Source organism: Erythrolamprus reginae, chromosome 3 (genome assembly GCF_031021105.1).
Source record: "Erythrolamprus reginae isolate rEryReg1 chromosome 3, rEryReg1.hap1, whole genome shotgun sequence".
Classification (NCBI taxonomy): Eukaryota; Metazoa; Chordata; class Lepidosauria; order Squamata; family Dipsadidae; genus Erythrolamprus; species Erythrolamprus reginae.
Genome location: NC_091952.1, coordinates 243,080,024 through 243,224,202, shown reverse-complemented (window position 1 = coordinate 243,224,202; position 144,179 = coordinate 243,080,024). Strand labels below are relative to the sequence as shown.

The 144,179-nt window shown below is 42.9% G+C and overlaps 1 protein-coding gene and 1 long non-coding RNA gene across 4 annotated transcripts; both read right to left on the bottom strand.

Annotated features, from left to right (window-relative positions):
• Positions 1–64,559: 64,559 nt before the first annotated feature.
• LOC139165995 (uncharacterized) lies at positions 64,560–96,625 on the bottom strand. Of its 3 annotated transcripts, XR_011558861.1 has the most exons (6): positions 96,383–96,625; positions 89,565–89,655; positions 79,155–79,341; positions 77,916–78,014; positions 77,664–77,831; positions 64,560–65,012 (listed from the first exon to the last, which is right to left on the bottom strand). It is a non-coding gene; the product is annotated as an uncharacterized lncRNA (long non-coding RNA). The 3 variants fall into 3 exon arrangements; XR_011558859.1 differs by having other exon boundaries at positions 77,664–78,014; XR_011558860.1 differs by having other exon boundaries at positions 77,678–78,014.
• An 11,923-nt stretch (positions 96,626–108,548) lies between these two features.
• TRIB1 (tribbles pseudokinase 1) lies at positions 108,549–129,119 on the bottom strand. Its single transcript, XM_070748295.1, has 3 exons — positions 128,421–129,119; positions 122,379–122,671; positions 108,549–110,115 (listed from the first exon to the last, which is right to left on the bottom strand). The coding sequence occupies exons 1-3, from the start codon at positions 128,808–128,810 to the stop codon at positions 109,647–109,649; spliced, it is 1,152 nt and encodes a 383-aa protein (XP_070604396.1). The 5' UTR covers positions 128,811–129,119; the 3' UTR covers positions 108,549–109,646.
• Between the last annotated feature and the right edge of the window lie 15,060 nt (positions 129,120–144,179).

Sequence of the window (144,179 nt, the reverse complement as noted above, 5' to 3'; positions counted from 1 at the left end):
TTATAGAGGTGCAGATGACAGACTCAATGATTCCTCTGTAGAACTGTATCAGCAGCTCCTTGGGCAGATTGAGTTTCCTGAGTTGGCATAGAAAGAACATTCTTTATTGTGCTATTTTGATGACAGTTTTGATCTTAGGTGAACATTTTAAGTCTTGAGATATGATAGAACCTAGAAATTTAAAGGGCTCTACTGTTGATACTGTAGTATTATATTGTAAGGGGTGGTAAGATGAGAAGGTTTCTCCTAAAGTCTGCCACCATTTCTATGGTTTTGAGTGTGTTCAGTTCCAGATTGTCCCAGTCATATTATGAGGCTAAGTTGTTCAACCTCCCGTCTGTTGCAGTTTCATTGTTGCCTCTAATGAGACCAATCTGCAAACTTCAGTAGTTTAGGAGATTGATTGTTGGAGATGCAGTCATTGGTATATAGAGAGAAGAGAAGTGGTGAGAGTACACAGCCTTGGAGGTGTGTGTGCGCTAATTATACAAGTATCTGATGTGATTTCACTTATAATAGCATAAAATAAAAGAGCGGGAAGGGACCTTGGAGGTCTTCTGGTCCAACCCTCTGTTGGAGCAGGATGCCCTGTAACAAGCGTGTCAAACTTGCATCATCACAGCATTGTCACATGATGTATCGCAGCTTTTTTCCCCTTCGCTAAACTGGGTGTGAAATGCCATACATCATTTCAAACAAATGGCTCTCCAATCTCTTCTTAAAAGCCTCCAATGATGGACCACCCACAACGTCTGGAGGCAAGCCGTTCCACTGGTTAATTGCTCTCACTTTTAGGAAATTTCTCCTTAGTTACATAGAAACATAGAAGACTGACGGCAGAAAAAGACCTCATGATCCATCTAGTCTGCCCTTATACTATTTCCTGTATTTTATCTTAGGATGGATGGATGTTTATCCCAGGCATGTTTAAATTCAGTTACTGTGGATTTATCTACCATGTCTGCTGGAAGTTTGTTCCAAGGATCTACTACTCTTTCAGTAAAATAATATTTTATCATGTTGCTTTTGATCTTTTCCCCAACTAGCTTCAGATTGTGTCCCCTTGTTCTTGTGTTCACTTTCCTATTAAAAACAGGTCCCTCCTGAACCTTATTTAACCCTTTAACATATTTAAATGTTTCGATCATGTCCCCCCTTTTCCTTCCATCCTCCAGACTATACAGATTGAGTTCATTAAGTCTTTCCTGATACGTTTTATGCTTAAGACCTTCCACCATTCTTATAGCCCGTCTTTGGACCCGTTCAATTTAGTTCTACATTGCTTCTCTCCTTGATTAGTTTCTATCCATTGTTTTCGGTGAGAAAGGTGGGAAGCTTTGGGTACGCTTATCTAAGATAGTTCTAGAAATTTAATTAAGCTGTGTAAGCATCAACCCACCATGAAAGCACGTGCAGTAAAGATGAATGCAGATTTTCAAACATAAGGATTCATTTTTAACATAGAGAGGTTCATCTAGAGCTAAATGGTGACATAACAGTCTTAGATGTAATAATAATAATACCAACAGAATTGGAAGGGACCTTGCAGGTCTTTCAGTCCAACCCCCTGCTTAGGCAGGAAAACCTACACTACTTCAGGCAAATGGTTATCCAACATCTTCTTTAAAACTTCCAGTGTTGGAGCGTTCACAACTTCTGGAGGCAAGCTGTTCCACTGATTAACCGTTCTGACTGTCAGGAAATTTCTCCCTAGTTCTAAGTTACTTCTCTCCTTATTTAGTTCCCATCCATTGATTCTTGTTCCAGCCTCAGGTGCTTTGGAGAAGAGTTTGACTCCCTCTTCTTTGTGGCAGCCCCTGAGATATTGGAACACTGCTATCATGTCTCCCCTGGTCCTTCTTTTCATTAAACTAGCCATGTCCAGTTCCTGCCACCGTATTTATTTATTTATTTATTTATTTAGTTAGTTAGTTAGTTAGTTAGTTAGTTAGTTAGTTAGTTAGTTAGTCAGTCAGTCAGCCCAATGCATAATACACATTGAAGAGAATAGATATGTAGTAATATAACTAAAGAAACAAATAGAAGAAAAGATATAAAAGTATAGGTGAACAAATTTGAAAGGAAGAAAAGATAAATGAGATAAGGAGAGACAATTGGACAGGGGACGGAAGGCACACTGGTGCACTTATGCACGCCCCTTACTGACCTCTAAGGAACCTGGAGAGGTCAATCGTGGATAGTCTAAGGGAAAAATGTAGGGGTTTAGGGGTTGACACTACTGAGTCAGGTAATGAGTTCCAAGCTTCGACAACTCGGTTGTTAAAGTCATATTTTTTACAGTCAAGTTTGGAGCGGTTAATATTAAGTTTGAATCTGTTGCGTACTCTTGTGTTGTTGCGGTTGAAGCTGAAGTAGTCATTGACAGGTAGAACGTTGCAGCATATGATCTTGTGGGCAATACTAAGATTGTGTTTTAGGCATCGTAGTTCTAAGCTTTCAAGACCAAGGATTGATAGTCTCTTTCGTAGGATATTCTGTTTTGAGTGGAGGAGTGAAGGGCTCTTCTGGTGAAGTATCTTCATATGTTTTAGCCCCCAGTCCCCTAATCATCTCCGTCGCTCTTCTCTGCACTTTTTCTAGAGTCTCAATATCCTTTTTGCATCGTGGCGACCAAAACTGAATGCAGTATTCCAAGTGTGGCCTTACCAAGGCCTTATAAAGTGGTATTAACACTTCATGTGATCTTGATTCTATCCTCTGATAACGCAGCCTAGAACTGTGTTGGGTTTTTTGGCAGCTGCTGCACATGGCTGGCTCATATTTAAATGGTTGTCCACTAGGACACCAAGATCCCTCTCACAGTTACTACTGTTGAGCAAGATACCCACATATATTGTACTTGTGTATTTTGTTTTTCTGGCCTAAATTTAGAGCCTTACTTTTTTCACCATTGAATTTCATTTTATTAGATAGTGCCCATGTTTCAAGTTTGTCATGATCCTTCTGTATTGTACCTATCTTCTGGAGTGTTGGCTATTCCTGCCAGTTTGGTGTCATCTGCAAATTTGATAAGTTCCCCATCTATCCTCTCATCCAAGTCATTGATGAAGATGTTGAAAAGTACTGGGCCTAAAATAGAGCCATGGTACTCCACTGCTTACACCCCCCATGTAGAGTTTAATGTTTAAGAATTATTTCATGTTCATGCCAAAGATGATATTAAGACATAACATAAATACCATTTGTCTGTTGCAAAAAGTCCTCCAAAACAAATTTAGTATTCATAAAACAAATGAATGCTGCTCAAACTCAGCTGTGTTGCAACTCTACACAACTTGATTTGAGTGGACTCTGACATAAGCATAACTAGCCTTATGTTTGGATGGGCGTATAGGTTTGTGTACACTTAATCACACCCGCTTGGCCACACTCCAGTATCGTTCCAGTATTTGTCACACTGAAGTTTTGAATGCCATTGTTAAGATAACCCAATCAGCCCCACTCACACCCAAAGGGCACTTATTAGAAAATGTGAAGGATATCAACATTTGCAAACATCTGCACATTCCATTGGTGTCAAATATTTCTTTCTCATTTTCATTCAGTCTATGATTAACAGGAAAAATAGAGTTGGAAAGGATGTTGGAGGTCTTCTAGTCCAACCCCCTGTCCAAACTTAAATTCTTTCAGTATCGGAGCACTCACAACTTCTGGAGACAAGCTGATTAATTGTTCTAACTGTCAGGAAATTTCTCCTTAGTTCTGGCATGGTTGCATAGAAACATTGAAACAGAAGTTTGACAGCAGAAAAAGACCTCATGGTCCATCTAGTCTGCCTTTATACTATTTCCTGTATTTTATCTTCGGATGGATATACAGTATATATATATGGATATATTGGGGAAAAGATCAACAGCAACATGAGAAAATATTATTTGACTGAATTGTAGTAGATGCTTGGAACAAACTTCCAGCAGACGTGGTTGGTAAATCCACAGTAACTGAATTTAAACATGCCTGGGATAAACATATATCCATCCTAAGATAAAATACAAAAAATAGTATAAGGACAGACTAGATGGATCATCAGGTCTTTTTCTGCCATCAGTCTTCTATGTTTCTATGTTTCTATGTTTATCCCAGGCATGTTTAATTACTGTGGATTTACCAACCACGCCTGCTAGAAGTTTGTTCCAAGCAACTACTACTCTTTCAGTAAAATAATATTTTCTCACGTTGCTTCTGATCTTTCCCCCAACTAACTTCAGATTGTGCCCCCTTGTTCTTGGGTTCACTTTCCTATTTAAAACACTTCCCTCCTGAACCTTATTTAACCCTTTAACATGTTTAAAGGTTTCGATCATGTCCCCCCTTTCCCTTCTGTCCTCCAGACTATACAGATTGAGTTCATGAAGTCTTTCCTGGTAAGTTTTATGCTTAAGACCTTCCACCATTCTTGTAGCCTGTCTTTGGACCTGTTCAATTTTATCAATATCTTTTTGTAGGTGAGGTCTCCAGAACTGAACACAGTATTCCAAATGTGGTCTTCACCAGCGCTCTATACAGTGGGATCACAATTTCCCTCTTCCTGCTTGTTATACCTCTAGCTATGCAGCCAAGCATTCTAATCGCTTTCCCTACTGCCTGCCTGCACTGTCCACCCATTTTGAGACTGTCAGAAATCACTACCCCTAAATCCTTATCTTCTGAAGTTTTTGCTAACACAGAACTGCCAATACAATACTCAGATTGAGGATTCCTTTTCCCCAAGTGCATTATTTTACATTTGGAAACATTAAACTGCAGTTTCCACTGCTTTGACCACTTATCTGCTAAGGCTAAATCGTTTGCCATATTACAGACGCCTCCAGGAATATCAACCTTATTGCACACTTTAGAGTCATCGGCAAATAGGCAAACCTTCCCTACCAAACCTTCCCCTATGTCACTCACAAACATATTAAAAGGAATAGGATCCAGAACAGACCCTTGTGGCACACCGCTTGTAACCAAGCTCTGCTCAGAATACTCGCCATTAACAACAACCCTCTGAAGTCTACACTTCAGACAGCTGCAAATCCACATAACTATCCAGATGTGAACTATCCACATGATTCAAGTAACCACACTTGTAAAGGGTAGAATTATAAATCACTACCCCTAAATCCTTTCTCTTCTGAAGTTTTGGCTAACACAGAACTGCCAATACAATATTCTGTCTTTTTAATATTCCTCAAAATATTTCATTCTTCTAGGAGTCGGGTGGGTGGGTGCTGACTTTCTCCCAGGAAAATTCCATAGGTTTGACATGACCACACACTTCACCAAAATCACTAGAGTTCTTTCCATACGTCAAACCGTGCATCATTTGTCGTTCGAATGTGATCGGGGAGTGGCAAAGCAGCTGAGTGTGTATGAAACAGCAAAGAGCAGGTGTTTCTGGTGTTAACTTAGCAGCCCAGCAATCACTGCCCCTGTAGAGGCCAGATATGACATCATGGAGAAATTAGAAACTGATCCGAACGGGTTGATGAAGGCAGTTCTGAAGGCATGCGGGCAGGGCCGTGGGAGCCCGAGGGATTCTTAACCTTCTGCAGAAGATCAGGGGGTTTATTTATTTGTTTGTTTGTTTGTTTGTTTGTTTGTTTGTTTGTTTATTTATTTATCAGATTTGTATGCCACCCCTCTCTGTAGACTCGGGGCAGCTAACAGCAATAATAATACAATGTAAACAAATTTTATTTATTTTATTTATTCATTTGTCCAATACACAAATACATAGGAAGAAAGATAGACATGTGATAATATAAAAGAGGGTGAAAGTGAACTTAGAGGAGAGGATATGTGAAAGGAAGAGAATATATAGGATAGTTGGAAGAAAGGAAAGACAATTGGACAGGGGACGAAAGGCACACCAGTGCACTTATGGACGCCCCTTACTGGCCTCTTAGGAACCTGGAGAGGTCAATCGTGGAGAGTCTAAGGGAGAAGTGATGGGGGTTAGGGGTTGACACTATTGAGTCCGGTAATGAGTTCCACGCTTTGATAACTCGATTGTTGAAATCATATTTTTTACAGTCAAGTTTGGAGCGGTTCGTATTGTTTGAATCTGTTGCGGGCTCTTGTGTTATTGCAGTTGAAGCTGAAGTAGTCATTGACTGGTAGGACATTGCAGCATATGATCTTGTGGGCAATACTCAAATCGTGTTTTAGGCACCGTAGTTCTAGGCTTTCTAGGCCCAGGATTGTTAGTCTATTTTCGTAGGATATTCTGTTTCGAGTGGAAACTTAATATTTAAGTTAATTTAAAAAAGAAACCCAATTTAAGAAACCAATCATACATACTGACATACCATGCATATATTTTATAAGCCTAGGGGGGAGGGAAAGTCTCAATTTATTTATTTATTTATTTATTTATTTATTTATTTATTTATTTATTTATTGGATTTGTATGCCGCCCCTCTCCAGAGACTCGGGGCGGCTAACAGCGACAATAAAACAGTGTACAATAGTAATTTGGTATTGATGATTAAAAATCAATTAATATAAAAACCAAACATACATACATACATACCATGCATAGAATTGTAAAGGCCTAGGGGGAAAGAGGATCTCAATTCCCCCATGCCTGACGACAGAGGTGGGTTTTAAGGAGCTTACGAAAAGCAAGGAGGGTGGTGGCAACTCTGATATCTGGGGGGAGTTGGTTCCAAAAGGTTGGGGCCGCCACAGAGAAGGTTCTTCCCCTGGGTCCCCCCAAACGACATTGTTTAGTAGACAGGACCCGGAGAAGGCCAACTCTGTGGGACCTAACTGATCGCTGGGATTCGTGCAGCAGAAGGCGGTCCCGGAGATATTCTGGTCCGGTGCCATGAAGGGCTTTATAGGTCATAACCAACACTTTGAATTGTGACCGGAAACTGATCGGCAACCAATGCAGACTGCGGAGTGTTGGTGTAACATGGGCATATTTAGGGAAGCCCATGATTGCTCTTGCAGCTGCATTCTGCACGATCTGAAGTTTCCGAACACTTTTCAAAGGTAGCCCCATGTAGAGAGCATTACAGTAGTCAAGCCTCGAGGTGTTGAGGGCATGAGTGACTGTGAGCAGTGGGTTGAGATATTTCTGACTTCCTACTTACCGGTTGTAACTCTAGGCTGAGCTCACAGATTGTGTTACCCACCAACGGGGCCGCTTCTGATTTAGCATGATATGCAAATCTGCATCAGTAAAATAAACCCGTGATTTGTTTGGGGGAGAGTAAGCTATAATTGGAGAACATGATCCATGATTGCTTTGCTGACTGCAGCTGGGGCTGAGTGATATATGCAAAGAGAGAGATGCCTCGTTTCAAACAGCTACCAGGAGGTTTTGCAATGTAGCTCCATAAATAAGTATTTCCGTGCCTTATTGGAATGCTAGACGATCCACAGTCGTTCCAAGCCAGGGTGGCTTTATTTTTTTTAAAGGAAGAAACCAGAAAGGGCAAACAGACTGTGATTTTCCATATGTATGTTTTTGTATAGTTTTATTTGTGTTGTATGCAGACGTGGTAGATAAATCCACAGTAACTGAATTTAAACATGCCTGGGATAAACATATATCCATCCTAAGATAAAATACAGAAAATAGTATAAGGGCAGACTAGATGGACCATGATGTCTTTTTCTGCCGTCAGACTTCTATGTTTCTATGTTTCTATGCTGCCCAGAGTTGTTAAAAAATAAATAAAACACATGCCACTAATTAAACTGAGATATTTTTTTTAAAGTCAACAATACAATTGAAGCTCTTGCTGATAAGTGAAAAGGAAAGGAGGCTAGTATAGATCTACAGTGGTACCTCTACCTAAGAACGCCTCTACTTAAGAACTTTTCTAAATAAGAACTAGGGTGTTCAAGATTTTTTGCCTTTTCTTAAGAATCATTTTCTACTTAAGAACTTGAGCCCAAAAGAAATTCCCAGGAAATTTGAGAGCGTCATGAAGGCCCGGCCAGTTTCCTGTCATTCCCCCTGGGTTTCTCTCTCTGGTGCAGTGTATGGGAGGCAGCCTCGCGCTGGGTGTATGGGAGGCGCATGCTCTTCCTCGCTGCCTCAGAGTCCCTCTTTTTTTTTTTAAACCTTAAAGTTTGGAATTTTTTTGATTCCCGTCACCTTCTTTCTTTAGCAGTGACTGTCCTCCTCCTCTTCTTCCTCCTCCTCCTCCTCCTCCCACCCAAATTCCGAGCTTGTATTTCTTTCCTAATGGGTTTGCACGCATTATTTGCTTTTACATTGATTCCCATGGGAAAAATTTCCTCTACTTGCAAACTTTTCTACTTAAGAACCTGGTCACGGATCAAGTTAAGTTCTTAAGTAGAGGTAACACTGTATTTCGGCCTTGTTATGTCCTCATCAGCTAGACATGCCCTTACTGGGATTTGAACCTATAGCATGCTGCATGCAAGGCAGGATATCAACCTCTGTGCTATAAGCTTGCCTCCGAATCAGCTTTTACCAGGGAAGAGCCATATGGTTGATTTTCTGTCGAAATCACCCTGGTATTCCTAAATGTGGGAGGAAGGCCAAAAAAAAGCAAAGTTGCTTTCTCCCACATTTGGGAATATATATATAAAAAAGGCAGAGTTTTGATCAGGCTATTATGGCTGCCATCTAGACATTTCTTTTATCACTCTTGCATAATGCCTTGTGTCTATCCTTTGGTGACATATACCCCAAAGCTATTTTGACAGGAAAGGGACAGGAAAGTATGTATGTATGTATGTATGTACCCTGTTTCCCCGATAGTAAGACACCCCCGATTGTAAGACGTATCGGGGGTTTCAGGGGGGTCGGCTAATATAAGCCATACCCCGAAAGTAAGACATATGTCTTACTTTCGGGGAAACACGGGGATATTGCCGCCTCCCTCTCATCTAGCTGCGCGCCGCCTCCTGCCCACGTCCACACCATCCCCCTCTCCATACGTCGCCGCGGCTGCCACCTCCCTCTGATCTTAATGAGCGCCGCCTCCTGCCCACTTCTGCGGTGGCCCCTTCTCCATACGTCACCGCGCCGTCCCCCTCTCCATACGTCACCGCGCCGTCCCCTGCACTTGTCACTGCCGCCTCCTGCTTAAAATACGGTAATGCACACAGTATTAATCATACATCAGTAAAACATACACACTGGCATACTGGGGTATCATCTGCTGTTTTGTGGTGAATACAATACTGTTCATGTTGTAAATAAATGTTAATTTTATGGTTAAAACAAAAAAATTGACGATTTTTTTTCCAATATAAGACATACCCCGAAAGTAAGACATAGTGGGGCTTTTGGAGATAAAAAGAAAGTAAGACACTGTCTTACTTTCGGGGAAACACGGTATGTATGTATGTATGTATGTATGTATGTATGTATGTATGTATGTATATATTTTATTTATTTATTTATTTATTTATTTATTCGCTTTTTATGCCGCCCTTCTCCTTAGACTCAGGTTATCAATAGCACTTTTTTTAACAGAGCCAGGGATATTGCCCCCACAATCCGGGTCCTCATTTGACCCACCTCGGAAGGATGGAAGGCTGAGTCAACCTTGAGCCTGTGATGAGATTTGAACCGCTGACCTACAGATCTACAGTCAGCTTCAGTGAGCTGCAGTACAGCACTCTACCTGTTGCACCACCCCGGCTAGCTTCCTAGATCATCATTATTAACAGGTGCACTTTAGGAAGCGTGAGAGCATTTTGCACAACAGAGCTAGTAAATTGGCAGTGGGATTTGGGGGTTTGCTGAACCACGCAGAATCTTCACTAGAGGATCACCCGAACCTGGGCAAACCCAGAGCACCCCTCCCTACAGGATTGTGATCCCACTGAAAGCAACTTGTCTAATTAGTCTCCTATTTTTCTCCTCTTCAGTTATTTATATTTGTGGGAGATATTTGGAGATAACCTCAGCCTTGCAACAATCGAGGCAAATATTATATCTGCGTGACTCAGTTTCTTTCAAAGGTCACCCTCCGTTCATATTCCATGTGAGAGGGGAAAAAGGAAGCTAAATGCTAGAATCTCTTGCTCGGAGCTCTGCTGTTTCTTTCAGAGATGAGTCACCTTGCTACCCATAATGACAAACATGAGTAAATAACATAATATTAATTACATTGGTGACTCAATGGAAATCAGCCGAGTTCGCTGACTATGAACTGGAAAGAAAACCGCCTAATCGAAAACAAGGAACAGGGAGCACATTTTGCATTAAGAGCAGCCAAAACAAGGCAACCGTGTGATTAATCAATATGAATATTGACAAACGCAATACCGAAATAGCACAGCCACCTGTTTTTCTGGATGCTGTATCGGAGCCTTGCGCAACAGCCCACCAGGACTCTCTCTGCAGCAGGGTTTTCATTCATGATTTATTTATGCATCTGGGATGCTTTTTGAAGCCAAAATTGAAGAGGCTGAACTCGCAAAGACCAAAAAAAAAAAAGTTTCTGTGTTGACGCTCTAAGTTTATCCGCTCTGCTGCTTGGGATCAAACTCCCTAAGGAGCAGAGCACAGCAATGTCACCTCCTGCTAACCGCTGCATAGCTAATGTATGGTTGTGGTTGAATTGGTTGCTTGATTTTAATAATAATAATAAATGGATTGTCATTGTCAAAAACAATGAATTGTCATTGGCAACGAAAGTCGTGTGACACCCAGAGACGAGTCCCACCATACATAAAATTAGAATAGGTACATTTAAAAATAGAATAAAAAAATAGAGTAAAATGTCCCACCCACTACAAATTCCCCATCCTGAACCACTCAACCATCCACATGACAAACCGAGTAATATTGTCCAACAGTTCACTGATGGTGACCCTTTAGTTCGTTGTTAAGTGCGAGTATAGCTCTGGGATAAAAACTATTCAGGAAACGTGTGGTCCGAGTTCTAGTTGTTCTGTATCTTCTGCCAGAAGGCAACAGTTCAAAAAGATTGTAAGCAGGATGAGAAGAGTCTTTGAGAATGGTATGCACCTTCCTAGAACAGCGAGATGTGAATATACAATGATGCCTCTACTTAAGAACGCCTCTACTTAGCAACTTTGCTAGATAAGAACCGGGTGTTCAAGACTTTTTTGCTTCTTCTCAAGAACCATTTTCCACTTACAAACCCGAGCCTCCGAAACTGTAACCGGAAAAGGCATGGAGAAGCTTCCGTGGGGCCTCTCTAGGAATCTCCTGGAAGGAAACAGGGCCAGAAAAGGTGGGGAGAAGCCTCTGGGGGGCCTCTTGAGGAATCTCCTGGGAGGAAACATGGCCTCCACCCTTCCTGTGGTTTCCCCAATCGCACGCATTATTTGCTTTTACAATGATTCCTATGGGGAAAATTGCTTCTTCTTACAAACCTTTCTACTTAAGAACCTGGTCACAGAACAAATTAAGTTCGTAAGTAGAGGTATCACTGTACAGTGAAATGCAAGGTGTATCGCAAACTTTAATCTGGGAGTCCTTAGTGGTCTCTTTGAACTTGGTTGTTTTCTTGCAGATGTGAAGAATGCAACAGACCAGCTCAGTAAAGGGCTGCACTTACCTTTGTATGCTGGGACACCTCCGGGCAGGCAGTGGGAGTGGACAGGTGGGGGGCTGTTGCGGGCATGCGATGGGAGTCAGGCGCACATGATTAGATTAGATTAGATTTATTGGATTTATATGCCGCCCCTCTCCGCAGACTCGGGGCGGCTCACAACAATGGCAAAAACAGTACATAGTAACAAATCTAATATTTAGCAATCTAAATTACAGTTTTAAGTTAAAAAGTCCATAAAAGCAACCCCAATATATATTAAAAAACAAGCACACAATCAATCATAGACCAAAACTACATGGGCAAGGGGGAGATGTTTCAATTCCCCCATGCAGAGGTGGGTTTTAAGGAGTTTACGAAAGGCAAGGAGGGTGGGGGCAATCCTAATCTCTGGGTGGAGCTGGTTCCAGAGGGTCGGAGCCACCACAGAGAAGGCTCTTCCCCTGGGTCCCACCAGATGACATTGTTTAGTCAACGGGACCCGGAGAAGGCCAACTCTGTGGGACCTAACTGGTCACTGGGATTCGTGCTGCAGAAGGCGGTCCCGGAGCTATTCTGGTCCGGTGCCATGAATATCATGCCCTGAATGATATTTGCTTCCTGAGCTTGCACAGGAAGCAAAATCTCACACGGGAACACACACAACCACGAGATTTCAGAGTTTTGGTTTTCTGCATGCGCAGAAGCAAAAAACTGCGTAAAACGCCCAAATCTCATGATCACACGCATCCTCATGCAAGATTTTGTTTCCTGCGCATGCACAGGAAGCAAATCTTGTACCAGGCAGGTGCATTCGGCCACCGGTCAGCTGGAGCTGCGCGCGAAGCTGCATTTCCACTACCCAGACAGCATCCCCCGTCTGGGTAGCTGCCCTTTACTGGACCATCTGCCTGCAAGAAGTGTAAATCCTTCCATTCCCCACCATCCAGTCAGAGCTGAAGAAGCATCTCGGATGAGAAGCGAAAGGTCTTCAAAGAAAAACAAGAAAGTCCAGTTGCCTCTTTGGGACATTTCTTGCAGATGTTTCATTACCCAAGCTAGGTAACAACACAATAATAATTATTATTATTATTATTATTATTATTATTATTATTATTATTATTATTATTATTATTTATATATATTATATATATTATAATAATAATAATAATATTTTATATAATAATAATCACTAATTTCTCTAGCTGCTTCTCCGCAATCCCAGGAGACAGCAGAATTGAGGAGAAGCAGCTAGAGAAATTAGTGAAATACGAAGATCTAAAAATCGAGCTGCAACAACTCTGGCATAAGCCAGTGAAAGTGGTCCCAGCGGTACTTGGCACGCTGGGAGCAGTACCAAAGGATCTCAGCAGACATTTGAAAACCATCGGAATTGACAAAATCTCCGCCTGTCAATTGCAAAAGGCCGCTTTACTGGGATCGGCAAACATAATTCGCCACTACATCACGCAGTCCTAGGTGCTTGGGAAGCGCCCGACTGGTGATGAAATACGAAATCCAGCATAGTGATCTCGTTTGCTGTGTTGTACTGACATAATAATAATAATAATAATAATAATAATAATAATAATAATAATAATAATAATAATAAAAATAATAAAAATAATAAAAATGTTTTATTAGATTTGTATGCCACCCCTCTCCCAAGACTCCGGGCAGCTCACAACAACAATAATAACTGTATACAATGTAACAAATCTAATATTAAAATTATCTAAAACCCATCATTTAAAAATCATACAACACAAGCATACTATACATAAACTATATAAGCCCGGGGGAGAGGTCTCAATTCCCCCATGCCTGGCGATAAAGGTGGGTCTTGAGCAATTTACCAAAGGCAAGGAGGGCAGTTCTGATCTCTGGGGGGAGCTGGTTCCAGAGGGCCGGGGCCGCCACAGAGAATGCTCTTCCCCTGGGTCCCGCCAGATGACATTGTTTAGTCGATGGGACCCGGAGAAGGCCAACTCTGTGGGACCTTATTGGGCACTGGGATTTTGTGTGGCAGAAGACGATCTCAGAGATATTCTGGTCCGGTGCCATGTAGGGTCATTACCAACACTTTGAATTGTGACCGGAAACTGATCGGCAGCCAGTGCAAGCCACGGAGTGTTGAAGAAACGTGGGCGAACCTAGGTAACCCCACAATGGCTCTCATGGCCGCATTCTGCATGATCTGAAGGACTACTTATAGTTAAAAAATATTGAGAGGGGTGAAAGTATCTGGCTAGGTAAATTGTAATGGTGTAGACCAGAAGATTACAACACAGTTGAGAAATAACAAAGGGCCATTAATTCTGGCACGAATGGACAGGAGTTTGACAGAAAAAGGAAGGGAATTAAACTGGGTGCTAACAATCTGGTTATACGAGTCTGTAGGACAGGGGACAGTAGACACACGGGTGCACTTATGCATGCCCCTTATTGACCTCTTAGGAATTGGGTGAGGTCAAGAGTGGACAGTCTAAGGGTAAGGTTTTGGGGTTTGGGTGATGAAACTACAGAGTCAGGTAATAAGTTCCAGGCAATAACTACTCGGTTGCTGAAGTCGTATTTTCTACAGTCAAGTTTGGAGCGGTTTACTTTGAGTTTGTATTTGTTGTGAGCTCGTGTATTGTTGTGGTTGAAGCTGAAGTAGTCATTGACAGGAAGGACATTGTAGCAGACGATTTTATGAGCTATGCTAAATAAAGTGCACATTTCAACTTTCTGCAGTAAGCATGTGTCTCTAGCGGCTTGAACGTCATTCATCATCACCTTTGATCTGAAAAGCTTCCCTGTTGTGTTAGGTTGCAGCTTCTACCAACACCAGTCGGCAAACTCAAGAAACTGTTTTACCCCCGGAAGCCGAGTAACGACGCTGAGACTTGTTGTGGATTAAATATGGGTCATTTATTGAATTAACATAAATTTAAATAAATTTGAATACGTCAATTTAAATATTTAAATTCCAAACAAACTAAGGACCTGCAGAGGCCAAAACTAACGGGGCGGAAATTCCTACCAGAAAAATTCCTTGGCAACTTTGGGCAAAAACTCCTTGCTGAACCAGGTGAAGGTACCACCTTCACCTGGATCGAAGCCACGCCCCTTCATCGTGTGGGAGGAGTTCACCCTCCAATCCCCGTGGGAAATTGGATCCGGTGATTCCCATGGACATCCTCTCTCCAATCCCCGATGTTGTTTGAACCTCTAGTTCCTGGAGAGAGGCGGTCCATCACCCTTTAAAGGATGCCCGAAAGGAGCATGCGCAGTCACTTCTAATTACCCATTTCCGCCCCTAACCTGCCAAACCCCAATGACCAAAGGGAAGCCTATACCACTAAATGCGCTGCACCCCCTAACCAATCCAGTCTGCACCATCAGTGTGGAATAGGCGAAAAACGCCCCCCCCCTAAAGGGGAAGCCGCAAAAAATTCCTATTCGGCCCCAAGGCGACCTCCTTGGACACACTGTTGATAGCGGAGGGTGGGTGGGTGTTCGCCTGCAGAGGGAGCCAGAGCAAGGGGGAGGTCCTGACCAGATTGCCCTTAAATAGGGAGACCCAGAACCTCCCCCTGGACCCAAAAGGCAGCGCGCCACCTTGGCGCGCTGCCAGAAGCCGAACTTCCGGGTTCCAAGGAACCTGGAAATCCTGAGCTCAGAAGAGCTGCCGCAGCGTCTCCCCCGGCTCCAAGGTAATTTCGGCCGGTGATTTTAAGTCACCGGCCGGGCATTTAAATTGTAATTGGATTGGTGGGTATTGGATTTGTTATTATGTACTGTTTTTACCCTGTTGGGAGCCGCCCCGAGTTTGCGGAGAGGGGCGGCATATAAATCCAATAAATCTAATCTAATCTAATCTAAAGCAAAGTCTCTTCTGTAGCAGGCAAAATAATCCCACAAGCGTGTATTGTTTCCTATTGCCAAGGAGGAAAAGTTGAATTAAAACCAGCCTTTCCTCAAGCTAAAACCTTTCAGATGCAATAGACTATCTTGGACAACTCAGTGGAATTAGATGTGACAAGGAGTCCAGAATATATGAAAGGCAAGGAATTGGGAAAGGCAATGAATCAGCAACTTCAAGGGAGAAAAAAGACCAGTCTGTGCGGGTGTGGGTATGTGTCAACATTTGACTGTTGCAAACCTGTAGATGGCACTGCTAAATTTTTAAAGAGACAAATGTTGCCTCAAGACAAATTCTGCTGTAATTCAGAATCTGAGCCACTATACAGTGGTACCTGTACTTAAGAACTTTTCTAGATAAGAACCGGGTGTTCAAGATTTTTTGGCCTCTTCTTAATAACCATTTTCTACTTAAGAACCCGAGCCGGGAAAAATTTCCCAGGAAATTTGAGAGCGGCATGAAGGCCCAGCCACTTTAATCCCGGCCATCTCGGGCTTTTCTGGGCTGCCAAAGGAGCCTTTCGATGGCGCTTAAGGAGGCTTTGGCAATCCAGAGCGAACGAAGCATTTTCCTTTCTCTGGGCACTTGGAGAGGAATAAACCTCTGCCAGCGCCCAGAGAAAAGAAACGCTCCCTTCGCTCTGTGCAGCAACTGTCCTCCTCCTCTTCTTCCTCCTCCTCCTCCTCCTACCCAAATTCCAACCTTTTATTTCTTTCCTAAGGGTTTTGCATGCATTATTTGCTTTTACATTGATTCCTATGGGAAAAAATGCTTCTACTTACAAATTTTTCTACTTAAGAACCTTGTCACGGAATGAATTAAGTTCTTAAGTAGAGGCACCACTGTACAAACTGAACCACTACACTAGAGAAAGTGCAGAAGAGATCAACCAGAATGATAAGGAGACTGGAAACTAGAATATATGAAGAAAGGTTGCAGGAACTGGGCATGGATAGTCTAGCAAAGAGGAGGTCCAAGGGAAACATTCATTCATTCATTCATTCATTCATTCATTCATTCATTCATTCATTTAGACAAGTACGTATTGGTGGTATACAAAGATATAATAATATTTATGTGCATGATACTAGTAAAAGAGAAACATTTGGACAAGGAATGGAAGGCACTCTGGTGCACTCATGCACATCCCTTACTGACCTCTTAGGAATCGGGAAAGGTCAACAGCAGATAGTCTAAGGGTAATGCTTTGGGGGTTAGGTGATGATACTACAGAGTCTGGTAGTGAGTTCCAGGCATCAACTACTTGGTTTCTAAAGTCACATTTCCTGCAGTCGAGTTTAGAGCGGTTTGTATCTGATGGGTGCTCAAGTGTTGTTGTGGTTGAAGCTGAAGTAGTCGTTGACAGGAAGGACGTTGTAGCAGATGATTTTATGGGCTATGCTTAGGTCGTGTTTAAAGCGACGTAGTTCTAAGCTTTCTAAACCTAGGATTGTAAGTCTAGCTGCATAGGGTATTCTGTTATGAGTGGAGGAGTTGAGGGCTCTTCTAGTAAAGTATCTCTGGACATTTTCTAGAGTGTTTATGTCCAAAATGTGGTGTGGGTTCCAGACAGATGAGCTGTATTCAAGGATTGGTCTGGTGGAAGTTTTGTATGCTCTGATTAGTAGTGTGAGATTACCGGAGCAGAAGCTACGTAGGATTAGGTTAACAACTCTCGAAGCCTTTTTGCCGATGTTGTTGCAGTGGGCTTTGGCACTTAGGTCATTTGATATGAGTATTCCAAGGTCTTTAACGGAGTGAGTTTTGTTTGCATGATAGCAGTCTTCAAATATTTGGGGGACTGCCACAGAGAGGAGGGGGCTACCCTGCTTTTCAAAGCACCAGAAGGCCAGACAAGGAACAACGGATGGAAGCTGACCAAGGAGAGATTTAACCTGGAAATAAGGAAGAACTTCCTGATGGTGACAGCGATCAACCAGTGGAACGGATTGCCTGTGGACATCGTGAATGCTCCAACACTAGAGGCCTTCAAGAGGAGATTGGACTGCCATTTGACCGGGGTGGTATAGGGTCCTGCACAAGTGGGGGATGGTGGTGGACTAGATGACCTACAAGGTCCCTTCCAAATCTAATAATAAATAAAATAATATCTTCTGCTTCTTCCTAGCATCAACTAGACAATGTCAACTAGAGGGTAGAATAAGAAGCAATGGGTGGAAACTAATAAAGAAGAGAAGCAACTTAGAATTAAGGAGAAATTTCCTGACATTTAGAACAATTAATCAGTGGAACTGCTTGCCTCCAGAAGTTGTGAATGCTCCAACACTGGAAGTTTTTAAAAAGATGTTGGATAACTCTTTGTCTGGTGTTGGGTTTCCTACCTAAGCCGGAGGCTGGACTAGAAGCTCTCCAAGGTCCCTTCCAACTCTGTTATTCTATTCTATTCGGGCGGTAGGAAAAGCAAGTAGGATGCTTGGCTGCATAGCTAGAGGTATAACAAGCAGGAAGAGGGAGATTGTGATCCCCTTTTATAGAGCGCTGGTGAGACCACAATTGGAATACTGTGTTCAGTTCTGGAGATTTCACCTACAAAAAGATATTTACAAAATTGAACGGGTCCAAAGACGGGCTACAAGAATGGTGGAAGGTCTTAAGCATAAAACTTACCAGGAAAGACTTAATGAACTCAATCTGTATAGTCTGGAGGACAGAAGGAAAAGGGGGGACATGATCGAAACATTTAAATATGTTAAAGAGTTAAATAAGGTTCAGGAGGGAAGTGTTTTTAATAGGAAAGTGAACACAAGAACAAGGGGACACAATCTGAAGTTAGTTGGGGGAAAGATCAAAAGCAACGTGAGACAATATTATTTCACTGAAAGAGTAGTAGATCCTTGGAACAAACTTCCAGCAGACGTGGTTGGTAAATCCACAGTAACTGAATTTAAACATGCCTGGGATAAACATATATCCATTGTAAGATAAAATACAGGAAATAGTATAAGGGCAGACTAGATGGACCACGAGGTCTTTTTCTGCCATCAATCTTCTATGTTTCTATGTTTCTATTCTATAACCTGGTCTGACCTGGGGCCATTCTAACCCCTGAAAATTGGCATTTCTAGATACAGCAGCTGTTTCAAGAGTAATCAAAAGGTGGCAGTTGGCATTCAATCAAAGCCCCGTAACATTTCTTTGTGTGACAGCACCGTACACATACATAAAAGGGAGCCCGGCTTCAATTCTAATGTTGTATCCACCATCTGGCAAATGTTGAAAAACCTGCAGATGCCCAGGGCTGAAGGTTTTCTTATCATACCCTCCAAGAAGATAACTTGAAAATTAATTCCCTCAAAACTGTCAGACTTTCTACTAAATCTGCACTTCTTTTCTACTAGTTTTTCTCATCATTCCTATCACCCATTTCCTCCCATGTTGACTGTATGACTGTAACTTGTTGCGTATATCCTAAGATTTTTATTAATATTGCTTCTTCATTGCTTATTTGACCCCTATGACAATCATTAAGTGTTGTATCACATGATTCTTGACAAATGTATATTTTATTTTATGTACGTTGAGAGCATTATGCACCAAGACAAATTCCTTGTGTGTCCAATCACACTTGGCCAATAAAAATTCTATTCTATTCAATTCTATTCTATTATGATTAAATAATTAACCCAAATAAACTGTTATTCTGTATTCTGTCTTCGCTGGTGGATTGTTGAAGAGTTCTTTCAGTTAGCCTAAGAAAGATATTGACTTTAAAAGGAGTTTTATTTTTTTGGATAACTTATCCGTTATTACCACACCTTGTTCTTTCCTATGTGCATCCACAAAAGAGCCAGTACATGATGATGTAATCACCCAGATGTCATAACTTACATTCTTGTTACATCATCGGTCATGTCATCATTTTAGGCTTCATTTCAGTTTTTTGAAAATGCCACTAAGCGCTATAATTAATTACAAAACCTCCCAGAGTTAAAAGATGAAAACAAACAAGGGTTTTGTCCTTGACATCAGCTTTTTTAGTTAGTTAGTTAGTTAGTTAGTTAGTTAGTTAGTTAGTTAGTTAGTTAGTTAAATTTATTTTGTTAGTTAATTAAAGTTATTTAGTTAGTTATTAAAGTTATTTAGTTAAAGTTAATGAGCTGGGGTGGCGCAGCAGGTAGGGTGCTGTATTGCAGGCCACTGAAGCTAACTGTAGGGTCAGCGGTTCAAATCTCATCACCGGCTCAAGGTTGACTCAGCCTTTCATCCTTCCGAGATGGGTAAAATGAGGACCCGGATTGTGGGGGCAATATGCTGGCTCTGTTAAAAAGTGCTATTGCTAACATGTTTTAGCCACCCTGAGTCTAAAGAGAAGGGCGGCATAAAAATCAAACAAACAAATAAACAAACAAACACACAAACAAACAAGAGGGATCATCAGCCACTTCAAAATAAATTCAGAATTAAAATATACAATTCCCAAAGCAAGTAGTAAAAATAAACAATCTTTTAAAAATATTTTATTCTTTTATTTCATTTAATTTGTCCAATATGTGCTAGATAACATGCAGCTGCGAGAGTTGGCCTTCTCCAGGTCCCGTTGACTAAACAATGTCGTCTGGCGGGACCCAGGGGAAGAGCCTTCTCTGTGGCAGCCCCAACCCTTTGGAACCAGCTCCCCCGGAGATTAGAATTGCCCCCACCCTCCTTGTCTTTTGTAAACTTCTTAAAACCCACCTCTGCCGCCAGGCCTAGGGGAACTGAGACATCTCCCCCGGGCCTATACAGTTTATGCATGGTATGCTTGTGCGTATGTTTTCTTTTTAATAAGGGGTTTTTCAATGACTTTTAATTATTAGATTTGTTTTATATTGTGTTATTATTGTTGTGAGCCACCCCGAGTCTACGGAGAGGGGCGGCATACAAATCTAATAAATTGAATTGAGTTGAATAAGTGCAAACATGGACGTGAACAAGGAATGATTAAAAGTAAATGGAGACAGTAGGACAGGAACGGAAGGCGTCATGGCGCACTTAAGCGCCCCCCCTTTTTTTTTACAGTCCATAGTAGACAGTTTGATGTTGAAGCTGTGAGGGTTAGAGGATGTAACAACAGAGTCAGGTAAAGATTTCCATATGTTGTCCACCCTGCTGCTGAAATTATATTTTCTGCAATCAAGTTTGGAGTGGTTTACCTTGAGTTTGCATCTATTGTTTGCCCATGTATTATTGAGGGTGAAGCCTAAGTAGGTATTGACAGGTAAGACATTGTAGCAAACAATTTTGTGTAATATGCTTAAATCGGACCATTGGCAGCGTAGTTCTAAGTTTGTCCAGGCCCAAAATTTCAAACCCAAGGGAATCTATTGTGAGCAGGTATTGTGAAATACCTCTGAAGTTGTTCAATTGTGTTAATGTCCGATACACAGTGTGAATTCCAGGCAGATGAACTGTATTTGAGAATTGGTCTGATTGATTGATTGATTGATTGATTGATTGATTGATTGATTGACTGACTGACTGACCATGGCTGACAAATCAAAAACAAAACAGAAAAAAAAAATTTTTTTTAAGGATTCAGCTTGTTTGGCCAAAAAAGACTTCTTCAATACTGTCCTTAAAATTCTTGCTGTTTCATATACTATAGATCAGTGTTTTTCAACCAGTGTGCCGTGGCACACTAGTGTGCCGCGAGACATGGTCAGGTGTGCCGCGAAGCTCAGAGAGAGAAAGAAAACAAGAGAGAGAGAGAGAGAAAGAAAGAGAGAGAAAGAGAAAGAGAGAGAGAAAGAAAGACAGAGAAAGAAAGAAAGAGAGAGAGAAAGCAAGAGAGAGAGAAAGAGAATAAGAGAGAAAGAAAGAGAGAACAAGAAAGAAAGCACGAGAGAGATAGAGAAAGAGAGGGAGGGAAGGTGGTAGAGAGAAAGACATAGAGGGAGGTAGGGAGGGAGAGAGAAATAGAGCAAAAAAGAGGAAAGAAGGAAGAGAGAAAGAAAGAAAGAGGGATGGAGAGAGAGAGAAAAAAAGAGGAAGGGAGAGAAAGAGGGAGGGAGAAAGAGCAAAAGGAAGAGAGAATTTTTTGTCCAAACTTTTTTTAGCCCCCCGCCTCAATGTGCCCCATGGTTTTGTAAATGTAAAAAATGTGCCGCGGCTCAAAAAAGGTTGAAAATCACTGCTATAGATAATGAAGTAGCATAGATTGATTGACCATGGATGACAAATTAAAAACAAAACAGAATAAAACTATATTTTTTTTAAAAGTAATCAGCTTGTTTGGCCAACAAAGACTTCTGCAAGTGGCTGTCCTTAAAATCCTTGCCTTTTCATTTACTATAGATAATGAAGTAACATAGAATGAGGAAATAGTGTGATTTTTTTTGAGGTGGGAGGACTGTAATATTTTTCCCTTACAACATCCCATAGTTGCGTTAAAAGACAGATTTCTGTCTCCACTCATAGCACTGTTTTTTTTCGTTCCATTTGTCCATGACACAATATATAGTCCTCATCTTACAATCACAATGGAGCCCAGCATTTCTGTCGGCAAGTGAGACATTTGTCATGTTGAGTTTTGTCTCGTCTTACGACCTTTCTTGCCGCGGCTGTTAAGTGAACCACGGCAGCTGTTAAGTTAGTAACACGGTTGTTAAGTGAATCTGGCTTCCCAACTGAGTTTGGCAGAAGGTCACAAAACAGGACCACATTATTCCAGGACACTGCAAGTATAGTAAATACCAGTCAGTTGCCAAGCATCCGAATTTTGATCACATAACCATGGAGATGCTGCAACGGTCATAAGTGTGAAAAATGGTCCTTGTTCATGTCATGTGGGCTCTGCCCACCCACCTAGGATGCTTCTGCACATGTGCACAAGAGTCATGGGTGCATGTGAACATGCACACAAACCGGTAGCCATGGGATTTAGAACCCACTACTGACTTCTTTTGTTTATATTTATACCTAGACCTGCTATCTTGTTCATGTTTGACAAATAAAACATAAATAAATGGATGGATGGATGGATGGATGGATGAATAAAACATAAGAAAGGAAGGAAGAAAGAAAGAAAGAAAGAAAGAAAGAAAGAAAGAAAGAAAGAAAGAAAGCCCACACATGCTAGAAACATTGATCGAGGCAAAAGTCTTATTATTTACACAAAGTCCGGCAAGAAATAAGTATATTCTCAGGTGTTCTATCTAAAGAGCATAGATAACATTCCAGGATGCATGCCAGCTAGAGTCATAAATCTTCCCTAATGAGGTGCCTATGGAGTCTACGGAGAGGGGCGGCATACAAGTCTAATAAATTATTATTATTATTATTATTATTATTATTATTATTATTATTATCATTATTATTATTATTATTATTATTATTATTATTATTATTTTCACTTCACTCACTGTTCAGGGATTAACCAGCTTCTGTAAAAACAGGAATCCAGAATCCATGGAGCCCAGAGCAGTCTCTCGAGACACCGTCTTCATGATTAACGTTGCTTGCCACACCTCTTCTCCCATCAGATAGACAGGGTGCGGCTGAATGTCCCATAGATCTAATCAATGTCTAAAACCCCTTCTAGAGAGATATTCATACCTGGCTCTCATTCTTCTGACCCTTGCATCTAAGAGAGGGTCCTCAAAGTCCCCATCATCCTCTGACTCAGACAACACCCTAATTGGGAGTTCTACAGTGTCTGGTGGTTCCCCAGTCTCCAATTCCCACTCACTCTCACTCTCAGACTCAGGTGGCAAGATGGCCTACGATGCCAATATTCCTGCATCTCCTGGTCATCGAAATCCGTCACCAGCTGAGACGGATGTGGACCACTCACAACAGAAAGGAAGGAAGGGAGGAAGGAAGGAAGGAAAAAGAAAGAAAGAAAGAAGGAAGGAAGGAAGGAAAAAGAAAGAAAGGAAGGACGGAAAAAGAAAGAAAGAAAGAAAGAAAGAAAGAAAGAGGGTTAACTTATTTTCCAAAGCACCAGAAAGCAAGACAGTAAACAATGGGTGGAAACTAATCAAGGAGACATGCAACCTAAAAGGGTGAGGACAATTAACCAGTGGAACAGCTTGCCTCCAGAAATTGTGGGTGCTCCATCACTGGACTTTTTAAAGATGAGATTGGACAGTCACTGAAATGGTACAGGATCTCCTGGTTGAGCAGAAGGTTGGACTAGAAGACCTTCGAAGTCCATTCCAGCTCTATTCTGACTTATTGACTTTACTCACATCTAATATTTGCATCCTAGTTTCACTTGGGTCTCTTTTTCATTCCCTCCTTTCGCATCCTTAGTTCTTTCTGAAAAGTCTGGTTTTTTTCCTTCTGTCCTTTTTAATCATGCATCGATTGCACAATATCTCATGAGTCCAAATGTCACCACTGGATTATGCCACAAGCTTTTTATTGGAGGGCTTGCTCAACTGTCGCCCAAATTCTTGATCTCTTTAAGATAGGGGATGGATGCTCGATTGTCAAAAGAGATTAAAAGGAAGAGGGACGGGGTGCAAAACTCAACAGGAAGGAATAGAGGCACGAGGTAACCTGCAAGCATTTCACAAGCAAGAGAACCTCTGGGTTACACAACGCTGGTCACCAAGCACAAGCTACATTCTCTCTATATAAAGTCTGAAAAAAACAACTGTTGGAATCTAAGCCCTGACATAGTTTGACCTCTTGACAAACAGCTCTGAGATTTCACAACATATAGACGGATTTAAGCACAGTTTTAACTGGGGAAGACAAGACAAATCCAAAGCCACCCCAAAATTTCAAGAAGCCTCGGATTCGGACAAATCAGCCATCAATAGACACATAGACATTAACAACGTCAAAAGAAAGAAAGAAAGAAAGAAAGAAAGAAAGAAAGAAAGAAAGAAAGAGGGAGGGAGGGACGGAGGGACGGAGGGACGGAGGGACGGAGGGACGGAGGGACGGAGGGACGGAGGGACGGAGGGACGGAGGGACGGAGGGACGGAGGGACGGAGGGACGGAGGGACGGAGGGACGGAGGGACGGAGGAAGGAAGGAAGGAGGAAGGAAGAAGGAAGGAAGGAGGGAGGAGGAAGGAAGGAGGAAGGAAGGAAGGAAGGAAGGAGGAAGGAAGGGAGGAGGAGGAAGGAAGGAAGGAGGAAGAAAGGAAGGAAGGAGGAAGGAAGGAAAGGAGGAAGGAAGGAGGAAAGAAAGAAAGAAAGAAAGAAAGAAAGAAAGAAAGAAAGAAAGAGGGGGGGGTTGGCTTATTTTCCAAAGCACCAGAAAGCAAGACAAGAAACAATGGATGGAAATTAATCAAAGAGAGATGCAACCTAAAAGAGTGAGGACAATTAACCAATGGAATCAATGTCCCAAAAAGGAACAAGACTCAGGCACCCTCCACCAGCAATCAACACCCAGATCCGCATAGATCAGTGATGGAGAACCTATGCCATGCGTTCCTCAGGTGGTACGAAAAGCCATATTGGAAGGCACACCAGGTATCACCCTATGTGAGCTCCAGCATGCATTCGTGTGCTGGCCAGCTGATTTTTGGCCTTGGGAAGGGCTGTTTCACCCTCCGGGGGTTTCAGGGAAGCTTTCCTGTACAAAATCCGCCCAATGGGCAAACCGGAAGTTTGGAAAAATGGACTTCCGGTTTACCCGTTGCGCTGTTTTTTGCATTCCCAACAATCAAGGAAGAGTCTATGAACTGGTTCCTATCACCTAATTTATTCAGTTTTCTTTTTAAATATTTTTATTAATTTTCCACTTTTAAAAAAGAAAACACAATAGTAAGTGCAGAAGAAAATCAAAGAAAACTAAATTAATAGGAGTACAGTGTTCCCTCGATTTTCACGGGTTCGAACTTCGCGAATAGCCTATACCACAGTTTTTCAAAAAATATTAATTAAAAAATACTTCACGGTTTTTTTTCTATACCATGGTTTTTCCCGCCCGATGACGTCGTACGTCATCGCCAAACTTTTGTCTGTCATTGCTGATTGGCCGAAATCTCAGGCAATCAGCATTGTTATCGCAAAAAAAAATAATTATTGTTAATAAATAATTATGTTTATAAATATCAGGATCACTAAGTGTCTTATTCAATGGTGAGCACCAGTAATGATGGTGAATAGCTGGTTGTTAAGGGAATGGGAAATGGTAATTTAGGAGTTTAAAGTGTTACGGGATGGCTTGTGATACTGTTCATAGCCAAAAATGGTGTATTTACTTCCGCATCTCTACTCCGCGGAAATTTAACTTTCGCGGGTGGTCTCAAAATGCATCCCCCGTGAAAATCGAGGGAACACTGTATATTAGCATTATATTAGCCTTAAAGTCACTATATTTATATTATATTATATTAATTATACACCAGACTATAATTTGTCTCAAGTATATAAATTAGTATATGCTTTTTTCCATTAACAAATTCAATGATTTATCGTGCAGGCTAGATCCCCCCCCCCCAAATTTTAAAGTCTAGATTTTATTTATTACATACTTCAAAATATTTTAAAAAGTAAAAATAATAAACAAATTAACATTATTAAAACAACTATAAAGCAAAACTAAACTACCTATGCCTTTCTTTATCTTAACTAACTTAATTTATTCTATTGTGTAACAATAGAACAATATCACTTCCCTTTTATGTTTGTTTATTTATTTATTATTTGAATTTATAAGCCGCCCTTCTCCAATAGATTCAGGGCAGTGTACTAAAATATAAAACATCAAAATATTTAAAAAAAAACCATTCGTCCAACACTTATCCATTCGACTACTGGCCGAAGCAAGATTATCGTTCAATGGCCCCAGGCCTGCCAACAAAGCCGTGTTTATAAAGCCTTTCGAAAGACCAGGAGGGTGGGGGCAGTGCAAATCTCCGAGGGGAGTTAATTCCAGAGGGGTGGGGCTACCACAGAGAAGGCCCCTTCTCCTAGGGCCCGCCAGTGGGCACTGCTTGGTTGATGGGACCTGGAAAAGGCCAACTCTGTGGGATTTGACTGGCTGCTGGGACGTGTGAGGCAGAAGACAGTCCCATAAATAATCTGGACCTAAGGCATGTAGGGCTTTATAGGTAATGACCAACACATTAAATTGCATTCAGAGACCAATCGGAAGCCAGTGCAGCTTGCAGAGTGATGGAGATGTATCTGGGTAAACCCATAACAGGTTGCGCGGCTGCATTCTGGGTTAACTCCAAATACATTACTCTTGGTAAAAAAAAATTGAGTTGTGTTTCTTATCCACGTGGACTTTCAATATAGGTAGTCCCCTATTTACCCTGTCTGAGCCCCAGATTTTTGTTGCTAGGGGAAACAATTACTAAGTGAGTTAGGTCCCACTTTATGAGCTTTCTTGCCACATTTGTTGAGTGAATCACTGCAGTTGTCAAGTTAGTAACACACCTGTTAAGTAAATTTGGCTTCCCCATTGATTTTGTTGTAAGAAGGACACAAAAGATGATTACATAACCCCAGGACATGGCAACCCAACCAGCTTACAATCTCCTGGTAGTTGGCCCAAAGTCCCACCCAACCAGGTTTTATGTCTAAGGGGGGACTACAACTTACAGTCTCCTGGTGATTGGCCCAAAGTCATCGAACCAAAAGGCAGGACTACAATTTAGTCTCCTGGTGATTGGCCCAAATTCCCACCCAACCAGCTTTCACGTCTAAGGGAGGACTAGAACTTACAGTCTCCTGGTGATTGGCCCAAAGTCATCCAACCAGAAGGCAGGACTACAATTTAGTCTCCTGGTGATTGGCCCAAAGTCACACCCAACCAGCTTTCACATCTAAGGGAGGACTACAACTTACAGTCTCCTGGTGATTGGCTCAAAGTCACCCAACCAGAAGGCAGGGCTACAATTTAATCTCCTAGTGATTGGCCCAAAGTCCCACCCAACCAGCTTTCACATCTAAGGGAAGACTAGAACTTACAGTCTCCTGGTGATTGGCCCAAAGTCATCGTACCAGAAGGCAGGACTACAATTTAGTCTCCTGGTGACTGGCCCAAAGTCCCACCCAACCAGCTTTCACATCTAAGGGAGGACTAGAACTTACAGTCTCCGGGTGACTGGCCCAAAGTCCCACCCAACCAGCTTTCACATCTAAGGGAGGACTAGAACTTACAGTCTCCTGGTGATTGGCCCAAAGTCCCACCCAACCAGCTTTCACGTCTAAGGGAGGACTAGAACTTACAGTCTCCTGGTGATTGGCCCAAAGTCCCACCCAACCAGCTTTCACGTCTAAGGGAGGACTAGAACTTACAGTCTCCTGGTTTCAAGACTATTACTTTTGTTTGTTCATTCTTCTTCTTCTTCTTTCCTGTCCACCCCAAAATGTGGGCTTCCAGCCTTCCTGCCAATCATTACATGAAAAAAAAACATATTAACCACTTGTTCTAGTTAGCCAATTCCAGATACTATCCTTTGATATTTCCCTTGGTGCTTTCTTTTTGCTTGCAGTTGTTTTCTTCCTTTATTCTGCTGACTGCTGCATTGTTGCAATATTGCACAAGTGAATAAATAGGAACAGGCTACTGTGTTGTTTTTTCCCCTTACCATTCATTATTTTGTAAAGTTCTGTTGTTTTCCTTCTCCAAAGTATATACCCTGGTCACATGGACAGGCGTGTGTCTCTGTGATTTACTTACCATTTCCTCACTGCTTCCCAATCTCTCTTTCTTTTCCCCCCCCGTGAGCCTACAATAACCCCCAACCATTTCTCTTTTTTGCATCCTTCCGAAAGCACAGAATCTTTCCTTTGTTCCAATTTTCAAGTCGCCGCTTCCATCTTCTAATGCGCTTCACGATGTTAAAAGTTTCTCTCTCTCTTTTTTGGAATTTTTTTTCTCCTCCACATTTATACCATTAAAAAAAAGAATACATCACATAATAGAATAGAATAGAAAATAGAATAGAATAGAATAGAAAATAGAATAGAATAGAATTTTTATTGGCCAAGTGTGATTGGACACACAGGGAATTTGTCTTGGTGCATATGCTCTCAGCGTACATAAAAGAAAAAGATACATTTGTCAAGAATCATGTGGTACAACACTTAATGATTGTCATAGGGGTCAAATAAGCCATGAAGAAACAATATTAATAAAAATCTTAGGATACAAGCAACAAGTTACAGTCATACAGTCCTAAGTGGGAGGAAAAGGATGAGAAAAACTAGTAGAAATAGAAGTGCAGATTTAGTAAAAAATCTGACAGTGTTGAGGGAATTTAGATAATAATTACACATGGGGGATTTGAGGCATCTTTCCCCCAGGCTTATTATAATTTATGTTTGGTATGTATGTGCTATTTGGTTTTTAATTATGATAGGGTTTTTAGTTTTTTAATATTAGATTTGTGCCATTATAATATTGTTTTTAGCGTTGTTGTGAGCCACCCCGAGTCTTCGGAGAGGGACGGCATACAAATGTAATAAATTATTATTATTATTATTTTATACCCAAGGATGGGCTGCTAGCCGGAAGGATGAATTGGGCTCGCCTCTCCGGCTCATGAGTGCTAGCGGGGTCAGCGCGATTTGGCTTCTGCATCTGTGGAGGTAGCAAAATCACACATGGAGCCGCAGGTGCGCCTTTGTTTTGATGGATTTCTTTTGCTTCCGTGCATGCCGAAACAGGTGCACCTACAGTTCCGTGCGCAATTTTGCTAACTCCACAGTTGCAGAAGCAATATCGTGCTGGCCCCGCTAGCACTCATAAGCCCAATTTAACATTCCGGCTAGCAGCCCACCCCGGCATATAACTTCAATAAGAATCAATATACAAATATTTATCCCTTAAAAAAAACAATAGTACAATTACCTAAGTTGCACTCCAATTTTAATTTTAATTTTATTATTTAATCCATCTCGGTCTTCCCTCTCTCCACTCCCCTCTTTCTATCTCAGGTGGATATTCCACCTCCAATACCTACCTTCTTAAACCCTCTCTCCCCATTCCTTCTACCATCTCCCCCTCCTTCATTTTTTTCCTTCTCTGCCTCTCCTACAGAGGAATCATTGAGTCTGTCATCTGCACCTCTATAACTGTCTGGTTTGGTGCTGCAACCCAACAGGACCGACACAGACTTCAGAGGAGAATCAGAACTGCAGAAAAAGCAATTGCTGCCAACCTGCCTTCCATTGAGGACCTGTATACTGCACGAGTCAAAAAGAGGGTGGGGAAAATATTTACTGACCCCTCACATCCTGGACACAAATTGTTTCAACTCCTACCCTCAAAACATCGCTACAGAGCACTGCACACCAAGACAACTAGACACAAGAACAGTTTTTTCCCGAACGCCATCACTCTACTAAACAAATAATTCCCTCAACACTGTCAGACTTTCTACTAAATCTACACTTCTATTCTACTAGTTTTTCTCATCATTCCTTTCACCCATTTCCTCCCATGTTGACTGTATGGCTGTAACTTGTTGCTTATATCCTAAGATTTTTATTAATATTGATGGTTTCTTCATTGCTTATTTGACCCCTATGACAATCATTAAGTGTCATACCACATGATTCTTGACAAATGTATATTTTATTTTATGTACGCTGAGAGCCTATGCACCAAAGACAAATTCCTTGTGTGTCCAATCACACTTGGCCAATAAAATTCTATTCTATTCTATCACCTTCTCTTTCCTCCTTCTTTGCTTAACCTCGGCTAAGTTTCTTGCTTCATAATTAAGATTTTTTTTTTTTTTTAAAGAAAGAATAAAAAACAGCCATGTTTTGAAAACAGGTCTTTCATGCAACATGTGCTGGACTCTGAACAAGCTGTCACACACTGCTTACTAAACGGCATCCAGAGGTGTCGCAATCTGGCCCCAAATGGCACTTCAAGGTTGTGTTTGTGTCTGACAACAGGGTAGATAGACCAAGATGCATATAACTTGGGGGAAAGGGACCTTCTGTGACGGTGGGCTTTTTCTCTCTCTTCACCCGTCAGAGATGGGTTCCTACCGGTTCTAACCAGTTTATTTATTTATTTATTTATTTGTTTGTTTGTTTGTTTGTTTGTTTGTTTATTTATTTATTTATCAGATTTGTATGCTGCCCCTCTCCGCAGACTCAGGGCAGTTCACAGCAATAATAATACAATGTAAACAAATCTAATATTTAAGTTAATTTAAAACCCCAATTTAGAAACCAATCATACATACTAGCATACCATGCATAAATTTTATAAGCCTAGGGGGAAGGGAAAGTCTCAAATCCCCCATGCCTGATGACAGAGGTGGGTTTTAAGGAGCTTACGAAAGGCTAGGAGGGTGGGGGCAACTCTGATATCTGGGGGGAGTTGGTTCCTAAGGGGCCGCCACAGAGAAGGCTCTTCCCCTGGGTCCCACCAAACGACATTGTTTAGTTGACGGGACCCGGAGGAGGCCAACTCTGTGGGACCTAACTGGTCGCTGGGATTCGTGTGGCAGAAGGCGGTCCAGGAGATATTCTGGTCCGGTGCCATGAAGGGCTTTATTGGTCATAACCAACACTTTGAATTGTGACCGGAAACTTATCAGCAACCAATGCAGACTGCGGAGTGTTGGTGTGACATGGGCGTATTTGGGAAAGTCCATGATAGCTCTCGCAACTGCATTCTGCACGATCTGAAGTTTCCGAACACTTTTCAAAGGTAGCCCCATGTAGAAGCGTTACAGAAGTCAAACCTTGAGGTGATAAGGGCATGAGTGACTGTGAGCAGTGACTCCCGGTCCAAATAGAACTGTTAGTAAACCAGTGATGACATCACAAAGTCAGTTCTGTTGGTGCTGGTCCATGGGTGCCACCATATTGGATTTTGCTTCTGTGCCTGTGCGGAAGCTAATTTTTCCTTCTGCGCACACACAGAAGATATTTCCAGTAATGGGCAGCCAAAATGTTTACTGCCACACTATGGGTGTGACTTATTTTGTGGGTGTGGCTTAATGGTCATTTGACTGGGTAGGAATGGTTTGCCAGCCATGTGATCAGGTGGGACTGGCTTGAACAATCATCATCGATCAAGTGAACTGTTAAGTCCTCCACTTGCAAACCTACTAGTGCCGTTCACTGGGGTGACAATTTGCTTCACGCTTCCCGCGCTCTCCTTCCTTGGTCACTTCCCCACCTCAGGCTGAGTAGCTAGGCAAACGGGTGATGACAGAAGCATAAGAGTCACTGCTCACAGTCACTGCTCACAGTCACTCATGCCCTCATCACCTCAAGGCTCGACTACTGTAACGCTCTCTACATGGGGCTACCTTTGAAAAGTGTTCGGAAACTTCAGATCATGCAGAATGCAGCTGCGAGAGCAGTCATGGGCTTTCCCAAATATGCCCATGTTACACCAACACTCCGCAGTCTGCATTGGTTGCCGATCAGTTTCCGGTCACAATTCAAAGTGTTGGTTACGACCTATAAAGCCCTTCATGGCACCGGACCAGATTATCTCAGGGACCGCCTTCTGCTGCACGAATCCCAGCGACCGGTTAGGTCCCACAGAGTGGGCCTGCTCTGGGTCCCGTCAACTAAACAATGCCACTTGGTGGGCCCCAGGGGAAGAGCCTTCTCTGTGGCGGCCCCGGCCCTCTGGAACCAACTCCCCCCAGAGATTAGAATTGCCCCCACCCTCCTTGCCTTACGTAAGCTCCTTAAAACCCACCTCTGCCACCAGGCATGGGGGAATTGAGATGCTCTCCCCCTGGGCCTTTACAATTTCATGTGTGGTATGTCTGTATGTATGTTTGGGGGTTTTTTTGTTTTTGTTTTTTTATATTAATGGGTTTTTTAATCATTTTTAGTATTTATTGGATTATTATTGTACATTGTTTTATTACTGTTGTTAGCCGCCCCGAGTCTCCGGAGAGGGGCGGCATACAAATCCAATAAATAGATAGATAGATAGATAGATAGATAGATAGATAGATAGATAGATAGATAGATAGATAGATAGATAGATAGATAGATAAATAAGCAAGCAATCAATCAAGCAAGCAAGCAAGCAAACAAACAAACAAACAAACGCTGCCAGTGCTGCTTCCACCCACGCCTTCTGCTTGCACCTCAGGTGAGAGGTGGCCGCATGAGGCTGGAGGGGAGCCGGGCAGGAGACAAGAAAGCTCATCCGAGGTCAGGGAGGAGGAAAGAGGAAAAAAGCAAGGAGCGCAGATGCAGCAGCAATAGCAGTAGGGAAAAAAAGGAGAGCCAAGCCGAGACCGGTAATCCAGGAAGTGACAGCCGCCAATCAGCTGAAGGTGTACAGGCATCTTCATTTCCACCGGTTGAACTGCATTCCACCCCATCCTGCCTTCTGCCCATCCTTCCTGTGGGTGCACGTGTGCCCGGCACGACCCTGAGTGGGTCAGCAGCAAAAGGATCCACCACCCACCTGCCGTCACCCATCCTTTCAAATGCCCTTCTCTTGTTTTAGAGGAGAAATCCATACAGATGCTCCTTAACGTATAAAAATTAACATATAAAAATTAAGCCTAAAGTTTACGTTGCTAAGCGAGATTTCTCTCAAGTGAGTTTGGTCCCATTTTTAGACCTTTCTTGCCATGGCTGTTCCCCTAGGTTCCGCCAGGTGACATTGTGTAGCTGAAGGCACCTGTGGAAGGTTGACTCTGGCGGACCTAACTGGCTGCTTGGGACACATGAGGCAGAAGATATTCCTGGAGGGGTCTGTAATATGGTAAATGATTTAGCTTTACTAGATAAATGGTCAAAGCAATGGAAACTGCAGTTTAATGTTTCCAAATGTAAAATAATGCACTTGGGGAAAAGGAATCCCCAATCTGAGTATTGCATTGGCAGTTCTGTGTTAGCAAAAACTTCAGAAGAGAAGGATTTAGGGGTAGTGATTTCTGACAGTCTCAAAATGGGTGAGCAGTGTGGTCGGGCAGTAGGAAAAGCAAGTAGGATGCTTGGCTGCATAGCTAGAGGTATAACAAGCAGGAAGAGGGAGATTGTGATCCCCTTATATAGAGCGCTGGTGAGACCACATTTGGAATACTGTGTTCAGTTCTCACCTACAAAAAGATATTGACAAAATTGAACGGGTCCAAAGATAGGCTACAAGAATGGTGGAAGGTCTTAAGCATAAAACGTATCAGGAAAGACTTAATGAACTCAATCTGTATAGTCTGGAGGACAGAAGGAAAAGGGGGGACATGATCGAAACATTTGAATATGTTAAAGGGTTAAATAAGGTTCAGGAGGGAAGTGTTTTTAATAGGAAAGTGAACACAAGAACAAGGGGACACAATCTGAGGTTAGTTGGGGGAAAGATCAAAAGCAACGTGAGAAAATATTATTTTACTGAAAGAGTAGTAGATCCTTGAAACAAACTTCCAGCAGACGTAGTAGATAAATCCAAAGTAACTGAATTTAAACATGCCTGGGATAAACATATATCCATCCTAAGATAAAATACAGAAAATAGTATAAGGGCAGACTAGATGGACCATGAGGTCTTTTTCTGCCGTCAGTCTTCTATGTTTCTATGTTTCTATAGTGGCAAAGGTAATCTGGTACGATGCCAAATTTCCAAAATTTTTAAAAATGCCAAAATCTCACTCATGCGCGGGCCTCTCCTTGTGAGATTTTGCTTCCTGCACATGCACAGAAGCAAAAGCACACTGGGCGAGCAGGAGAATTTTGCACAGAAGCAAAAACGCATGTGCAAGCAGTAAAATAGATGCTGCGCACACGAAGCGCAACTTTCACTACCGATGCGCCATCTTCAACCATACCGGTAGCAATCCGCTATTGCTGGGGATGCTGCAACAGTTTGCAAAGTGTGAAAAACAAGCCATGAGCCCCTTGTGCTGTGCCCTTGTGACTTCGAAAGTTCACTAAACGATTGGGTGTAACTCAAGGACTATCTTTATTGTTTGTATTTTGAGCAGCTTTTTCCATGTTGTTGCAGCAATAGGTAGCTAAGCCCACATGTGGTTTCCAGGTATCAAGCTTGACTCACCAGAATCTTTATCTTTATCCTGTGAAACATTTTGAAATATTGCCTTTCCTGCTCAGATAAGGCTCAGAGCAATCATAACTACCAGTAAAGTAACAGTAAATGATTATACATTAACAGAGTTGCGTGGGACCTTATAGGTCATCTAGTCCAACCCTCCGCCCAAGCAGGAGAACCTACACATTTCTGGCAGATGGCAGTCCAATGTCTTCTTGAAAGCTTCCAATGATAAAGCTCCCACAACTTCCGAAGGCAACTCCCGTCCCATTGGTTGATTGTTCTCACTGCCAGAAAATTTCTCCTTATTTCCGGGTTGAATCTCTGCTTGTTCAGTTTCAATCCATTATTCCTTGTCTGGGGTTTGGGTGCTTTTGAAAATAGCTTGATCCCTTCCTCTCTGTGGCAACCCCCCAAATATTGGAATACAGTGTTCCCTCGATTTTCGCGGGGAATGTGTTCCAAGACCGCCCGCGAAAGTCGAATTTCCGCAAAGTAGAGATGCGGAAGTAAATACACTATTTTTGGCTATGAACAGTATCCCAAGCCTTCCCTTAACACTTTAAACCCCTACATTACAATTTCCCATTCCCTTAGCAACCATTTAGATTATTACTCACCATGTTTATTTATTAAATTTTATTAACAAAATGTTTTTTAAAGGCAGACAAAAGTTTGGCAATGACATATGTCACTGAAAGAGTAGTAGATCCTTGGAACAAACTTCCAGCAGACGTGGTTGGTAAATCCACAGTAACTGAATTTAAACATGCCTGGGATAAACATATATCCATTGTAAGATAAAATACAGGAAATAGTATGAGGGCAGACTAGATGGACCATGAGGTCTTTTTCTGACGTCAGTCTTCTAATAATAATAATAATAATAATAATAATAATAATAATAATAATAATAAATAATTTATTAGATTTGTATGCCGCCCCTCTCCGAAGCCTCAGGGCGGCTCACAGCAATAATAAAAACAATGTTATAGCGAGACAAATCTAATATTAAAATAGAAAGCATATAGAACAAGATGATTAGGGGATTGAAGACTAAAACATACAATGAACAGTTGCAGGAACTGGGCATGGCTGGTTTAGTGAAGAGAAGGACCAGGGGAGGCATCATAGTACAGTGTTCCCTCGATTTTCGTGGGTTCGAACTTTGCAGAACGTCTATACCACGGTTTTTCAAAAATAGTAATTAAAAAATACTTCGCGGTTTTCCCCCCTATACCACAGTTTTTCCCGCCCAATAACTGATTTTAATTATTTAAATTACAATTCTATAACGAAAATGCTGAAGTATTCAGATGTTGCATCATAATAGTATGTTAAGAAATGTGTTACTAACAATTTTTACTTTTCTGTATTGATCTAAATCATAACTAGTCTTTTTTTCTTGTATTAGTAAGACTTCTATGCTTAGCGGAGCAATGGTAGCTCTTTTACATGTTAAATGTTGTTTGTCTCGTCTTGTCTCATATTTTAAAAAACTAATAAAAATATTGAAAATAAAATAAAAAATAAAATAAACAATCGTTAAAAAATACTAATTTGAAAAACTTCAATTAGCAATGGTAATGGCAATCCATCTTTGAGTAAATCACACTTAGAATAATGCATCCTGTTTGTTTGTTTGTTTGTTTGTTTGTTTGTTTGTATGTTTTATTTATTTGTTTGTTTGTTTGTTTATTGTTAGAGTTGAAAGGGACCATGACGGCCATCAAGTTCAACCTCCTGCCCAAGCAGGAACCCTATAGCACACCAGTCAAGTGGCAGTTCAATCTTCTCTTAAAAATGTCCAGAGTGTTGGAGTTCACAATGTCCGCTGTTAGCTTGTTCCAATGGTTGATCGCTCTGACCGTCAGGAAGTTCCTCCTTATCTCCATATTGAATCTCTCCTTGGTCAGCTTCCAGCCATTGTTCCTCGTCCGGCCCTCTGGTGCCCTGAAGAATAAAGTGATCCCCTCCTCTCTGTGACATCCCCTCGTATACTTGTAGACTGCTATCATGTCCGCTCTGGCCCTCCTTTTCTCTAGGCTATCCATGCCCAGTTCCCTCAGTCTCTCTTCGTAAGTCTTGGTTTCCAATCCCTTAATCATCTTGGTTGCTCTTTTTTGCACCTTCTCCAGAGATTCAATGTCTCTTTTGAAGTGTGGTGACCAGAACTGAATACAGTACTCCAGGTGTGGTCGGACCAGGGCGTAGTAGAGTGGTATTAAGACTTCCCTGGTCTTGGAGTGTATCCCCCTGTTGATGCAGCTTAGGATTGGTTGTTTGTTTGTTTGTTTGCTTGCTTGCTTGTTTGTTTGTTTGTTTATTAGATTTGTATGCCGCCCTTCTCCAAAGACTTCAAAGTTCCAGTCACCGTGTTATAAAAAAGATGTTTGAGACTCTGGAAAGAGTGCAACAGACAACAAAGATGATTAGGGGATGAAGGCTAAAACATACAAAGAATGGTTGTAAAAATTGGATATACAGTGATCCCTCTATTATCGCGAGGGTTCCGTTCCAAGACCCCTCGCGATAATCGATTTTTCGCGATGTAGGGTTGCGGAAGTAAAAACACCATCTGCGCATGCGCGCCCTTTTTTTCTATGGCCGCGCATGCGTAGATGGTGGAGTTTGCGTTCCCCGCCACCCACACAAAGGGGAAACCCCGATTCGGCTCCTCGCTGCTGCTGCGCTACCGAGCAGATCAGCTGCTGGGCGGCCGAAGGAACCTTCCCTGGGTCTTCCTCCTCTTGCTGGCGGGTGGGCGAGCGGCGGGCATCAGCGAGGAGCCGGGGTTTCCCCTTTGCGTGGGCGGCTGGGAAGACCCAGGTTGGGGGTTCGGGGGGTGCTGGGAAGCCCCCCAGGCCGGCTGCAACCTTTCAAAACAGCCGCGCCGCTTCCCAGCTGAGTCCTGAAGCCAAACGCGGAAGTTCGCCTTTGGCGTTTGGCTTCAGGACTCAGCTGGGAAGCGGCACGGCTGTTTTAAAAGATCACAGCCGGCCTGGGGGGCTTCCCAGCACCCCCCCGAACCCCCAACCCGGGTTCGGGGGGTGCTGGGAAGCCCCCCAGGCCGGCTGCGACCTTTTAAAACAGTCGTGCCGCTTCCCAGCTGACTCCCGAAGCCAAACCCAGAAGTGGTTTTTTTTTTTAATTAATTTTTTTTTTAATCGCAATATAGCGTTTCGCGAAGATCGAGATCGCGAAACTCGAGGGATCACTGTATGCCTAGTGAAAGGAAGGACTGGGGGAAACATGATAGCTGAGTTCCAATATCTCAGGAGCTGCCACAAAGAAGAGGGAGTCATGCTATTATCCAAAGCCCCTGAAGGCAGAACAAGAAGTGATGGGTGGAAACTAAACAAGGAGAGAAGTAACCTAGAGCTAAGGAGAAATTTCATCAAAGTGAGAGCAATCCATCAGCAGAAGGGGTTGCCTGCAGAAGTTGTGGATGCTCCATCACTGGAGGCTTTTGAGAAGGGACTGGACAGCCACTTGTCTGGAAAGTATAGGGTTTCCAGCTTGAGCGGGGGTTGGACTAGAAGATCTCTAAGGTTCCCTTCCAACTTTGTTATTCCATTAAAAGTTTTTTCTCTTCAATATATTGGGATTTTCGTTGTCATTTTTAATTCATTAGATTTGTTGTTGCATTGTTTATATTTTATCTTGTGAGCCGCCCCAAATCTCCGGAGAAGGGCGGCATACAAATCTAAATAATAATAATAATAATAATAATAATAATAATAATAATAATAATAATGGACACACCAGACATTGTGATCGTGGAAAAAAAGAAAGTATGGATCATCGACATCGCAATCCCAGGAGACAGCAGAATTGAGGAGAAACAGCTAGAGAAATTAGTGAAATACGAAGATCTAAATATCAAGCTGCAACGACTCTGGCATAAGCCAGTAAAAGTGGTCCCAGTGGTACTTGGCACGCTGGGCGCAGTACCAAAGGATCTCAGCGGACATTTGAAAACCATCGGAATTGACAAAATCTCCATCTCTCAATTGCAAAAGGCCGCTTTACTGGGATTGGCAAACATAATTCGCCGCTACATCACGCAGTCCTAGGTGCTTGGGAAGCGCCCGACTGGTGATGAAATATGAAATCCAGCATAGTGATCTCGTTTGCTGTGTTGTACTGACATAATAATAATAATAATAATAGTAGTAATAATAATAATAGTAGTAGTAGTAATAATAATAGCAGTAGTAGTAGTAGTAATAATAATGGAGAGAAATGGATACAGCCAAATTTTTAACCTCTTTCCTTTTTTTCTGCTTTTGCAGGTGATCTCATGTACAAAAACTCCTGCAAAGAGCTGAGTATTGAGGGAAATAGCTACTTTATTTTAGTTAGTTAGTTAGTTTGTTTGTTTGTTTGTTTGTCCAAATGTGTACAAGATAATAGGCACGGTATAAACATAAACATAAGCAAAGTAGGTATAGGTAAATTTGGACAATAGGACAGTAGGACAGGGACGGTAGGCACAATGGTGCGCTTATATGTGCCCTTTATAGACCTCTTAGTAACGGGGTGAAGTCAGCTGTAGACAGTCTAAGGTTAAAAAGTTTTTGGGGTTTGGAGAAGAAACCACAGAGTCAGGTAGTGCATTCCAGGCATTGGCCACTCTGTTGCTGAAGTCATATTTTCTGCAGTCGAGTTTCGAGCGGTTTACGTTGAATTTGAATCTATTACGTGCTCATGTATTGTTGCGGTTGAACATGAAGTCTTCATTGACCGATAAGACATTGTGGCAGATGATTATATGAACGACAGCAGATGATTATATGAACTACATTTAGATTAGATTGAAGGCGACGTAGCTCTAAGTTCTCTAAGCCCAAAATTTCAAGTCTGGTGGAATAAGGTACTCTATTCTGTTGCAAGCAGAAACGTAATCTCCCCCCCCCCCAAAAAAATGGTTTTGAGTTCTCAACCATCAGCCTGAACTGCAATAAAAATAGCTCTTATGCAATCCAGGAGCTGATTCTGAAATTCTGACATTATTGGGTCTTCCCCTCTTAGTCACCCTTATGTCAACTCATTTCCAAGTTGCTGGGAGAAGAACTGAGTGTAGAAATAGCCTAAACCTGAAAGAGGAACCAAAGCAAGCAATTGGGAAACCCTCTTTGAGTGGGTCATCGTTTCTGTGCAATTGGCAGATGAGGAAAATTCACAACAGCTGCCACCTTCTCTGTAAGAAGTGAAATATGCCAACTCAACAAAATGAGGAAAAGGAAAAGAAACAGAAGGACAATCTTTGCATTGTTCCAGATTTCCAGAAATGAAGGAAGTAATGGGTGGTCTTTGGGTTTGGGTAGCTGAATGGCGGTGATCTTGGGGTTTTTTCCCTTTGTAAATTAATTAATTAATCGATTAATTAATTGATTGATTGATTGATTAATTAATTAATCGGTCAATTAATTGATTGATTGATTAATTAATTAATTAATTAACCGGTCAATTAATTGATTGATTGATTAATTAATTTTAAAAAGGGAAAAAACCAAGATCACCACCATTCAGCTACCCAAACCCAAAGACCACCCATTTCTTCCTTCATTAAGACCACCCATTTCTTCCTTCATTCCTTCCTTAATTAATTAATTGATTGGTTGATTAATTAATTAATTAAAAAAAGGAAAAAACCAAGATCATCGCCATTCAGCTACCCAAACCAATTAATTAATTGATTTAGTTATTTAGTTATTTAGTTATTTAGTTATTTAGTTATTTAGTTATTTAGTTATTTAGTTATTTAGTTATTTAGTTATTTAGTTATTTAGTTATTTAGTTATTTAGTTATTTAGTTATTTAGTTATTTAGTTATTTAGTTATTTAGTTATTTAGTTATTGTTAGAGTTGAAAGGGACCATGCAGGTCATCAAGTCCAACCCCCTGCCTGAGCAGGAATCCTAAAGCACCCCCAGCCAAGTGGCAGTCCAATTTCCTCTTGAAAGTGTCCAGAATTGGGAGTTCACAACTTCTGCAGGCAGGTTGTTTCACTGGTTGATCGCTCTGACCATCAGGAAGTTCTTCCTTACTTCTAGGTTGAATCTCTCCTTGGTCAGCTTCCAGCCGTTGTTCCTCGTCCGGCCCTCTGGTGCTCTGGAGAATAGAGTGGCCCCCTCCTCTCTATGGCAACCCCTCATATACCTGTATACAGCTATCATGTGCCCTCTGGCCCTCCTTTTCTCTAGGCTATCCGTGCCCAGTTCCCGCAATCTCTCTTCGTAAGTCTTGGTTTCAAGTCCCCTAATCATTTTGGTTGCTCTTTTAATGACTCCGGTGAGGAGATGTAGTAGATTGATAACCCTTTGAGCATGAGAACTGATGAGAGTCTTTAAAAATGGGAGACATCCATCACTTTGGAATGCTTATGGTTCTAGAAGTCTTCTAGATTCTTTAGATTAAAATAGTATAGAATAGAATAGAATTCTTTATTGGCCAAGTGTGATTTGACACACAAGGAATTTGTCTTTGCTGCATATGCTCTCAGTGTACATAAAAGAAAAAGATACATTTGTCAAGAATCATGAGGTACAAAACATAATGATTGCCATAAGGGTACAAATAAGCAATCAGGAAACAATCAATGTTAATGTAAATCGTAAGGATACAAGCAACAAATTAGGAAAGTGAACACAAGAACAAGGGGGCACAATATGAGGTTAGTTGGGGAAAAGATCAGAAGCAATGTGAAAAAATATTTTACTGAAAGAGTAGTAGATGCTTGGGACAAACTTCCAGCAGACGTGGCTAGTAAATCCACAGTAACTGAATTTAAACATGCCTGGGATAAACATATATCCATCCTATGATAAAATACAGGAAATAGTATAAGGGCAGACTAGATGGACCATGAGGTCTTTTTCTGCCGTCAATCTTCTATGTTTCTAAGTTACAGTCATACAGTCATAATTATTATTTATTATTATTTGGTTCTGCAACCCAACAAGACCGACACAGACTTCAGAGGATAATCAGAACTGCAGAAAACACAATGGCTGCCAACCTGCCTTCCATTGAGGACCAGTATACTGCATGAGTCAAAAAGAGGTCTGTGAAAATATCCGCATCCTTGACATAAACTGCTGGCTGGGGAATTCTGGGAGTTGAAGTCCAAATATCTTCAAGTTGCCAAGGTTGGGAAACACTGCTATAGAGCACAGCACACAAAGACAACTAGACACAAGAACAGTTTTTTTTCCCAAATGCCATCAATCTGCTAAACAAATAATTCCCTCAACACTGTCATTTACTAGGTCTGCACTACTGTTACCACTAGTTTTTTCTCATTGTTCCCATCACCCATTTCCTCCCACTTATGACTGTATGATTGTAACATGTTGCTTGTATCCTTAAGATTTTTATTAATATTGATTGACCATGCTAGCTGGGGATACATTATGAATACACTTGGAGGAATCTAAGGGGAAAGTTGAGTTTGAGGATAGATATGTCACTAGAGGCAAGACCGGTCAATGACTACTTCAGCTTCAACTGCAACAACACAAGAGCACGCAACAGATTCAAACTTAATATGAACCGCTCCAAACTTGACTGTAAAAAAATATGATTTCAACAATCGAGTTATCGAAGCATTACCGGACTCAATTGTGTCAACCCCTAACCCCCAACATTTCTCCCTTAGACTCTCCACGATTGACCTCTCCAGGTTCCTAAGAGGCCAGTAAGGGGCGTATATAAGTGCACTGGTGTGCCTTTTGTCCTCTGTCCAATTGTCTTTCCTTTCTCTCACTTATCATATATATTTTCTTTCTTTCATATTTCCTCTCCTCTAAGTTCATTTTACCCTTATATATATTACTACATGTCTATTTTTCTTCCTATGTATTTGTGTATTGGACAAATGAATAAATAATAAATAGAATAAATAAACATTAATGTTCTCGATAAGAATTAAACGCTTAAGGGAATTTAAAGGACAAAGGGCAACACCACATAAGGGAGGAAGAAAACTTTAGATAAGTAAAGGAAGTGGAAAGGTGAAGTTAGCAAAAGCAATAGCATTTAGACTTATATACTGCTTCGTGGTGCTTTTACAGCCCTCTCTAAGCGATTTCCAGAATCAGCCTATTGCCCCCAACAATCTGGTCCTCATTTTACCCACCTCGGAAGGATGGAAGGCTGAGTCAATCTTGAGCCGGTGGTGAGATTTGAACTGCTGAACTACAGCTAGCAGTTAGCTGAAGTAGCCTGCAGTGCTGCACACTAACCACTGTGCCACCCCAGCTCATTCATAAGGAAGCACCATTCAAATATAAGCCCTTGTTCTACACGGCTGAAAAGTTCTACGATTGAGTAAGGAGTAAGACAATACTATTCATGTGCCTATGGATCACACTGGTGTACACTAAGCAAGTCATGAAAAATGATATGTACTGTGAACATATATCCTCTATTATCTTCTACATATCAAGAATGGTCACTGCTGGTAAACCCCTTATGGTGCTCTGGAAACTCCCTAAAAGTTTTCATAGGTTTGACCGCATCAGCATAAAATTTAGTTTTTGGCTCCAAAGATAATCTGAGAAGATCTTGGTAGCAAAATGACTGGAAATCGGAACCCCCAGATAGATTCATAATTTTGCAAGACTGCAATCAGGCAGGCTTTTACCCTGTTGTGGGAAGTTGGGTCTGATTAACACCCCAAAATGTTGCAACTATACCACAACAATGTGTTGCGTGCACCCTCAGCTCATGTGCAATCCCTCAAAGGCTTGGAAACAAAACAAAATATTAAAAAGAGAAGGGATTCCTTGGTTGTATTTCATCTAAGTAATAATCAAAACTAGCTTCCCAGCCCAGACATGGTTGGCCAGATAAGAGTAACAAAGATGATTAGGGAACTGGGAGCTAAAACATAGGAAAAACTATTGCAGGAACTGGGGATGTCTAGTTTAATGAAAAGAAAGACTTGGGTGGCAGTGCTCCAGTATCTCAGGGGTTGCCACAAAGAAGAGGGAGTCAATCTATTCTCCAAAGCCCCTGAGAGTAGAAAAAGAAGCAATGGGTGTGTTGTGTTGTGTGTGTTGTGGTTAGCTCTGGCCCAGCTCCTGCCCCAAGGACTGTGGATGTGGGGGAGACATCCACATGCTGCAGGCCTGTTTTGTCCCCGGTGGAATCTGCTGATGAAGGCTCCTCTGACCAAGAAGACATGAGTGACAGGGAGGAGGAGAGTGTGGCAGACAGCTCAGAAGGAGATAAATTATCTAGCTCCTCCTTGGATTCAGAACAAGAGTTAATGATACAGCCACGCATGCGGAGAGTGATACATAGGCAACAACAACTGAGAGATTATTATCAAAGAAAATGAGGCCACCTGTGGTTGGGTGGGGCTGTGGTAATTAGTGAGGCTGCTATAAATAGCAGCCTGTGGGTTTGGCCATTGTGGAGGATTATCTGATCGTTGTGTTTGGTGACTGCTTTACTGACTTTGACTTTTTGTGTGCTGATTTTTCCCTGCTTTGAAACTAAACCAGAGCAAAGTGTGTTTCACTTTGTGAAAGAAGAAGGACTGTGAATTGCCTCACAGCTGCAAGCTAAGCATCACAGAACTGATAAGGGACTTGTACAAATTACCAGTTTGTTTGGAGACCAGTGCTCTTTGCTATACCAAAAGAGGGCTTGGTTTAAGTGAATTTTCATTATAAAGAACATAGTTTTGAATTTTCAAATGTGTGTGTGTCTGAAATTTGTACCTGTGAATTTTTGGGAGGATTCTACCAGAGAGCCCAACAGAACAGGATGGAAACTAAATAAGGAGTGAAGCAACTTAGAACTAAGGAGAAATTTCCTGATAGTTAGAACAATTAATCATTGGAACAGCTTGCCTCCAGAAGTTGTGGGTGCTCCAACACTGGAGGTGTTTTAGAGAAGAGATTCAAATAATGATTTCTCTGAAATGATATAGAGTTTCCTGCCTGAGGAGGGGGTGGTCTAGAAAACCTCTAAGGTCCCTTCCAACTGTATTATTCTGTTAATCTATTCTGAATTGATTCAATCACTTGGCAAACTTTTGATTCCCTTTGGTGGACAAACAAGATGGATAAGAAAGTTTTGGAATCAGATGCACATTTTGATTCAGAAAATTTGAAAAATGGATGTAAAATTGAAAGCTGAAAAAAAATTTTTTTAGGAACGATAGACAAATAAGTACAAGGGTCGTCCAGAAAGTAATGCACCACATTTTTTTCTCAGTCTACAGTAATGGTACGAATGCGAAACTTTAGATATACAGTACAGTGATACCTTGTCTTACAAACTTAATTGGTTCCGGGACTAGATTCTTAAGGTGAAAGGTTTGTAAGACAAAACAATGTTTCCCATAGGAATAAATGGAAAAGCAATTAATGTGTGCAAGCCCAAAATTCACCCTTTTGCCAGCCGAAGCACCCATTTTTGTGCTACTGGGATGCCCCTGAGGTTCCCCTCCATAGGAAACCCCACCTCCAGACTGCTGTGTTTTGTGATGCTGCAGGGGAATCCCAGCAGGGGGATCCCAGCATCGCAAAAACGAGCGCTTCGCTGTCAGCGGAAGTCCGGAGGTGGGGTTTCCCAGCAAAGGGAGCATCAGTGAAATCGCAGCATCACTAAAACACCGATGTCCTCGAAACCCCACCTCCAGACCTCTGTGTTTTTGCGATGCTGTGATTACACTGAGGCTCCAGTCGCTGGGAAACCCCACCTCCGGACTTCCATTGCCAGCGAAGTGCCCGTTTTTGTGCTGCTGGGATTCTCCTGCAGCATCACAAAAACATGGAAGTCCGGAGGTGGGGTTTCCCATGGAGGGGAGCCTCAGGGGAATCCCAGCAGTGCAAAAATGGGTGCTTTGCTGGCAACAGAAGTCCGGAGGCAGAGCATCCCAGCGGCGATGGTGGGTTTGTAAGGTGAAAATAGTTTGTAAGAAGAGGCAAAGACATTTTGAGGATGACGAAGAGGTGATTCGCACAGTGCAGAAATAGCTTTGTGACCAGAACAAGGAGTGGTGCCGACAGGGCATATACGCCCTTGTGTCTTGTTGGAGGAAGGCCATAGAACGGGACAGAGATTACATGGAAAAATAGGGAGTGGAGAAGAAACATCATTCTTTCTTGTGTGTAAGTTTCATTGTGTTCAATAAATAATTGTTGAAGAAAAAATATGGTGCATTACTTTCAGGGCAACCCTCGTATAAAGAAAACATGGGTGTTGTTTTTTATAAATTACATCGTCTGCAAGACTATTAGTAGAAGTAGATACTGACAAAGGATGGAAGGCTACTGTCAACCTTGAGCCTGGTGAGATTCAAACTGCCAAATTGCAGGCAGCCAGTGGGCAGCAGAAGTAGCCTGCAGTACTACACTCTAACCACTGCGCAAAGAAGGGATACAAAAGGATCATTTATTTATTTTAAACAATTAATAGAATTGTTAAATTGTCCCACAACAAGTTGTCTTGCGGCCAGTTGGCCATGATGAGTTGGCCGCAGCAAGTTGGCTGTGGCAAGTTGTCTTTTCCCCCAGTGTAGGTCATCTCCCACAAGATGCCCACAAGATCATATGCTGCAATGTCCTACCTGTCAATGACTACTTCAGCTTCAACCGCAACAACACAAGAGCACGCAACAGATTCAAACTTAATATTAACTGCTACAAATTTGACTGTAAAAAATATGACTTCAGTAACCGAGTTGTCGAAGCGTGGAACTCATTACCGGACTCCATAGTGTCAACCCCTAACCCCCAACATTTCTCCCTTAGGCTATCCACGATTGACCTCTCCAGGTTCCTAAGAGGTCAATAAGGGGCGTACATAAGGGCACTGGTGTGCCTTTCGTCCCCTGTCCAATTGTCTTTCCTTTATCTCATATATCATATATATTTTCTTCCTTTCATATATCTTCTCCTCTATTTTTATATTTTTTCTTTATATATATTACCTCGTGTCTATTCTCTTCTATATGTAGTGTGTATTGGAATAAATAAATAAATAAATCAATAAATCAATCAATAAATCAATAAATCAATAAATAAATAAATAAATAAATAAAACAAAATAAATCTCACATCAAGCCCAATGTATTCTTATACCTAACACACATTTCAATGCAACATACAGAAATGGAATTCAACATTGTCCTACTATCAAGAGTTGCCTTGGGAACAGCTGTGGCTTTCACCATTCAGGAAGGTGTAGGAGCGAGGGGGATTTTCTGAAGTACACAGAATACAGTTTCTTTTGATATGGGATGGGACAGCCCCATGCTCCTTCCGCCTTTTAAGTAACAGTAACTCCAGCAAGTAATATTTTCAGTGGCTGCTGCTCTTTCTTCTGATTCAACCCAGCCTAATTCAGCAAAAAAAAAACCAAAAAAACAGCCCTTTCCCTTCTTTCCTTGACTTACAATCATTCATTTAGTGACTGTTCTGCCCCAGCCGAGAACATAGCAAACCCATACTTTGTCTGAACTTATTTTCATCAATAACCAACTGTCTTAGTAGAGGTCACGCACACACAAACCTAAAGGCAGTCTTTTCTTGCAAAAGCTGGCATAAGTTCAGAAAGTTGCCAAGAAAGTAATGCACCACATTTTTTCTTCAACAATTATTATTATTATTATTATTATTATTATTATTATTATTATTATTATTATTATTATTATTGTTATTATTATTATTATTATGTACAACACAGCAAATGAGATCACTATGCTGGATTTCGTATTTCATCACCAGTCGGGCACTTCCCAAGCACCTAGCACTGCGTGATGTAGAGGCGAATTATGTTTGCCGATCCCAATAAAGCGGCCTTTTGCAATTGACAGATGGAGATTTTGTCAATTCCGATGGTTTTCAAATGTCCGCTGAGATCCTTTGGTACTGCGCCCAGTGTGCCAAGTACCACTGGGACCACTTTCACTGGTTTATACCAGAGTCGTTGCAGCTCGATTTTTAGATCTTCGTATTTCACTAATTTCTCTAGCTGCTTCTCCTCAATTCTGCTGTCTCCTGGGATTGCGATGTCGATGATCCATTATCGATTATTAATATTATTATTATTGATTGATTATTATTATTATTATTATTATTATTATTGTCTATTATTATTGTCTATTATTATTATTGTCTATTATTATTATTGTCTATTATTATTATTATTATTATTATTTATTAGATTTGTATGCCGCCCCTCTCCGTAGACTCGGGGCGGCTCACAACAGTGATAAAAACAATACATAATGACAAATCTAATAATTAGAATCTAAAATAACAATAGTACATTTAAAAAGTCTAAAAAGCAAGGAACCCCAATATAAAAAACATACATACAGTCAATTATTTATTGAACACAATAAAAATTACACACAAGAAAGAATGATGTTTCTTCTACACTCCACTATTTTTCCATGTAATCTCCATCCCGTTCAATAGCCTTCCTCCTGTGAGACCCAAGGGCATGTATGCCCAGTCGGTACCACTCCTTGTTCCATTTCTTGCATTGTACAAATCACCGCTTCATCATCCTCAAAATGTCTTCCACGAATGGCGTCCTTTAATGGTCCAAACAAGTGGAAGTCTGAGGGAGCTAGTGTTTGTGAATGTTCCCAACCGTTTCTTTCTCCGCAGTGAGAAATTCATTGACGACACGCTGTTGGTAATGTACATCACTTTCAGATGCCATTTTGAAACACAGCTGCATCTATGCTATCTGAAGAAACACAAAATTTACACGCGCACTTCTGACAATTCAAATAATGTATATCTAAAGTTTTTCGTTCGTACCATTATTGTAGGCTGAGAAAGAAAATGTGGTGCATTACTTTCTGGGTGACAGTCATAATAGCAATTAGGCTTTGATAGTCACGAAGCTTGGCAAAATGCCCAGAAGTTGTCCTCAATAAACAAACCAAAGCAGATAAGCAGACCTCTGTTCTAGAGAATACTATAGTTATAAGAGCGGGAGGCAGAAACCCAGATCACATAGAATTAATTCCAGATATTATTTCCTTATACTTTTCCTAGATACTTTTGTTTGTAGCAGAATCGCTGGCTTTGGAGTTTTTAAAAGTTTTTGGGAAGAATGCAGAGGTTGCCCAAAGAAGACACCCTGCATTTTCTTTCAACATCTTTCAGTGCAAATTGGGTATTCTGGGGTGGAGCTCCATTTTTGTTACCCCACTGCGTTTCACACTGTCTGGGCAGCAGCCCACCCATGTCTCAACTCATGAAATGTCTGGTTTAGATTGCATTATTATCTATTCGTTTATTTCCAGTCTCATAATCATGAATATTGCCACTACTGTTAAGCAATATCTACATGAAACCACTGGGTGAGATCATCCAAGGGTATGGGGTGAGGTATCATCAGTACGCTGAGACCCAGTTATACATCTCCACCCCATGTCCAGTCAGCAAAGCAGTGGAAGTGATGTGCTGGTGCCTGGAGGCTGTTGGGGTCTGGATGGGTGTCAACAGGCTCAAACTCAACCCTGACAAGATGGAGTGGCTGTGGGTTTTGCCTCCTAAGGACAATTCATCTGTCCGTCCATTACCCGGGGGGGGAATCACTCGGAGAGGGTCCACAACTTGGGCATCCTTCTCAATCCACAGCTAACATTAGAGCACCATCTTTCGGCTGTGGTGAGGGGGGCGTTTGCCCAGGTTCGCCTGGTGCACCAGTTGCAGCCCTACCTGGACCGGGAGTCACTGCTCACAGTCACTCATGCCCTCATCACCTTGAGGTTCGACTACTGTAACGCTCTCTACATGGGGCTACCTTTGAAAAGTGTTCGGAAACTTCAGATTGTGCAAAATGCAGCTGCGAGAGCAATCATGGGCTTTCCCAGATATGCCCATGTCACATCAACACTCTGCAGTCTGCATTGGTTGCCGATCAGTTTCCGGTCACAATTCAAAGTGTTGGTTATGACCTATAAAGCCCTTCATGGCATCGGACCAGAATACCTTCGGGACCACCTTCTGCCACATGAATCCCAGCGACCGATTAGGTCTCACAGAGTTGGCCTTCTCCAGGTCCCGTCGACAAAACAATGCCGTCCGGCGGGACCCAGGGGACGAGCCTTCTCTGTGGAGGCCCCGACCCTCTGGAATCAACTCCCCCCAGAGATTAGGACCACTCCTACCCTCCTTGCCTTTCGCAAACTCCTAAAAACCCACCTCTGCCGCCAGGCATGGGGAAATTGATTCCCCTCGGCTGCTCCATTTTATGTATCATTTGTTTGGGTTGTATGAGTGTTTTTAAATCAAGGGTTTTTAACTGTTTTGCTTTTTAATCATTGGATTTGTATTTTGTATTGCTGTTGTGAGCCGCTTCGAGTCTTTGGAGAGGGGGGGGCATACAAATCTACTAAATAATAAATAATAATAATACTGTATCATGAATATTGCCACTATTGTTTAGCAATATTTATTATTTGTTTGTTTGTTTGTTTGTTTACTTATTTACTTATTTACTTATTTACTTATTTACTTATTTACTTATTTACTTATTTACTTATTTACTTACTTACTTACTTATTTACTTATTTACTTATTTACTTATTTACTTATTTACTTATTTACTTATTTACTTATTTACTTATTTACTTATTTACTTATTTACTTATTTACTTATTTACTTATTTACTTATTTACTTATTTACTTATTTACTTATTTACTTACTTACTTACTTACTTACTTATTTACTTATTTACTTATTTACTTATTTACTTATTTACTTATTTACTTATTTACTTATTTACTTATTTACTTATTTACTTATTTACTTATTTACTTATTTACTTATTTACTTATTAGATTTGTATGCCGCCCCTCTCCGTAGACTCGGGGCGGCTCACAACAGCAATAGAACAATTCATAACAAATCTAATAATTTAAAAACATTTAATAATATATTTAATAATAACATTCAAAGAAGGATCTGAGAACCTTCTAAAAGCACTTGGTGACCGTCCCTGATGTGCAAAGAGAGAGGACTGAGATAGAAAACCAATACAATCCAAATCAGGTGCCTTCTTCAGATTGAACTTCATTCCTCTTTTGACTTCGTCAACACATCCACCGCTGCTTTAAACTCCAATATAAAACGAGGTCATTAAAGATGTAAAATATTGCTAAATCTTCGTTGAAACAGCTGCTATAGTTTTAAAGGACGTTTTGGGAGACTTTTATTTTTTATTTTTTTAAAATAATAACAAGGGAAATGAGAGCAAAGAACTCAGAAGGGCTAGTTTACGACCAGCTAGATGTGGACTTTACCTGGGCCTCTTGCGATTGGCATAGGTATTGTTTTGCAATTTCACAACATGGTAATGAATCACCTAGAGATGCAGAGTTTGTTCTTCACATGCCTTCTGCTACGTTATCCATTTCCTGATCCTGCAGTTTTCACTGTGCAATTCCAGAGAAATCCAGAATAATGAATGTTTTACCCCAAACATAACTGTTTTCAGAGAAAAGGTTACCTGGTTCAATATATGGGGAAAAAAATTCTATCTTTCTATCTTTCTATCTTTCTATCTTTCTTTCTTTCTATCTTTCTATCTTTCTATCTTTCTATCTTTCTATCTTTCTATCTTTCTATCTTTCTATCTTTCTATCTTTCTATCTTTCTATCTTTCTATCTTTCTATCTTTCTATCTTTCTATCTTTCTATCTTTCTATCTTTCTATCTTTCTATCTTTCTATCTTTCTATCTTTCTATCTTTCTATCTTTCTATCTTTCTATCTTTCTATCTTTCTATCTTTCTATCTTTCTATCTTTCTATCTTTCTATCTTTCTATCTTTCTATCTTTCTATCTTTCTATCTTTCTATCTTTCTATCTTTCTATCTTTCTATCTTTCTATCTTTCTATCTTTCTATCTTTCTATCTTTCTATCTTTCTATCTTTCTATCTTTCTATCTTTCTATCTTTCTACCTATCTTTCTACCTATCTTTCTACCTATCTTTCTACCTATCTTTCTACCTATCTTTCTACCTATCTTTCTACCTATCTTTCTACCTATCTTTCTACCTATCTTTCTTTCTATCTTTCTTTCTATCTTTCTATCTTTCTATCTTTCTATCTTTCTATCTTTCTATCTTTCTATCTTTCTATATTTCTATCTTTCTATCTTTCTATATTTCTATCTTTCTATATTTCTATCTTTCTATCTTTCTATCTTTCTACCTATCTTTCTTTCTATCTTTCTTTCTATCTTTCTTTCTACCTTTCTACCTTTCTATCTTTCTATCTTTCTATCTTTCTATCTTTCTATCTTTCTATCTTTCTATCTTTCTATCTTTCTATCTTTCTATCTTTCTATCTTTCTATCTTTCTATCTTTCTACCTATCTTTCTTTCTATCTTTCTATCTTTCTTTCTATCTTTCTATCTTTCTTTCTATCTTTCTATTTTTCTATCTTTCTATCTTTCTATCTTTCTATCTTTCTATCTTTCTTTCTATCTTTCTATCTTTCTATCTTTCTATCTTTCTATTTTTCTATCCTTCTATCCTTCTATCGTTCTATCGTTCTATCGTTCTATCTTTCTATCTTTCTATCTTTCTATCTTTCTATCTTTCTATCTTTCTATCTTTCTATCTGTCTATCTTTCTGTTTCTATCTTTTTACCTTTCTACCTTTCTACCTTTTTACCTTTCTACCTTTTATCTTTCTTTCTTTCTATGTATCTTTCTTTCTTTTTTCCTACATTTCTATCTTTCTATTTTCCTATCTTTCTATCTTTCTAGCTCTCTCACTCTCTCTTCCTCCCTCCCTCCCTCTTTCTCTCCCTCCCTCCTTTTCTCTCTTCCCCTCTACTTCTCCTTCTCTCTTTCCCCATTCTCTCCTTCTCTCTCTTGCACATCCACCCACCCACCCTTTTATTGCAGATTTCTCTCTCCACATATCAGTGGCTTTTTTATATTGGATCTAAATATTGGATGTAATAGCTTTATATTAGATCTTAAGAGTGCAGAAAAGTATGAAACATGGAACAAATAAGGATATAATGAAAATTAAAAATTAGCATTGTTAAAGGTCTTTTTTCCCCCAAATTTACTAGATAGAAACATAGAAGATTGACAGCAGAAAAAGACCTCATGGTCCATCTAGTCTGCCCTTATACTATTTTCTGTATTTTATCTTAGGATGGATATATGTTTATCCCAGGCATGTTTAAATTCAGTTACTGTGGATTTATCTACCACGTCTGCTGGAAGTTTGTTCCAAGGATCTACTACTCTTTCAGTAAAATAATATTTTCTCATGTTGCTTTTGATCTTTCCCCCAACTAACTTCAGATTGTGTCCCCTTGTTCTTGTGTTCACTTTCCTATTAAAAACATTTATTTCATCTCTTTTTTTTCCTTTTTCTCTCTTTGTTTTTTCATAAAACCTTTTTCTTTTTCATATATATCTTTATAAATTTTGATACAGATTTAGATTTATATTAAAATTGAAATTTTTACTCTATATAACAACATGTATTTTACAGATAAACTTTTTACTTTTATATGAAGACTTCTATTTTGAGTGGAGCGACTGTAGCTCCATTCAGTGTTATATGTTTTGTTTGTTGTGTTTGTTATTTTGAAAAAACCAATAAAAATATTTAAAAATAAAAAATAAAAATAAAAACACTTCCCTCCTGGACCTTATTTGACCCTTTAACATATTTAAATGTTTCGATCATGTCCCCCCTTTCCCTTCTGTCCTCCAGACTATAGAGATTGAGTTCATGAAGTCTTTCCTGATACGTTTTATGCTTAAGACCTTCCACCATTCTTGTAGCCCGTCTTTGGACCCATTCAATTTTGTCAATATCTTTTTGTTGGTGAGGTCTCCAGAACATGTTATAATTGTATCCCTTTCAGCTTCGCCGCACTATGGAATGGAAGAGAATTGGGTCAACGGGATAGAATGGGAATCCTTGATTAAACGCTCACAACAACCGTACGTGTTTAGCAAGCTACTGTTTCTTCACCTCTTTCCCCGCATAAAAATTGCCCACATGAAGTCCCATTGGTGTTACAGCCATGACTCCAGAGCCAGGGAGAGGATGTGGTAATGATCTTTCATGCAACTTTAGCTGTAATCAGAGACATTGCACAGGCTCGATATAAGTGCTCGAATGTGCAATAGATTGCAAACAGTTGTTGATGTGTTAATCAATCTACTGACCCACAGGGCTTTGCCTAAGCCTTTGGAACCCTTATAAAGAAATAAATACAGTGATACCTCATCTTACAAACGCCTCGTCATACAAAATTTTCGAGATACAAACTCAGGGTTTCAGATTTTTTTGCCTCTTCTTACAAACTATTTTCATCTTACAAACCCACTGCCGCCACTGGAATGCCCCGCCTCCGGACTTCTGTTGCCAGCAAAGCACCCGTTTTTGTGCTGCTGGGATTCCCCTGAGGCTCCCCTCGCTGGGAAACCCCACCTCTGGACTTCCGTGTTTTTGTGATGCTGCACGGGAATCCCAGCAGGGGAATCCCAGCAGCGCAATAACCGGCGCTTCGCTGGCAATGGAAATCCGGAGGTGGGGTTTCCCAGCGAGGGGAGCCTCAGTGAAATCGCACATCACAAAAACGCAGAGGTCCGGAGGTGGGGTTTCAAGGACTTTGGTGTTTTTGCGATGCTGCGATTTCATTGATGCTCCCTTCGCTGGAAAACCCCACCACCGGATTTCCGTTGCCAGTGAAGCGCTCGTTTTTGCGATGCTGGGATTCCCCTGCAGCATCACAAAAACACAGAAGTCCGGGGGTGGGGTTTCCCATGGAGGGGAGCCTCAGGGAAATACCAGTAGTACCAAAATGGGCGATTCGGCTGGCAAAAGGTGTGAATTTTGGGCTTGCACACATTAATTGCTTTTCCATTGATTCCTATGGGAAACATTGTTTCGTCTTACAAACTTTTCACCTTAAGAACCTCGTCCCGGAGCCAATTAAGTTTGTAAGACAAGGTATCATTGTACTTTATTCTCGTTGTATGTGTATTCACAGTATACATATACAACGAAAGTCACATGACGCTAGAGACCAGTCCCAACACACATAACAATCCCCCCAAAAAATAAAATTTAAAAAATGCCCCACCCAACACAAATTCCCCACCCTGAACCACCCAAACATCTACACAACAGACCAAGTAATAGTGTCCAACAGCTCACTGATAGTGACCCTTTAGTGCATTATTAAGTGCGAGTATAGCTCTGGGGGAAAAACTATTTGGAAAACGTGTGGTCTGAGTTTTAATAGTTCTGTATCTTCTGCCAGAAGGCAACAGTTCAAAAAGATTGTAGGCAGGATGAGAAGAGTCTCTGGGAATGTTATGCACTTTCCTAGAACAGGGAGATATGAAGATATAATCCAGGGTGGGTAGCTGGAGCCCAATGATATTCTGCTGATACAGTTCTACAGAGGAATCATTTATTCTGTCATCTGCACCTCTATAACTGTCTGGTTTGGTTCTGCAACCCAACAAGAGCAACACAGACTTCAGAGGAGAATCAGAACTGCAGAAAAAACAATTGCTGCCAATCTGCCTTCCATTGAGGACCTGTATACTGCACGAGTCAAAAAGAGGGTGGTGAAAATATTTACTGACCCCTCACATCCTGGACATAAACTGTTTCAACTCCTACCCTCAAAACGTCGCTACAGAGCACTGCACACCAACATAACTAGACACAAGAACAGTTTTTTCTCAAATGCCATCACTCCACTAAACAAATAATTCCCTCAACACTGTCAAACTTTTTACTAAATTTGCATTTCTATTCCTACTAGTTTTTTCTCATCATTCCTATCACCCATTTCCTCCCACTCAGGACTGTATGACTGTAACTTGTTGCTTGTATACTTAAGATTTTTATTAATATTGATTGTTTCTTCATTGCTTATTTGACCCCTGTGACAATCATTAAGTGTTGTACCACATGATTCTTGACAAATCTACATTTTCTTTTATGTACACTGAGAGCATATGCAAAAAGACAAATTCCTATGTGTGTCCAATCACACTTGGCCAATAAAAAATTCTATTCTATTCTATTCCATTCCATTCTATCCTATTCCATTCCATCCATTCTATTCTATCTCTAGAAAGATAGAAAGATAGAGAGATAGAGAGATAGAGAGATAGAGAGATAGAGAGATAGAGAGATAGAGAGATAGAGAGATAGAGAGATAGAGAGATAGAGAGATAGAGAGATAGAGAGATAGAGAGATAGAGAGATAGAGAGATAGAGAGATAGAGAGATAGAGAGATAGAGAGATAGAGAGATAGAGAGATAGAGAGATAGAGAGATAGAGAGATAGAGAGATAGAGAGAAAGAGAGAAAGAGAGAAAGAGAGAAAGAGAGAAAGAAAGAAAGAGGGAGGGAGGGAGGGAGGAAGAGGGAGAAAGGAAGGAAGGAAGGAAGGAAGGAAGGAAGGAGGCACTCAAAAGATGGTTAAGACTACATCTTCACAATACCTAATCATTCCTCATGGTGGCTGGTATTCATGGCAGTTAAAGTGGAGAATATCGGAAGGTTACTGACTGACTGTTCCTTGATCAAGGGAGGTTATTGCACAGAAGAGCTGCACAGAAGGTGCAATATTACCCTTGTGTAATACAGTAGCTGAGAAAATACTGAAATATCACCGTCTGCAATCGTGCAGCCACCAACCTGTTTTTTAGGCAAGTTTTATTGTAGCCTGTTGTGTAAAGAGAAGCGAACGATGTGAGTGGGGCATTTTATGGATGAATCCAAACGAAAGTTGAGAGGAAATGAAAAGAAATGAAATGAGTCGAAATTTCTCGCATTGCTGGCCAAAAAATGCGCCCCCTCCAAAATATATTTCCCCCACCCCCACGTTTGCCATAATTTGAGGCAGGTGGGTGGTTCCAAAATGTGAAAAATAAATAATTTAGAAGAGAGAACTGATGGAGAATGAGGAAAGCACCTTCAGAATCCTGACCTTAAAGAAACAGCGTGTGCAATATTAATATTCTCTAGTTCGGTGATGGCAAACCTTTTCTCCCTCGGGTGCCAAAAATGTGTGAAAACACACTATTCTGCCTGCGTGGCTGTCCATATCCATAATTTAATGCCTGGGGAAGGCAAAAATTGCCTCCCCTGCCTCCACCCGGAGGCCTTCTGGAGGCCAGAAAGAGCCCATTTCCCAACTTCTGGTAGGCCCAGTAGTTTTTCAACCTTCCCAGGCTTCAGAGGCTTCCCTGGAGCCTAGGGAGGGCAAAAAAGCCCTCCCTCACCCCCTGGAGACCCTCTGGAAGCCAAAAATGCCCTCCCAGAGCCTCTGTGTGAGCCAAAAATCAGCTGGTCAGTGTGCACATGCATGCCACAGCTGAGCTAACGCAACGGCTCACGTACCAGCAGATATGGCTCTGTGTGCCACCTGTGGCACCTGTGCCATAGATTCGCCATCACTCTCCTAGTTTATTTATTCATTAGATATTTTTTTTTACTCCATCTTTATAAGTAACTTCAGAGGTGGGCAGCAGGCAGGACGAGATAATGCTTTAGGATAATCGATCACATACTCAGCTGCTGCAAAAAGATCACACAGACTGACTACAAGCATAGATATGATGCTGTGGCACAGATGATCCACTGGAACTTGTGCCGGAACTACCATCTACCAGTGGCAAAGAACTGGTGGGATCATAAGCCCGAAAAAGTGGTCGAAAATGAGCAAGCAAAACTACTGTGGGACTTCCGACTTCAGACTGACCGAATTCTGAAGCATAACACACCAGACATCCTGATTGTGGAGAAAAAGAAAGCATGGATCATCGACATCGCAATCCCAGGAGACAGCAGAATTGAGGAGAAGCAGCTAGAGAAATTAGTGAAATACGAAGATCTAAAAATCGAGCTGCAACCACTCTGGCATAAGCCAGTGAAAGTGGTCCCAGTGGTACTTGGCACGCTGGGTGCAGTGCCAAAGGACCTCAGCGGACATTTGAAAACCATTGGAATTGACAAAATCTCCATCTGTCAATTGCAAAAGGCTGCTTTACTGGGATCGGCAAACATACATCACGCAGTCCTAGGTGCTTGGGAAGCGCCCGACTGGTGATGAAATACGAAATCCAGCATAGTGATCTCGTTTGCTGTGTTGTATTGAAATAATAATAATAATAATAATAATAATAATAATAATAATAATAATAATAATAATAATAATAAAAAACACTATCAAGGCTATAAATACTTGGGCCATACCTGTCATTAGATACACAGCTGGCATAGTGAACTGGAGTCAAGCAGAGCTGGGCAACTTGGACAGGAAAACCAGAAAATTAATGAGAATCCATCATGCACTACACCCTTGCAGTTAATAATAATAATAATAATAATAATAATAATAATAATAATAATAAAACAACAAAGCCCTTCATGGCATCGGACCAGAATATCTGCAGGACCGCCTTCTGCCGCACGAATCCCAGCGACCGGTTAGGTCCCACAGAGTTGGCCTTCTCTGGGTCCCGTCGACTAAGCAATGTCGTTTGGCAGGACCCAGGAGAAGATCCTTCTTTGTGGCAGCTCCGGCCCTCTGGAACCAGCTCCCCCCAGATATCAGAGTTGCCCCCACCTTCCTTGCCTTTCGCAAGCTCCTTAAAACCCACCTCTGTCGTCAGGCATGGGGGAATTGAAATTTCCCTTCCCCCTAGGCTTATAGAATTTATACATGGTATGCTTGTTTGTATGATTGGTTCTTTAAATTGGGGTTTTTTAGATTGTTTTAATATTAGATTTGTTTACATTGTCTTTTTATACTGTTGTTAGCCGCCCTGAGTCTTCGGAGAGGGGCGGCATACAAATCTAATTAATAAATAAATAAATAAATAAATGAATGAATGAATGAATGAATGAATGAATGAATGAATGAATAAATAAATAAATAAATAAACAAACAAACAAACAAACAAACAAACAACAACAGAATTGGAAGGGACCTTGTATTATGCACGGTCCATCCATTATAATGCTTCCATGCTTCTCCATAATACTGTTTATTGTTTTTCTCTGTTCACCTTCCTATCAGTTGACATTTGTCCTATCTGACTTATGTTTCCACTGAAGGCAACACCTGTCGCAAGGTAGGGTATTTGCAACATTCATTGGAAACTTCATTAGGTAATCCTGATTGTGTGCGATGGTAATATCTTGAGTAAACAGCAACTTGTGTACACGGCCACTTGCTCAAGAGGGCCAAATGTTACATTACCCCTTTTGCACATAGGATGTTTTGAAAATTAAAAATAACAACCCAAACACCCGAGTGGCTTATCTGATCAGCGGCAGGTTAATCCAGCCTGGTTTGCTAAGACTCTCTTGTGGAAATGGAACATTTTCAAATGTCCTTCTGAAGCTGCATCTCAACAGATCCTCTGTTCCAATGGTGAGATTCAAATTTTTGTACTACTGGTTATGTGGGCATGGCTTGGTGGGCGTGGCTGGGGAAGGATACTGCAAAATCCCTATCCCCTCCCCACTCCGGGGCCAGCCAGAGGTGGTATTTGCCGGTTCTCTGAACCACTCAAAATTTCCATTATCAGATCTCTGAACTACTCAAAATTTCTACTACTGGTTCTCCAAACTACTCAAAATTTCCACTACTGGTTCTCTAATTACTCAAAATTTCCACTACTGGTTCACCAAATTACTCAAACTTTCCGCTACTGGTTCTTCGAATTACTCAAACTTTCCGCTACCGGTTCTTCGAATTACTCAAAATTTCTCCTACCAGTTCTCCAAACTACTCAAAATTTCCACTACCGGTTCTCTAATTACTCAAAATTTCTACTACTGGTTCTCCAAACTACTCAAACTTTCCACTACCGGTTCTCTGAATTACTCAAGATTTCCTATACTGGTTCTCCAAATTACTCAAAATTTCCAATACTGGTTCTCCGAATTACTCAAAATTTCCCCTACCGGTTCTCCAAACAATTCAAAATTTCCACTACAGGTTCTCTGGAACCTGTCAGAAACTGCTGGATTTCATCCTTGATCTGTTCCCTTCTAGATGCTTTCAATTTCAATTTCTATCAGCCCTAATATGGTAGAATGGTCACAGAAGAACACTATATGAATGACAACCCAAAAACATTTAGAAAAAGAACAAAGTGCTTTAATTCTACCAAGAAGGACGTAAACTTATGAACGATGGGATCTGGCAAGCTTTCTGAGCCATCTACTTAAGAGCCCAAAAGTAGGCATCACATTGATGCAGACACAATTTTACACACAGAAGTATCTAAAATCCATCTAGAACTGGGAGATTTGGAAGCTCAGGGTGGATTGTGATGATTTGGTTTGTAAGCATGGGGTGCATTATGATGAATGCAGGAGCAACCAGGATGACCAGGGAACTGGGGAGTAAAACATATGAAGAGCGGTTGCAGGAACTGGGCATGGATAGTCTAATGTAGAGGAGGACCAGGGGAGACATGATAGTAGTCTTGCAATATTTGAGGGGTTGCCACAGAGAGGAGGGAAGGAGTCAAGCTACTTTCCAAGGCATCCGAAGGTCAGATGAGGAATAATGGATGGAAACAGATCAAGGAAGATCTAGAACCTAGAAATAAGGAGGAACTTATTTATTTATTTATTTTATTCGATGTTTATGCCGCCCTTCTCCTTAGACTCAGGGTGGCTTACATGTATGCAATAACACTTTTTTAACAGAGCCAGCATATCACCCCCAACAATCCGGGTCCTCATTTTACCCACCTCGGAAGGACGGAAGGCTGAGTCAACCTTGAGCCGGTGATGGGATTTGAACCACTGACCTACAGATCTAGAGTCAGCTTCAGTGGCCTGCAGTACAGCACTCTACCTGCTGAGCCACACCAGCTCACTTTCTGATAGTGAGAACAATTTAACCAATGGAACAGAAGTTGCCTTCGGAAGATGTGGGAGCTTCATCGTTTGACACTTTCAAGAAGAGATTGGACTGCCATTGGTCAGAAATGGTGTAGGATCTCCTGTTTGAGCAGGGGGTTGGAGTAGATGACCTACAAGGTCCCTTCCAACTCTGTGAATCTGTAAATATGAATTCTTGCATAGTACATTCATTAAAATTCTTCCAGTAATATAATGATGTCATAAATCTACATTAATCAGAGATCCGGTCTGGTGTTACAAATCAGAAGATAATAAGTTCTAGTACTGCCCTAGATTTGTTCACCGCCCACTCAAGGAGCCTTGGTGGTGCAGTTGTTAGAGTGCAGTACTACAAGCTGCTACTGCTGACTGCTGGCTGTAGTTCACCAGTTCAAATCTCACCAGGCTCAAGGTTGACTCAGCCTTCAATCGTTCCGCAATGGGTAAAATGAGAACTCAGATTGTTGGGGGTGATATGCTGACATATTCTGGTCCGATGCCGTGTAGGGCTTTAAAACGCTTAGAGAGAGCTGAAAAGCACTGTGAAGCGGTATATAAGTCTAAGTGCTATTGCTATTGCTAATTGTACACCACCTAGAGTCATAACTTGTGAGATAGTGGCCATATAAATTTGACAATTAAAACCCCCCCAATAAATAAATGGGTGACCCTGGACCAGATATACTCTGACGTCTATATAAATTTTTCAAGTAAAATAAATAAATGCTCTAATTCTAGGAACAATATTGCAAAGTCAAACCACTCCCCACCCCCCACCCCCAAAAATAACTTTGCCAAGAGAACTACAGAATTACCACCTGATTCTTGACAAATGTATCTTTTGTTTTATGCACACTGAGAGCATATGCACCAAGACAAATTCTTTGTGGGTCCAATCACACTTGGCCAATAAATAATTCTATCTATTTTCTGTCTATCTAGAGGTAGTTCTCAGCTTAGTACCACAATTGAGCCCAAAATCTATGTTGTTAAGTGAGAAATTTGTTTAATTTGTTTGATTATCTAGGCCCTCAACAGTCAGGATTCAGGCCTGGCTACAGGGCAGAAACTGCTTTGGTCGCGCTGCTGAATGTTTAAGTTTAAGTTTAATCAGATTTGTATGCCGCCCCTCTCCGCAGACTCGGGGCGGCTCACAGCAACAGCAATACAAGACAAATCCAATATTAAATTAATTTTAAGAACACCACAAGTTAAAAACCAATCATACACACTAGCATACCATACACAAATTTTATAAGCCTAGGGGGAAGGAACATGTCAATTCCCCCATGCCTGACGACAGAGGTGGGTTTTAAGGAGCTTACGAAAGGCTAGGAGGGTGGGGGCAACTCTGATATCTGGGGGGAGTTGATTCCAAAGGGTCGGGGCTGCCACAGAGAAGGCTCTTCCCCTGGGTCCCGCCAAACGACATTGTTTAGTTGACGGGACCCGGAGAAGGCCAACTCTGTGGGACCTAATTGGTCGCTGGGATTCGTGCGGCAGAAGGCGGTCCCGGAGATATTCTGGTCCGGTGCCATGAAGGGCTTTATAGGTCATAACCAACACTTTGAATTGTGACCGGAAACTGATCGGCAACCAATGCAGACTGCGGAGTGTTGGTGTGACATGGGCAAATTTAGGAAAGCCCATGATAGCTCTCGCAGCTGCATTCTGCACGATCTGAAGTTTCCGAACACTTTTCAAAGGTAGCCCCATGTAGAGAGCGTTACAGTAGTCGAGCCTCGAGGTGATGAGGGCATGAGTGACTGTGAGCAGTGACTCCCGGTCCAAATAGGGCCGCAACTGGTGCACCAGACGAACCTGGGCAAACGCCCCCCTCGCCACAGCTGAAAGATGTTTCTCTAATGTGAGCTGTGGATCGAGGAGGACGCCCAAGTTGCGGACCCTCTCTGAGGGGGTTAGTGACTCCTCCCCCAGGGTGATGGATGGACAGATGGAATTGTCCTTGGGAGGCAAAACCCACAGCCACTCCGTCTTATCCGGGTTGAGTTTGAGTCTGTTGATCTCTGGCAGGCCCAGGACAGGGGCTTGTCCTCTGTCCTGGTGCTTCTTGACCTCTCAGCAGCTTTCGATACCATCGACAATGGTATCCTTCTGTACCGGCTAGAGGGGCTGAGAGTGGGGGGCACTATTCTGCAGTGGTCCTCCTCCTACCTCTCCGGTCGGTCGCAGTCGGTGTTAGTGGGGGAGTCAAAGGTTGACAACTATGTCTCTCCCTTGTGGGGTGCCTCAGGGGTCGCTTCTCTCCCCCCTGCTATTCAATATCTACATGAAACCGCTGGGTGAGATCATCCAAGGGCATCAGTACGCTGATGATACCCAGTTGTACATCTCCACCCCATGTCCAGTCGGCAAAGCAGTGGAAGTGATGTGCCGGAGCCTGGAGCCTGTTGGGGTCTGGATGAGTGTCAACAGGCTCAAACTCAACCCGGATAAGACAGAGTGGCTGTGGGTTTTGCCTCCTAAGGACAATTCCATCTGTCCGTCCATTACCCCGGGGGGATCACTGACCCCCTCAGAGAGGATCCGCAACTTGAGCGTCCGCCTTGATCCACAGCTAACATTAGAGAACCATCTTTCAGCTGTGGCAAGGGGCGCGTTTGCCCAGGTTCGCCTCGTGCACCAGTTGCGGCCCTATTTGGACCGGGAGTCATTGCTCACAGTCGCTCATGCCCTCATCACCTCGAGGTTTGACTACTGCAATGCTCTCTACATGGGGATACCTTTGAAAAGTGTTCAGAAACTTCAGATCGTGCAGAACGCAGCCAGAAGAGCAATCATGATACACCCATGTCTCATCAACACTCCGCGGCTTGCACTAGCTGCCGATCAGTTTCCGGTCACAATTCAAAGTGTTGGTTATGACCTATAAAGCCTTTCATGGCATCGGACCAGAATACCTCCAGGACCGTCTTCTGCCGCACGAATCCCAGCGGCCAATTAGGTCCCACAGAGTTAGTCTTCTCTGGGTCCCGTCAACTAAGCAATGTTGTCTAGCAGGGCCCAGAGGAAGAGCCTTCTCTATGGCGGCCCCGGCCCTCTGGAACCAACTCCCCCCAGAGATCAGAACTGCCCCCACCCTCCTCGCCTTTTGCAAGTTGTTGAAAACTCATCTTTGCCGCCAGGCATGGGGAAATTGACATCTCCCCTACTTTGGTTTATGTATGGTCTGATTGGGTTGTATGATTATTTTATTATAAGGGTTTTTAAATTGTGTGGACTTGTGCAAGCAGTTATCAGACATCAAAAACAAAACATACTCAAGAAAAATCTGTAGAAGTCACATATTTCCTTTCCCAGTTCATATTACCCACTAGTTCTCTACGTTGATTCTTCTGACTCCCTTTCTAAGGTATTATTATTATTATTATTATTATTATTATTATTATTATTATTATTAATTAGATTTGTATGCCATCCCTCTCCGAAGACTCCGGGTGGCTATTATTATTTTTCCAATAATTTCAGGACTCTTTAATAGACAGCTAAGCAGAAAAAACATAATTAATTACAAATTCATAGCCATTAAAGGTGTTTTAACAGACAAATATGTGGCTTGTTATTCACAATAATTTGAAACCAGCGCCCACAGAAAATGTGATTTTTAGATACGAAGTCCCTCTTAACTGTCCTTTAGCTTGCATTCCCTGTAAACTAAATTTATTGTACACTGTACATCACACTCTTTAAAAGAGAGAGGAATCAACCTTTAGTTCCAAACCTACAATCAACCATTCTTCTAACTAAATGTTCCAGTTTAATCCTAAATTCTCTGAATCACTTGCAAAGTTTACAGCTCGTGGTATGCAGGATTCTTTTTTTTTTTTGGTCGAACTACTACAAATTCAGATAAATATTCAGATGGCAGTAACAATGACAATGACAATGCAATAGACAATCTCGAGTGAAAACACAGAATGCTTTCAATCGTAGTGCCATAAGTTATGCAAACAACAGTTTGCAGCTACCAAACTAAACCTTCAAAGAAGTAGAAGATAATTTCAATGGACAATAATCAAAATATAGCATTTGTGTGTGCTTTGACTGATGGACAATAATCAAAGTATAGCATTTGTTTATTATTTATTTATTTTATTTATTCATTTGTCCAATACACAAATACATAGGAAGAAAAATAGACATGTAGTAATATATATAAGGGTAAAAGTGAACTTAGAGGAGAGGATATATGAAAGGAAGAGAATATATATGATAGATGAAAGAAAGGAAAGACAATTGGACAGGGGACGAAAGGCACACCAGTGCACTTATGTACGCCCCTTACTGGCCTCTTAGGAACCTGGAGAGGTCAATCGTGGAGAGTCTAAGGGAGAAATGTTGGGGGTTACGGGTTGACACAATTGAGTTCGGTAATGAGTTCCACGCTTCGATAACTCGATTGTTGAAATCATATTTTTTACAGTCAAGTTTGGAGCGGTTCGTATTAAGTATGAATCTGTTGTGGGCTCTTGTGTTGTTGCAGTTGAAGCTGAAGTAGTCATTGACCGGTAGGATGTTGCAGCATATGATCTTGTGGGTGCTTTGACTGATAATTCCATGTTTCTGCCTTTATTAACAGGAAGAAATTACATTAAGATTACAGTGTCTTCAAAAGTAGGCCAAAGCTTCTTTCTTTCTTTCTTTCTTTCTTTCTTTCTTTCTTTCTTTCTTTCTTTTCTCCCTCCCCTGCTACAAAGTGGGTAGTTCAAAAGGACTACAAGGAAATTCATCCTCAGATATATTTTTTCTAAAAAAAAGAAAAAAGAACTATTATTGAGAAATATGGTGGCAAAGCAACTAGTAAATTATATACCCGTGACAGTTTGAGGGATGACTTGTTATTCAGACAGGATCAAACACAAACCTCCTCTTTTGAACTTAATCATTTTCACCGCAAGCCTGGGAGGTCTAATGCAACTCTCAAATCCCATTTTAGTCTTTGGGAGTTAAGAGCCCCTCAGAATGATGGATGAGTACATTTTGCACAAGCCCCAAGAGGCTTTCTAAAACTGCGCTTCAGGAATTTGATGTATGCAAATCCTTTTGTGAAATGCCCCTGAATATTGTCTAGTTTAATGAAAAGGAGGACTAGGCGGGACATGATAGCAGTGTTCCAATACCTCAGGGATTGCCACAAAGAAGAGGGAGATAGCCCTGTGTAGAGAGCATTACAGTAGTCGAACCTCGAGGTGATGAGGGCATAAGTGACTGTGAGCAGTGAGTCCTGGTCCAGATAGGGCCGCAACTGGTGCACCAGGCGAACCTGGGCAAACGTCCCCCTCGCCACAGCTGAAAGATGGTTCTCTAATGTGACCTGTGGATCGAGGAGGATGCCCAAGTTGGGGACCCTCTCTGAGGGGGTCAATAATTCACCCCCCCCCCCTGGGTTAGAGAAACATAGAAACATAGAAGACTGACGGCAGAAAAAGACCTCATGGTCCATCTAGTCTGCCCTGTCAGACTTTCTACTAAATCTGCACTTCTATTCTACTAGTTTTTCTCATCATTCCTATCACCCATTTCCTCCCATGTTGACTGTATGACTGTAACTTGTTGCGTATATCCTAAGATTTTTATTAATATTGCTTCTTCATTGCTTATTTGACCCCTATGACAATCATTAAGTGTTGTACCACATGATTCTTGACAAATGTATATTTTATTTTATGTACGTTGAGAGCATATGCACCAAGACAAATTCAATCACACTTGGCCAATAAAAAAAAAATCTATCTATTCTATCTATCTTATACTATTTCCTGTATTTTATCTTAGGATGTGTTCTGTCTGGGTTTTCCCAGACCTCCACACCCACTGAAAAAACAGCCAGACACTCTGGTAAAATCCAAAAGTATTTTATAGCAGGAAAAAATAAGCACAAAGGAAAACCTGTCTTCACAGCTGACAGGTTACAATACGTTACAACAGGGTCCTGATGTCCAGTCAATTTCACAAGCTTCTTGCTGGCACACCCCCCCAAGGTTTCAATAGTCCAAGGCACAAACCAGGATTGTAGCCACCAAAGTTCACAGACAGGTCTCACGAATCTCCAAGATAAAACTCCACAAGCCAGGAAGGGTGGGGCCGCCTTTTATCCTTTTCCAAGCACCACACCCAAACCCAGCTGTGACCTCTAATGCTGGAAATACCTAGCCAATTGAGTTCGTCTCTGATTAGCTCTCCTTTGTCGCATATCTATGATGTCATGAGCATCTTCCCCCAGGGAATCCAGGCTGCTTGCTGGGGAGAGCTCCCCCTGGTGGAACTCTGGCTGTCCTTCTTCTTCAGCCTGGGATTCCGCTTCCTCGTCAGTCTGCACCTCCTGGTCCTCAGCCTCTCCCTCTGAGCTGGAAGCCGACAGCAAATCAGCCATTCCCGGAGGGGTCCCAGGCTGAACCACAACACCATCCCCCCGCGGAAGGCCCCTCCCCACCTGCCAGCGGAGAGGACGCGGTTTCTGAGGGAACTGGGCGTGAAAAGCCCGAAGAAGATCGGGAGCGTCCAACAACGCCGCTTCCACCCAGGAGCAATCATCCGGATCCCCCTCTACCCATTGCACCTTGTACTGGAAACACCCATCCACCCAACGGGAATCCACAACGTCATGTACCATAGCTTCAGGGAGGTGATCACGAACACACGGGGCAGGAAACACGGGAACATTGGGACGGAGCGGACAATCGGGAGGGACAGGGACTAGCAGCGAACGGTGAAACACAGGGTGAACCCGCAAGTTGTCCGGCAGGGTGAGCCGGTAAGCCACCGGATTAATCACCCGCTCAACGGGAAAAGGACCCAGGAACCGGGGATCTAGTTTGTGCCGGGGTAATTCAGAGGCTACATATTTCGTGGACAACCACACCTGATCCCCCACCACCAAGGGGGGCACATCCCGTCTGGAGCGATCAGCCACCCTCTTGTAGTCCTCCTTGGCTTTATTCAGGTATCTCTTCACCATCTCGTGAACCGCCTGCAGCTCTGAGAGAAAGTCCTCAGCAGCAGGCACCGGGGAATCTAGGAGGGTCAAGGGAAAGAAGCGAGGGTGAAATCCATAATTTGCGAAAAAGGGCGTGAGCCGGGTCGATGAGTGACGGGAATTGTTGAAAGCGAACTCCGCTACAGGGATAAACCGGGACCAATCCGTCTGATGATCCGCCACTACACACCGCAGGTATTGTTCCAATATCCCGATCACTTTTTCTGTACCGCCATCGGTCTGGGGGTGCTGCGTCGAGGCGAGGCACACGGACACATTCAGGGCCGACATCAATTCCCGCCAAAACCGGGCTGTGAATTGTGTGCCCCTATCAGAGACCACTCGATCCGGAAGCCCATGTAACCGAAACACGTGACTAATAAACATTTGAGCCGTGAGTTGGGCAGTGGGCACCCTAGTGCAAGGGACAAAATGCACCATCTTGGTGAGCATGTCCATCACCACCATGACTACCGTGAAACGAGCAGAGGAAGGCAAATGAGTGACAAAGTCAATGGACACGGCACCCCAGGGTCTCTCAGGCGTGGGCAAAGGTTGCAGTAATCCCGGTGGGGCTCCAGTCACCCCCTTGGCCGTACGACACTGGACACAGGTGGCCACATAGGAACGCACATCATCTTGGAGGCGTGGCCACCAGAATGTCCGAGAGACTAGCTCCAATGTTTTAAACAGACCAAAATGCCCCGCCACTGGACAGTCATGACACTGGGTCATAATCAACCCTCTCACTGGGCCGGCGGGAACATACAGCTGCCCCCGGTACCGAAGCAGACCGTCTTGAAACGTCCATGGGGAATTGGGTGTTAACTCCCGCACTCTCTGCGCTACAAACCCATCCTCACGCTGCGCCTCCCGTAAACGGTGACGCAAGTCTACTGGGTCCTGAGTGGCAGCCAAAGCTGCAGGGGGTAACACTGTCTGCAGAGGGGCCAGCTCCTTCGGGTGCGTGTATTCTGGCTTGCGCGACAAGGCATCCGCTCGGGGGTTCTGGGCACTGGGAGTGTACCTGATGCGGAAATTGAACCGCGCGAAAAAGAAAGACCAGCGGATCTGTCTCTGGTTTAATTTCCGGGCCGTCTGCAAATACTCAAGGTTCCGGTGATCCGTCCGTACCTCGATTTGATGACGGGCCCCCTCCAGGTAATGCCGCCAATGCTCAAAGGCGGCCTTCACCGCTAAAAGTTCCTTCTCCCAAATAGTATAGTTCCTTTCCGAGGGAGACAGCTTCCGGGAGAAGTAGGCACACGGAAACAACATGTCACCGGGCCGATGGGCTTGGAGAAGCACTGCGCCAACCGCTACATCTGAAGCGTCGGTTTCTAACACAAACGGCTGAGCGGGATCAGGATGGCGCAGAAGCGGTTCCGCCATGAACGCCGCTTTCAGGGCATCAAAAGCCCGCTGTTCCGCCTCCCCCCAACCAAATGGGACTTGTTTTTGTAACAACCGAGTCAAGGGCGTGGTTAACGTGGCATACCCCGGAACAAAAGCCCGATAGTAGTTTGCAAACCCCAAAAGACGTTGTACGTCTTTCACCCGTCGTGGAGGTTGCCAAGACTGAAGTGCGGCCACTTTGTTCGGGTCCATGGAAATGCCACCTGGAGATAAAATGTGCCCCAGGAATTCGACGGTAGTCTGGAAGAATTGGCACTTCTCCAGCTTGGCATACAACTGCTGCTCCCGCAACCGGAGCAGGACCCGGCGCAAATGGGTCAAATGCAAGGCATGGTTCGGGGAATACACTAAAATGTCATCAAGGTAAATCACCACAAAATGGTCCAACATGTCCCGGAACACGTCGTTCATCAGATGTTGAAACACGGCCGGGGCGTTAGTGAGGCCAAATGGCATCACTGTATATTCAAAGTGGCCGTAACGCATGCCAAACGCTGTCTTCCACTCATCCCCGGCCCGCATCCGGACCAAATTATACGCACTGCGCAAATCGATTTTAGTGAATACCGTTGCCGTCCGCGAATACCGTTGCGGTCCATGAGTTGCGGTCCATGAGTTGCGGTCCATGAGTTGTGGTCCATGAGTTCAGGGATCAAGGGCAAGGGGTACCTATTCCGCACTGTGATGGCGTTAAGGCGGCGATAGTCACAGCAGAGGCGAAGATCGCCTGTTTTCTTTTTCACGAACAAAACAGGGGCAGACAAAGGGGACTTGGATGGCCGAATAAATCCCTTGGCCAGATTCTTTTCCACAAACTCCTTGAGAGCCACAAGCTCCGGCTCGGACATGGAGTACAAACGACCAGCCAGGAGCTTGGCGTCAGGGAGCAGGTCAATGGCACAGTCATACGTCCGATGTGGTGGTAGCCGATCCGCCTCTTTTTCGTTGAACACATCGGCGAATTCCTCAAGGCAACGGGGTAATTGAATCGCGGGAACTACTGGGCCGTGGGCTGCGCACACATGTCGGTGATGGTCCACGCACTGCAAACTGGAGAAGGTGACCAAGTTCTGAGACCACACCACCTGTGGGTCATGTGCACGCAGCCATGACAACCCCAACACGAGGGGAAAATGAAGCCCCTTGGTAACATAAAACTGTAGGGCCTCCTCATGAGTTCCGATGCACATCCGCACCGGCAGGGTCTGGAAACGGATGGGACCAGCCAACAAAACCCGCCCATCGATAGTCTCCACAGTTAATGGCGGGGTAACAGGACAAAGGGGCAAGGAATGACGTTGGGCAAAGGCTTCGTCTAAGAAGTTCGTCGTCGCCCCCGAATCCACAAGGGCCAATGCGGGGTAAGTCCGAGTCCGTTGCGCGATATGCAAGGTCACCGCAAGCGTCAGGTGTTGAGACGGTCCAAATTCGGGAGTCGTGGAGTCAGACGAAAGTGGGATCCCTGCCCGACCTAGTGTTGCCACCAAGCCGGGCCCCCCTCGTTTCCCGATCGTTCCGGCGACGGAGGACATCCAGACGAAGGCCCCGCCATCGGAGAGTTCAGGGCAGGAACGGGGACACCAGGGGTTGTCTCCTGTAACTGCACAGGGGACGCCATGGGAAGCACGGGAGGGCTGTAAGGTACAGGAACGATGGCAGCCACGGTGCTCCGCCTCTTGTGGGGACAAACGACAGCAAAATGTCCCGGGGCCCCACAATAGAAGCACAACCCAGCTGCCCGCCGACGCCCTCGTTCCTCCGGGGTCTGTCGGGCGTAACTTACGTCCATCGGCTCCCCGGCAGCAACACGATCCATCAAGCGTGGAGGCAGCGCTGGTGAAAAACGTCGGGGCGCAGGGACCGGAGCCGGGGTGCTTACGGTTGACAACCCCCGCCGCGAAACAGGTGTCGGCGGGACGCCTGATGCACGGGGGTTGGACCGTCCCACTCGACGGACTTCCCTGGCCAACAGCCTGGCCTCTATTGCCAAGCAATGCCGCTCCAAACCGTCCAACATGCCGGGCATCACCTCATGCACTAAGGCGTCCAACATCGTGTCGGATAGTCCATCTTGAAAGGCCTCGATCAGGGCAGCCTCATTCCACTGGACTTGCCCGGCCAGAGACCTAAAGTCAGCCATATAGTCCACCAGGGGGCGCGAACCCTGGCGTAATTGCTTCAGCGCCCGCGTGGCCGTTTGTTCCTGCACCGGGTCCGCAAATTGGTGACGCAGCAAGTCACAAAAAGCATTGTAGTCCTGGAGTAGCGGATCATCCCGGGCCAGGTAAGGTGCCACCCACGACGCTGCAGGGCCAGCCAATAAACTGCACAGAAACGCCACCTTGTGGTCATCCCCTGGGAAGTGCATCATCTGCGCGTTGATAAAAAGCTGCACCTGGCTCTGGAACGCAGAAAACAGCCGCCGGTCCCCCCAGAACTTTTCCGGCATCGCCACAAAACATTTCCTTCTGGGCAAAGGTGCTGGAGGTGGTACCACAGGTGCCGCCTGGGGTGGGGCCGCCTGGGACAAAACCTCCACTTGACGTTGTAATAACAAGACTGTCTGGGTCAAGTGAGCAATGTCCCCTCGCAACTCTGCAAAGACAGCCTGCATGTCAGCTGCAGAAACATCCATGGTGACAGGCAAAAACAGGAAGCCGACAAACAAAAGAAGTCCAACCAGGAACCAGCAGCAAAGAGCAAGGAACAAAACAACCAAACCACCCCTCCAAAATGAGCACCAGGTGTCTGGTGGTTGGTGGAGTTTTATTCTGTTCTGTCTGGGTTTTCCCAGACCTCCACACCCACTGAAAAAACAGCCAGACACTCTGGTAAAATCCAAAAGTATTTTATAGCAGGAAAAAATAAGCACAAAGGAAAACCTGTCTTCACAGCAGACAGGTTACAATACGTTACAACAGGGTCCTGATGTCCAGTCAATTTCACAAGCTTCTTGCTGGCACACCCCCCCAAGGTTTCAATAGTCCAAGGCACAAACCAGGATTGTAGCCACCAAAGTTCACAGACAGGTCTCACGAATCTCCAAGATAAAACTCCACAAGCCAGGAAGGGTGGGGCCGCCTTTTATCCTTTTCCAAGCACCACACCCAAACCCAGCTGTGACCTCTAATGCTGGAAATACCTAGCCAATTGAGTTCGTCTCTGATTAGCTCTCCTTTGTCGCATATCTATGATGTCATGAGCATCTTCCCCCAGGGAATCCAGGCTGCTTGCTGGGGAGAGCTCCCCCTGGTGGAACTCTGGCTGTCCTTCTTCTTCAGCCTGGGATTCCGCTTCCTCGTCAGTCTGCACCTCCTGGTCCTCAGCCTCTCCCTCTGAGCTGGAAGCCGACAGCAAATCAGCCATTCCCGGAGGGGTCCCAGGCTGAACCACAACAGGATGGATATATGTTTATCCCAGGCATCTTTAAATTCAGTTACTGTGGATTTACCAACCATGTCTGCCGGAAGTTTGTTCCAAGGATCTACTACTCTTTTAGTGAAATAATATTTCCTCACGTTGCTTTTGATCTTTCCCCCAACTAACTTCAGATTGTGTCCCTGGTTCTTGTGTTCACTTTCCTATTAAAAACACTTCCCTCCTGAACCTTATTTAACCCTTTAACATATTTAAATGTTTTGATCATGCCCCCCCCCCTTTTCCTTCTGTCCTCCAGACTGTACAGATTGAGTTCATTAAGTCTTTCCTGATACTTTTTATACTTAAGACCTTCCACCATTCTTGTAGCCCATCTTTGGACCCGTTCAATTTTGTCAATGAGTTATGGACGGACAGGTGGAATTGTCCCTGGGAGGCAGAACCCACAGCCACTCCGTCTTATCCAGGTTGAGTTTGAGTCGGTTAACACCCATCCAGACCCTAACAGCCTCCAGACACCGGCACATTATTGCCACTGCTTCGTTGACTGGACATGGGGTGGAGATGTATAGCTGGGTATCATCAGCATCCTGATGATACCTCACCCCATGCCCCTGGATGATCTCACCCAGCGGTTTCATGTAGATATGAAATAGCAGGGGGAAGAGGACCAACCCCTGAGGCACCCCACAAGGGAGTAACCTTGAAGTCGACCTCTGACCCCCATTAACACCGACTGTAACCAACCGGAGAGGTAGGAAGAGAACCACTGGAGAACAGTGCCTCCCACTCCCAACCCCTCCAGCCGGTGCAGAAGGATACCATGGTCGATGGTATCGAAAGACACTGAGAGGTCAAGAAACACCAGGACAGAGGATAAACCCCTGGGCCTGGGCCCGCCAGAGATCATCCATCAAAGCGACCAAAGCAGTTTCCGTGCTGTAGCCGGGCCTGAATCCTGTTGAGGGCCTAGATAATCAGCTTCTTCCAACGACCACTGGAGTTGCAGCACCACCACCTTCTCAACAACCTTCCCCATAAAGGGAAGGTTGGAGACTGGCCGATAGTTCTTAAGAATGGCTGGGTCCAGGGAAGGCTTCTTGAGGAGGGGGCACACAAGTGCCTCCTTGTAGGGATCCAGAAAGGACCCTCTACTCAAAGAAGCATTGACAATCTCCTGGACCCAGCTGTGTGTCACCTCCCTGCTGGCCGAGACCATGCAAGTTGCAGTCCTGATACATGCTAATGTCTTCAGATTGAAAATTTTTATTTATTTATTTATTAGATTTGTATGCCGCCCCTCTCCGAAGACTCGGGGCGGCTAACAACAATAAAGAAAACAATGTAACAAATCTAATATTAAAAAATAATCTAAAAAAACCCAATTTAAGAGACCAATCATACAAACAAGCATACCATGTATAAATTCTATAAGCCTAGGGGGAAGGGAATAAATTTCAATTCCCCCATGCCTGACGACAGAGGTGGGTTTTAAGGAGCTTGCGAAAGGCAAGGAGGGTGGGGGCAACTCTGATATCTGGGGGGAGCTGGTTCCAGAGGGTCGGGGCCGCCACAGAGAAGGCTCTTCTCCTGGGTCCCGCCAAATGACATTGTTTAGTTAGTCGACGGGACCCGGAGAAGGCCAACTCTGTGGGACCTGACCGGTCACTGGGATTCGTGTGGCAAAATAGCTGTTGTAAGTTAAGACCGTGTTATGATAATAGAATAAGGGAACATGATGTCCACATGATAGCGTAAGCCACAAACCAACCAACCCTATTCTACCTTTTTATTGTGTAAACCCAGTTCAGCTGCTCAGTTTACAGTTGCAAAGTATGAGTTTAAAACCATTGGAGTGAGTTAAGCTTGTTTAACGTAATGATCTGTGAGTATAAACTTGAGGAACAGAAGGAAAAGCAAAAGTCACTTAATAATTGCCTTGCTTAGCAACAAAAATGTTGGGCTCAACTGTAATTGTAAGTTGAGGACTACCTGTTGTGATTTGTGAAGGTTACTCAGCTCTATGATGACTTGGCCTATGATTGCTTAACTCACAAATATCCTACTTCTTTGTCACTGGGTTTTAATGCTTGCTTCCTCCCTATCTTATCTTCGTCATATATTGCCCAATCAACATTGATTTGTTTATTCCTTAAGGCAGGCTATTTATGATTTCTTTTATAGTTAGTTATTTCAGGTGCAATAAGGTGAATGCTTCAGGCCTCTCCAACTTTCACTTGATAAAACCATCATTTGGATCCAGAGGCATATTTTAACAGGTGTGGGCTTCTGCAGGCTGAAATTTTAAATTTTAATAATGTGGAAACTCATTTGAGGTGATGAAATTAAGGCTCTGATATTAAGCATTTGCTAACTTCCAGTCCAACTGAGAATTCAAATACAGAGTATGAACCTCTGGGTGTCACACGACTTTCGTTGCCAATGACAATTCGTTGTTTTTGACAATGACAATAAATTTATTATTATTATTATGTGAATGCAACACAGCAAACAAGATCAGTAAGCTGGATTTCGTATTTCATCACCAGTCGGGCGCTTCCCAAGCACCTAGGACTGCATGAAGTAGCGGTGAATTATGTTTGCCGATCCCAGTAAAGTGGCCTTTTGCAATTGACAGATGAAGATTTTGTCAAATCCGAAGGTTTTCAAATGTCCGCTGAGATCCTTTGGCACTGCGCCCAGCGTGCCAAGTACCACTGGCACCACTTTCACTGGCTTATGCCAGAGTCGTAGCAGCTCGATTTTTAGATATTCGTATTTCACTAATTTCTCTAGCTGCTTCTCCTCAATTCTCCTGTCCCCTGGGATTGCGATGTCGATGATCCATATTTTATTTTTCTCCACAATCAGGATGTCTGGTGTGTTATGCTTCAGAATTCGGTCAGTCTGAAGTCGGAAGTCCCACAGTAGTTTTGCTTGCTCATTTTTTACCACTTTTCGACCCCACTGATAGGTACGCCTTGTCGTGGTAGTGGGGCTTGTGTGCGTCAATGAAACTAAGAGCTGTGCCGGTGGTAGTGTAAACTACTGGTATGTCTAACCTTGCCGGAGTGGTCAAAGCAGAGGAGCCAGACTAAACATACCTAACCCATTTAAACTAATGGAGAGACAAAACAAAAAGAAGTCCATACTGGCTCGGTCGTCACCCAGGATAAAAAGGACCGCGGTGGCTGCTGTGGAACCTGGGCAGCCATCGACAAATGAGCTACAGGAACAAAACAAACAAAGCTTACAAATCAAAAAGCGGCAGAAATTCTCAATGTCAGAGAATCGCATTATTATTATTGTTGTTGTTGTTGTTGTTGTTGTTGTTGTTATTATTATTATTATTATTATTATTATTAATCGGGTTGAATTTCCAAGTTTGTTACAAGTCCATAGTTGTTAAGGAATCCATGAAATCCTAGATCTTTGCTAGATACAGCAAAATCCATGAAATCCTAGATCAGTGATGGCGAACCTTTTTTTCTTTGGGTGCCAAAAGAGTATGTGCACATGCTATCGCACATGCGTAAGTGCCCACACCCATAATTCAATGCCTGGGGAGGGCGAAACCAGCTTCCCCCATCCCCTGGAGGCCCTCTGGTGGCCAGAAACGTCCTGTTTCCCAACTTCTGGTGAGCCCAGTAGGCTCACGTTTCGCCCTCCCCAGACTCCAAAAGCTTCCCTGGAGCCAGGGAGGGTAAAAACGCCCTTCCCCAACCCCCCACCCCATCCCCCCCGAGGCTCCCTGGAAGCCAAAAATGCCCTCCCAGAGCCTCTGTGCGAGCCAAAAATCAGCTGGCCAGCACACACATGCACATTGGAGTTGAGCTAGCGCTCAACTACAGTAATGCTCTCTACATGGGGCTACCTTTGAAAAGTGTTCGTAAACTTCAGATCGTGCAGAATGCAGCTGCGAGAGCAATCATGGGCTTCTCCAAATATGCCCATGTCTCACCAACACTCTGCAGTCTGCATTGGTTGCCGATCAGTTTCCGGTCACAATTCAAAGAGTTGGTTATAAAGCCCTTCATGGCATCGGACCAGATTATCTCAGGGACCGCCTTCTGCTGCACGAATCCCAGCGACCAGTTAAGTCCCACAGAGTGGGTCTTCTCTGGGTCCCATCAACTAAACAATGTTGTTTGGCGGGACCCAGGGGAAGAGCCATCTCTGTGGTGGCCCCGGCCCTCTGGAACCAACTCCCCGCAGAGATTAGAATTGTCCCCACCCTCCTTGCCTTTCGTAAACTTCTTAAAACCCACCTCTGCCATCAGGCATGGGGGAATTGAGATTCTTTCCCCCTTAGGCCTTTACAATTTATGCGTGGTATGTTTTGTATGTATGTTTGGTTTTATAATAAGGGTTTTTAATTGTTTTACTATTGGATTGTCACATGTTGTTTTATCACTGTTGTTCGCCGCCCTGAGTCCACGGAGAAAGGTGGCATACAAATCCAATAAATAAATAAATAATAAAATAAATGGCTTGCATGCCAGCAGATATGGCTTCACGTGCCATCTGCGTGCCACAGCACTGGTTCAATTAATGACCACCCACAAATAAAAGTCATAAGGTCAACCACTTCATCAGCCCATTCTACAACTGTCGCAAGCTATGACCGTAATGGGCAGACTCCATTACAATCATAACTTGAACACCACCTATACTTAGGATTGTCTGATCTTACAGGTGACATTGCATTGGATAAGTGGCTCCCCAGACTTCAACTGTACAATTTCGATAACTAGTAATGTCTTCCTCCTGGGAGCAAAAAAAAAAGAAAGGAGAATATGTGCAAATGATCTATTGCGAACAGCTTTATTATGGTATAAATAAACATTGGATACTGTTAAGAGCAAACTTACCATCTGTTTCCATACAAAGAACCAGGAAGTAAAGACACACATAAACACACACAAAAATGTTGTAAGAACCGATGCATGATGTTAAGAACACTTGAGTTATCAAGGACACGCAGGGGATTACAGCAGATATCCAGGAGATATGAATAATTATTCAGTCATACAAGAGAGACCCATTAAAAATGGTGTTTACTTGAGAAATAGCATAGTCAAGTTAAACAGTCCAGTCATTCACATTCAAATCAGTCAATATCTCTCAATACAGTACTAATATTACAAGCCTGTCTTTGTCTTACATATCAGACGTACATTACAGCTTGCAAATACATCAAACTATCACAGAGCTTACTACATCAGTCACAGTGAATCTGCAGAAAGAACAGAGAGAGAGAGAGAGAATCATGCTTTCTAGCTCCCTCTTATGGTAATTTGCAACATTACCTCTTAAAGCTATAGTACTTCCATACAAACAAATAAACATTCATTGTTAGCTTGTTTATATATTACAAACCCAACTGTTGTAGAGAGTACTAACACATTGGATAATAGAATCAAGCTGCCAGGCTTACTCAGCCATGCTTGATGGAAATTGTGTAGCCCCCAACAATCTAATTGTGTAGATTCGGGAGCGGCAGAAGATGAGACTTGCAGCTCTGGCTTTGCTTCGCCTTTCACACAAAGGGAGTGAACTTTTACATGTCACTTTCTATTAAATTGCAAACTGTTTTTTAAAATCCATTTTTTATTTATTTTTTTTTACCTGGGTAATATTACCTCTGGAGATTGGTTTCTGATTTGTTCTTTGCTTTTCAGTCTGGTCTAGAATTTCTTAGTGGTCCGTGTGTTCTCATTCTCATGATACGTGGGTTCACTATAGTGTTGTCCTGGCTAATTTAGATGATGATGTATCTTCATAAGCATTGCATACCTAGCCGCAGATGCAAAGAAATTGTGCCTATTATTTAATTGCAACAAGAATCATTGTGTAACTCTAGCAAAGGCCAAAACTGACCTCCATCAAGCTTGCTAGCTCTGGTTAGATTTAGAATGTCACTTTGGTTGAGTTGAGATCCATGTTAGCTTTTGCCTTGGATGAGCCAAGAGACGAAGGCTACATTTGAAAGGCAAAGAAGTGAGAATCTGATAACAATTCCATTCATTAAACATGAATATAATAACTTAATAAATTAATGGTTAGAGCATAAACCATACTATACATTCTCTCACACGATGTCCAGGGATAATTTGCTCTCTCTCCTGCTCACACCCTCCCTCTCTTTCTCTCTCTCTATCTTTCCTTTCCCTCATCCTCTCTCTCTGTCTCTCTCCCCTTCCCTCCCTCCTCCCTCCCTCCTTCTCTCTCTCCCTCTCCCTCTCTCTCCCTTGTCTAGCCTATCTAACTATCCCTCCATCCCTCCATCCCTCCATCCCTCCATCCATCCATCCATCCATCCATCCATCCATCTATCTATCTATCTATCTATCTATCTATCCCTGAGTCATCGGATAGGGGCAGCATATAAATCCAATAAAACTAAACTAAACTAAACTATCCATCTCTCTCCCCCCCTCCCTTCCATTCTCTCTCTCTCTCTCTCTCTCTCTCTCTCTCCCTCTCACTACCCCTCTCCCCTTTCCCCTCCCCTGTCCCTCTCTCCCTCTTCCTCTCACTCCCATTCCCACTCAACTCTCCCTCCCCCTCTCCCTGTCTTCCATTCCCATTCCCACTCACTCTCTCTCTCTTACTCCCCTCTCCCTCCCAGTCTCCCCCCCTCTCTTTCTTTCTCTCTCTCCCTCTCTGTCTCTGTCCCACTCCTACTCTCACTTAGAAATCATTTGACCCTGTCACCTTCCTAAGGCTGACAGTGAGGGACATGATAGCAGCATTCCAGCATTTGAGAGGCTGCCACCAAGAAGAGGGAGTCAACTTATTTCCCAAAGCACCACAAGACAAGACAAGAAACAATGGATGTAAGCTAATCAAGGAGAGAAGCAACCTGGAATTGAGTAGAAACTTCCTAACATTGAGGACAATTAACCACTGGAACGGCTGGCCTTCAGACACTGTGGGTGCTTCAACACCGTAGGTTTTTAAGAAGAGACTGGACAGTCACTTGTCTGAAATGGTATAGGGCAGTGATGGCGAGCCTTTTTCCCCTCAGGTGCCAAAAGAGAGTGCGTGCATGCTATCGCGCATGCACACGTGCCCGCATGCATAATTCAATGCCTGGGGAGGGCAAAAACAGCTTACCTGCTGTTGTGATTCCATCTGAGGCCCCTCAGGGAACGGCTGATCCTCTACCGGCTTCCTGCTCAGAGGGGGAGGATGAGGAACAGGAGGTTCAGGCAGACGGGGAGGAGGAATCTCAGGCTGAGGGAGAGGGAGGACAGCCAGAGTCCCCCGAGAGGGAGCTCTCCCCAGCAAGCAGCCTGGATTCCTTAGATGAAAATGCACAAGCAATCATCGATCTCCGGCAGAGAAGAGCAACACAACGAAGGGGACAATTAGCCAGGTACTTTCAGCACTAAAGAGGCAACAGCTGGGTTTGGGTGTGGTGCTCTCTGGAAAGGCTGAAAAGGCAGACCCACCCTTCCTGGCTTGTGGAGTATTATCTTTGGGAGTCCTGGGACCTGGCTGTGATCTTTGGCGTCTTGGAATTCTGGTTTGTGACTTTGAATACTGAAACCTTGGGGGGAAAAGGTGTGGGTCTTATTCTCTACAGTGGTGGGTGTGCCAGCAAGAAGTCTGCTGTATTGTCTGGCCGTCAGGACTCTGCTGTGAAGTCTCATAGCCTGCCTGTTGGGAAGAACAGGTTTTTCTCTGTGTTTATTTTTCAAACTATAAAGTGCCTTTGTTTTTACCAGCGTGTCTGGCTGTTTTTTCCAGTTGGTGTTGAAGTCTGGGGGCACCCAGACAGAACACCTGCCCTCCCCCCTGAGGCCCTCAGGAAGCCTAAAATGGTCTGTTTCCCAACTTCTTAAAAAAAAAAATATTTTTATTGATTTTCAAAAAGACAGACAAAGACATACAACACTAAACATTTAAGGAGCTACCATTGCTCCGCTTGCCGTAGAAGTCTAACTAATACAGAAATATAAAAAACCTAACTGTAGTCAGATCAAAGCAGAAATACCACACATGTAAGTGACATTCTTATTGAATTCAACTCTATATTTATAATATTAAACATATTAATTAAATTTCTTTATATTTTGAGATATTCTATACTTATACAAAAGGAAAAGGGAGAGATTATTAGTAATACAAAAGAAAAAGAAATGAAAGAATATACACTTCTAAGTTAATTATACTATATACTATTTCATTCTATCTTATAATTAACTGTTAATACCATTTTTAAAATTCCACCAGTCATATACTTTATTCCATATTTTATAAAATTCTGTTTCAGTTTAATTATTTAAACGTTTAGTCATCATATCTAGTTCTGCACATTCTATGATTTTTTTAAATACTTCAGTGTCTTATGGTATTGTCTTTTCTTTCCATTTCTGTGCAAATACTATTCTAGACATGTTTCCCAACTTCTGGTGGGCCCAGTAGGCTCATGTTTTCGCCCTTCCCAAGCTCTAAAGGCTTTCCTGGAGCCAGGAAAGGTAAAACTCCCTCCCCCATCCCCCTAGAGCAAGGGTCCCCAAACTTGGCAACTTTAAGACTTGTGGACTTCAGTTCCCAGAATTCAACAGCCAGCCAAGCTGTCTGGAGAATTCTGGGAGTTGATGTCCACAAGTCTTAAAGTTGCCAAGTTTGAGGACCTCTGCCCTAGAGTCTCTCTGGAGGCCCAAAATGCCCTCCCTGAGTCATTGGATAGGGGCAGCATATAAATCCAATAAAACTAAACTAAACTATCCATCTCTCTCTATCTATCAAGCTTGCCAGCTCTGGTTAGAACAGGGGTAGGCAAAGTTGGCTCTTCTGTGACATGTGGACTTCAACTCCCAGAATTCCCTCTGTGCAAGTCAAAAATCAGCTGACCAGCACACACAGGCAGGTGGAGTTGTGCCAGGGCAACGGATCATGTGCCAGTAGATATGGCTCCATGTGCCATCTGTGACACCCATGCCCTAGGTTCGCCATCACTCTTATAGGGTCTCCTGCTTGAGCAGGGGACTGGACTTCCAGCTCCCTACCACCTCTATTCTGATTGAGATTGATTGACTGATCCAAGGTAACCCAGCTTGCTTTGTGCCTAAATTGAGACTAGAATCAGTCTCCTGGTGCCTTATCCTTTTTCTTGCTTTGATATGGTCGATTGACTAATCAAATAAAGTTGATATTGATATTGATATTGATATTGGTGCCTTAACCACTACACTAAATTGCCATTGCATTAATCATCTTCCATTCACTAGCATTAATCAAGTCTGATCCTGCTTAGCTTTAGTTAAGATCAGCCCAAAGGTTGGCTAAACATCAGGGTCAGCTGGAACTTACCAGCAAAAAAGTTGCCCAGCCGGAAAAGAACTGGTGGCTAGTTGCTCTTTCAAGCCAAAACGTGTGGTGGACTCCCAGCTCTAAAACAATATCTGAGGTGGGGTGGAATGGCACATGAAGAATTAATGACTTCACTCCGAGGAATGAAATGTATCGTTTAATTTCAACTTGTGTAATGGGATCCTACAAAGGAGTGAGATAAAACAGAAGGGGGAAAAGTAGGAGGTAGAAAGAAAGACCAAAGCAAAGGTTGACTCACGGTGACTACCTGGGCACGTCCACCTAGTTTTCTGGGCAAAAGGTGTGGAACTAGTTTAACATTAACTCAATAAAAACTTATATTTAGCTTTGATCAGCAGGGACCCATGTGCAAAAAGAAGAAATGATCCTTAGATAGTGTTGTGATTCCGTCCGAGGCCCCTCAGGGAACGGCTGATCTTCTGTCGGTTTCCTGCTCAGAGGGGGAGGATGAGGAACAGGAGGTGCAGGCAGACGAGGAGGAGGAATCCCAGGCTGAGGAAGAGGGGGAACAGCCAGAGGCCCCCGAGAGGGAGCTCTCCCCAGCAAGCAGCCTGGATTGCTTAGAGGAAAATGCACAAGCAATAATCGATCTGCGACAGAGAAGAGCAACACAAAGAAGGGACCAATTGGCTAGGTACTTTCAGCACTAAAGAGGCAACAGCTGGGTTTGGGTGTGGTGCTCTCTGGAAAGGCTGAAAAGTCAGACCCACCCTTCCTGGCTTGTGGAGTATTATCTTTGGGAGTCCTGGGACCTGGCTGTGATCTTTGGCGTCTTGGAATTCTGGTTTGTGACTTTGAATACTGAAACCTTGGGGGGAAAAGGTGGGGGTCTTATGCTCTACAGTGGTGGGTGTGCCAGCAAGAAGTTTGCTGTATTGTCTGGACATCAGGACTCTGCTGTAAAGTCTCCTAGCCTGCCTGTTGGGAAGAACAGGTTTTTCTCTGTGTTTATTTTTCAAGCTATAAAGTACTTTTGCTTTTACCAGCGTGTCTGGCTGTTTTTTCCAGTTGGTGTTGAGGTCTGGGGGAACCCAGACAGAACAGATAGCTTCTGACTAGTAGACCTTCAGTACAGTTGACCATTAGAGGGCAGCAAAGAGACACAGAAATAAATTCTTTGCTGCCCTCTACTGTTTCCCTAGATTTCTACAACCCCAATTCTGGTAGTCTTAATCCTGACATGGATTAAGTTAGGCTGGTTGAGGAATTCTGAGAGTTGAATTCCCAAGATTTAAAGTTGGCAAGTTTGGAGACCCCTATTCTAGACACATAACCTAGCTAGATGTAAAACTCTTCAACACCACTGATAACACAACTACTCTCCAAAAAGACCTTGACGCTGTTTCTGAGTGGTCTAACACATGGCAACTCCAAATCTCAACTAGCAAATGCTCTGTCCTACACATTGGGAAGAAGAATCTGAACTCCAAATACGAACTGAATAATCAAATTATCACAGATAATCCCCACTCGGTTAAAGACCTTGGTATACTAATAACAAAAGATTTAAGTGCCAAAGCCCACTGCAACAATACAGTGATCCCTCGATTATCGCAAGGGTTACGTTCCAAGACCTCTCGCGATAATCGATTTTCCGCGGTATAGTGGTGCGGAAGTAAAAACACCATCTGCGCATGCGCGCCCTTTTTCCATGGCCGCGCATGCGCAGATGGTGGAGCCAGGGAGCGACGAAAGTTCGGAGGCTGGCAATGGTTGTTTTTAATGTCGGCCACCCCCCCCAGCGTCTCCGGGCTCCTCGCCGCTATCCCCCGCCCGCCCGATTCGCCCCTCTCACCGGCTTTCTTGGGGCACGAGTCCTCCTGCAGCAGCGCTGGCGGAAACGGCTTCTCGGCGTTTAGAATGCCTGCCTCCTTCCTTCCTTCCCTCCCTCCTTCCTTCCCTCCCTCCTTCCCTCCTTCCTTCCCTCCCTCCTTCCCTCCTTCCTTCCCTCCTTCCCTCCTTCCTTCCCTCCTTCCCTCCCTCCTTCCTTCCTTCCCTCCTTCCTTCCCTTCCTCCTTCCTTCCCTCCCTCCTTCCTTCCTTCCCTCCCCCCTTCCTTCCCTCCTTCCTTCCCTCCCTCCTTCCCTCCTTCCTTCCCTCCTTCCCTCCTTCCTTCCCTCCCTCCTTCCCTCCTTCCTTCCCTCCCTCCTTCCTTTCGTAAAAAGCACTTAAACAATAACAGAATAAAAAACCCCAGCCCTCACCTGCGTTTGAATTTCATTCACTCAGTCATTCATTCATTCTTCTGTATGCCACTCAGTCCCAACACTTTTAACCCACAAATTACCATTTCCCATCCCCTTAATTACCATTTCCCCTTCCCATTACCTCTACCTGTACCTGTACTGTACACATTGAATAAGACACTCAGTCATCCTTATTATAAATGATAACAATATTTATTTACATTTTTACATTTTTGGGGGGGGGTTAGCATAACTAGGATAACTCGGGATCTTCTTCTATCACCATTTCTACAATGGACACTGCAGGTGATGGTGTGACAGACCTCTTGGTTTTCATGACAAACATAGTTATGGGCAGTTGTTGGCGCAGTTTCTTTTTCTGGGCTAACATGGCTCTGTATGGTGCAAAGGTGTTGTCAAGGGAGGCCTTAAACTGTATAGAGCGAGTCATGTTGGGATCCCAAAGTTCCACCATGCGTTGTACATTTGCAGCAGCTCTGTTCAGTTCTGCAAGCCGCTCAAGCGTTAGGCCAACATCTTCTTCTTCCTCAGCTTGTTCAGCTTCTGCTTCCTCCTCCTCTTCTTCACTCGCTGACCTGGTCAGCTCCTCCAGATCTTTGTCTGTCAGCGGTAGGCCATGCTCATCAAGCAAACCATTGATTTCATCTGGGGTCATGTCAACGAAGCCTTCTCCACCCAGTGCCTGTGCCAGCTTCACAGAGTTCTGGACTGCAGCATCTTGAATTTCTTCGGGAGCAAATCCCTTGTAATCATGCACCACTTCTGGCCACAATTTCTTCCAGCAGGCATTCATTGTCTGTGACTTCATATCCATTAAGGCATTCTGAATGTTCTTCAGACACGATGCGATCGTGTACTGACGCCAGTAGGCCTTCAATGTGAAGTTTTCATCAGCATCCATTGCTTCCACGATGCTTCCAAGGGAATTGCGTGTGTACAGTGCCTTAAATGCGTGGATAACACCTTGATCCATCGGCTGGATAAGCGATGTGGTGTTTGGTGGCAAGAATTCAACTTCCACCCCAGCATGTTCAGGTGCCAGGTCATCATGGCCTCCAGCATTGTCCATTAGGAGAAGCACTTTGAAATTGAGTCCTTTGGCAGCCAAATAAACCTGCACCTGTGGGATGAAGCACTGATGAAACCAGTCCCGCGTGAGGGGTTTTGTAATACATGCTTTAGGATTATGCATCCAGTACACTGGCAATGCATTCTTATTTCTGTTCTTGAGGGCTCTTGGATTTCGTGACTTATAAATTAGCCCTGGCTTCATCAAAAAGCCTGCTGCATTCCCACACATGATCAAAGTCACCTGATCTTTCATGGCCTTAAAGCCAGGGGCTTTGGCTTCATCTTGCATCAAGAAAGTCCGTGAAGGCATCCTCTTCCAGAACAGGCCTGTTTCGTCCATGTTGAGGGATCACTGTATAGCCAAGAAGGCTTCAAGAGTTGTAAACCTAATCCTACGTAGCTTCTGCTCTGGCAATCTCACACTACTTACCAGAGCTTACAAAACTTTTGCCAGACCCATCCTCAAATACAGCTCATCTGTTTGGAACCCATATCGCATCTCAGACATTAACACCCTTGAAAATGTCCAAAGATACTTCACCAGAAGAGCCCTTCACTCCTCCACTCGAAATAGAATACCCTACGAGACTAGACTTTCAATCCTAAGCCTAGAAAGTTTAGAACTAAGATGCCTTAAACAAGATCTAAGTATTGCCCACAAGATCATATGCTGCAATGTCCTGCCTGTCGGCGACTACTTCAGCTTCAACCACAACAACACAAGAGCACACAACAGATTTAAACTTAATATTAACCGCTCCAAACTTGACTGTAAAAAATATGACTTCAGTAACCGAGTTGTTGAAGCGTGGAACTCATTACCAGACTCCATAGTGTCATCCCCAAACCCCCAACACTTTACACTTAGATTATCTACGGTTGACCTATCCAGATTCCTAAGAGGTCAGTAAGGGGTGAGTACAAGTGCACTAGAGTGCCTTCTGTCCCCTGTCCTATTGCTCTCCTATATCTCCTATACCTTTCTTCTATTCCTATATCTCTTCTTCTATTCTTTCATTGATATGTTCTATTACTATATCTTCTTTTCTATTCTTTCTTAGATATATTTTACTATGAGTATCTCCTCTATAACCTTCCTCATGTATTTTACTATGTGTATATAGATATGTACCCACTAAAACCCTCATTGTGTATTGGACAAAATTAAATAAATAAATAAATAAATAAAAATAATAAATGGTTTTGTTGCTCTCTAACCATTTGCACAGATCAAAGGCTTTGGCAAGGAAATGGTGAAATTATGTGTCTTTAGCAATGTCCATAATAAATCATTGTGATTCTACCTAGCAGTTCTCCCTATGTTTCTTGCTCTGCTGCTTCCTACCTGCCATCTGCCCCATGCCAAAAATGGATTTTTCAGTACAGGTGCCAGAACAGTGTCAACACTCTGACAGATACACAGGAGCCAGACTACCTGATTTCCTCAGTGAAATCTCCCATTACCCAACTTCACCCAATCGCATTCCGTCCTTCTCCCAAAAGGTGTTGATCCGCTTTTGATGGTTACCTTCCTAACCAAGGTTTTGCTTAATCCAAGTTGCAAGAATGCCTTATACTTTTACCATGATGGCTGTCCACCCCCAATGTACTAGGAAATAAAAGCCACACCATTCTGCCAAGAAAGCTGAGTTGTTTATCATCATCATCATCATCATCATCATCATTATTTAGATTTGTATTCCGCCCTTCTCCGAAGACTCATAATGTCCTAACTACTAATAATGTCCATGTAGTTTCTTTCCCTTTACATCTCTTTTTCAAACGTCTTTCCATATTATGTTTATGGTTTAATTCAGGATTTGCTGTTTGGAATCCAACTCAAGAGAGAGGCTTTAATTGGTTGACCATGTTTGGCTGCCAGAGCAAAGTTGAACCAGCATAGAATAGAATAGAATAGAATAGAATAGAATAGAATTCTTTATTCTTTATTGGCTAAGTGTGATTTGACACACAAGAAATTTGTCTTTGGTGTCTATGCTCTCAGTGTACATAAAAGAAAAGATACATTTGTCAAAAATCATGAGATACAACACTTAATGATTGTCATAGGCAACGGTGGGCTACGAGCCGAAACGCTAAATTGCGCTCGCCACCACGGCTCATAAGTTCTTGCGGGACCAGTGCACCTGTGGAGGTAGCAAAATCATGCACGGACCCGCAGGTAAAACTTCGCCAAAATACAGGCGGGATTTTGCTACCTCCACAGGTGCAGCAGCAAAATCATGCTGGTCCCGCAAGAACTTATGAGCCGCAGCGGCGAGCGCAATTTAGTGTTCTGGCTCGAAGGCCATCACCGGTCATAGGGGTCAAATAAGCAATGAGGAAACAATCAACATTAATCAAAATCTTAAGGATACAAGCAACAAGCTACAGTCATACGGTCCTAGGTGGGAGGAGATGGGTGATAGGAATGATGAGAAAAAACTAGTAGAAATAGTAGTGCAGACTTAGTAAATAGTTTGACAGTGTTGAGGGAATTATTTGTTTAGCAGAGTGATGGCATTCGGGGGGGAAACTGTTCTTGTGTCTAGTTGTCTTGGTGTGCAGTGCTCTGATGCGACATTTTGAGGGTAGAGTAGAGTAGAATAATAGAATAGATCAGAACAAAACATAATAACAGAGTTGGAAGGAACCTTGGAGGTCTTCTAGTCCAACCCCCTGCTTAGGCAGGGAAGTTCATTAGAATTTTTTTTAATTATTATTCATTCATTCATTCATTCATTCATTCATTTATTTATTTAGTCTGATACCCAGTACATATTGAAGAGGATAGACATGAATTATTATATATAAAGAAAAGATATAAAAGTAGAGGAGAAGATATATGAAAGGAGGAAAAGATATATGATATATGAGATAAGGAGAGACAATTGGACAGGGGACGAAAGGCAGGCTAGTGCACTTATGCACGCCCCTTATTGACCTCTTAGGAATCTGGAGAGGTCAATCGTGGATAGTCTAAGGGAGAAATGTTGGGGGTTAGGGGTTGACACTACTGAGTCCGGTAATGAGTTCCACGCTTCGACAACTCGATTGCTAATGTCATATTTTTTACAGTCAAGCTTGGAGCGATTAATATTAAGTTTGAATTTGTTGCGTGCTCTTGTATTGTTGCGGTTGAAGCTGAAGTAGTCATTGACAGGCAGGACGTTGCAGCATATGATCTTGTGGGCAATACTTAGATCGTGTTTTAGGCATCGTAGTTCTAAGCTTTCAAGACCAAGGATTGATAGTCTGCTTTCGTAGGGCATTCTGTTTCGAGTGGAGGAGTGAAGGGCTCTTCTGGTGAAGTATCTTTGGACATTTTCTAGGGTGTTGATGTCTGAGATGTGGTATGGTTTCATTAGCTCATGAACAGGTTACCCCCCCCCACCAGCCCCAGAAAGACACAAGGCTATAGATTAAACTGGAAGACCAGAAACCACTCTAAGAAAGAAAGTTGTCCACAACTCTGAGCCTGGTGCCAAGGCCAATGAAGAACACCAGTCATTCTGTTTCTGTTTGCACATCTTTGTCTTTTGTTATCTTCTCCCGTTCCTTCTCTTCGGGTCTGCTGTCTCCAGGTACTGCCACATCTACAACTATCCAGACTTTTTTTTCTGTGTGTGTCTTTCTTATCAACAATTCTTATTATGCTCCTTGGTATCTGCATTACGGTTAAAGGAGCACTGAAACACTCCCTTGCAACAGCACCGTGTTTTGCTTTAGTGGCACAGTTGAGAGAGCTGTTACCTCAAGTGACCGCCTAGGTTGTTTGGGCACTCAGACCGTTCACCACGTTGCAACCTGTCTCCAGCAATAGCTCGGAGCTTGTTTAACCTTTGCACAGTGTTGCCCAACTCTGCATATTTCCTTCTCTCTAACCCCCCACCCCACCTGCCATCTCCCAATGCACATACTGGTAAAGTTCAACATTTACGCTTTCAAAACAGGTGTTGCTAAAAAGGACGCCTTCTTTCAGAAAGAAAGAATTGCTGCATTGCCTTTTGTGTTCTTCCACATATCCATTTCTCTTTTCCTGATTTGTGCCTTGCCAGACTCTTAAGAGTCCCATAAAATGGGAAATATTCAGCCTGTCCTACAATTATCCTACAGATTATCTCCGGGACTGCCTTGTGGCGCACGAATCCCAGCGACCGATTAGGTCCCACAGAGTGGGCCTTCTCTGGGTCCCGTCAACTAAACAATGTTGTTTGGCAGGACCCAGGGGAAGAGCCTTCTCTGTGGCGGCCCCGGCCCTCTGGAACCAACTCCCCCCAGGGGAAGAGCCTTCTCTGTGGCGGCCCCGGCCCTCTGGAACCAACTCCCCCCCAGAGATCAGAATTGCCCCCACCCTCCTCGCCTTTCGTAAGCTCCTTAAAACCCACCTCTGCCGTCAGGTATGGGGGAACTGAGATATTCTTTCCCCCTGGGCCTCTACAGTTTATGCATGGTATGTCAGTATGTATGTCTGGTTTTTATAATAAGGGTTTTTTAGTTGTTTTATTATTGGATTGCTACATATTGTTTTTATCACTGTTGTTAGCTGCCCTGATTCCACAGAGAGGGGCGGCATACACATTAAATAAATAAATGAATGAATGAATGAATGAATGAATGAATAAATAAATAAATAAATAAATATTGGACCTCCCTTCCTCTGGCTATGTGGAGCCTCTAAAAATAACTTGGGGGCATGCCCTCCAATGTCTCCCAGGCTCGGTTCTTTTGGCTTTTGTGGTTAAGGCAGCAGGCTAGAAAGTGGAAAACTATACATTCAAGTCCCGCGTGTGCCATGAAAGCCATCTGGGTGAGCCAATCACCATGAGGCATTGAGTTCTAGTCCCACCTTAGGCATGGACACTGATTGCGTGATTGGGGCCAGTTGTTCTCTCAGCCCAACTCACCTCATGGTTGCAGGGGTTGTTGTGATGAAAATCGGAGGAGGAAGATGTGTTGGCTATGAATTGGACAGGAAATGATAGCTAGATACAGGTGCTTAGATAGATTGTTAGATAGACAGACGGAAGGAAGGAAGGAAGGAAAGAAAGAAAGAAAGACGGAAGGAAGGAAGGAAAGAAAGAAAGATGATACAAAGATGATACAAAGATGATACAAAGATACAAAAGTACAAAGATACAAAGATACAAAGATATAAAGAAAGATAGAATAGAAAAGGGGGAGAGAGAGAGAAGGAGAGGGAGGGGGAGGGAGGAGGGGAGAGAAAGAGAGAGAGGAAGAGGGAGATGGGGAGGGAGAGAGAGAGAAAGTCAATTTATTTTCTTTAAATAATGTAAAAAAATCCAAAATAATTAAAAAATTTAAATAAAATAAAATAAAATTGAGTTAAAAGATATTCTGGCCTCCCCCCCCCCTCCATCCTCTCCTTCCTGGTGGGGTTGTGACTGTAAAACGCTTTCACCCTAAAGTGACGTGTAAAAGACCTGAAGTTGTACCAAGAAGCCTTAGAAACCAGCAGAGCTTTAAACAGTTGATTACGTTTATAGTTTCTCTGTGAGTCATCTTCGTTTTCAAAGCTTTGTCATCACTTATCTTTGGACTCGTTTTTTTTTTAAACATATAGATTGTGTTTTGAAATGATTCCCCTGATCTAAAAATAAGATCAGAGCTGTGTCGCAATGGGCCATTTCGTATTGTGGGTGGGGTCTTCACCCCCCCTCCCCCCGTTATGAACTATTCCTTTCTCTCAGTTCTAAGCAGGCAATATGAGCTTGTGTCTTAGTTTTGGGGAGTGTCAATATTTTGTGGTCCATGGAGTGAAAGAGAGGACATTTTAGTCCATGTTGTCGGTGTGGATTTAAAGGCTGAAACCAATGACAGATAGAATTCTTTATTGGCAAGTGTGATTGGACACACAAGGAATTTGTCTTTGGTGAATATGCTCTCAGTGTACATAAAAGAGAGGATACATTTGTCAAGAATCGTGGGGTACAACTCTATAGGGGTCAAATAAGCAATGAGGAAACAATCAATATTAATAAAAATCTTAAGGATGCCAGCAACAAGTTACAGTCATACAGTCATTAGTGGGAGGAAATGGGTGATAGGAATGATGAGAAAAAACTAGTAGAAGTAGTAGTGCAGACTTAGTAAATAGTTTGACAGTGTTGAGGGAATTATTTGTTTAGCAGAGTGATGGCGTTCGGGATGTCCTCTCAGCATTTATTTTATTTATTCATTTTATTAATTTGATTTCTATGCCGCCCTTCTCCTGAGACTCAGAGCGGCTTACACCAAATTTATGCACAACATGTTAGAAATCTACCAATAAAATTTACATTAAATACTATCCTAAAACCCCATGCTAAAAATTAGTCACTCATTGGCTAATTAGAGATTCATTGACCCCCAAGCCTGTCTGCAAAGGTAGGTCTTCAGAGCCTTACGGAAGGTGGGGAGAGTGGGCACAGTGCAGATGTCCAGAGGGAGTTTGTTCCATTAGGGGCGGGGCCACCACAGAGAAGGCTCTTCCCTAGGCCCTGCCAGTCAGCATTGTCTGGCTGACGGGACTTGGAGAAGGCCGACTCTGTGGTCCCTGACTGGTTGCTGAGAGGCAGAAGACATTCCCGATTTGTCTCTCTTGTGTCTTTGCGATAAATTGATCCGCCTTTTTATAGATCGTTCCATAAGTAGATGGCTTCCCTTTGGACGTGGGAAACCTTCAGATCTTCTTTCTTAACCTCAGATCAGTGTTTCTCAACTTTGGCAAGTTTAAAGGGGTGTGAACTTCAACTCCCAGAAATCCCTAGTCAGAATTCTGAGAGTTGAAGTCAGAATAAACAGAATTGTTGGAAAGGATCTTCTAATCTGACTGACTGCTCAAGCAGGAAACCTCATACTGTTTCAGATAAAGAAGACAATCTCTTTCTTAAAAAACCCCAAAAGCTCCATTGTTGGAGCATCCACAACATCTCAAGGCAAGAGACTCCACCAATTGATTGTTTCATCAAAAAATATCTCCTTAGCTCTAAGTTGCTTCTCTCCTGGCTTAGTTTCCATCCCATTTCTTCTTGTTCTGCCTTCAGGTGCTTTGGAGAATAGGTTCACCCCCTCTTCTTCGTGGAAGCCCCCGAGATATCGGAATTTCACATATCTTAAAAGTTGCCAGATTTGAGAAACGCTGCCTTAGACTCATGGCATGTACAAAGCCAACAGCAATTCTCCTTGTTTTCAGGAGAGAAGTGGGGCAGAGCCCTATGGGAGAACTTTGTGGGTTTTTTCCCTATACCACGGTTTTTCCCGCCCGATGACATCACATGACATCGCCAAACTTTCGTCTGCCTTTAATAAATATTTTTTTAAATAAATTTTAATAAATAAACATGGTGAGTAATAATCTAAATGGTTGCTAAGGGAATGGAAAATTGCAATTTAGGGGTTTAAAGTGTTAAGGGAAGGCTTGTGATGCTGTTCATAGCCAAAAATAGTGTATTTATTTCCATATCTCTACTTCGCGGAAATTCGACTTTCGCGGGCGGTCTCGGAACGCATCCCCCGTGAAAATCGAGGGAACACTGCACATTATTTGAATTGTCAGGAGTGCGTGTGTAAATTTTGCATTTCTTCAGACAGCGTAGCTGCAGCAATGTTTCGAAATGGCATTTGTAAATGATGTACGTTACAAGCAGCATGTCGTCATTGAATTTCTCACTGCGGAGAAAGAAACTGTTGGGAACATTCACAAACGTTTGTGTTTATGGAGAATCTGCAGTTGACAGAAGTACGGTTAGTCGCTGGGCACTGAGGGTGAGGCCTTTAGGAGACGGTCCAAGGCTTCGTGACCAGAACAAGGAGTGGTACCAACAGGGCATACACGCCCTTGTGTCTCGCTGGGGGAAGGCCATAGAACAGGATGGAGATTATGTGGGAAAATAGGGAGTGGAGAAGAAACATCATTCTTTCTTGTGTGTAAGTTTCACTGTGTTCAATAAATAATCGTTGGAAGAAAAAAATGTGGTGCATTACTTTCTGGGCGACCTTCGTACATGATACTCCAGTTCAGAAAATCCTGGAAGGACAAAAGCTGCTAAGGAAACTTTACCCCACATCAAATCCCATTGAAATGAATGATTTCCAGATCTACGTTTACGAATTCTTTGGCATCTCTACATATGCCTACATTTCCCAGAATTCCTTCTGCTGAGAATTCTGGGGATAAATCACTCCCTTATTTGAAGGCCAACAGGTTGTTTCCCAGCAAAAAGCCCATGTTGCTGAGGAGAAATTGCTTCCTTTGAGTTACAAAAGGGTCATTTACCATAGGGCTATATTTGACTTATGAAGCAATGTCAGTTTTTACAGGCTTGAATTCCTTGGCTAATAGCCAGGAGCAATGTGTAATAGTTTAGCCACAGAGTTGTTACTTAATCCTTCCTTAATCTGAAATTTGCGCAATGGAGCAAAAAAAATTTTTTTTAATTACATGGAGCAATTTATTTTAAAAAAATAATAATAATTGAATATCCTCTTAAATGCCAGAATTGTTGGTGGGGTGGTTATAACAGATGACTGGAGATGTTGTTTCTTGGAAATTAAGACTTTCTTTTTGGCTTTGGGTAATGAAAATTCGAAGTAGTGATGAGCAATAGCACTTTAGACCTATATTATTATTATTATTATTTTATTTATTGGATTTGTATGCCGCCCCTCTCCGGAGACTCGGGGCGGCTAACAGCAATAACAAGACAGTGTACAATAATAATCCAATACTAAAAATGATTAAAAACCCATTAATATAAAAACCAAACATACATACAGACATACCATGCATAAAATTGTAAATGCCTAGAGGAAAAGAGTATCTCAATTCCCCCATGCCTGGCAGTATAGGTGGGTTTTAAGCAGATTATGAAAGGCAAGGAGAGTGGGGGCAATTCTAATTTCTGGGGGGAGTTGGTTCCAGAGGGCCAGGGCCGCCACAGAGAAGGCTCTTCCCCTGGGTCCCGCCAAGCGGCATTGTTTACTTGACGGGACCCGGAGAAGACCCACGCTGTGGGACCTAACTGGTTGCTGGGATTCGTGCAGCAGAAGGCTGTCCCTGAGATATATACCGCTTCGTGGTGCTTTACCACCTTCTCTAAGCAGTTTACAAAATCAGAATATTGCCCTCAACATCCTGGGTACTCATTTTACCGACTTGGGAAGGGTGGAAGGCTGAGTCAATCTTGAGCCTGGTGAGATTTGAACCAGTGAACTGCAGCTAGCAGTCAGCTGAAGTAGCCTGCAGCACTGCACTCTAACCACTGCATCACCACGGCTCAATATGAGTTGATCTATAGCACTTTTACTTCAGTTTTTGGTATGAAGGTGTCCTCTAAAGTTCAAATGGCTATAAACTTTCCCTCTAATCTGGAACCTAAAATGGTCACCTAACATCAAAAACATCATCAAAAAAGCACAACAAAGAATGTTCTTTCTGCGCCAGCTCAGGAAGCTCAAACTGCCCAAGGAGCTGCTGATTCAGTTCTACAGAGGAATCATTGAGTCTGTCATCTGCACCTCTATAACTGTCTGGTTTGGTTCTGCAACCCAACAGGACCGACACAGACTTCAGAGGAGAATCAGAACTGCAGAAAAAACAATTGCTGCCAATCTGCCTTCCATTGAGGACCTGTATACTGCACGAGTCAAAAAGAGGGCGGGAAAAATATTTACTGACCCCTCGCATCCTGGACACAAATTGTTTCAACTCCTACCCTCAAAACGTCGCTACAGAGCACTGCACACCAAGACAACTAGACACAAGAACAGTTTTTTCCCGAACGCCATCACTCTACTAAACAAATAATTCCCTCAACACTGTCAGACTTTCTACTAAATCTGCACTTCTATTCTACTAGTTTTTCTCATCATTCCTATCACCCATTCCTCCCATGTTGACTGAAGGCCTGTAACTTGTTGCGTATATCCTAAGATTTTTATTAATATTGCTTCTTCATTGCTTATTTGACCCCTATGACAATCATTAAGTGTTGTATCACATGATTCTTGACAAATGTATATTTTATTTTATGTACGTTGAGAGCATATGCACCAAGACAAATTCCTTGTGTGTCCAATCACACTTGGCCAATAAAAATTCTATTCTATTCTATTAAACTTTCAGATTCACCCCTAACTCAAAACTCCAGAACGAGATTCATATTTTAACCTACATATACGCATCATTAGAATAGAATAGAATTCTGTATTGGCCCAGTGTGATTGGACACACAAGGAATTTGTCTTTGGTGCATATGCTCTCAGTGTACATAAAGGAAAATATACATTTTTCAAGAATCATAAGGTACAACATTTAATGATTGTCACAGGGTCAAATAAGAAATAAAGAAACAATCAATATTAATCTACAAATTACAGTCATACAGTCATAAGTGGGAGGAAATAGGTGATAGGAATGATGAGAAAAAACTAGTAGCAACAGTAATGCAGTTTGACAGTGTTGAGGGAATTATTTGTTTAGCAGAGTGATGGCGTTCGGGAATTTTTTATTTATTTACTTTTTATTTATTTTGTCAATGTCATATTAAATAATACATATTTATATAATTTGAATACATGAAGCAAATAAAGATAAAAAGGAATGGTAGGCATGCCTGTGTGCTTATGCACATCCCTTACTGGATCTTAGGAATGGGGTGAAGTCAACAGTAGACAATCTAAGGTTAAAATTTTGGGGGGTTTGGGAGTCAGGAAGTGCATGCCAAACATTGACCACTCTGTTGCTGAAATTGTATTTTCTGCAGTCCAGTTTGGTGTGGTTCACTTTAAGTTAGTATCTATTGTGTGCTCGTGTATTGTTGTGGTTGAAGTTGAAGTAGTCATTTACAGGTAGGACATTATAGTGGATAATTTTATGAACTATCCAGGTGGGAGTGGCTTGATGATCATGTGACAGGGTTGGCTTAAAGGTGGCCAACTTGACGTCATTCACGTCAAATGTTAGGGTGCCTGGCCTCTCCTCTCCTCAAAGCGATACAATTTCCCTATCTATTTACTATTACTTAACATCCAAAATATATTATTTAATTTTATGTATACAGTATATGCCATATGTGTACATACATATTACACACAGGAATGCAAAAATATACATTATCTACCATATAATCTGCATGCATCTTTTTCTTTTATGTACGTTGAGAGCATATGCACCAAGACAAATTCCTTGTGTGTCCAATCATACTTGGCCAATAAAATTCTATTCTATATGTACACACACACAGACAAACAGCTCTATTAAAATTACACACATTCAACCTCATTTACTGCGATAGGAAAAACATACCCAGAGCCCAGAAGGAAAAAAAAAGAAAATAAATAATCAATTTTTTTTCTACCGGTTCTGCGTACCTGACCAATTTTTTTTTCTACCGGTTCTGCGTTACCTGACCGTACCCATAGGAGCCCATCACTGCTGACCAGTCAATCACATTGGTTTCAGTAGATGAACGCAAGGCGAAAGCAGATAAAAGGGATTTTGAATTAAGTCATCTAAGGGAAATGATCGGACTCACTGTCCAGTTCACCTGTTCTCTCTCGCTGGAAATTAAATCCCTCGGTAATTCGGTGGAGCTGCACCAAGCATTCCAGGCCATCTAAATTAAATGACCCTTGGGCCATATCCCATCACCTATTCCGTTGCAGCGCGAGAAGAAACGCACCGTTAGCCTGTGAGTAAATCCTCGGAAGTCATCGGAAATACCTCGGAAGTGAGTAAATCCTCGGAAGTCATCGGAAATACCTCCCTGTTGGGCAAAAGCACAAGGCATGCGAAGAATTCACTTGTCTCTACAACAACAGCAACACCACCACCCTGGAAGAAGGCTTACATCTTGCTCTGTGAATTCTATTTATTTTTGGTCTCCTGTAGATGGCTTGCAGTTGTTAGGAACATGATTGCTTCACGCAGTTATGTTAATGTTTGCACTTCATAGAACGTAATTGATACCCCTGCTGGCTTCCATGCCAAATATGGAAGCAAAGTGGCCTTGTTTTGTTCCTCAATACTGTAAATAAAAGAAAGAGTCAAGTTACTCCCCCCAAAAAATATTAAAAAGCTTGTATTTTGCAACTGGGGAAAAGGTAAGGAAAAAAATAAACCCCTCCAGCCTTCCTTCCCCAACTTTTCCTTTAATATATATATATATTAAAGGAAAAGTTGGGGAAGGAAGGCTGGAGGGGTTTATATATATATATATACAATGATACCTTGTCTTACAAACTTAATTGGTTCCGGGACGAGGTTCTTAAGGTGAAAAGTTTGTAAGATGAAACAATGTTTCCCATAGGAATCAATGGAAAAGCGATTAATGTGTGCAAGCCCAAAAGCATCAGTGAAATCGCAGCATCGCAAAAACACCGAAGTCTTCGAAACCCCACCTCCGGACCTCTTTGTTTTTGTGATGCTGCAATTTCACTGAGGCTCCCCTCGCTAGGAAACCCCACCTCCGGACTTCCGTTGCCAGCGAAGTGCCCGTTTTTGCGTTGTTGGGATTCCCCTGCAGCATCACAAAAACACGGAAGTCCGGAGGTGGGGTTTTCCATGGAGGGGAGCCTCAGGGGAATCCCAGCAGCGCAAAAATGGGTGTTTCGCTGGCAACGGAAGTCCGGAGGCGGGGCATCCCAGCGGCGGCGGTGGGTTTGTAAGGTGAAAACAGTTTGTAAGAAGAGGCAAAAAAATCTTAAACCCCGGGTTTGTATCTCAAAAAGTTTGTATGATGAGGCGTTTGTAAGACAAGGTATCATTGTATATATATAACCATGTAGCTGAAGGGCAATAATTGGATTTCATGCAGTGAGCAAATGTTTTTCTGGTTCGGCAAACCCTAAACTTACAGCCTGTTCTGTAATCGTGTTAAGCTGATATATTTGAACTTAAGGCTACTGGTGTCATTGAAATCCATGGAACAAGCACATGTTGTGCCAAAAATTTGTCTTCCCCTTTCTTCTCATTTTTTTCCCCTTGAGAAAGCAGGTGCAACCACATTCTCTGGATGCTTGAGAATTTCAGACCAGAATTATAGAATTGGAAGGGATCTTGGAGGTCTTCTAGTCCAGCTCTCTGCCCAAACTGGAGACCTTCTATCCAGACCCCCTGGAACCAACTCCCCCCAGAGATTACAATAGCCCCCACCAGTGTTCCCTCTAATTTTTTTGTGGGGTGGGCGGAAAAGTATAGTGTCTGAGCGGCAGTCCCTTCGGGACTGGGCGGCACAGAAATATTAAATAAATAAACAAATAAATAAATAAATAAATAAACAAACAAACAAACAAACAAACAAAAAACCCACCCTGTTTTGCCTCAGAGAATTTCAAAATAAAATACTGTACTGTGTGTCTATAACAGTGAGCTCATAATATGGCAACTCAATCAATATCAAAATGCCACTTAAATACTTGAGCTAGTTTCAAACTAGATTTTGATTTTCTTTTTCTCTCTTCCTTACTCCCATTCTTTTTCTTTTTCTTTTCCTTCCTCTCTTTTTTCTATCTGTTTCTCTCTCTTCCTCTCCTCCTCTCTCTCTCCTTGCCTTTCATAAGCTTCTCAAAACCCACCTCTGCCGTCAGGCATGGGGGAACTAAGATAATCTTTCCCCCTAGGCTTCTACAATTTATGCATGGTATGTTTGTATGTATGATTGGTTTTATAACAAGGGTTTTTAGCTGTTTTAGTATTGGATTTTTACATTCTGTTTTTGTCACTGTTGTTAGCCGCCCCGAGTCCATGGAGAGGGGCTGCATACAAATCCAATAAATAGATAGATAGATAGATAGATAGATAGATAGATAGATAGATAGATAGATAGATAGATAGATAGATAGATAAATAAATAAATAAATAAATAAATAAATAAATAAATAAATAAATAAATAAATATTGGACCTCCCTTCTTCTGGCTATGTGGAGCCTCTAAAAATAACTTGAGAGATTCCCTCCAATGCCTCCCAGGCTCTGTTCTGTGGGGCTTCTGTAGAAATCTCCTGGGAAGAAACAGGGCCGGAAAAGGTGGGTAGAAGCCTCCGTGGGGCCTCTCTATGAATTTCCTGGGAGGAAACAGGGCTAGAAAAGGCAGGGAGAAGCCTCCATGGGGCCTCTCTAGGAATCTCCTGGGAGGAAACAAGGACGGAAAAGGCGCGGAGAAGCCTCCGTAGAGCCTTTCTAGACATCTCCTGGGAGGAAACAGGGCCTTCACCCTCCCTGTGGTTTTCCCAATCGCACAGATTATTTGACTCCTATGGGAAAAATTGCTTCTTCTTACAAACTTTTTTACTTAAGAACGGAATGAATTAAGTTCATAATTAGAGGTACCACTGTACTGTTTTTATTATGTTGTGAGCCGCCCCGAGTCCTCGGAGAGCGGCGGCATACAAATCCAATAAATAAATAAATTAGTAAATAATAAATAATCCATGCAGCCTTGCCTTCTGCCGCATGAATCCCAGCAACCGGTTAGGTCCCACAGAGTTGGCCTTCTCCGGGTCCCGTCGACTAAACAATGTTGTTTGGCGGTACCCAGGAGAAGAGCCTCTCTGTGACGGCCCCGACCCTCTGGAACCAGCTCCCCCCAGAGATCAGAACTGCCCCCACCCTCCTTGCCTTTCGTAGTCAGGCATGGGGGAACTGAGACATCTCCCCTGGGCCTATACAGTTTATACATGGTATGTTTGTGTGTATGCTTGCTTTTAATAATGGGGTTTTTAGTGTTTTTTAAATTATTAGATTTGTTCTTACATTGTCTTTGTTATTGTTGTGAGCCGCCCGAGTCTATGGAGAGGGGTGGCATACAAATCTAATAAATAAAATAAAATAATAATAATAATAATAATAATAATAATAATGCAGAATTTAACAGGGTTTAATATTGGTTTTACATAACTCTGGCTTAAATTTTCTTCAAAAACCCCTTCCTTCTCCTCAAGACCCCAAGCCGCTGCAAACAACGGAAATCCAGTAAATTAAAGCATCCAGACCTTAAGAGGAAAGTCTTCTCCTAGGTCAATAAAAGTTAAACTCATACTGTATTTTTAATGGATTTTTTTTTTTAATTTCCTTGGCTGGAAGTGTACTTGTTTATTTAAAATCACAAGGCTTTCACTGTTTTAAGATATAATGTTATGAAACTTTTTCCATCTATGATATGGCGTGTACTGAATAGAGAGAGTACCGGTAATCTAAATCAATCTACATAGGTAGTTTGCATATGTATACAACATCAAGATAACTTTAGGGAAGTAATTTGAGATATGATGCTGTGGGTCATCCACTCCACAAGTTCATGGAAACTATGCTTACCGTGTGTGGTAACATCATTGGAATAGCAAATGAAGGTGCAGCTAAGGTAAATGTACAAGTATTATTTCTAGAATGAAGGCAAATAGGCCCCAGGATAATGTTGCAAGATCCAATCAAGGTTGGACACCAGCAGCCCAATGTTTAGATTTTAGATTACTAGAGTTGGAAGGAACCTTGTAGGTCATCTACTCCAAATCCTCATTTGAACAGGTGCCCCTACATCATTTCAGACAGATGGCCGTGCAATCTCCTTTTGAAAGTCTCAAGTGTTGTGTTGTGGTTAGCTCTGGCCCAGCTCCTGCCCCAAGGACTGTGGATGTGGGGGAGACATCCACATGCCACAGGCCTGTTTTGCTCCCGGTGGAATTTGCTGATGAAGGCTCCTCTGACCAAGAAGACATGAGTGACAGGGAGGAGGAGAGTGTGGCAGACAGCTCAGAAGGAGATCAATTATCTAGCTCCTCCTTGGATTCGGAACAAGAGTTAATGATACAACCACGCATGCGGAGAGCGATGCATAGGCAGCAACAACTGAGAGATTATTATCAAAGAAAATGAGGCCACGTGTGGTTGGGTGGGGCTGTGGTAATTAGTGAGGCTGCTATAAATAGCAGCCTGTGGGTTTGGCCATTGTGGAGGATTATCTGATCGTTGTGTTTCGTGCCTGCCTTGCTGACTTTGACCTTTGTGTGCTGATTTTTCCCCACTTTGAAACTAAACCAGAGCAAAGTGTGTTTTACTTTGTGAAAGAAGAAGGATTGTGAATTGCCTCACAGCTGCAAGCTAAGTATCACAGAACTGATAAGGGACTTGTACAAATTACCAGTTTGATTGGAGACGAGTGCTCTTTGCTATACAAAAAAGAGTGCTTAGTTTATTTGAATTTTCGGTATAAAGAACATTGTTTTGAATTTTCAAACGTGTGTGTGTCTGAAATTTGTATCTGTGAATTTTTGGGAGGATTCTACCAGAGAGCTCGACGGAACATGTTGGAGCTCTCACAACCTCCAAGCTGTTCCACTGGTTGCTCGTTCCCACCATCAGAAAGTTCCTCCTTATTTCCAAGTTGAATCTCTCCTTGGTCAGTTTCCATCCATTATTCCTTGTCCAGCCTTCTGGTAGCTTGGAAAATACTGTGACACCCTCAAGTATTGGAACACTGCTTTCATGTCTCCGCTGGTCCTCCTCTTCGCTTTGGCTGCCGATCTGTTTCCGGACACAATTCAAAGTGTTGGTTATGACCGATAAAGCCCTAGATGGCATAGGACCAGACTACCTCCGAGACCGCCTTCTGCCGCACGAATCCCAGCGACCGGTGAGGTCCCACAGAGTTGGTGTCCTTAGGGTCCCATCGACCAAACAATGTCAGCTGGTGGGACCTAGGGGAAGAGCCTTCTCTGTGGGGGCCCCGGCCCTCTGGAATCAGCTCCCCTTGGAGATTCGCACTACCCACGACCCCCACCCTCCTTGCCTTCTGAAAGAGTTTAAAAACTCATCTTTGCCGCCAGGCCTGGGGATATTAGATCTTCCCCCTGACCAATGAATGTTTCTTAGTATGATTGCTGAATGAATTGTTAATGGAAGTTTTTTAAAATTAGAATTTTAAGGATTGTGTTTTTATGTACCATATGTTAATTAGATTGTTTATTACTGTTTCTTTTATATGCCGTGAGATGCCCTGTTCTGTCAGGCTCTCCCATATGAGCCTCTCGAAAATTCAAGGGTACAAATTTCAGACACACACACGTTTGAAAATTGAAAACAATGTCCTTTATCACAAAATTGAAAAGAAACAAAGCACCCTTTTTGTATTGCAAAGAGCACTCGTCCCAAAACAACCTTGTAGGCTGTACAATTCCCTTAATCAGTCCTTAAGTACTTAGCTAGCAGCTGTGAAGAAACGTCACAGCCCTCCTTCTTCCAACGAAGTGAGACACACACACATTGCTCTGCTTTGGTTTCAAAGGCGTGAAAAATCAACAAAGTCTGGAAAACAGCAAGGCACGGTCCTGAAGAACTGCGATCAGATAATCTTCCACAACGGCCAAACCAACACGCTGCTATTTGTATCAGCAACTCTAATTACTGGAGCCCCACCCAAACACAGGTGGCCTCTCTTATCTCCTGTAATATTTCTTCAATTTGTCTCTTCTATGCATAAGTCTGCGCCTGCGTGGGTCCAAGACTTCCGCATCCGAATCGACTGAAGATAATGAAGATTGGCTTCCTGGGCTGTGTGCCAAGCCCCCCTCTTCCAAGTCACTCCCATCTTCTTCTTTGTCCGAGGAAACTGCACTACCAGACTTTGTCGGCAATAAAACAGGCCTATGACATGTTGATGTTTCCCCTGCATCCACCTCCACATTCCTTGGGGCAGGAGCTGGGCCAGAGCCAACCACAACACGCCCCAAGTTCTGGGAGAGGGGCAGCATACAAATCCAATTAAACTTGAAATTTGAAACTTAAACTTCATTAGATTGGCCTGAAGCACTCTCCTCCCTGCCTATGCCACCCATCTATTCCTCTGGGACTCTGCAGGTCTTAGTCTGCTTCAACCCAGCCACTCGGAAAGCCAATGCTCATAGTCCTCAGTGAGGTGCTTCTGCTGAGCCTCCTCAGTCCGATCCAACTTGAACTTGAACCAGCTGTTTTGCATCGCTCTTTCTCGTGGTGGCTGATTAGCTCCAACAACTGTCTCCTGTTGAGGCCCTAAGGAGCTGGGAGGGGAGGGACAAGTAGAGGTTGGCGAGACGCCCCTTGATGTGAGTGACATCAAATAAGCCAATCCCACATGACCACCCAGCCACGCCCACCCAGCTGGTCATTAGGCAGATCATATTAATGCTCAATTGAATGATTGAAAGTTTCTAGATTTTTAAGACAAGATCATATTAATGATTGAATGTTTCTACGTTTTTAAGATAAGATCATATTAATGATTGAATATTTCTAGGTTTTTAATAGGGCTATTGATTGTTTTTATATTTACCTGATATTGTAATTTTTATAATTGCTTTTCATATGCTGTTAGCCACCCAAGGTCCACTGGAGTTGGACAGTATATAAATCTTGTTAAACAATTAAACAATATCAGTGGTCCGTGAGATTTAAAAATTATAATTTAGTGGTCCCCAAGGTCCATAGGTTTGGGGACCCCAGCCACATGGCAGTCCAATCTCCTCTTGAATATGTTGAGAGTTGGGGTGTTCCCAACCTCCGCTGGCAGGCCGTTCCATTGGTTGATCGCTCTGACCGTCAGGAAGTTCTTCCTTATTTCATAGAAATATAGAAACATAGAAGACTGATGGCAGAAAAAGACCTCATGGTCCATCTAGTCTGCCCTTATACTATTTCCTGTATTTTATCTTACAATATGTTTATCCCAGGCATGTTTAAATTCAGTTACTGTGGATTTACCAACCATGTCTGCTGGAAGTTTGTTCCAAGGATCTACTACTCTTTCAGTAAAATTATATTTTCTCACATTGCTTTTGATCTTTCCCCCAACTAACTTCAGATTGTGTCCCCTTGTTCTTGTGTTCACTTTCCTATTAAAAACACTTCCCTCCTGAACCTTATTTAACCCTTTAACATGTTTAAATGTTTCGATCATGTCCCCCCTTTTCCTTCTGTCCTCCAGACTATACAGATTGAGTTCATGAAGTCTTTCCTGATACGTTTTATGCTTAAGACCTTCCACCATTCTTGTAGCCCGTCTTTGGACCCATTCAATTTTGTCAATATCTTTTTGTAGGTGAGGTCTCCAGAACTGAACACAATATTCCAAATGTGGTCTCACCAGTGCTCTATATAAGGGGGTCACAATCTCCCTATTCCTGCTTGTCCAGGTTGAATCTCTCCTTGGTCAGCTTTCATATAAGGAAGGTCTCCTTGTTGGTCCAGCTTTCTAGAGGTGAATCCCAAATTGCCACTGTTCAAAGCCAAAGGCTGCCCATCTTTCTCACAAATGAAGGAGATCAAGGTGTTGCAGGATCTAGTTGGAGTGATTCACTAATGTTGCAGGATCTAGTTGGAGTGATTCACTAATGTTGCAGGATCTAGTTGGAGTGACTCATCAGAACTAGATTCTTATTCTTACTTATTCTTCCAAACTTTCCAACTCGTCTAAGAGCCAATCCTCGAGGAACTGTCTCTCTGTCTACAACAGGGATCTCCAACCTTGGCAACTTTAAGACTTGGGGACTTCAACTCCCAGAATTCCCTCAGGGCTGAGGAATTCTGGGAGTTGAAGTCCACAAGTCTTAAAGTTGCCAAGGTTGGAGATCCCTGTTCTAGAATGACACATTCTGGAGAGAGAAGTTCCCATAGGATGAGCTCCAGCGTGAGTCCAAAAGCTTGGAAGAATAAACCTCTGATTCCGATGACAGATTGAATCCTGCAAACTAGAAGATGTTGCTTTTTTGGAGTAGCACCAAAGCGGCGGAATAAAACTACTTGAGACCAGAGTAGTTCCTCCCTAGAAACTTTAGAGAGTTATTAAAAATGGAGCTTTTTTAAAAAAGTTGTTTCAATAACATCATCTACACCTCTTGTTGTTATCGTTTTTCTCTCCTCCTTCCAGTTTTGATTTTGCAATTCGCTTTATGTGTTGTTTTAACTCTGTCGTATTTGTTTTCAGCAGGACATTGTAAGTGCCAAGTGTTGCGAGACTGTGGCAGGATCAAAAATGAGGAAATCACACAAAGATTCAAAAGGAGGCGAACAATTTGTTATGAAACCAGATTTATTAAAGTTTTTTTGTACAGGAATTTTACAACTTTCGTCATGATACTCCTCAAAATATGTACATATTTACAGAGTTTCAACAGTGTTATTAATTTTCCACCTACCAAAATATACAGATTTTATAGGCAGGTCCAAGGATATTTTTTAAAAAACTGTATCACAGATACAAATATATTAAAGCAATCACAAGAGCCTTAGTGCAATTAAGGTCAACAACTTTTCAGCTCTAATTATCTTGATTTATCAAGTTAGTATTGCCAGCCATCATTCACATTTAATCTGCTCTTTGCTAACTCGGGTTTGTTTAGGGCACACACACCATAGTTATTAAATTAGAAAAATAGAAGTCAGTGACAAAACACTGCATGGGACATACACAGGAGATGAAGCACACCGAAATCTTGGGAGCCCTTTTATTTATTTATTTGCAAAAGCCTTGAAATGGTATCGCGTGAGATTTTAAAACCTCACTATCGCTTTTTCATCTGTCTTTAAGAAACTATGGCTGCTTATTATCTGCAATGGCTTCAACAGAACTACGTTTCCCACTGTACCTTGAAAGATAACGCTACATAAGTCTAAAGTGTGTTCTTATCCAGCCTCTAAGGCCTTTCACATCTGGCAAAATTACAATTCCCAGCATGCCTCACCAGCAGTAATACTGGGAGTTGGAGTTTTATTTTTTGAAAGTCGCTGATTCTTACTCCTAATCTACCCCGCAGACAGTTTTAGAAAAGTGAGCTAAGTGCTTTCCCATCGAACACACACTGTGGATTCTGCACAGACACACTCGCAAGCCGGCCCACAGCAAATTTAGCTTATTTTGGACTGTGATTAGCAAAAGAAACCAACTTATCTTTCAAGCTTCTTTCCGTTTCCCGACTGCAGGAGCTACAACTCAGAAACGTGAGACTGTTTGGGTTTTTTTTTTACACTAACAGGAATTGACACTAATGTCAAGGACTTCGTTATCCCACTCAGGAAGCTAATGCTGATGCAAAACGCATGAATTATGGATCACAAATTAAAACAGGAGCATCTCTTACAGCCGGAAAGAAATGAAACTGCAGAAGACAGAAGGAAGGAGGAGAGCTTGATGGATTAGAGTTGGCAAAGTCAAAAGGAAAATATGCTGGTATTGCTTCCCGGTTGAGCTACTGGGCATGGAGAGAAACAGAGGGAGCCAGTGTATATTGCATCACACACTTTGCACAAAAAAGCCAAAACACAACCGCCTACACAATGAGATACGAGCTTATCTCCGGCTCTCAGGTTAGGCCACCCCACTCTTGGTATTCGGATGTTGAGGCTGCTTAAGAGAGAGACGCCCAGTTCCACAGATACAAGGGAACCAAACAAGAAACGGGGCCTTTCAAATGACTTATTGACAAAGCAGGCTTAACATCGGCAGCTTCTGCTAACATTTGACATCCAAAAGTCAAGACTAGAAATTGAAGGTGGTCGAGTCCCCCACTGGTCCACTTGAGAAAGAATTGACCCATTTTGGATTTCTGGGCCGCACTTTTCCATAGACTCAGGGCATATTTGTGTGGGCAGGGACAAAACCCAGAGTTGGATAGAAGTTTTTTTTTCTCTCTTCATTTCCTGGAATCCCTTTTTGATGTCAGTGTGAGAACACACCACCTTGAAAAGCATACACAGATCCTCCCTTGGCTAACACTTGTGCTTAAAGACTCCAAACATAAACAGTGCATTGTTGTGAAGTCACATGTGCACCCACAGCTGTTTGACTGCTGAGTCATGGGAGAAGATGAAAGCTGGTTTAATCTCTTCTATCAAATACAAGCAGTCCCGCCACGGCTGAACCCCAAATTTTGCTGTTGCTAAGCGAGACAGTTTTACAACTTTTGTTGCCACGGTTAGCAAGGGAATCACAGCGGCAGTTAGGTTAGTAATACTTGAGTGGACCCAACTGCCACACTGGCTTCGCTTGACAGAAGGCCTCAAAAAGGGACATCACCTGACCTCCCATCATAAATACAAGTCAGTATTTATGATACTGAAGCCACGTATCTTGATTTTGGACATGAGGATGCTGCAATGTTCGTAAATGTGACAAACAGTTGTAATTCGCTTTCTTTCCAGGGCAGCTGTAATTTCAAGCATAGTTCCCTCTAAGCTGAGCAGTGAGCAATCGCTCACTTAAAAATCATCATCAACTCAGAGTTTTCCAAACCTGCCCAGAAGCCGAGAGGGAAAGAGTGAGAGGGAAGGAGAGAGAGAGGAAGAGAGGAAGAGAGAGAAACAGATAGAAAAAAGAGAGGAAGGAAAAGAGAAAGAAAAAGAATGGGAGTAAGGAAGAGAGAAAGAAAATCAAAATCTAGTTTGAAACTAGCTTTTAAGCGGCATTTTGATATTGATAGAGTTGCCCTATTATGAGCTCACTGTTATAGACACACAGTACAGTATTTTATTTTGAAATTCTCTGAGGCAAAACAGGGTGGGTTTTTTATTTGTTTGTTTGTTTGTTTGTTTATTTATTTAATATTTCTGTACCGCCCAGTCCCGAAGGGACTGCCGCTCAGACACTATACTTTTCCGCCCACCCCCAAAAAAAATTAGAGGGCACACTGATTTCAAGTGGTCGCTGGGAGTAGAAGAGAACCTGTATATGTAATACACTAGGGCAGGGGTAGGCAAAGTTGGCTCTTCTATGAGATGTGGACTTCAACTCCCAGAATTCCTGATCTAGTATGATTGGCTCAGGAATTCTAGGACTTGAAGTCCACAAGTCATAGAAGAGCCAACTTTGCCTACACCTGCACTAGGGCAAGGGTCTTCAGCCTTGGCTACTTTAGGCCTGGCGGACTTCGACTCCCAGAATTCCGCAGCTTGCTGACTGGGGAATTCTGGGAGTTGAAATCCACCAGGCTTAAAGTTGCCAAGGTTGAAGAGGCCTGCACTAGGGGCATGTTTTTGTCTGCTTTAAGGGTTAAAATTAGACGGGGGGTTGCCGCTACTACTGCTACCGGTGCGCTGCACACGCAGCAAAATCTCACGAGAGGATGCATCAGAGAGCAATATTTTGGTGAGTTTTCTGCTTCTGCACATGCGCAGAAGCAAAAAAAATATCACTGAAATCTCGCATTCAGTCCCCTTGTGAAACTTTGCTTCCTGCGCATGGGCAGAAGCGAAATCTCTTTGGGACGTGCACATGCCAGAGACCGAAGGTTGCATGCACAGCTCCAGTTTTAGATGGCCATTCAAAAATATAAGCCATTTTAAAAGGTCCACTGAGGTGGTTATCTGTGGAGAGGCTGGGGTCTTTTTCCTAAATTCATTTTAACGGTTCCGACTCTTTCAGGAGAAAAACACTGGATGTTAAATACAGTTTGGCACCTTTGGGGTTGGCAAAACAATGCGAGCTTTTGTTATCTGTAGAAACTCTCCGAATGTGGCAAAGAAGGCCTAAACACCCCCAAAATGCCCCCCATGTCTCTGTATTCAGACTCAAGGCCACTTAATTCTAGATTATCAAGGCTCCGCGGGTCAAAATAACAAAAGATTAGCCGCCGGATTTGTCCCTCCAACGCCAGCTCTGTTGGAAGGCCTTAAACCGGGATTAACCAAGTTGGGTTTCAAGCTGCAAATCCAGCTGTTCCGAAGGCTAAAGCCTCTAAGAACAGCAGGTTTTGCAAGAACAGGATGCACAGCCCGTTGCCTTGAAGGTCGAAAGGTTCAAGGTGGACTTTCTGTTGTCTAAGAAACCAGCAAAAACAACTGTTGGACTCTGCCCTGAAAGATACAGGAGCCACGGGAGAGAAAAGAATTATTGGAAATTGTTTGCAGACTCCTATTCTACACATTCTTTTTCTTTTTTTTTTTTTAAATGCCAACCCATAGATCTAGTACTGGGAGCATCTCCTGGTCCTGACCGGCTTCATAAGAACCACAACTGAATTTCGCTCTTACATCACCAGCAAAAAAGATTCTGTAATCGAAGGCCAGCTGGCTGTCCTGTCAACTCCATGATGGATGGAAGACAGGAAAAATCCTCTGGCACCTCTACCATTGCTGTAACAGTAAACTGGGCAGCCAAGCCAAGCCATGAATAGGCACAGGGAGCTCAAAAGCTCTTTTCTCCGAAGAGGAAGGAAAGAAAGGAAGCAACAGAGGCTGCAGTATTTACACAGGAAGTCCTTAACTTACGACCAAAACCGAGACCCAAAATTCCCACTGCTAACTAAGCAAGGCGGTTGTTTAAGTGAGTCACGCCCCATTTTACAACCTGCTTGTGAAATGAATCACTACGATTGTTAAGCAAATTAGGAAGTTGTTAAGCCAATTGGGAAGTTCACAAATGGTGACCCACAGAGGATGCTGCAAACATAAATACATATCGATTGTCAAGTGCCCAAATTTTGATCACGTGATCGTGAGGAATGTTGCAGCAGTTGTTAAGTGGGACATCTGGTCACAAGTCGCTTTTTTTGCCAGTGCTGTTGTAACTTTATAAACGGTTATTAAGTGGATGGCTGTAAGTCGAGGACCAGCCCTATTGCAAATTCTAGCTAAAACAATCTGATTTTTCCCCCCATGAAATCCAACATTAACTTTCTCCGGATTCTCAGTTCAAATGTTCAGCGTGCTTGGGCCGCATGGATGGCAGATACCCCCCAAGACACCAAGGGAGAATCCGTAGACTTAGCAAGCCAAGATTTCACAATTTTCTGGAAGCTTTCGTGGACGTGGCAGAGAAGATGAAGAGGCCTCCCACCTGTGGGATAAGTGCATTTGAGATCTCGATTGTCCTGAGCGGAGATGAAGGCTTTTGGAAAGTGATGCATTTACAAGATGGACATTACACACACAAACGCGTTTCCACCGACACAAAAACGGACACGAAAACGCTCGACGCAAGAGCAACGTCTCTCGTCACCCCCCGAGGCAAAGTGAGTAGGTGGAGCTAGCAAAAGAAGAAGCTCATATCATCGTCCTCCTTCAGCTGCTCCGGGACCACTTGATCAGAGATCCGTACATCCTGCTCGGCGTAGCCAGATTCCAAAACGGCACCAAACCAAGGATGGAGCAAAATTTCCGGCGCTGTGAGTCGTTCCGAGGGTTCCCGCCTAAGGAGGCTGCGGATGAGACAACGTGCTTTGGGAGAAACGTGGTCCGGGATGCAGAACTGTCCACGCCGGATTTTGGAAAAGAGGGCGGTAGGATCCGAGTCATGAAAGGGATACCGTCCCACTAGGAGAGTGTAGAGCATAACTCCCAAGCTCCAAACGTCAGCTGACTTCCCGGAATAGGTCCCCGTTGTGTTTAAGATTTCTGGACTGACGTACGCCGGGCAGCCGTGTTTGTCCGACAATGCATCGTCCTCTCCTTTCATGATGTGGGTATCTTCCAGGCTTTCGAGTCTCAGCTGCATCCTAGAGAACAGAAGAGGACAGGACCTCGGTTAGAATGCCGGAGAGGTAAGTGCCACGCTCATGCAGATACAGTGGTACCTCTACTTATGAACTTATTTCGTTCCGTGACCCGGTTCTTAAGTAGAAAAGTTTGTAAGAAGAAGCAATTTTTCCCATAGGAATCAATGTGAAAGCAAATAATGCATGCGATTGGGGAAACCACAGTGCGGGTGGAGGCCTTGTTTCCTCCAAGGAAATTCCTAGAGAGGCCCCGTAGAGCCTTCTCCCCGCCTTTTCCGGCCCTGTTTCCTCCCAGAAGATTCCTAGAGAGGCCTCACAGAGGCTTCCCTCGCCTTTTCCAGCCCTGTTTCCTCCCAGGAGATTCCTAGAGAGGCCCCATGGAGCCTTCCCCCTGCCTTTTCTGGCCCTGTTTCCTCCCAGGAGATTCCTAGAGAGGCCCCACAGAGTCTTCCCTCGCCTCTTCCAGCCCTGTTTTCTCCCTGGAGATTCCTAGAGAGGCCCCACGGAGGCTTCTCCCTGCCTTTTCCGCTTACAGTTTCGGAGGCTCGGGTTTGTAAGTGGAAAATGGTTCTTGAGAAGAGGCAAAGAAATCTTGAACACCCGGTTCTTATCTAGAAAAGTTCGTAAGTACAGTAGAGGCGTTCTTAGGTAGAGGTACCACTGTACATACATGCAACAGAACACATCCACATTTCTCTCCCGTCAACCAAACGTCTGCCCCAGTTCTGAAAACTGGCAATCTGCATATCAAAACACCGCTGAGAGTTTCTACAGAGGATTAATCTTGCAAAGGTGATAGAAGTAAGACACATGCTAGGAAGTTCACCTAAGTTCATCAGCCTGTGCTCTTTTTTTCCCTCAAGGACATTGGGACTTTTATTATACCGGTGAGCCATTTGTTGATCGAAGGCCACAGTCAAAATGCTCAGGAGCATGGCTTTTGAACCCCCAATGGCTCAACATACCTGGGCCACTCGAAACATTAAACAAATGGGAATCAGGGCTCAAGGAGTAAAAAGGCTTTTGTCCTCATTCAATGACACAGTGTTATAAAAGGTAGTCCTTTTTTTAAAAAAAAAAATCTTTGTTAAGTTTCTACATATAAAAATAGAAAGGAAAGAAAAAAATTAAACAGAACATTCAAAGAAAAAAAGAAAGAAAAACACCCCAAGATAAACAGACAAATGAACATATAAACTTAAACAACATATACAGTGATACCTTGTCTTACAAACTTAATTGATTCCGGGATGAGGTTCTTAAGGTGAAAAGTTTGTAAGACGAAACAATGTTTCCCATGGGAATCAATGGAAAAGCGATTAATGCGTGCAAGCCCAAAATTCACCCCTTTTGCCAGCCGAATCACCTCGAAACCCCACCTCTGTGTTTTTGCGATGCTGCGATTTCACTGAGGCTCCCCTCGCTGGGAAACCCCACCTACGGACTTCCGTTGCCAGCGAAGTGCTCGTTTTTGCGCTGCTGGGATTCCCCTGCAGCATCACAAAAACACGGAAGTCCAGAGGTGGGGTTTCCCATGGAGGGGAGCCTCAGGGAAATCCCAGCAGCGCAAAAATGGGTGCTTTGCTGGCAACGGAAGTCCGGAGGCGGGGCATCCCAGCGGTAGCGGTGGGTTTGTAAGGTGAAAATAGTTTGTAAGAAGAGGCAAAAAAATCTTAAACCCCGGGTTTGTATCTCGAAAACTTTGTATGATGAGGCGTTTGTAAGACGAGGTATCACTGTAGAACGTGTTCAGTTTCAGTAATGTTCTTTGTATGCACATAGTTATTTGCTTATCATCAATTAATATGTTCTTTCACTATGTACATATATTTATTTGTTATGTAGAAGACATAATTTGTCAACCATATTGTTGACTTTCACTTTCAAGAGACTTAATATTAGGTATTTGTATCTAGTGTATGGAATTGTGGGTTTGTTTTCTTTAGTTCTGTATATTACGTTGTATTCATTTTATATATTTGTGAGGAAGATACGGATTCATTTTTAAGGGTTTTGTTTTCCATCGATTTACGGTAGTCCTTGATTTATATCTATTTGTTTAGTGACCATTTAGAAGTTAGGACTGTTTTTTGCACACTTATGACCCCAGGGTCACACAATCAAAATTCAGGCACTTGACGGTTGCAATTGTCCTGGGGTCATGTGATCCTCTTTTAACGACCTTGTCAAGAGACGTCAATGGGGGAAGGCAGAATTTGGTTAAAACCGTGTTACTAACTTAACTACTGACGCCAAGAAAGTTCATTAAAGGGGCCCAGAGCTTAAAGCTTAGCAACTGTCTTGTTTAGTAATAAAAACTGTGGGCTCGATTGCGGACCGTAAATCGAGAACTATCTGTAACACAGGTGGAAGGGAATAAATTAGCCGTTATTTTGCTTCCTTTGGAATTGCCATCTCTTAAAAGAAAAAAAACCCACAGCGAAACTTCTATGCAAGAACGAGGCCACGCGAGAGCCAGTATCCGACGCACAAACCTTGTCAATAGGTTGTTAGTCATCAAAGGAGAAAGGAGTGAAGGAAATGACATGCGCAAGAGAGAGAGAGAGAGAGAAACTTCAGTACAGCAAGAGACATTCACAGGGCAACCATGATCTTGGATGAAAGCCAGTTTTGTCTTGGTGGCATCAAGCCTTAACTCGCTGATGGGATTGCCGCCAAAACCCATATCCCTTTTGTTCCTGAAATTGTTATAACTCCCTAGTTTGGTTTATACAACATCCCCCACACCCCTCAATTCACAACACGGATACGGAAAAGAACGGTGCAGGTTTCACAGCTTTTATGCAGAAACTCTTCCCTCCCCAAACCTTGCATAGAAACATAGAAGACTGAGGGCAGAAAAAGACCTCATGGTCCATCTAGTCTGCCCTTATACTATTTTCTGTATTTTATCTTAGGATGGATATATGTTTACCCCAGGCATGTTTAAATTCAGTTATTGTGGATTTATCAACCACGTCTGCTGGAAGTTTGTTCCAAGGATCTACTACTCTTTCAGTAAAATTATATTTTCTCATGTTGCTTTTGATCTTTCCCCCAACTAACTTCAGATTGTGTCCCCTTGTTCTTGTGTTCACTTTCCTATTAAAAACACTTCCCTCCTGGACCTTATTTAACCCTTTAACATATTTAAATGTTTCGATCATGTCCCCCCTTTTCCTTCTGTCCTCCAGACTATACAGATTGAGTTCATGAAGTCTTTCCTGATAAGTTTTATGCTTAAGACTTTCCATTGATTTTGTCTTTGGACCCGTTCAATTTTGTCAATATCTTTTTGTAGGTGAGGTCTCCAGAACTGAACACAGTATTCCAAATGTGGTCTCACCAGTGCTCTATATAAGGGGATCATAATCTCCCTCTTCCTGCTTGTTATACCTCTAGCTATGCAGCCAAGCATCCTACTTGCTTTCCCTACCGCCTTGACTGCACTGTCCACCCATTTTGAGACTGTCAGAAATCACTCCCCCTAAATCCTTCTCTTCTGAAGTTTTTGCTAACACAGAACTGCCAATGCAATACTCAGATTGAGGATTCCTTTTCCCCAAGTGCATTATTATAAAGAAAAGAAGATGAGGCTCCGCCTACCGGATGCCACCATTTGTGTTCTTTTATTCTCTGTACATGCACAAAGCATTCTGTGCATGTGCAGAGGGTAAAAAAATCTATTGCTAGAGTGCTCTTCTTATATTTGTGGATTAAATATTTTCCTGCTTCTGTTTGGGCGGGGTGCTGCTATCCTGACACCGTTGGCTGGCCAGCCTTCCTTTGCCCTGACCTTCCCCCCTCTCCTAACTGGTCCCTGTACATGGAAAAATATGAGTCAGATTGTCCTACCTGCTCTCCAACTGGACCCAAGTTTCACACCTGTGCTTGCTAAGCGCTAACCTCTTGCCCAACATTGCTTCACCTCCGGTGTTACCAAATGCGCTGCACACAAACAACATCAGCCCTGCGCAAATTACTAAGTTTCTAAATTAGCAGCATTGGAGTGTGCAATCTGCTATTTCAGCAAGGGATTCAATTCATAGCAGGCAGCCAAACACACAACTGTTTCCCTGCAAGGAGAAACAGTTGCTGGGGTTTTTTTTTTCAGGGCACTGCGTACTTTCTGATAGATAGCTCTTATCCCCAGGCCCACCAGTTTCCAAAGAGCCATTGTTTCGCTAAAGGCATTCAACTTTGACTTTGATTAACTGATTCACACATGCCTGTTCCACCCTTGTTGAGCACCCGATGGCTCGAGGTTATGAAGTCGCCTAATGGCACTGAAAACGCTAAGCAGGAGAACAGCTCAGAAGCTTCGTCTACAGCAGGGATCGGAAACCTTATAACACTCAAAGAGCCATTTGGACTCGTTTCCCACAAAAAAAAGAAAACACCCGGAATCACAAAACTCTTATTGACATCTAAAATGAAGATGATTATTATTATTATTATTATTATTATTATTATTATTATTATTATTATTATTATTTATTAGATTTGTATGCCGCCCTTCTCCGAAGACTCGGGGCGGCTCACAACAGTAATAAAAACAATATAGTAGTGGAACAAATCTAATATTAAAAATATATAAAACCCTATATAAAAGATAAGACTGCATGTATCATTTTTAAACCTTTTATGCTCTGTATAGATATTTTTTAAAAAATTATAGTGTGCTGCATTTGTGAAATCAACGACCTACTACAGAGAAAACACATTTGTATTTCTGCATGCAACAAAAACATTTTGAACTCCTCCGCCAAAAAAAAGATGGGTGAAAAGCTCAATAAATCACGTGCCGCCGGGTGTGGCGTGCATTGGTCAATACAAATTTAATTATTTAAATTCATTGTTTTCAATTTCAGTTAAGTAGGCATTCCTCCTTAAAACTCTTTTGAACAAGTGATTCTATCCCACTGTTATTTAGAAGTGCAGGAACCCTGAACCCTTCCAACCCACCCACCCCCAAAAGGTTTGGGATTAAGAGAGAAATAGGAATTAAACGCCAGTAGATGAAGATGTAATCTCCTCTTAGAGAAAAAATAATATAATAATAATAACAATAACAACAACACCAAGTCGGAAGGGACCTTGGAGGTCTTCTAGTCCAGTGTTTCCCATCCTTGGCAACTTGAAAATATCTGGACTTCAACTCCCAGAATTCCTCAGCCAGCATTCCCTGGCTGGAGAATTCTGGGAGTTGAAGTCCAGATATCTTCAAGTTGCCAAGGTTGGGAAACACTGTTCTAGTCTATCCCCCTGCTTACGCAGGAAACCCTACACGACAAATGGTTCCAACATCTTCTTAAAACTTCCAGTGTTGGAACATTCACAACTTCTGGAGGCAAGCTGTTCCACGGATTAATTGTCCCAACTGTCAATAAATTATCTACCAGATAAGACCCAGAAATCTCCAGTCCATACTGAGGAGTAGCCCCTATGAGACTGAAGAATTCAGAATTATGCTGGGAATAATTTGTTCCTTAATGTTAAGACCGAACAATCAGCTGCTCCTTCACCCAAACCAAAAACTCTGAAATTGAACACCAAAGGCTTTTTTTAAAAAGCATGCATACGCACACAGGGAGAATTAACGACACAATCCCTAGCATTCACAAGCAACTATGCTTGGAAAACTTCAAAGTAATGTACGGATTGCAGCATTCGGGCGTGAAATTGCTTTGGATGTCAAAAGCAGGACTCCCACCAAGTTCAAATGGGCTGCTTTTTCCCCACCTATTTGGGGCCTGCCGACACATGACCCAACCACAATTATCTTCAAAAGAGAGGATCTCAAAAGTTAGTAGCACTCTTTTCTTTAAAGGGGGTCCTGCAGTTTATCTCCAGTGGAGGGCAAAGAATAAAAAATAACCTTGCGTTGTTGGCACAGTTGTGAGGTTGGGTGGAGCAGCAGTGCAATCCATGATACATGAAATACATCCATTAAAACTTCACAACATTTTTTCTCTCTGCCTGCCCCTTAGGGTCAAGATCCAAAGGACCACCCAATTTTTTTAGGGTACTCAATAAACTGGCCCAGCTCTCAGCTAAATCATCACAAACTGGTTAACACAAACTACACGATTAGTTCTCTAAAAATACAATGCAAACCTACACCGGGGTTGGGGTGGAGGTAGGAGGGAGATGATGCTGAGCTGTGCATCACATGTAATCCTCGACTTACAACCATTTGTTTAGAAACATAGAAACATAGAAGACTGACGGCAGAAAAAGACCTCCTGGTCCATCTAGTCTGCCCTTATACTATTTCCTGTATTTTATCTTACAATGGATATATGTTTATCCCAGGCATGTTTAAATTCAGTTACTGTGGATTTATCAACTACTTCTGCTGGAAGTTTGTTCCAAGGATCTACTACTCTTTCAGTAAAATTATATTTTCTCACGTTGCTTTTGATCTTTCCCCCAACTAACTTCAGATTGTGTCCCCTTGTCCTTGTGTTCACTTTCCTATTAAAAACACTTCACAATCTCCCTCTTCCTGCTTGTTATACCTCTAGCTATGCAGCCAAGCATCCTACTTGCTTTTCCTACCGCCTGACCACACTGCTCACCCATTTTGAGACTGTCAGAAATCACTACCCCTAAATCCTTCTCTTCTGAAGTTTTTGCTAACACAGAACTGCCAATGCAATACTCAGATTGAGGATTCCTTTTCCCCAAGTGCATTATTTTACATTTGGAAACATTAAACTGCAGTTTCCATTGCTTTGACTATTTATCTAGTAAAGCTAAATCATTTACCATATTACAGACCCCTCCAGGAATATCAACCCTCTTGCACACTTTAGAGTCATCGGCAAATAGGCAAACCTTCCATACCAAACCTTCCCCTATGTCACTCACAAACATATTAAAAAGAATAGGACACAGACGTTCAAAGTTACGACGACAGTGGTGGTGGGGGAATGAATTATGGCAGTTTGTCACACTTATGATGGTTGCAGCATCTTCACGCAGTCACCTGATCAAATTTCAACTACAGTAATTCACTTAACCACCGTGGGAGATTGGAGCACTTAGCAACTGTCTCGTTTAGCAACAGAAAATATGGGCTGAACTGTGTATTAACCCCAACACTGTTCCTTCTATATCAAACCAAGGCGGCATGTACGCGTTCAAGCCTCAAAGTAGCCAGAGTGGTTTTGTGACCTTCAAGCCTCAAGACTTTATTGAACAATAGATTATCGGTGGGCACAAATACCGTATTTTTCAGAGTATAAAAAGCACCTCCCCCCCAAAAAAGAGCTTGAAAATTTGGGTGTATCTTTATACTCTGAATGTAGCGTTTTCAAAGTTGTTTTTTTTTGCTGAGCCCTAAGGAGACACTAACAATCTTCCTGGCTTTTCCCAGCTTGCAGGCTTTTTCATTGCTACTCTCTCCAAAGGTTTTTTGCAGCCCTAAGTCTTTGCAGGCTTTTTTTCATTGCTACTTGCTCTGAAGATTGATTGATTGATTGATTGATTGATTGACTTACTTACTTACTTACTTACTTATTGGATTTGTATGCCGCCCCTCTCTGGAGACTCGGGGCGGCTAACAGCAATAATAAGACAGCGTACAATAATAATCCAATAATAAAAACGATTAAAAACCCATTAATATAAAAACCAAACATACATACAGACATACCATGCATAAAATTGTAAAGGCCTAGGGGGAAAGAGGATCTCAGTCCCCCCATGCCTGGCGGCAGAGGTGGGTTTTAAGTAGCTTACGAAAGGCAAGGAGGGTGGGGGCAATTCTAATTTCTGGGGGGAGTTGGTTCCAGAGGGTCGGGGCCGCCACAGAGAAGGCTCTTCCCCTGGGTCCCGCCAAGCGGCATTGTTTAACTGACAGGACCCGGAGAAGACCCACTCTGTGGGACCTTTTTTAAAGCCCTAACCAGGGGATAAAATAATGTGCTGAAGGTGGCTAGACTAAGGACGCTAGCCAGATGAATACCTTGCAGGTAGATTTTACCCACCCACCCCTATTTTCTTCTCCAAAAACAAAGGTGTGTTTTATACTCCAAAAAATTCGGTAGGTTGTACACAATTACAGAAAACGCACTCATTCCTTCCCATTGTGCCACTGGTGGTATTCCCAGCTAAGCCTGTAACCTCTCTCTAGTTTCCATTCTCCCAACCTTCATACCAGGCTCTTTATGTAATTCTCACTTGCCGTCAATGCCTAAATACAATTCATTTAAATGCACGATACTTAAAAGGACACCAATCTTTTAAGTCATGTCTACTCCGCCGCACACCTAGCCTTGTAATCTAAGTCAAACCGCATGGGACAAAGTCATCCAAAGAGCAGTTATGCTAGTTTCTTTTTTTAAAAAAAACTTGTTTGGATGGAAGCCAATTAACCATTGGGAGCTTCGGCTCAATCAAGACATAGAAACATAGAAGACTGATGGCCGAAAAAGACCTCATGGTCCATCTAGTCTGCCCTTATACTATTTCCTGTATTTTATCTTACAATGGATATATGTTTATCCCAGGAATGTTTAAATTCAGTTATTGTGGATTTACCAACCACGTCTGCTGGAAGTTTGTTCCAAGCATTTACTACTCTTTCAGTAAAATAATATTTTCTCACCTTGCTTTTGATCTTTCCCCCAACTAACTTCAGATTGTGTCCCCTTGTTCTTGTGTTCCCTTTCCTATTAAAAACACTTCCCTCCTGAACCTTATTTAACCCTTTCACATATTTAAATGTTTCGATCATGTCCCCCCTTTTCCTTCTGTCCTCCAGACTATATAGATTGAGTTCATTAAGTCTTTCCTGATACGTTTTGTGCTTAAGACCTTCCACCATTCTTGTAGCCCATCTTTGGACCCGTTCAATTTTGTCAATATCTTTTTGTAGGTGAGGTCTCCAGAACTGAACACAGTATTCCAAATGGGGTCTCACCAGCGCTCTATATAAGGGGGTCACAAAGTATTTTGGATTTCAAACAGCTCAGCCCTCACTCTGCCTGCAGCCAGAGCCCATTAGTCGAAATCAAGTTATTCCACTTAGCAATCAAGAATCCCATCCTGGTTCTCTGCTGAGTTTATTTCCGAGGTGAAATGCTACTGATTCGGCCCGGTTCAGCGCACGAGGCTCCACTCATTCGCCCGGACGTCACCGTTTAATTTTTTTTAAAGCCTTCTGTGCATGTGCAGAGGCTGTAAAATCACGCATTTCCGAACCAGTAGGGAACGTTAAGTAGATTTCACCGCTGGTTAATTTGTTTGCAAATATGGCAACTAAAGATCCATGGCACTCGTGGCATGTTGTGTATAAACGAGCCTCAGTGAAAAAGCTTAAACGTGCAAACATCCTGCAAGGATTAACCTAGTCATGTGTGCCCCTGCTGAGAAGGCAGGATCTGGCACCAACCTGCCAGCTCACAACTCTGAGACAAACAGGATTTTGTTCGTACACCCCTTCCTGCATTGTGTATTTATTTGCGCCAATAAGAATGTAGATTTTTTTTAAACCACAAAAATGACCTTAAGAGGTGGAAAGAATTGCAATTTAAATAAACAAACAAGCATCCTCCGCTAGAAACCTTTTTTTTTTGGTGTGATTTTTTTGGAAAGGACATTTAAGTGATATTTGCGGAGGAAGGTAAATGTTGAAGAAAGATAAAAACAGTGCTACTACTGCTCAAGGTCTAAAAAGTAGCCCAAGGAGGTCAGGAACGGAGAAACCATGTCGGGTTTCAAAAATTATTTGTGCTATGCCTAAATTGCAATCATAAAAAAATTTCAACTTTTCACTATACCAGTGCTTCTCAAATAGTGGGGCGCCCCCCCGGGGGGGTGGATGTGGAGCGATACTGGAGGGAGCACGTGCCCCTGGGGAATAGGATGCACATCCTACCTGACACTTGTACTGATACCTGAATCGCATTTCTCAGCGTTGTGTCCAGGGCAGCCTGTTTTAAAAGAAAATGTCTCGCGAGTTCAATCAAACGTCTCAAACTCGCAAGATGTTTTCTTTTAAAACAGGCTGCCCTGGACACAACACAGCGGAGGTACCAGTGAAAGCAATGAAGGGCTACCAAAATTTTTACTACCACACTGTGGGTGTGGCTTATGCAGTAGTGTTAGGAACTAAAGCTTCTATTCTGGCACCTTGGAACATATTTTTACAATCTGACCAATCAGGCATTTATAGTACGAGTGTTCCTCTGACCTTCCTGCCAATCAGCTTAGCGCTCTGTTGGGAGAATTGGTGCTAGACCTATGGTTGGGGAGGAAGGGGTCGCGGCATTAGAAAAGTTGAGAACCGCTGCCATAATCATATATTTTTGGACAAAAACTTGAATGTATAACTAATTTCCAGCAACAAAACACACACTGGGTTCACTTGGGGTCAGTTACGTGAGGGTCTCGGCTTACGACCCCCGACATACAGTGGAAATTCTCGGCTCCATTTTAGTCATAGGTCAATGACTACCTGTGTATAATTTGTTGTCTACTGGCTCAGCCTGTTTTGTTGATCTAAAGCAGCAGGTAAGATTATGTCACATTTGGGGCATTATTTTATGGCTGCTCTTTGTTACAGGGCTGAATGCTTTATCTTCCTTGCCCTCGCAACCGCCCAATGAGTAAGCCACAACTCCTATTAGTATTTTTATGAGCAGTAATGATGCATTAGGAGGGGGAGGTATGGCACCCAAGCCTGTCCTGGCCGTGGCCCGAAGGATGCCAGTAAACCAAGCTGCCGGTGTTTCCTGTTAGACAGGATGTAGGCCGTGCCGGCCTGGGGAATTCTGGGAGTTGAAGTCCACACATCTTCAAGATGCCACGGTTGAGAAACGCTGCACTAAACACTTAAGACATTCTTGTGTTCTTTGGATCCCAGCCAGAAGTGAGGCAGCTGTTTATGTAACATAAATGTTGGGCTTGAAAAATAAGGAAAGGGAAGGTCATGTTTTATGTCTGGGGTGAGCATTGTCCCTTGAATGTGCTCTGCCGATCTGGCCTTCCCAACAGCATTAAGGGTATAATTTCACAGGGCTGTCATCAGAATCATTGCAGCTGGTTGGACATTATAGGAGGCGTGATCTGATTATTATTATTTATTGGATTTGTATGCCGCCCCTCTCCGCAGACTCGGGGCGGCTAACAACAATGATAAAAAACAACATGTAACAATCCAATTTAATAAAACAACTAAAAACCCTTATTATAAAAAGCAAACATACACACAAACATACCATACATAACTTGTAATGGCCTAGGCCCTAGGGGAAGGAATAGCCTAACTCCCCCATGCCTGGCGACAAAGGTGGGTCTTGAGTAATTTGCGAAAGACAAGGAGGATGGGGGCCGTTCTAATCTCTGGGGGGAGTTGATTCCAGAGGGCCGGGGCCGCCACAGAGAAGGCTCTTCCCCTGGGGCCCGACAAATGATATTATTCCCTACAGAAAAAAATAAAAGTACTAGTTTCCCCAAGCTAGATCACCATCCAGTCTCCTTATTCTAAAGAGGCCTATTTGCAGTGATGGGCTCCTACAGGTACGGTCAGGTATGCAGAACCGGTAGAAAATTTTTCGTTATGTACACAGAACCAGTAGAAAAAAATATAATTTTTGTCTTTTTTTCCCTTCTGGGCTGAGTATGATTTTCCTATCGCAGTAAATGAGGTTGAACGTGTATAATTTTGGAAGAGCTATGTGTGTGTATATACACATACAGTCTATATAGTAGATAATGTATATTTTTGTGTGCCTGTGTGTAATATGTATGTACACGTATGGCGTATTTACATAGAATTAAATAGTACATTTTGGATGATCAGTAATAGTAAATAGATAGGGAAATTGCATCTCTTTGAGGCGAGGAGAGGCCAGGCACCCTAACCCAAACCCTTGACATGAATGACGTCAGGTTGGCCAACTTTAAGCCAGTCACATGACCTTTAAGCCACCCCCATCACATGATGGTCAAGCCACTCCCACCTGGTCACATGGTCAGCAAGCTACACCCACAAAATAAGCCAAGCCCAGTGTGGTAATAAATTTTTTTGCAGCTTTTCACTGATACAGAGAACTGCTATATGATTGGCAGCAGGGGTAAGCAACTGGTCTCCCATGGGCCAAAATCCGGCCTAGTGATGAAAACCAACTCCCCACACACACAAAGGCTACAGTTAAGCACTAGAAATGGCAACTGGGAGCACGTGGTCTGAGAATCCTCTTTGGAGAGAGAAACCCAAAAAACCAACCATCGCATAGGCCCCATCCGCTCACCTTTCTTCATTAGAAAACACAAATTTCCTGAGTTTGAGGTCCCCCAGTACAATGGCCGACTGGTGGCAGTGAGCGACGGCAGAGACAATCTGCTTGAAGAGTCTAGCCGCTTCCTGCTCCGGCAGACGCTTGCAGCTCCTAACGTAGGAATGCATGTCGCCAAAGTCCTTGTCGAAAAAGACGTACGCCTTTGTGTCTCCGAGGATGACCTCCACAATCCCAGTGATGTTTCGGTGTGATGGCAACTGGATGTAAGGCCTGATTTTGTCCTGGTAGTGTTTGAGAGGGAAGACCTAGAGATAGAACCAAGCGGGGAGGGAGAAAGAGGGGGGGGGGGGAAAGAAGATTAAATAAGGTTTTATTTTGAGCGTACAAGCAGCATGTTAAGATTCCCTTGATGGATCCTGATTAAAATATCTGCAGTTGTGTAGAAAATAATTCTATTCTATTCCTTGGTGCTCTCTGAACTTAGATGCTTTCTTGCAGACAATTTCATTACATGAAAACATGATCAGGATTTATTACAAACCCTACTCCCTTCTAACACTGATTATGTTACCTAGCAGGGTAATGAAATGTCTACAAAAAACAGCAAACTACAAAAAACAGCAAAGCTCAGAGAGCTCCCAAACCTTATGATTTTAACCTTCAGTTACAAATATTCTCTTCTATTGCCATCTCTACACTCAGTGAGTCATATTCTTACAATTATTAGGAAACGGGGAACCTCCATCAAAAAGATATTGATAAAATGGAACGGGTCCAAAGACGGGCTACAAAAATGATGGAAGGTCTTAAGCATAAAACTTATCAGGAAAGACTTCATGAACTCAATCTGTATAGTCTGGACTCTGGAGGACAGAAGGAAAAGGGGTAACATGTTCGAAACATTTAAATATGTTAAAGGGTTAAATAAGGTTCATGAGAGGAAGTGTTTTTAATAGGAAAGTGAACACAAGAACAAGGGGGCACAATCTGAGGTTAGTTGGGGGAAAGATCAGAAGCAACGTGAGAAAATATTATTTTACTGAAAGAGTAGTAGATGCTTGGAACAAACTTCCAGCAGACTTGGTTGGTAAATCCACAGTAACTGAATTTAAACATGCCAGGGATAAACATATATCCATCCTAAGATAAAATACAGGAAATAGTATAAGGGCAGACTAGATGGACCTTGAGGTCTCTTTCCGCCGTCAGTCTTCTATGTCTCTAAATCACACACCAAAGAGGGGATAGCAGAAGCTGCTAATGATCCAAACAGAGCAGCATGGAAAAAAGAGAGATAATGGAAGAATCGTACACTTTGTGGAACAGGCAACTATAGTAAAATGCATTTCTGTGCAAAGACACCTACATTGAGGAAGGGAATTCATTTGGGGAAGATGATAGAATAGCAATATAGTCCAAGTAGCTGAAAGAAAGAGTGGCAACTTGGCCAACCTCCCAAACTCTTGAAATATGACATCCCTCATATCCCAAAATCCTCAGGGTGCCTTGGGCTGCTAGGTTTTAGAAATCACCGCTTCCTAGCAGCGCACAGGGATCGTCCTGAGCTAGAGAGAACTTCTGCCTGTGGAGCATCCAGCATTAAACACTTCGCATAGACGGCAAATAAGGAAAGCCTTAGTTCCCTAACAAGGACAAGAAGTATCCAGCTAACAGTCTTACCAAAAACACAATACCAAATAAATCACACCCTGATCTGATCTGGGAAAAAGCAGTTGTAATGTACTGTATTGTTTTGGATAAATCCCTCCAGACACCGCTTAAGCATCACCCCCTCCCCTCTGAGTTAAACTTTCTAATATCTGCAATTCCTGCTTTTGGCATTCGAGGAAGAAAGATTAAAAAAAATTAAACTTGGCCCTGAATCTTTGCACAGGCATTGTAAACGCTAGCTGGCCAGGAATTCCCTTCCAGCACATATGGTACAGTAATTTATTTATTTATTTATTATTTTATTTTATTTATTTATTGGATTTGTATGCCGCCCCTCTCCGCAGACTCGGGGCACTAACAACAGCAATAAAACAATATATAACAAAATCCAATACTAAAAACAGTTATATAAAAACCAATCATACATACAGATATACCATGCATAAAATTGTAAAGGCCTAGGGGGAAAGTATATCTCAATTCCCCCATGCCTGGCGGCAGAGGTGAGTTTTAAGCAACTTTCGAAATGCAAGGAGGGTGGGGGCAATTCTAATCTCTGGGGGGAGTTGGTTCCAGAGGGCTGGGGCCGCCACAGAGAAGGCTCTTCCTCTGGGTCCCGCCAAGCGACATTGTTTGTAATGCCCCCTCCCTCCAAAGCGTCAAGGAAAAATGAAGGGGAAGTGTTTTGGGGTGGGGGGTTTGAAGAGCTATTAAAAGCCACCAAAAGCAATTATCTCCCAGTGAGTCAAACAAAGGTGAAGGCAAGGGAGCTGAAAAAATTTCAAAGCCCAGCAAGCATTGAGGCAAGGAAGAAGGGGGATTAAAGCCTCTCTCATACTTTATTCACAGATATTTTGCAAGGCTGCAGTCATGTTCTGGGACAAGTTGCGAAGAGCTTACTCACATCCTAAGCCAAGCTGGAAATAGTGACTCTTTCAACTTGGCACAAACTCCTTTATTGCAGAGAAAACTTTATTGCAAAGGGTCTCCGAACAATCACACCCACACAGCCTCTTCTTCCTGGCTACTTTCTGCACCATCGAAATCAGAACTCGCGTGCTATAGTCTACACCAGCCCTGTTGCAAACCCAGCGTTGTCGGAGATTAAAAATAAACACTTGAAGAGGATGAGATGAGATTTTCCTGACTTGGAAAACGAGCAATTCTCACTACAGGTCATTGCTGAAGGAGAATTTGCAAGACAGGACAGGCAATCCTCTCTAAAAGATTCATAAGCCGGATGTAGGGGCAGCTAGCAAACCGTCATGTTTCGCTGCATTGCCTCCAAATCCAAACTTAAAAACAAAACAAATAATTCTACCACCCACTTACGTTCCTTTTCTTCTCCTTTCTGTGTTATTATCTGCACTGGGTTAGAAATGCAGATTGTAAGGTGTATCAGGGAAGTCCATCTGGCAACTTAAGAGCCCTAACCGGAGGCACGCCTGCTAATAATTATACTTTAAAGGAAGAGCATGCCTGGTTCTAACTATATTTAGGCTGTTTCTAAAAGCAGGAGAAAAGCAGGGGGGTTACATGTGGAGGTCTATGGTCAAAAGGCTCTCTTAGAGCAGGGGTCTCCAACCTTGGCAACTTTAAAGACTTGTGGACTTCAACTCCTAGAGTTTCTCAGCCAGCTGGGAATTATTCTCATAGTCCCCAACCTGCACACTTAACTTTAACTGTGGACTGGCTGAAAAAAACTCTGGGAGTTGAAGTCCACAAATCTTTAAAGTTGCCAAGTTTGGAGACCCCTCCTCTAGAGCAATGCTTCCTAACCTTGGCAACTTTTAATGAAGTGTGGACTTCAACTCCCAGAATCTCCAAGCCAAGACGCTTAATAACTTTGGTAACTTTTAAGATACGTAAACTGGAGTTCTGGGAGTTGAAGCCCACCTATTTTTTAAAGTTATCAAGTTTGGGGAAAACTGCTCTGCTGCAGAGCAGGAATCTCCAAATTTGCCAACTTTTAAAGACAAGGGGACTTATTTATTTTATTTATTTATTATTTGGATTTGTATGCCGCCCCTCTCCGAAGACTCAATTCCCAGAACTCCCCAGCCAATCCACCTATCTCAAAAATGAGCAGGTTGGAGGATTATGAGTATTGGGAGTTCACAAGTCTTAAAAGTGGTTCTCAACCTTGGGGGTCGGGACCCCTTTGGGGGTCGAATGACCATTTCACAGAGGCCGCCTAATATCATTGGAAAAGACAAATTTCCCATGGTGTTAGGAACTAAAGCTTCTATTCTGGCGCCTGGGAACACATTTTTACAATCAGGCATTTACAATGGAGGTGTCCCTCTGACCTTCCTGCCAATCCGCTTAAAGCTCTGTCGGGAGAATTGGCGCTAGACTTATGGTTGGGGGTCACCACAACACGAGGATCTGTACGAAGGGGTTGCGGCATTAGAAAGGTTGAGAACCCCTGCTTGACAGGGCGTTGATTATTAATTTATTTTATTTGTTTGTTTGTTTTGTCAAGTGAAGATATGATTATACAAGATAATATACCTGATACTAATAAAAATCAAAACTTTGAAAAAGAGTACGTATTAGAAATAATAATATTCAAATGCATGCAACTAGTAAAATCAGCTGCAGGTGAGCCGATTTTGACTTTCACGCACCCTTCTCCTGCGTGAAAAGACTTCCATTGTGGAGTTTTTAAACGCTGGGAGCAAACCCTATTTGCTACAGAGGTGGGGGGGAAAATACACCAAGCAGAGAACTGGGATTGCCTAGAGAGGCGGCCGGCAGGTGGCAGCAGGAAACTTCCAAGGCTGCAGCTTCGGCCTCCTCTTTCCCCGCAAGGAGAGAAAGCCAGGGGAGGCTGCAGAGTGCGCTTGTTTTATTTAAAGAGCCGAGGAGACACCTCATGGAAAACTTGGAAAGCTTTAGTGGCAGTCCATTCCTGCTTGCGTACTTAGGCTGGTAAGGAGGGGAGTGGAAAACCAGAGGGTGACGGAGGAAACCTTAACCCTTCCTTACTCCCAGGACCTTTCCCCGGTGCAGTTAAAAATACACACACACATACACAATGCACGCATCCACCCGGGGATCCGCTTCTTTTCTTTGCAGGGATTCGCTTCTTCGCTTCTTTTCTTTGCAGGGATTCGCTTCTTTTCGTGTCGGATTTAAATGGGTTTTAAATTGGTTTTTTTAAAGAGGTTTTAATATTATCTGTATGTTTACAATTTTGGTTGTGAGTCCCTACGGTGATGGGCAGCATACAAATCAAATCAATCAATCAATCAATATTGGGGGGGGGGCATTTCTGGGCCGAAGTCTGCAATTGCAAAGTGCAGCACAGCCGAAACTGATCCCAATAATTAAGAAATTTAATCAAGGCGTCACGTTTGGCAGGTGGTTCTTTTTTCTGTCTTTCTTTCTCTCTCTGTCTCTTTCTTTCTCTCCATTTCTTTCTTTCCTTTTCTTTCTTTGTCTTTTGGGAGACCTTCTTTTCCATCCCGATCCCTGGCCCAGAATATATGCCTTCCCGGCTTTCAGAAGTAGGTTTCCTACGGAAGATGGCCTCTCTCTTAGGGGAATCTGCGGTATTGTGGGTTGCTTTTGGGTTATTTTGCCCTTTGCAGAAAACCCAGATTTTTATATTAAAGCCCTGTTAATAAGGTGCTGCGAAGGGGTATATAAGTCTAAATAAGTCTAAATGCTATTGCTATTAATAAAACCCCTTTGGATCGAAGCTTCTTATTATAAAAGCCAAGGGCAAAAGGGAGCCCACCCGGGTTCCAGAGGGAGTTTTCGGACCCTTCCCCATTTTCATGATGTCCCCTCTGTTCACACACACACACACACACACACACACACACACACACACAAAGCAGCACGTTGCTCATCCTAAAAAGGACCCACAACGGCTCCCCCCCTTTTTTTTGCAAGTCAGATCTCCGCTTCTGCGATGCCCAAACATCCATGCGATCTAAGAGCTGCTGCCCTATTATTATTATTATTATTATTATTATTATTATTATTATTATTATTATTATTATTATTATTATTATTGTTGTTTAGATTTGTATGCTGCCCCTCTCGGAAGACTCAGAGTGGCACATTTATTTATTTATTATTAATTTTTTCAATTTATCAATTTATCAATTAGATTTCTCTGCCGCCCTTCTCGTGACGACTCAGGTTCATCCCTCGAACAATATTCAATTCTGAAATAATAATCAAGTCCTTTGATGATCAGGATCCCTTTCCCATGCAGGTCTCAAGAAGCGCCGCGCCGGTTTTGGGTCTCCTATCGAGGATCGCTCGCTCGCCCAGGCCCTCCCACCCCAAAGCCCCCCGAAGTCGGTTGCCGCGGCTTCCCCCTAGATCCGTACCCGGTTTCCATCCCGCTCACCGGCCCCGGCTCACCTTGCAGCGGAGCTCCCGGCCGGTGTTGATGTCGAGCGCCCTCGAAACGTGCTCGCGGTCGAGCAAGGGCAACAAAAGGTAGCCGGCCACCAAGCTGGGGCCCTGGGCGTTGGGAAGCGAGCCCTCCGAGGCGGCGGCGGGCGGCACCGGCGCGCAAGGCGACCCGGGCGCGCTGAGGCAATCCTGAGGGACGGCGGTTGGGGAGTCATCGACGGCCAGGCGGGCGCACTTGGCGGCGGCCGGAGCTTCTTCGCCGGCACCGGCGGCGTTGGCGGCGGCGTCGTGCAGAAGCAGGCGCTTGGCGGGAGGAGCGCCCCGGCAGCGGGGAGCGGCGGCCGCCGGCGAGTGCAGGAGCGCGGCGGGGCTGCGGGGTTCCAGCTGGCGGCTCATGGGAGCTGGAAGGAGCGGCGGGGGCGAAAGCAGCGGCAGGACGACCTTCGGGGCTCCCGCGGCCAAGGAAGCCTGGACGGCGCCGGGCTGGCAAGCGACGGGAAGGACTCCGGTTCGCCTCGGTTCTCCCGGTTTAAGCAGCCGCGCGGCCGAGCGAGCGTTGGGCGATGCCGTCCGGGCTGCGGCGCATCCCCTCTCTTCGGGCGGAGCGGGCGCCCACCCCACACACACACACCACGCACGCACGCAAGCCTCGACAGCAGCTCCGAGCGCGCCCGGCCGCCCTCACCGTCTGTCGGCGCTTCTGCCAAACTCCGGAGAGCGCATCGGAGGGCCCGCGTGACGCAAAGGGAAGTGGGCGGGGCTGCGGGCGGGCGGGCGGGGGGAGGGCTAAGCCAGGCGCCCTCATTGGCGGGTTTCGGCTCCATTCAGAAGCCGCGGGAGCGAGCGGGCGGGCGGGAGGGGGAGGGGGAAAGTCGCTCGCTCTCTCCTCGCAAAGAGGAGAGAGAGTGAGAGCGCGCGCGCGAGCGGACGGAGTGAGGAGGGGGGAGGCGCTCGTTCGTTCTTTCTCGCGCGCGCTCTCGCTCTCTCACCTCTCCGCCGGCCGAGCCGCGCGGCGCTCCACCGTGGGGCGGGGGAGGGGCGGCCGAACCAAGGTGTGTGTGTGTGTGAAGGTCCCGGTCGCCAGGCCTCGAAGCCGTCCATACATACACCCCGCTTTCCCACCTCACACACACACACCGCGGGATGGTTGGTAGTAGTGGTGAGGGGGCGAGAGTTAGCGAGAGGCTGGAAGTGGAGCTCCGGAATTGGGGACAACGGCTGGCTTCAGCCAACTCGCCGCGGGGCAACTCGCTGAGGGACCATTCGATAATTCCATTGCGTTCTTAAAAAGATGTTTAACTTTTTACGTCCTTCGCATTTTGTATGGTACCCTCTTTGGGCGTGCTTTCTTTAATAACTCTATTTGACTAGAGCATTATTATTATTATTATTACTATTTTTATTTTCATTATTTTTATTATTTTATCTCTTGTATTCATTAAATGTGAAACTCAGTCAACTGAACATTTTAAAAATACCACTGACTAGTTCTTAATTGTTGATATGGGTTGCTGTCAGCATCCTAGGTATCAACCAAGTACTGTATTTATTTATTCATTCATTCATTTATTTATTTATTTATTTATTAGATTTGTATGCCGCCCCTTTCCGTGGACTTGGGGTGGCTCACAACACAATAAAACAATTCATAGCAAATCTAATAATATACAATTTAAAATTTAAAATAGTTAAAAAACCCAATTTTTAAGCAGACATACCTACAAACATACCATACATAATTATATAGGCCCAGGGGAGATATTTCAATTCCCCCATGCCTGACGACAAAGGTGGGTTTTGAGGAGTTTACGAAAGGCAAGGAGTATCTTCTTAAAATATATGATGTTCCAAGTAAATAAAAATATATTATTTAATAATAATAATAATAATAAATTATTATTATTCAATAATATATCTTAATTAAAATACACACATACATACATACATAAATACATACATGCATACATATCAGTGGTATTGCAAAAAACCCATATCAGTCATTAGCACCAGTCAGTGGTATTTGTGACACTTTTTAAAATATTCAGTTGACTGAGTTTCCCGTTTAATGAATACTGTACTACTAATAATAGTGAATATTGCTACTACTACTACTACTACTACTACTAATAATAATAATAATAATAATAATAATGTTATTGTTTACAAAAAGCAGTAATACATAGCAAATGACATTGATATGCTGGATTTCGTATCACAATATCATAAGTAGAACACTTCCCAAGCATCTAGGACTATGTGATTTATTTTCATATGATGTGCGCAGATCCAAGTACGGTGGTCTTTTGCAACTAACAGATTGTGATTTTATCTGTTGATTGTTTTCAAATACAGGCTGGTGTCTTGGGACAGCACCCAATGTGCCAATTACCACTGGGACTATTATTATTATTATTATTATTATTATTATTATTATCATCATCATCATCATCAATACAACACAATAAATGAGATCACTATCCTGGATGCGTGATGTAGCGGCGAATTATGTGTGCTGATCCCAGTAAAGTGGCCTTTTGCAATTGACAGATGGAGATTTTGTCAATTCCAATGGTTTTCAAATGTCCACTGAGATCCTGCCCCAAGTGTGCCAAGGACCACTGGGACCACTTTCACTGGCTTATGCCAGAGTCGTTGCAACTCTGTCCCCTGGGATTGCGATGTCGATGATCCATGCTTTCTTTTTCTCCACAATCATGATGTTATTAATAATGACATTGTTATTGTTGTTATTATTATTATTATTATTATTTATTGACCTGTGGCAAGTTGGTTGTGGTGAGAGGGCCGTAGTGAGTTCCTCATGGCGAGTTGTCATAGACCCGTGTAGCTCATCCTCGTTCCCTTCAGTTCCAGTTGATACGGTAGACTACAACTGGTGATCTTTTTGCCAAATATAAAGGTTTTGTTTATGTTTTTCTGGAGATGGGGCTGTCTGCAAGTTCATGCAGTTGGTCTGAAGCTCAGAGGTTTGAGAAATGTAAAAAAAAACAACTTACAATATTGTATTTTCATTTCACCTATTTGACAGCCAATATATATGGGTAGTCCTTGACCTGGGGCCACGATTGGGAGCAGAGTTCCCATCACTAAGCAAGATGGTTCTTAAGTAAACCACACTGGATTTTATTATCTTCTTTGCCACTGGTGGTTACGGAAATCGCTACAGATTCATTAAGTGAAATCACACAGTCATTAAACGAATCTGCCTTTCCCTATTGACTCTGCTGGTTGGAAGCCAGCTGGAAAGGTCACAACTGGAAATCATGTAACTCTAGGTTGCTGCAATCATGGTAAATACTTGTTGTCAAGCCCCCTGAATTTTAATCACATGATTGCGAGAACCTGCCATAAGTCACTTTTTTGATGCTGTTTGAACAGTCGCAAAATGAATGGGTCTAAGACAGTCAAGGACTCCCTGTGATAAGTGCTCGATTCCTTGCACCGTTCCTTGAAATGAAGACCAGCTGAGCACGGCATCCAGCATGTCACTCACTGAGCAACCTGTCCAATGGAGCATGACAGCTAACAACTCACACTTTCGGTAAAAGCTCCTCAGCTGTTTCAATGCGTCATACTTGAGTTGTTCAAAATGAATGCCACTGGCGTCGGCACTAAGGAAGCAAGAGGTTTTTTTATATGTAATCCAGAATAAAGGAAGGAAAAGCCTCGATAGGACAAAATGGACAAAATTGACTGGCAATCAAACATTACAATTGATTTCTGATTTTTTAAAACGTGTCTCACCTGTGCAATGGACCTACAAAAATGACAGAGCTTTAGTCGTATTGCCATGACTGCCATCATAATTTTCTTTACCATAGTATGCAAGATACAGTATTATTATGCAGTATAAAATAAGAATTGAAAAGACAACCCTATATAGCAGATGTTTGGCCCCCTTTACGACTTGTGGACTTCAACTCCCAGAATTCCTGAGCCAGTAGGAAGAACCTACACCATTCTGGACAAATGGCTGTCCAATTTCTTCTTAAAAAACCTCCAGAGATAAAGTACCCACAACTTCTGAAAACAGGCTGATCCGCTGATTAATTGTTCTCGCTTTCAAGAAATTTCTCCTGAGTTCTAGGTTGAATTTATCTTTAATGATCTTCCATACGTTATTTATCCTGCCCTCAGGGAAGATCTTTGGAGAACAGGTTGACTCTTCTCTTTTCTGGAAGAGCACCTCAAGTATTGGGAGATTGATATCATGTCACCCTTAGTTCTTGATACATTTGTTCCCTCAACTGTTCATTATACGATTTGGTTGTCCTATCTATCAACTTTCCTGCTCTTCTCTCCACTCTTTCTAGGGTCTTAAATTTAATGAATAAATATATACAAAGGTTATTTATTTATTGATTGATTGATTGATTGATTGATTGATTGATTGGATTTGTATGCCGCCCCTCTCCGGAGACTCGGCTAACAGCGGCAATAAAACAGTGCACAATAGCAATTTGGTATTAGAAATGATTAAAAATCCATTAATATAAAAACCAAACATACATACATACATACATACATACATACATACATACATACATACATACATACCATGCATAGAATTGTAAAGGCCTAGGAGGAAAGAGGATCTCAATTCCCCCATGCCTGGCAGCAGAGGTGGGTTTTAAGTTGTTTACGAAAGGCAAGGAGGGTGGAGGCAGTTCTAATCTCTGGGGGGAGTTGGTTCCAGAGGGCCGGGGCCACCACAGAGAAGGCTCTTCCCCTGGGTCCCGCCAGGTGACATTGCTTAGTTGACGGGACCCGGAGAAGATCCACTCTGTGGGACCTAACTGGTCGCTGGGAATCGTGCAGCAGAAGGCGGTCCCTGAGGTTATCCAGAAAGGCAAGTAGTACCTTTCGCGGGGAATGTTCACAGGGGAAGTTGGTATTAATACCATGTAGCGGGAAGCCAGCAGAAGCGAACGAGCAGTGCCAGTGGTCAATAGATCACCGACTGGCGTTGTGACAATTAGAGACGAGCATCCTCATTCCATTTCCCTCCAAGTGCAAAGTGTGCGCTGTAATACGCTACCTGAATGCTAAGGGTATGAATGCTGCTGCGATTCATTGCAAAATCATCTCAGTTTATGGAGAGGACGTAATGTCAAGACCACATGTGACAAATTAGGTTCTCTTCACTAAATTGAAGGAATACCTTGGTGGAAAACACTTTTCCGACTAGGAGGAGGTGAAAATTGAAGTGATGAACTGGCTAAAAAAGGCAGAGGGAGACGTCTATGACACAGGCATCAAAAAACCCGTCCCACAGATGACAAAATGTATTGAACTGAATGGTGATTATGTGGAAAAATAATGTAATACCTATGCTACAATCCATGTAAAATTTATTACAATATATTCATTCTTTGTGCAAATTATTTGATTATCAGTATGGTGCTATGAATTTTTGCATGTCTACTTCTATGCTATAATGGAATTTAGATGATGTGTAAACCATGCACACTCCCTTGAGAACATTGCACAAGTGACTTCTCACGCTTTCCTGGTTGAGAGATTATTGTTTAGCAACCCCTGACAAAGTTTGCATCTCTTCTAAGGAACCCTTCTAAGGTTGAACTTACAACTAACTTCTTACCTAACACATGCTTGTGGCAAATGCTTGGTGACCAACCTCAAGAAGAAGGAATTCAGAATGAGTGAAGGGTTGATCTGTATTGGATGGAACTGGATAGATTTTTCAACAAGCTACATGTAATGTTCCAATTCTGAATGATGGAAACCCATGATAGATCACTTTATTCCAACTTGTCCATGGAGATTCTAAAGGTATCCAGATCAAAGTTGTCCCAAAGGTCCTTTTTCAAGAGACAACTGGACTTTCTGGCTGTGAAGAGGGAAGTCACATCATAGGAATCCACAGTCTCATCCTGGTCCTATTTTAGTTTCTAAACCTTCCTGGCAAAGTCCTGTGAATTGTTGATGGGTGGTGATGCCAACTAATTGTGGTTAGATGTTTTGTAGTGCTGTAAATGACAGAATTGATGCTGACAATTGGTCTGAGTGGAGTTACCTCTTTGTAGATTTTGGAGAGTCCATTATACGTATAGTGTGGCTTCCCCAGCGTAAAGACAGCAGTATTATTGTTTGTCGACAGCATTGTACTTCAGTAGTGTTGCAAAAAACTAAAGACCATCTTCTTGTAATTGCTGGTGAGATTTCTTTTCAAAGTCTCATGCATGATGATGTCAGTGAAGGGTTCCACTAACCTTTTCCTAACCAGTACCAAGATCCCGAGGCTGGCATGGGCATGCGCACCTGACACGTTTGCACACACCCCTGCGTGAGATTTCGCTTCTGTGCATGCACCCGAAGCAAAATCCCGCACAGGGACAATCGCTCGGGTGAGATTTCGGCAATTTTTGCCTCTCTTTTTTGCTTCTGCGCACCGAACTCCCAAGCCCACTAAAAAGTCCTAACAGATCGCTGATCCCTTTTGTACCAGGTGGGGCCCATTACTGGATGGTGCTCTTCAAAAGACGATTCACCTTGGGCTTGTCATATTGTGTTGAGGATGACAAGAAAGTCCAGTTGCCTCTTGAAAAAGCACCTTATTCCTACTTGCTTTCAGCCAGTAGTACGCTGTTTGTTACAAATCTAGCAGGTGTACAGAAATCAGGAAGCGCCAAGACTTCTCAAAACAGACCCTATGAGTGCTATAAAAACGTGCACATTGATTCACAAAATCTCTCTCTCTTGCTGTGAATGTTTACAGACTTTTCAATTCACCTAAAGCTGTTTGTAATTCATGGCACTTCAAACAGGGCTTCAAGATGAAGAAACAATTTTTTTTTTCACAGTGTTGTGTACAAATTTCAGTCTGGTCAGTTGGAGGTGTCTGATTTCCTGCAAGGTTCTCAAGAAAGTGCTTGGACATATTTGCAAAATAGACAGATTTTAAAAAACAAACATATTTCAACCTGTAACAGGCAGGGAAATTCGTAACCCTCCAACCTAAACCACAAACTCTTATTCTGACGAACCAGTTGTTGATTTGCAGGGCAACTGATAATCTGTGTGAAATTACTCACACAAATATTGTCAACAGGATGGGACAGAAATGACAGAAAGATTAGATAGATAATAGATAGATAGATGATAGAAACAGATAGGTACCGGTGAAACTCGAAAAATTAGAATATCATGCAAACGTTCATTTATTTCAGTAATGTAACTTAAAAGGTGAAACTTAATATATGAGAGGTATTCATAACATGCAAGACAAGATAGTTCAAGCCGTGATTTGTCATAATTGTGATGATTATGGGGTACAGCTCATGAAAACCCCAAAGCCCACATATATTATCTTTTAAGTCACATTACTGAAATAAATGAATGTTTGCAAAATATTCTAATTTTTTGAGTTTCACCTGTAGATGATAGAAAGATAGATGATGGATAGATGGATAGATGGATGGATGGATGAATGGATAGATAGAGAGATAGATAGATAAAGAGAGATAGATAGAGACAGACAGACAGATGATAGAATAAAAGAAAAAAGATGAAAGGAAAGAAAAAAGAAAGATAGTATAGATGACAGATAGATAATGGATGACAGATACTTGTAAAACCTAGTGTGGTTTTATTTACTTTATCTCTCTCTCTCTCTCTCTCTCTCTCTCACACACACACACACACACACACTGTCACAATTAGTTGTGACAGTGGAGTTTGGATAGTAAGTGATTTATCAGCCAGATCCTTGGCTTAATTGCACGTTCAGCTGGTGCAGTTAGTGCCATCTGGAGCAGTACTATGTCAATGAAGATTCTCAGTCACCCAGGTACACTTGTCTGGAAGTGGAGTCATGGCAACTGGACTTACATTTGTTGGGGTTTTTTTAAGATGAAGCCTTCAAAGAAGCCATACTAGTCTCTGAACAAGCTGTGCTCTCAAGAATGGACGAACCGTCCCAGACACAACTGCTAATTGTTAATAGAAGAGGTACATTCTTCATTATATAATTGTTGTCAATTTGTTCAGCCAGTCTTGCTAATCTAAAGAAGGAGGCAGGATTGTGTCACATTTGGGGCATTATTTTATGGCTGCTCTTTGTTACAGGGCTGAATGCTTTACCTTCCCTGCCCTCACAACCACCCAATGAGTAACCCTATTAATATTTTTATAGCAGCAACGATGCATTTAGGAGGAGTAATGGCACCCAAGTCAAGGCTACGCCATGCGCTTGGCCTGCCAATGTTTCCTGTTAGAAAGGAAGCAGGCTATGCTGGCTGGGGAATTCTGGGAGTTGAAGTCCACACATCCTTAAGATGCCACGGTTCAGAAACATTGAACTAAACACTTGAGATTATTATTATTATTATTATTATTATTATTATTATTATTATTATTTATTAGATTTGTATGCCGCCCCTCTCCATAGACTCGGGGCGGCTCACAACAGTAATAGTACAATACATAACAAATCTAATAATTAAAAAGTCACTAAAAACCCCTTATTAAAAGTAACATACACACAAACATACCATGCATAAACTGTGTAGGCCCAGGGAAGATGTCTCAGTTCCCCCATGCCTACAAAAGGCAAGGAAGGTGGGGGCAGTTCTAATCTCTGGGGGGAGCTGGTTCCAGAGGGTCGGGGCTGCCACAGAGAAGGTTCTTCTCCTGGGTCCCGCCAAACGACATTGTTTAGTCGACGGGACCCGGAGAAGGCCAACTCTGTGGGACCTAACCGGTCGCTGGGATTCATGTGGCAGAAGGCGGTCCCAGAGATATTCTGGCCTGATGCCATGAAGGGCTTTATAGGTCATGACCAACACTTTGAATTGTGACCGGAAATTGATCGGCAGCCAATGCAGACTGCAGAGTGTTGGTGTAAGCCCATGATTGCTCTCACAGCTGCATTTTGCACGATCTGAAGTTTCTGAACACTCTTCAAAGGTAGCCCCATGTACAGAGTGTTACAGTAGTTAATGATAATGATAATGATGATGATGATGATGATGATAATAATAATAATAATAATAATAATAATAATAATAATAATAATGTATGCCAAAATACCTTGGAACTTTCGAATTTAAACTGACAGTGTTTTGGAACACAATACACCGGACTTCACAAAAAGTGTGAATTGTTGATGTCGCCATACCAGTGACAGTTGAATTGATAAGAAACAAGAAAAACCTAGCCGATATCAGGATCTTAAAATCGAACTACAATGACTCTGGCATAAACCAGTACAGGTGGTCCCAGTGGTAATCGGCACACTGGGTGCTGTGCCAAAAGACCTCAGCCGGCATTTGAAAACAATAAAAATTGACAGAAATCACGGTCAGTTGCAAAAAGCCACCGTACTTGGATCTGTGCTTATCATACAAAAATGACTTGGGAAGTGTCCAACTTGTGGCATTGTGATATGAAATCCAGCATATAAATCTGGTTTGCTGTGTATTACTGTTTTTTGTTAAAATAATAAGAGTAGTAGTAGTAGTAGTAGTAGTAGTAGTAGTAGTAGTAGTAGTAAAATAATAAAAACTTAGCTGATATCATGATCTTAAAATCGAAGTTTCACCTCTGATCCAGGAGTTTTCAGTAGCGTGAAAGTATTCCCACTAGCACAACACAGATCTGTGGTTGATGCTATAAAGCCGCTTGGGTGTTCCAGGTGTCTGAAACCATTGCTGGCATTTTTCCCAGGGTGCTTGAAAGACAGGGCAAATGAGCAGGGTGTAGACCAGGGACAATTTCCGAAAAAGCCACCTGATTGCAAGAGGGAAGGCTTCTGTGGCTAATCCCGAGATTCTTTCGGTATAATGCTTGTGACTCCTGCTATACCAAAATAACTTCAAAAGAACGAATTAGAAAGCAGACAGTCTCATCTTTATTTTTCGGGATTGTTTCTTCCCCCAATGGCTCCGTGCAAGCCCTGGAGGCCTTTTTGAAGAATCCTTACAACAGTTCACTTACACTCTTACAGTGACCATTCGAAGTTACAACGGCCCTAGGAAAACAGGGACTTGCAACCGTTTTTCACACTTATGACGGTTGCAGCATCCCCACGATCAGGGGATTTACATTCAGACGCCTGACAACTGGCTTGCATTTATGATGGTTGCAACGTCTTTGCTTACCTCCGCAACCAGTGCGGTTGCTGGGTGACTGGCGGGCGCACGTGTGTCTGGTGAGGGTGTGCGTCAGAGCGAGATTTAGCTTCTGCACATGCGCAGGAAGCAAATGTTGAGAAAAGACGTGCAGGTGCGTGTGATTTCGGCAATTATTTTGCTTTCGTGCATGGGTAGAAGCAAAAAGTCTCCAGAATATCTCCGAGACCGTCTGCTGCCGCACGAATCCCAGCGACCGATTAGGTCCCACAGAGTGGGCCTTCTCTGCGTCCCGTCAACTAAACAATGTCGGTTGGCGGGCCCCAGGGGAAGAGCCTTCTCTGTGGCGGCCCCGACTCTCTAGAACCAGCTCCCCCCAGAGATTAGAACTGCCCCTACCCTCCTTGCCTTTCGTAAACTCCTCAAAACCCACCTTTGTCGTCAGGCATGGGGGAACTGAGATATCTCCCCCGGGCCTATACAATTTATGTATGGTATGTTTGTAAGTATGTCTGCTTAATAATGGGTTTTTTTAAAAAAAATTAAATTGTAAATTATTAGATTTGTCAGGAACTGTTTTTATTGTTTTATGAGCCGCCCCGAGTCTACGGAGAGGGGTGGCATACAAATCTAATTAATAATAATAATAATAATAATAATAATAATAATAATAATAATAATAATTTTTTAAAAATCGCCAACATTTTGTACACCTGCCTATCCTCTCGCAAAATTTGGCATCCTGCGCATGCTCAGAAGCCAAATATCACTTTGACGCATGTGCCCATCTGCCGATCAGCCAGAGCTACATGCACAGCTCCATTTTCACTATTGAAATGCCATCTCCCCCCTCCATCCAGGTGGGAACCCAATAATGGTCCATGAGTGATGTGATCCTCTTTTGCGCCCTTCTCACAAGCCATTCAATCATTCATAATATCAGCCGGAGAGAAACTCATCACTCATGGCCTGCCAGCAGAGGTGGGTCTTCAGAGCTTTACAAAAGACCAGGAGGGAGGGGGCAGTACATATCTCCAGAGGAAGTTCATTCCAGAGGGCCGGGACCACCACAGAGAAGGCTTTTTCCCAAGGCCCTACCAGACAACATTGTCTGGCCGATGGGACCTGGAGAAGGTCGACTCTGTGGGACCTAACCGGCCGCTGAGATATATGAGGCAGGAGACGGCCCTGAAGGTAGCCTGGTCCTAAGCCATGTAGGGCTTAGGACCAAACAATGTGCAGAATATTGCAAACTATCGTCCTGGCGAAGAGTTGGGGGCGCGCAAAATGTTTACTTTTTCCTAGAGCGTGGGTCGTAACAGAAAGTAATTGAGAAACACTGACTTAACGCAAACATCCCACTTTCTCTCCCCCTGCCGCCCAGTCCTGTGGGCTGAAGCATGAATATCCAGTGACAGGAAGTGGCTGCAGTGCCCGGAGGGAACAGGACGGCTCCCATGGAGGGAGGCACCTCTGTTCTGCAGGCTGTAGGCCATTCATTATGTCTACAAGTAATGGGATGACTGGGTGGGTGGAGAGATTGGTGCCAGCGCAGCAAAGGGCCTCAGCCAAGGTCTCATGAAAACCCATCTCCTGACTTGGTTGCTTTCAGATCTAAAACAAGCCTGAAAGCCTGCTTTGTTTTTGCTATAGATCAGAGACTCAGACTTTTCATATTCCCATTCAACCTTGCTTCCGCACCCCACACCTCAGAAGTTGGATCAAACGAGTGAAAAGACTTCAGTCAGTCAATTTGGTCCCTTCTTTTAAAAAATAAAATAAAATCCAGGCAAATCTTATTCATTTGTCAGAAAGACCTACGTGTTATGCAGGCGGGGCTTCCTACTTACCGCCGTTACAAATGTGATGTACGTGCAGCTCCAGATAACCGTTAAGTAGGCGGGTTCATTCCAGTGAGATTTTGCTTCTGCGCATGCACAGGAAACAAAATCTTGTAGGAGAACGCACGTGCGGGATTTGGGCGATATTCTGCCTCCACGCATGCACAGAAGCAAAAAATCATTCAAATCTCTCGCGCACCAAGTCCTCTCATGAAATTTTGCTTTCTGCGCATATGCAGAAACAAAATGTTGCCAGGCCACGCCTGCCTGCCCACCGGTCATCCAGAACTGCCCACGGTCATCCAGAGCTGCACACGCATCACCGTTTTTACTACAGCTGCGCAGGTGGCCTGGACCGCTAAGGAACCCAATACTGGTTTTATGGGGAAATCTTTCCAGGCAACCCCAATTTGCAGACATATGCTATGTTTCGGAATATAAGCTGTACTTCCCCCCCAAAAAAGAGGCTGAAAATTTGGTGCGTCTTATATTCCATATGTGGCATATTCTAAGTTTTTTCCCCCAGCCCTAATGAGGTGCTAACAATCACCCCCGCTTGCAGGCTTTTCCCCCATCCCTACTCCCTCCAAAAAAGGTTTTTTCAGCCCTAACAAGGTGCTAACTATCTTCCCGGTTTGCAGGATTTTTTCATTCCTACTCCCTCCTAAGACATTTTTTCCAGCCCTAAGTCTTTGCAGGTTTCTTTGCATTGCTACTCGCTCCGAACAAGATTTTTTTCAGCCCTAACCAGGGGATAAGATAATGTGCTGAAGCTGACCAGACGAAAGATGCTAGCCAGATGAATACCTGGTAGGTAGATTTCTCCCTCTTATTTTCCTCCCCCAAAATTGAAGTGTGTCTTATACTCCAGTGCATCTTATACTCTGAAAAATATGGTATTTTCCACCACTTCTTGGATTTGGAGGTTTATGAAGACTAGAAGCTGGAATCAAGGGGACCGAACAGAAATAATAAGCTGTTTCAGGGGACCAGTGTCATGTTAATTCAGTCATGGGGCCATATAGAACTCCCTCCCCAATCTTCAACACAACTTCAAATTGCTACCAAAGTATAATTTTGAAATATATATTTCGAGCAATTCTATTACAGGCAGTTCTCAACTTACAGCCATTCATTTAGTGACCATTCAAAGTTACAAAGATGTCTTATGTCCGTACCAAAGGAATTTATTTACGGGAGACAACTGGACTTTCTTGTTTTTTCTCCAAAGATTGGCAGGCCCATACCAGAGCGCGCCCACTGGACCGACCGATAGGAACCCACCTCTGCCCAGAAAGTCCAGTTGCCTCTTGAAAAACGCACCTTTGGGACAACCATGATTTGGATGACTGAGAATCTCCATAGATATTTAACTGTAGGAATTGTATAGATCAGTGATGGCAAACCTTTTTTTCCTCAGGTGCTAAAAGAGTGCCCATGCCCATAATTCAATGCCTGGGGAGGGCAAAAATAGCTTCCCCCCCAGAGGACCTCTGGAGACTGGAAACGGCCTTTTCCCCAACTTCTGGTGGGCCGAGTAGGCTCGTGTTTTACCCTCCCCAAGCTCCAAAGGCTTCCCTGGAGCCGGGGGAGGATAAAAATGCCCTCTCCTATCCCTCTGGGGGCTCTCTGAAAACCAAAAATGCCCTCCCAGAGCCTCTGTGCAAGCCAAAAATCAGCTGTCCGGCACACACATGCATGTTGGAGCTGAGCTAGGACAATGGCTCACGTGCCACTAGATATGGCTCCGCGTGCCACCTGTGGCACCCATGCCATAGGTTCACCATCACTGGTATAGATGCATGTATGGATGCCTTAAGTGATGTTCAAGTCTCAGTAGCAATCCTGAGGAGCTAAGCATCTCCAAGAGCATAGAAATATAAGCCAAACTTCTTTTTTGAGTTCTTGTGCAACTAAATTCTCAACAAAATGGCCTGAATTCCCCCACCCACCAGCCTTGGCTTCTTGCTGCTAAGCTCAGGTTTCATAACTTTTTCAGATGTTGTTTAACCGAAAGCAAGGGCGAAGGAAAGGAAAGGTAATTATGTGGCAATAGTTTCTGTCCAGTGCACAGGTCACCGATGAAATTGCCTTGGTTGTCTTCTCCTAAATGCTCCCCTTTTGTTGGTCTTCTTCCAGCAGCCTTCCTATCTGTGTTCTTCTAAGGTTCGAGAGAAGCAACGCAAGATGCTTCTAAAAGAAGTCCCTAGTTAGTGGAAGAGGTACAACTAAACCCAGCTTCCATTTCTCTCTCTGTCTGCTTCCTAGAACTAGCTCATCTGTTATTGTCACTTTATGATGCATGAAAAAGGATTACTTGAATTTATTTTTCCTACCTCCCTGATTTTTATTTTTTTCTCTTGGCGATGATCTGGTTCACAAAATCATGACCAAGTCAGGACTTGTTCACATATGATTCACCAAATCGTCTAGCATTAGCAAGTTTTGATTAAAACCCTAAGCCATAACCAAAGGTTTGCAAACAGCAGTGACAGAATTCATACAGAGGGATGCTTGGTGCTCCCTTGAGCTTTGTTGTTTCTTTGTCGACATTTCATTACCCAACTAGGTAACATCATCAGTGTTAGAAGGGAGAGGGATTTGCTCACTGTTTATCTACAGTTGACTTGCCCTTTCAATGCTGCTGTGAATGTTCCTTGATTAGCTTGTTTGTTACGGTTTGATTGTGTTGGTAATTCCTTGATTGTGGTATTGCTTATTGCTTGATTGTTGGTCTAATATTAATCTTGATGTTAATCTTTACTTTGGTGGAAGTACTATACTTTTACTTACCCATCATGCATATAGTGAATCTGGGCAACATACAGCAATTTATTGGGAGCAGCCAAAGAGAGCCGGAAAGGAACCCCTGATTTAAACACAAGGATTTCACCACAAAAAAATGTATTATTATTAGTAGCATAAAACTTACCAGGAAAGACTTAATGAACTCAATCTGTATAGTCTAGAGGACAGAAGGGAAAGGGGGGAGATGTTCGAAACATTTAAATATGTTAAAGGGTTAAATAAGGTTCAGGAGGGAAGTGTTTTTAATAGGAAAGTGAACACAAGAACAAGGGGACACAATCTGAGGTTGGTTGGGGGAAAAATCAGAAGCAACATGAGAAAATATTATTTTACTGAAAGAGTAGTAGATGCTTGGAACAAACTTCCAGCAGACGTGGTTGCGGAGAGGGGCGGCATACAAATCCAATAAATAAATAAATAAATAAAATAAATCCACAGTAACTGAATTGAAACATACCCGGGATAAACATATATCTATCCTAAGATAAAATACAGGAAATAGTATAAGGGCAGACTAGATGGACCATGAGGTCTTTTTCTGCTGTCATTCTTCTATGTTTCTAGATGGGAGTTGAGGTGTGTGGTGGTGGTGGGGGGGGGGGGGTGTTTCATTTTTACCTTTTTGAATGGTATGTAGATTGTATTTATCTTGATGAAACTGTTGATGGCTGATTTGTCTCAGTTCATACAGGATGTTAAATCAAATCCAAACCATGTCTCGTGTCTCTCTGTGTGATGTACAAATCCAGGCCCACAACTGGTTCAGACCATATATTACATTTTGAAGGCATGGGATGGGTTCGCAAAACAGAGTACGACGTAAAAACCTAAGTGATGTGAAAAATGAATCAAACTCAGAAAATGCAGCCACAAAGTCTACAAATGATCTGGATAAGCAAGTGGTTCTAATACAGACATATTGTCTTTAGAGATATCAAATTAAGCATAGATCCATGTAACTCAGTCCTGACTATATGAGAAGAATACTCAGTTCTTATTGTAAA

Excerpts from the sequence above, each read along its gene's own strand:
- TRIB1 (XM_070748295.1), bottom strand. The coding sequence starts at position 128,810 with ATGAGCCGCCAGCTGGAACCCCGCAGCCCCGCCGCGCTCCTGCACTCG. Across the intron at positions 122,672-128,420 it reads GCCGGGAGCTCCGCTGCAAG|GTCTTCCCTCTCAAACACTA; the intron begins GTGAGCCGGGGC and ends TTCTATCTCTAG. Across the intron at positions 110,116-122,378 it reads GTGTTTTCTAATGAAGAAAG|GATGCAGCTGAGACTCGAAA; the intron begins GTGAGCGGATGG and ends TCTGTTCTCTAG.